This window comes from Cannabis sativa, chromosome 9 (assembly GCF_029168945.1).
Source record: "Cannabis sativa cultivar Pink pepper isolate KNU-18-1 chromosome 9, ASM2916894v1, whole genome shotgun sequence".
Lineage (NCBI taxonomy): Eukaryota > Viridiplantae > Streptophyta > Magnoliopsida > Rosales > Cannabaceae > Cannabis > Cannabis sativa.
Window position 1 is genome coordinate 60,945,947 of NC_083609.1, and position 130,046 is coordinate 61,075,992.

At 33.0% G+C, this 130,046-nt stretch overlaps 18 protein-coding genes, 2 non-coding genes and 1 pseudogene across 28 annotated transcripts; 9 read left to right on the forward strand and 12 right to left on the reverse strand.

Annotated features, from left to right (window-relative positions):
- The first annotated feature begins 773 nt into the window (after positions 1–773).
- Positions 774–1,640, forward strand: LOC133031568 (putative disease resistance RPP13-like protein 1). Its single transcript, XM_061105101.1, has one exon. The coding sequence runs from the start codon at positions 774–776 to the stop codon at positions 1,638–1,640; it is 867 nt and encodes a 288-aa protein (XP_060961084.1).
- A 2,047-nt stretch (positions 1,641–3,687) lies between these two features.
- LOC133031086 (putative disease resistance protein At3g14460) lies at positions 3,688–7,658 on the forward strand (annotated as a pseudogene).
- A 1,072-nt stretch (positions 7,659–8,730) lies between these two features.
- On the forward strand, positions 8,731–9,386 carry LOC133031569 (putative disease resistance RPP13-like protein 1). Its single transcript, XM_061105102.1, has 2 exons — positions 8,731–9,015; positions 9,126–9,386. The coding sequence occupies exons 1-2, from the start codon at positions 8,731–8,733 to the stop codon at positions 9,384–9,386; spliced, it is 546 nt and encodes a 181-aa protein (XP_060961085.1).
- A 5,599-nt stretch (positions 9,387–14,985) lies between these two features.
- On the forward strand, positions 14,986–24,180 carry LOC115723354 (putative disease resistance protein At3g14460). The gene is made up of 3 exons (XM_061104373.1): positions 14,986–17,044; positions 23,338–23,408; positions 23,739–24,180. Exons 1-3 carry the CDS (start codon positions 15,736–15,738, stop codon positions 23,805–23,807), a joined length of 1,449 nt encoding a protein of 482 aa, XP_060960356.1. The 5' UTR covers positions 14,986–15,735; the 3' UTR covers positions 23,808–24,180.
- Positions 21,273–21,379, forward strand: LOC133031645 (small nucleolar RNA R71). The gene has a single exon (XR_009684747.1). It is a non-coding gene; the product is annotated as a small nucleolar RNA R71 (small nucleolar RNA).
- A 769-nt stretch (positions 24,181–24,949) lies between the features above and the next one.
- On the forward strand, positions 24,950–32,853 carry LOC133031085 (putative disease resistance protein At3g14460). Its single transcript, XM_061104374.1, has 2 exons — positions 24,950–29,628; positions 32,570–32,853. Exon 1 carries the CDS (start codon positions 25,699–25,701, stop codon positions 29,308–29,310), a length of 3,612 nt encoding a protein of 1,203 aa, XP_060960357.1. The 5' UTR covers positions 24,950–25,698; the 3' UTR covers positions 29,311–29,628; positions 32,570–32,853.
- Positions 32,854–33,305: 452 nt separating this feature from the next.
- LOC133031089 (membrane steroid-binding protein 2-like) lies at positions 33,306–35,197 on the reverse strand. The gene is made up of 2 exons (XM_061104379.1): positions 34,733–35,197; positions 33,306–33,749 (listed from the first exon to the last, which is right to left on the reverse strand). The coding sequence occupies exons 1-2, from the start codon at positions 35,083–35,085 to the stop codon at positions 33,494–33,496; spliced, it is 609 nt and encodes a 202-aa protein (XP_060960362.1). The 5' UTR covers positions 35,086–35,197; the 3' UTR covers positions 33,306–33,493.
- Positions 35,198–36,060: 863 nt separating this feature from the next.
- LOC133031092 (cleavage stimulation factor subunit 77) lies at positions 36,061–43,866 on the reverse strand. The gene is made up of 23 exons (XM_061104389.1): positions 43,693–43,866; positions 43,507–43,587; positions 43,340–43,402; positions 41,814–41,923; positions 41,584–41,684; positions 41,196–41,257; positions 40,942–41,082; positions 40,671–40,799; positions 40,074–40,120; positions 39,729–39,792; positions 39,524–39,644; positions 39,335–39,393; positions 39,187–39,255; positions 38,617–38,757; positions 38,422–38,486; positions 38,017–38,113; positions 37,819–37,878; positions 37,558–37,710; positions 37,410–37,476; positions 37,230–37,331; positions 36,968–37,141; positions 36,442–36,663; positions 36,061–36,361 (listed from the first exon to the last, which is right to left on the reverse strand). Exons 1-23 carry the CDS (start codon positions 43,738–43,740, stop codon positions 36,201–36,203), a joined length of 2,337 nt encoding a protein of 778 aa, XP_060960372.1. The 5' UTR covers positions 43,741–43,866; the 3' UTR covers positions 36,061–36,200.
- Positions 43,867–45,479: 1,613 nt separating this feature from the next.
- On the forward strand, positions 45,480–48,930 carry LOC133031090 (uncharacterized). Of its 3 annotated transcripts, XM_061104381.1 has the most exons (5): positions 45,480–45,940; positions 46,998–47,194; positions 47,299–47,542; positions 47,987–48,581; positions 48,670–48,930. In XM_061104381.1, the coding sequence occupies exons 1-5, from the start codon at positions 45,524–45,526 to the stop codon at positions 48,690–48,692; spliced, it is 1,476 nt and encodes a 491-aa protein (XP_060960364.1). In that variant the 5' UTR covers positions 45,480–45,523; the 3' UTR covers positions 48,693–48,930. The 3 variants fall into 3 exon arrangements, with proteins under 3 accessions (XP_060960364.1, XP_060960363.1, XP_060960366.1); XM_061104380.1 differs by having other exon boundaries at positions 47,987–48,930; XM_061104383.1 differs by having other exon boundaries at positions 47,395–47,542; positions 47,987–48,930.
- A 1,774-nt stretch (positions 48,931–50,704) lies between these two features.
- Positions 50,705–54,196, forward strand: LOC133031093 (uncharacterized). Of its 3 annotated transcripts, none has more exons than XM_061104392.1 (5): positions 50,705–51,194; positions 52,096–52,295; positions 52,384–52,633; positions 53,154–53,349; positions 53,614–54,196. In XM_061104392.1, exons 1-5 carry the CDS (start codon positions 50,778–50,780, stop codon positions 53,910–53,912), a joined length of 1,362 nt encoding a protein of 453 aa, XP_060960375.1. In that variant the 5' UTR covers positions 50,705–50,777; the 3' UTR covers positions 53,913–54,196. The 3 variants fall into 3 exon arrangements, with proteins under 3 accessions (XP_060960375.1, XP_060960373.1, XP_060960374.1); XM_061104391.1 differs by having other exon boundaries at positions 50,731–51,194; positions 53,154–53,793; positions 53,885–54,196; XM_061104390.1 differs by having other exon boundaries at positions 50,730–51,194; positions 53,154–54,196.
- Positions 54,197–54,573: 377 nt separating this feature from the next.
- Positions 54,574–57,987, forward strand: LOC133031094 (ribosomal lysine N-methyltransferase 3-like). The gene is made up of 4 exons (XM_061104393.1): positions 54,574–55,151; positions 56,145–56,341; positions 56,426–56,672; positions 57,205–57,987. The coding sequence occupies exons 1-4, from the start codon at positions 54,750–54,752 to the stop codon at positions 57,868–57,870; spliced, it is 1,512 nt and encodes a 503-aa protein (XP_060960376.1). The 5' UTR covers positions 54,574–54,749; the 3' UTR covers positions 57,871–57,987.
- A 284-nt stretch (positions 57,988–58,271) lies between these two features.
- On the reverse strand, positions 58,272–60,524 carry LOC133031095 (chaperone protein dnaJ 72). Its single transcript, XM_061104394.1, has 3 exons — positions 59,856–60,524; positions 58,890–58,959; positions 58,272–58,630 (listed from the first exon to the last, which is right to left on the reverse strand). Exons 1-3 carry the CDS (start codon positions 60,257–60,259, stop codon positions 58,568–58,570), a joined length of 537 nt encoding a protein of 178 aa, XP_060960377.1. The 5' UTR covers positions 60,260–60,524; the 3' UTR covers positions 58,272–58,567.
- A 4,403-nt stretch (positions 60,525–64,927) lies between these two features.
- LOC115721829 (receptor-like protein EIX2) lies at positions 64,928–68,273 on the reverse strand. The gene is made up of 2 exons (XM_030650909.2): positions 65,283–68,273; positions 64,928–65,168 (listed from the first exon to the last, which is right to left on the reverse strand). The coding sequence occupies exon 1, from the start codon at positions 68,221–68,223 to the stop codon at positions 65,305–65,307; it is 2,919 nt and encodes a 972-aa protein (XP_030506769.2). The 5' UTR covers positions 68,224–68,273; the 3' UTR covers positions 64,928–65,168; positions 65,283–65,304.
- Positions 68,274–70,847: 2,574 nt separating this feature from the next.
- On the reverse strand, positions 70,848–74,388 carry LOC115703929 (receptor-like protein EIX2). Of its 2 annotated transcripts, XR_009684591.1 has the most exons (3): positions 73,975–74,387; positions 71,254–73,899; positions 70,848–71,166 (listed from the first exon to the last, which is right to left on the reverse strand). XR_009684591.1 is itself a non-coding variant. In XM_061104384.1 (2 exons), exons 1-2 carry the CDS (start codon positions 74,285–74,287, stop codon positions 71,309–71,311), a joined length of 2,904 nt encoding a protein of 967 aa, XP_060960367.1. In that variant the 5' UTR covers positions 74,288–74,388; the 3' UTR covers positions 70,848–71,308. The 2 variants fall into 2 exon arrangements, 1 of the variants encoding a protein (XP_060960367.1); XM_061104384.1 differs by having other exon boundaries at positions 70,848–73,899; positions 73,975–74,388.
- Positions 74,389–75,634: 1,246 nt separating this feature from the next.
- Positions 75,635–79,650, reverse strand: LOC133031091 (receptor-like protein EIX2). Of its 2 annotated transcripts, XM_061104386.1 has the most exons (3): positions 79,261–79,650; positions 76,443–77,073; positions 75,635–76,340 (listed from the first exon to the last, which is right to left on the reverse strand). In XM_061104386.1, the coding sequence occupies exons 1-2, from the start codon at positions 79,613–79,615 to the stop codon at positions 76,457–76,459; spliced, it is 972 nt and encodes a 323-aa protein (XP_060960369.1). In that variant the 5' UTR covers positions 79,616–79,650; the 3' UTR covers positions 75,635–76,340; positions 76,443–76,456. The 2 variants fall into 2 exon arrangements, with proteins under 2 accessions (XP_060960369.1, XP_060960368.1); XM_061104385.1 differs by having other exon boundaries at positions 76,443–79,650.
- Positions 79,651–85,160: 5,510 nt separating this feature from the next.
- On the reverse strand, positions 85,161–85,267 carry LOC115711721 (small nucleolar RNA R71). The gene has a single exon (XR_004010601.2). It is a non-coding gene; the product is annotated as a small nucleolar RNA R71 (small nucleolar RNA).
- A 2,763-nt stretch (positions 85,268–88,030) lies between these two features.
- Positions 88,031–93,962, reverse strand: LOC115724034 (uncharacterized). The gene is made up of 8 exons (XM_030653490.2): positions 93,363–93,962; positions 92,066–92,215; positions 90,301–90,456; positions 90,053–90,139; positions 89,688–89,774; positions 89,405–89,593; positions 88,849–89,186; positions 88,031–88,749 (listed from the first exon to the last, which is right to left on the reverse strand). Exons 1-8 carry the CDS (start codon positions 93,958–93,960, stop codon positions 88,159–88,161), a joined length of 2,196 nt encoding a protein of 731 aa, XP_030509350.2. The 5' UTR covers positions 93,961–93,962; the 3' UTR covers positions 88,031–88,158.
- A 1,832-nt stretch (positions 93,963–95,794) lies between these two features.
- Positions 95,795–97,767, reverse strand: LOC115724035 (MDIS1-interacting receptor like kinase 2-like). Its single transcript, XM_061105103.1, has 2 exons — positions 96,384–97,767; positions 95,795–96,237 (listed from the first exon to the last, which is right to left on the reverse strand). The coding sequence occupies exons 1-2, from the start codon at positions 97,765–97,767 to the stop codon at positions 95,816–95,818; spliced, it is 1,806 nt and encodes a 601-aa protein (XP_060961086.1). The 3' UTR covers positions 95,795–95,815.
- A 3,306-nt stretch (positions 97,768–101,073) lies between these two features.
- On the reverse strand, positions 101,074–101,556 carry LOC133031571 (uncharacterized). Its single transcript, XM_061105104.1, has one exon. It carries the CDS (start codon positions 101,554–101,556, stop codon positions 101,074–101,076), a length of 483 nt encoding a protein of 160 aa, XP_060961087.1.
- Positions 101,557–103,227: 1,671 nt separating this feature from the next.
- Positions 103,228–105,885, reverse strand: LOC115723218 (biotin--protein ligase 2). Of its 2 annotated transcripts, XM_030652653.2 has the most exons (10): positions 105,730–105,885; positions 105,397–105,664; positions 105,266–105,327; positions 105,020–105,168; positions 104,593–104,713; positions 104,285–104,440; positions 104,115–104,160; positions 103,761–103,827; positions 103,606–103,682; positions 103,228–103,510 (listed from the first exon to the last, which is right to left on the reverse strand). In XM_030652653.2, the coding sequence occupies exons 1-10, from the start codon at positions 105,848–105,850 to the stop codon at positions 103,468–103,470; spliced, it is 1,110 nt and encodes a 369-aa protein (XP_030508513.2). In that variant the 5' UTR covers positions 105,851–105,885; the 3' UTR covers positions 103,228–103,467. The 2 variants fall into 2 exon arrangements, with proteins under 2 accessions (XP_030508513.2, XP_060960371.1); XM_061104388.1 differs by lacking the exon at positions 103,228–103,510 and having other exon boundaries at positions 103,601–103,682; positions 103,761–103,853.
- Positions 105,886–118,687: 12,802 nt separating this feature from the next.
- Positions 118,688–120,143, reverse strand: LOC115723197 (heavy metal-associated isoprenylated plant protein 45). Of its 2 annotated transcripts, none has more exons than XM_030652631.2 (3): positions 119,896–120,143; positions 119,682–119,757; positions 118,688–119,140 (listed from the first exon to the last, which is right to left on the reverse strand). In XM_030652631.2, exons 1-3 carry the CDS (start codon positions 119,950–119,952, stop codon positions 118,815–118,817), a joined length of 459 nt encoding a protein of 152 aa, XP_030508491.2. In that variant the 5' UTR covers positions 119,953–120,143; the 3' UTR covers positions 118,688–118,814. The 2 variants fall into 2 exon arrangements, with proteins under 2 accessions (XP_030508491.2, XP_030508492.2); XM_030652632.2 differs by having other exon boundaries at positions 119,900–120,142.
- Positions 120,144–130,046: the final 9,903 nt, after the last annotated feature.

Sequence of the window (130,046 nt, forward strand, 5' to 3'; positions counted from 1 at the left end):
GATCGCCCATGCTCGCTCCAAGAGCCTTCTTCTTGTGTTTTTAGGGTTCCATATGGTCTCCGCTCTTTAATTTGCGACCCTCTTTCCTTTAAATAGAGTTTTTCAGCCCAAAAACGAGAAAAGACGAAGTTATCCTTGACCTGTACGAAGTCGGCGCCGCGGCGGGCAATATCCTCGTCGCGGCGGCTGTAGAAAAGTGAAAAAACGGGCTTTCTGTAGTCCTTCGCCGCGGCCAAAAGTGGTCTCGCCGCGGCCACTGGACCCAATTTTTTCTGCTTTGACCTCTTTCAGTAAAATTAGCATAACTTTTTCATACAATCTCCAAACGAGCTGATTCAAGATGCGTTGGAAAGAAAAAAAAGAGATCTAAAACTTTTATGTTTTGACTTTATCCAAAATTTGATTAGAATATGGTCGAATTTAGGCTTGAAGTTTTAGCTTTTTTTCTCTTTCAAAATTTCCTCTATTTTATAGATCACTGTTTTCCGAAATTTGTCCAATTTATACATTCCAAGTGCAGAAACCTAAAATCAAAGAAAACAAACGTAATTCTATTCCAAAAATAATAATAAAGAAGAAAAACAACTATAAAATGTGACCCGAAACTTAGGCTAAAAATAGCCTAACAGCACAATGAAGACATTATTAAGTTTGAGAAGAAGACACGTCACCTTGGATGTGTCATGGAAATTTATATTGATAGCAAGATAGATACACGTTTGCGAACCTTTTTAAAATTGTTAGGTTCAAGTTCATTTGAAACCAATTTTTCTATGGAAGTAGTGCAGAATCTACTATCGAAGTTGAAATCTTTGAGAGTTCTATCTTTTCGTGGTATTTATAAGATTGAGTTCCCTGATTCAATTGGTGAATTGAAACATCTTTGCTATTTAGATTTTTCCAAGACTGAGATTGTGATTTTGCCCGAATTTGTAACTAAATTGTACAATTTGGAGACACTGAAGTTAGAAGATTGTAATCATCTTCAAACTTTGCCTAGAGATATGCATCATCTTATTAATTTGAGACATCTTATTATCAGTGGAAAAAAACTAGTTGAGATGCCAAGTCAAATAAGTAAATTGACAAATCTCCAAATTTTGACAACTTTTGTGGCGGGGAAGGATAGTGGCGCTAAAATAGAAGAATTGGCAAAACTTCATAGTCTGCATGGAGAGCTTTCCATTAAGAAGTTAGAAAATGTGGCAAATATTACAAAAGAATTAGATCAAGTTGGTGTACTGGGTAAGAATCATCTTGAGAAATTGAGGTTGGAATGGAGTGTTAATGATGCTGTTGTTGATCCAAAACATGGAGAGGGTGTGCTTGAAATGCTTTCACCTAACAGAACGTTGAAGGAGCTCGAGATTATTTACTATCCAGGCAAAATATTTCCAAAGTGGGTTGGGAATGATTCCTTTAGCAACATTGCTGAAGTAACTCTTAATGGGTGTAAGCATTGCTCCTATTTGCCACCCTTTGGGCAACTTCCTTTGCTAAAAGATCTTTCCATCTCAAGTTGCAATTCGATAGTGACGGTGGGTGCTGAGTTTTACGGGAATAGTTCTGAGAGAAAGCCATTTTTATCATTGGAAACATTAAGGTTCAGCAACATGTCATCATGGGAGAAATGGCATTGAATGCAAACTGAAGAGGCAACAACATATAGGAAGCTCAAAACACTTGAGATTATTAGCTGTCCTATGTTGGAGGGAGTTTTGCCTAGCTTCCTTCCTTCATTGATAAGTATTGAAATTGCAGGTGACAAATTTTTAAGTCTCCCAAGATTACCACGTGTCACAGAAATGACTGTTGCGAATTTGGAGTATTCAGAGTTGTTGTATGAGGCAATAAAGCCAAGGAATCCTTGTTCCACTCTCACTCCACTCTACCATTACCCTCCTCTTCAATACCTTTATTTACGATATTGTGGATCATCGTTTAGATCCCTCCATTTGGATTTATTTCCCAATCTCAAAACTCTTCAGATTAAATCCAGCGACTACTTTGAAGCTATCACAGTGTCAGATGGGAAATCTGTTGAGGAACTAACAATTTTATGTATTCAGAATTGTGGCAGTTTCGTATCTTTCCCAAATAGTGGACTTATTTCTCCCAAGCTGAGTGAGTTGCAGATTAGTAAATGTCCTAAATTGAATTGGTTGCCAAAGAAGATGACTTCCCTATCATCTTTAGGAGTACTTGGGAATCAGACATTGTCCGTTGATAGAGACTCTCCCTGAAAGTGGTCTGCCTGTTAGTTTGTCTAGTCTGGATATATCCTATGATGTATTTTTGAGGATGAAATGGAATTGGCAAACATTACCCCATCTTACCTCTCTTGTTATCTGGGGTAATGAAGATGTGGAATCATTCCCCAAGGAAAGGATACTGCCTACCACTCTTACCTATCTTGGTATCTATGATTTTGCCAAACTTAGAGGGCTGGACAAAAAAGGGCTTACACAACTCACCTCCTTGAAAAATCTTCTTATCTTAGGGTGCCCTGAATTGGAGACATTGTCAGAAGAAGGGTTTCCAACCTCCCTCACCTCTTTATTCATACACATGTGTCCTCTGGTGAAGAAAAAGTACGACCCAAAGGAGAGTGGGAATGAGGAGTACTGGAACAACAGTAGTCACATACCCAATGTCACATTTTTCTAATTTACTTGCATTTAGGACATATAATCTCAAGTTTGTTTGATTAAATTACACATGCCATTTGTAACTACGTTTTTTCTCTGCCATAATTAAGTGTGACTACGGTAATCTTTTAAATGATATTATTTAAATTTTCATTTCAATGTAATAAAAAATTTGTTTGAGTTCATTGATGCTTTGGATTGAATGTATATATGTATTTAGTCTTCAAATATTTCTTATTTTGCTCTGTTTTCTCTAATAATTTTGATTGATTTCATAAAGAAATAAGGCATATATCAGAAGATAGAAACAAACATATACTACTATACAATATTTATGAATTTCTTAAATGGATTATATATCTAATACTTTTACGTAAATCTAGTTTAAGGTCAAGTCTTGCTTTCCTCAAATCAATAAACTTGGAATTCTAAATTTCATGACAATTTCAATATAATATTCCAACCATTACATATAACATATATAAATTCTGATAGTGGCCTAATAATATATTATGGCAATAGTAATAGAGTATTGTTATTTCGAATTACGAGTATTGTTATTAGGCATTAGTAGTGTTCAACACGTTTTATAATTAGCGCTCTATGATTGGTTAGCGATATTTTAAAAAGTTATTCTCTTAACTTATATGAAACCAATAGTTAATTAGGTATAATAAAAAAAAAAAAAGAAGAATTAACATTTATTCAATTAAGATATACAGATATATTTATATAATGTGTATATGTTTGTCAAATATGCTGCAATGCATGTGATTTTAAGGTTTATAATAAAATTAATTTAATGTACAGGAATAAAGAATAAGATAAAATACAGGGTGTATATCATTATAATAGATTAATAATTAATATTAATTAATGGTTATATAATTTAATCGTTATACAAATATAAATTACTATATTACTTACTTTTATCTGGTTTTTAAATGGCAATAATTGAATCACATTGGATGAATATTATAACATTAAAGAAACGACTCCTTCTCTGAGTCTGAGAGGTCTTTGTTTTATAATTAAATTACATTAATTGGATGAATATTATTGTAACATTTGTTCAAGTTTTCACTCTCTAATCTCTATTCTTTTCTCTCTCTCTCAATCTTTACTCCTGTGTGTAACTGAGCTTGGTTTTCTCCCATGGCTGAACTTGTGATTGGTGCTCTTCTCTCTGCTTCTTTTGATTTTTTGCTTGAAAAGGTTGCTTCTCCTTATGTTGAACACTTCTTCTTCAAGGCCAAAAATGACAGTCCATCTGTTGTTTCTGAGAGGCTTTTCAAGTTGAAGTCAACCTTCAATTCCCTTGCTGCGGTTCGTTTTGAAGTGGAGAACAAGAGAATCAAAAACCCTGCTGTGGAGAACTGGCTGGACGATCTTCTTGATGCTGTCGATGATGCTGAGGACTTCTTTGGCGCTATTGAGTATGATGCTATGAAACCCAACAAAGCTGATGAGTCAAAGAAAGGGAGGCGAAAGGCGAGTAAGTTGTTCTCTTGTTTCTCTAAACCTTGTAATTCAACTGATCGTGTAAGGAATGCTAATATGGAAGAGATTCTTAAGAGGTTGGAGTACTTAGCCAATCAGATTGGAAACTTGAATCTTGAAAAGAATGTTGTCGAAGTGAAACCATACAAAAGTTCACGTGCGAAGACTTCTCTGCCAGATGAACCTGAAATTTATGGTAGAGACACTGACAAGGATGTCTTAATGAAGTTGTTGTTGTCAGATGAAGATAGCAGCGATGAGAAGATATGTGTCATTCCTATAGTGGGAATGGGTGGGATCGGGAAAACTACCCTCGCTCAAACTCTTTTCAACGATGAACAAGTCATGAAGAAGTTTGAATCTAGAGCTTGGGTGTATGTTTCAGATAAATTTGATTCCACGGCTATGACAAAAACTCTCCTTCAAGAATTAGCGCCGAGTGATGCTAGTAGTGACATGAATTTGAATTTACTTCAAGTTAATTTGTCAAATAAGTTAATGGGAAAGAAGTTTTTGATTGTCTTAGACGATGTTTGGGAGGATGATTATGCTCAGTGGACAGAAGTGATGAAGCCTTTCAACAGTGGGACAAGAGGAAGCAAAATAATAGTAACAACAAGAAATGAAAAAGTTGCAGATATCATTCGAACTATTGATGCACACCGACTTAGAGAATTATCAGAAGATGAGTGTTGGGCACTATTTGTGAAGCATGCTTCCAGTGGCAACTCTAGAAAGTTTACTGAGAATCCAAACTTAGAAAGGATCGGCAGAGAAATTTCCAAGAAATGTAATGGTTTACCTTTAGCTGCTAAAGTTCTAGGAGGCATCTTGAGATCAACGTTGGATGTATGGAGATGGGAACAAATAGCAAGGAATAATATTTGGGAGTTGACACATGAAAGGAGTGAGGGCCTTCCTGCTGCTTTAGAAGTGAGCTACTACTATCTTCCTCTACACTTGAAAGGGTGTTTCGCTTTTTGTTCAATATTCCCAAAAGGCTATCAATTTCAAAGAGAAGAGTTGGTCTTATTATGGATGGCTGAAAATCTTGTCATGCGCTCCAAGGGGAATAGAAGAATGGAAGAAGTTGCTGGTGAGTACTTTGATGATTTAGTATCTATGTCATTTTTTGTAAAATCCAAGGACTGGATAGGTAGATCTTGTTTTGTGATGCATGATCTTCTTGTGGATTTGGCTAAAATTGTTTCTGGAAAGTATAGTTCTTTATTAGAGCACAATGATGACATTGTTAAGTTTGAGAAGAAAACACGTCGCCTTGGATGTGACATGGAAATTAACAAAATATTAAGTTGTGATTTTGAACCTACTCATTTGCGAACCTTTTTAACATTGGGTTCAAGATATTCTAAAATCAGTATATATAAGGAAGTAGTGGAGAATCTGCTATCGAAATTGAAATCTTTGAGAGCTCTATCTTTTCGTGGTCTTCAAATGACTAAGTTCTCTGATTCAATTGGTGAATTGCAACATCTTCGCTATTTAGATCTTTCCAAGACTAAGATTGTGATGCTGCCCGAATTTGTAACTAAATTGTATAATTTGCAAACATTGAAATTAAATGATTGTGATCATCTTCAAACTCTGCCTAATGATATGCATCATCTCATTAATTTGAGACATCTTATTACAGTGGAGATAGTCTGGTTGAGATGCCAAGTCAAATAGGCAAATTGACGAATCTCCAAATTTTGACAACTTTTGTTGTGGGGAGGGATAGTGGCGCCAAAATAGAAGAGTTGGCAGAACTTCAAAGTCTACATGGAGAGCTTTGCATTACGAAGTTAGAAAATGTGGTTACAAAAGCACCAAATCAGGTGAAGGTACTGGAGAAGAACCAACTTGAGAAATTGATGTTGGAATGGATTTATATTGATTCTGATGTTGATCCAAAGCATGGAGAGGGTGTGCTCGAAATGCTTTCACCTAATAGAACTTTGACGGAGCTTCAGATTTTTAAGTACACGGGCAAAATATTTCCAAATTGGGTTGGTAATGATTCGTTTAGCAACATTGCTGAAGTAACTCTTAATGGGTGTAACCATTGCTCCTATTTGCCACCCTTTGGGCAACTTCCTTTGCTAAAATATCTTTCAATCTATGGATGCAGTTCGGTAGTGACGGTGGGTGCTGAGTTTTACGGGAATTGTTCTGGGAGAAAGCCATTTTCATCATTGGAAAAATTAAGTTTCAGCAGTATGTCATCATGGGAACAATGGCAATCAATGCAAACTGAAGAGGCAACAACATATGGGAAGCTCAAAACACTTGAGATTTATGATTGTCCTAAGCTCGTCGGAGATTTGCCTCGCTTGCTTCCTTCATTGATAAGTATTGAAATTAAAGGTTATCCATTATTAAGTCTCCCAAGATTACCATGTGTGACAAAAATGAAAATTTGGAAGTTGGAGAATTCGGAGTCATTGTATGATGCAATAAAGCCAAGGAATCCTTGTTCCACTCTCACTCCACTCTACCATTACCCTCCTCTTCAAGAGCTTTATTTGGAGTCTTGTGGATCATCGTTTAGATCCCTCCATATGGATTTATTTCCCAATCTCAAAACTCTGGATATTTACTCCAGTGACTACTTTGAAGCTATCACAGTGTCAGATGGGAAATCTCTGGAGGAACTAACATCTCTATCTATTTCGGATTGTGGTAGTTTCGTATCTTTCCCAAATGGTGGACTTATTGCTCCCAAGCTAAGTCAGTTGGAGATTACTAATTGTCCTAAATTGAAGTGGTTGCCAGAGAAGATGAGTTCCCTCTCAACTTTGAAGTCCTTGGCAATCGGTGGTTCTCTGTTGATAAAGAGTTTCCCTGAAGGTGGTCTGCCTGTTAGTTTGTCTAGTCTTGGTATATGGTATGATGAACTTTTGAGGATGAATTGGAATTGGCAAACATTACCCCATCTTACCCATCTTTATATTTATGGAGATGTAACAGAAGAAGATGTGGAATCATTCCCCAAGGAAGGGCTACTACCTACCACTACTACTTTTCTTCGTATATGTGGATTCTCAAAACTTAGAGGGCTGGACAAAAATGGGCTTACACAACTCACCTCCTTGCAAACACTTGAGATCTGGAAGTGCCCTGAGTTGGAGACATTGTCAGAAGAAGGGTTTCCGACCTCCCTCACCTCTTTGGAGATATATGATTGTCCTTTGGTTTCAGAAAAGTACTCTCAGAAGGAGAGTGGGAATGAGGAGTACTGGAACAACATTAGTCACATACCACATGTCACAATTTACTGATTGAGCTTCCATTTACCACATATAATCTGAGGTTTGTTTGATTAACTTATTCTTCTTCCATTTTATTTATGTATAATCTGTACAGTTGTTGTTTTTGTTTAGAGTCTGCCTTGCCTTGTTTCTTTTCAAGGAATCTCTGTTTTTATTAAAATAGAGATTAAATCTTTTTTATTTATATTTGTGAACAATTGTTAATAATTCATTTCTCAATTTATTAATAATTAGAAGAATCCCCTGCTTTATGGTCTATTCATTACAGTTTGCAATTTGTAAATATATATTTGCTGTTTTTCTTTTAAATGTTAGAGAATAATAATGAAAACATGTATGGTTGTTGAGTTGTGTAATTACACTTGTATCTTGTATTGTATTGTATTTAATTAAGTGAGGGCTATCACATAATAAACTTGGCAAGACCTCACCTTCATCTCTTCTCTTCTCTTCTCTTCCTATGTACTTAATGGTTTAATTGCATGACCAATTTTTTGAGTTTCAATACTCCACTTCTAGACAACTCAGCACTCAATGTTCCAAAACTCATTTATCTGATGTAAATGAATATTTTACTAGTTTCAAACTCTTGGAAAACATTTCCATTTGGTTTTCTAACTCCCATATACGGTTACTAACTTAATTGAATCTTTATCAAATGTGAATCATAGGTTATAAATTCATTTCAAATTTGTAACCTTTGTTACAAAAGTATGACAACTTGTCATACACTCACTTATTAGTATATTACACTTATTTAATCTATATATTATATTATATTTATAATAATATAACAATAATAAGAGCTAAAAGATTAACAACATTAAATTAATAATGTAAACACAAATATAAGACTAGAAACTTATGCAGGAAATGTAATTAAGTCAATGAATTATTTTTTGGTCCTACCAGTACAAATTTTCCATGTGCAAAAGAAAGACAACTCCATTTTTTTTAGTACAGTATGGTCTCCCTTTGAAAACTACATATGATAACTTCTCTTATTTACTTTTCTGAACATAAATTATTGTCATCTTTCATTCATTGGTATTAATTCAAATTTCACAACTTTCGTAGTTGGAAAGAGTTCATGTGATAAAATTTTATGATCATCTTCTCTCATATTTCTTTGTCAATTTGCTCCCTAAGCTTTTACTCAACTTTTTTTTTTTTTTGTTGGGGTAACCGATAAATGTTAAAATAACAGAAGTAACAAAAGTTACACAGTAGGTGGGGGGATTTCTTCCATCTGAGAAAGTTCTTGTTTCTCTAAACCTTCTAATTCAATTGATCGTGTAAGGAATGTCAATATGGAAGAGATTCTTAAGAGGTTGGAGTACTTAGCCAATCAAATTGGAAATTTAAATCTTGATGACAAGAATGTTTGTGAGGTGGAACCATTAAAAAGATCACGTGCCAAGACTTCTCTGCCTGATGAACCTGAACTTTATGGTAGAAATACTGACGAAGATGCTTTGATGAAGTTGTTGATGCCGGATGAAGATAGTAATGAGAAGATATGTGTCATTCCCATAGTGGGAATGGGTGGGATTGGAAAAACTACCCTTGCTCAAATTCTTTTCAACGATGAACGAGTGAAGAAGAAGTTTCAAATTAATTTGATTCCACGGCTGTGACAAAAAGCATTCTTCAACAAGTTGCTTGGGGTGAAGCTTCAGGTGACATGGATTTGACTTTGCTTCAGGTTAATTTGACAGAGAAGGTAACAGGAAAGAAGTTTTTGATTGTTTTAGACGATATTTGGGAAGAGTATTCTGAAGAGTGGAAAGAAGTCATGAAGCCTTTCCACAGTGGGGCCAGAGGAAGCAGAATAATAGTAACAACAAGAAATGAAAAAGTTGCAGATATCATTCAAACTGCTCACACACACCATCTCAAAGAATTATCAAAAGATGAGTGTTGGAAATTATTTGCAAAGGCAGCATCTTCTAGTGGCAATTGTTGAGTAAACTGCTAGCAAAATAAAAGAGGAACGATATTACCGAATGAAGAATTCTGGGTTGAGTCGCGGACTAAGTCGCTCTCTTTAAGACGTTCGCGGCACTGCCCAGGAGTGTGCAAGCAGTCGGAAATTGCCGGTCGTCCCCAGGATAAAACAGCCCAGTCGTTGCACTGTATCGGAACCCCACTGCACTGTAGAGCACCGTCGAATACACCCAAAAATTTCGATATCGCAGATGGAATTTTTAATTTTATGAAAACTGTATTTTTCTGATACGAAAGAGATATCTTCTTCCCATCAGTTCAATCGCATTATATAGGCGAATGGATTGAATAAACATAACGGGAAGAATAACGTTTTCTGAAGTGGGGTGAGTTGGTTTTTGAACGTGTCCCGTTAACTGATACGACTAAGTAATCAGTTTAATTAAACACGTTTCTTAATTAAATTAATAAATAAAAAATAATTATTTTATTAAATAATTTTTCTGTAAAAAATAATATTGTGTCACACCACACCAACCCGGCCCGGCCCGGATCGGACGGCGCGCGCACGCGTGTGTGGTGGGTCAAGTGTGTGTGTCCTCACCCATTCGCACAAAACTGGGTACCCCTTGGGGCCCAAACCCAAATGCCAAAGTTGCACTCTTTATACCCTTGTCAATGAGGGTTCATATCCCATGTGGGACTCTTTCCAACTCACACACACTAAGACACTTATATATTTTGTTGAAATATTCACAACATTTCCAACAATCCCCCACTTGAATTTTTAAAAAAATATTTCCATCTACTAGTATCATTCAACAATAAGATTGAGCATAAACAAAGGTATCTTTCGATTTGAACCTCTGCGTAGTGAATACGATTTAGATTTTACTAGAGTGACCATAGTCTTGAACTCTATCTCTAACATTGTACCACGCAACAACCTTTTCAAGGGTGTAATCAAAAGCTCGTGCGTTAATGGCCATGCACGTCTATCCCAGTATAGTGAACCCTCTAGAAATTTTGCCCAAAATTTCATAGGAAGCGGCCCCACTCCCACATTCACATAGGTGAGTCTATCAAGAGTACTCCCGTAGCTCGGTACTCCACTCCACTTGGAGTATAGATCTCATTAAGAGTTTCTATTAACTCAACCTTAAGTCGCTTCAGGAATTCATGCTTCTCTTTTCGTATAATTATAGCATGATCTCACTTTTATCACTTCATAACTTGTTATTACCCATTGAACCTATTTCTTGGGATCTCCAGTCTATAGGTCGGGTTGCCATTATGAGTGATTCATCAATCTAAGGGCAACAGTCCCATTCCTTTCGATGTTTTAAGGACTTTCTCTCTAGCTAAGCCTTTCGTCAAAGGATCAGCCAAGTTATCATCAGTGCGTACATGATCCACTCTAACAGCTCCTGTTGAGAGAAACTCTCTAACAGTGCTGTGCTTACGACGTATTTGTCGTCTCTTACCGTTGTAGTAACGGTTCTGTACTTTTGCAATAGCCGCGGTACTATCGCAATGGATCAACACAGCTGGAATAGGTTTTTCCCATAAAGGAATCTCAGCTAGCAGGCTTCTCAGCCAACCTGCTTCTTCACTAGCAGTAGCTAGTGCTATCATTTCAGACTCCATTGTAGATTGAGCCAGAATAGTCTGTTTCTTAGATTTCCATGAAACAGCTCCACCAGCTATGCTAAAAATATAGCCACTGGTTGCCTTGGAGTCATCTGATAAAGTGTTCCAGTCAGCATCACTGTACCCCTCAAGTACAGCTGGAAACTTTTGATAATGTAATCCAAGAGTCAATGTTCTTTTGAGGTATCTCATGACCCTCTCTATAGCATTCCAATGCTCTGCACTAGGTCTACTAGTAAACCTGCATAGTAATCCCACGACATAGGCAATGTCGGGTCTAGTACAATCAGTGGCATACCGAAGACTGCCAATGATGCTCGCATATTCAGATTGCCTTACACCATCACCAGTGTTCTTAAATAATTTTACACTGGGATCATATGGTGTACAAGCAGGTTTACAGTTAAAGTAATTATATTTCTTTAAGATCTTCTCAATGTAGTGAGATTGATCCAAAGAAATTCCCTTTTCAGTCCTAGTGATCTGTATACCAAGGATTACATTCGCTTCACCTAGATCTTTCATGTCAAAATTTTCACATAACAAAGATTTCACATTGTTCACGACATGAATATTTGATCCAAAAATTAGCAAGTCATCCACATATAAACAAATAATGGTACACACGTTATTTTCAGATTTATAGTAAATGCATTTGTCACTTTCATTTACTTTAAAGCCATGTGAGATGACAAGATTATCAAATTTTTCATGCCATTGCTTAGGTGCCTGTTTCAAACCATACAAAGATTTATCTAATTTACACACTTTATGTTCTTGACCAGGAACAACAAAACCTTCAGGTTGGTCCTTGTAAATCTCTTCTTCTAATTCACCATTCAAGAAAGCAGTTTTAACATCCATTTGGTGCACAACAAGATTGTGAATAGCAGCAAGAGCAAAAAGCACACGAATAGATGTAATTCTAGTAACAGGTGAAAATGTATCAAAGAAATCTACATTTTCTCTTTGTCTAAACCCTTTGGCAACAAGTCGTGCCTTGTACTTTTCAACAGTACCATCGGGTCTTAATTTCTTTTTAAGAATCCACTTACAACCTATCGTCTTAAAATTGTTGAGTAAACTGCTAGCAAAATAAAAGAGGAACGATATTACCGAATGAAGAATTCTAGAAGGTTTATTGAGAATCCAAAATTAGAAAGTATCAGAAGAGAAATCGCTTAGAAATGTAATGGCATGCCTTTAGCTGCTAAAGTTTTAGGAGGCCACTAAAATTTACTCAAGAATTTACCTTTTTCCTAATTACTCAATCTTTCCTAATTAATGGAAACTTAATTACTCAATGTTTAATAAAACAGATGGTAAATTGTTCAAGCTTACACAACAGTCATCACACTAGACCTGTAGTCTCCAAAAACAAGAGCACAAAGCAACTGAAATGGCTAAGAAAACAAAAAATGTTTACCAAACGCAATTCAAAGTCGAAATCAGTGACAGTGATACGGACGGAAGCATAATTTTGGTGTCAAGTGTCCACAACATTGATATCAACATCTCAGAGAATTTTGATGAAATTATTATCTTAAGCTAAGAAGCAGCATTTTCGGTGACTTTTCCGATAGTTTTAAGGTCGAAAATTTCAATCCAGTAGCCAATGGGATCTTTGATAAATGATATCCCCTCCATTTTTCCATCATCTGGTCTTTTCACAAATTCCAGTCCTAGATTTTCAAATCTCTCACATGCCTTGTATGTGTCATCAACTGTGATCCCAATGTGTCCTGAAAAAACAAATACACCAATAATTGAATGATATTCCATCATCTTATCCAACAAAAAACCAGGTGCAACTCAATTTCTTGTGATGTTCGGGAGACCAATACTGTTGCACACTTTTTAGCCAACTCAATTTCTTCTGGTTTTTTTCTTATTATTATTTTTGATGTTTGAGATGTTTTCTTTATATCCTTGTCGTGTAATTTTCTATACAGTGTCTTCACAGCAGTATGTAACCATGGTCTTTCTTGGCCATAATTAAGTGAGGGCTTATCAGATAATAAACTTGGGAGGAGGTCACTCGTGGACATGTGACCTTCATTCTTACTTGGGAGTTAGAAAGTGACTTTGGTTGTTATAAAAAACTCAATTGATTGTATAGATCAATTTTTGAACTTTTTAAGTGTTATTTTATTTGGTCTGATTAGTGGATAGACTCATTGTTAAGATTGGAACTAATATTAAACATGTAAGTCATTACTGTTGATTCTAAGATAGGCAGTGCATTGTTGCTAAAAGTGAATGGTAAAATGGATTAATGGCTCAACAAATAACTTGCTCATAAGTTTCTTTAAAATACATTCAATATTTGGCAAACATAGCCTAAAAGAAATATGTTAATGACAATTACACAACAAAATCAAATCATTTCCATTAAACTGGATTGATCAATTTACATTGATTTGCAGCAGCTCACAAAAGTTTCATCTGCAACCTAATTTGAGATGGTTCCTCCGTCGAGGTTGACTGTTTGACAAGCTTCCCAACCTTGGGATACTTGTGGAAGAACTTATCCTCCCAATCCTCCAAAACATGAAGCTCATCAGGACCCAAATTATCAAGACTGTCATTCATGTCTTGAGTCTTGAAAGAAAGGAGAGCCAAAGCTCTACTACCTTCTGGGACCATAGAACATCCTGTAAAACGCATTTTATCCCACACACTTGGAAGATCACACAACAAAATACTTACAACAATCAAAATTTTGCTTTGATCATGAGCTTATTTCTGAGGAAAAGTGAAAAAGGCATCAAGAGAGGTTAGGTAACATTTGACCAAACAATTGAAATTTTCACAAAACAAAGTACTTTAAAGGAACAAACTTTTGATCGGGGCAAGAGCCAAACTCTAATCATAAGGCATAGGCAAAAAGGCTGAAAGATTTGAAACTATCCATCCACAATGTAAAATTATGTTTTAATACTCATATTTATGGCAAAATGTTGTGATACAACAATGACACAATGGAGGACCAAAAAGAGAAATCAAGAAATAAACAATCATCTTAAAGAAATAGTAAAACATAATTGAATTAAAATAAATTCAGCAAAGAGAACTTAGATGAGAGGGAGATCGAATTGTAGAGAAATGATTCAGCCTTTCATGGCACTCCTTATCTTCATTAAGCTTGAGAATTAGATTACATAGGTGTTGATTATGGTTTCAAGTTTTGTCTTTCGGGAAAGTAGCTGTTAATCCGGAGAGTAGATATCGGAAGCTTGTGTGGATCCGAAAAGGTTGCGTGGAAGATTTTTAAGAATCTGGAAGGTGTTTCCAAATAAGCTTGTACCGTGTATGGACTGTTTCTCCTGCATAGCTTGTTATTAATCCGGAGGTTCACTCCCGAAAAGCTTACTGCCAGTCTTGATGGTCCATTATTAAGTCTCCCAGTATTACCATGTGTCACAGAAATGAGAATTCAGAAGTTGGAGCATTGAGAGTCATTGTATGAGGCAATAAAGCCAAGGAATCCTTGTTCCACAATTAGAAATTATCGGCAGAGAAATTGCTAATAAATGCAATGGTTTACCGTTAGCTGCTAAAGTTCTAGGAGGCCTCTTGAGATCAACACTGGATGTTGAGAGATGGAAACAAATAGCGAAGAATGATATTTGGGAGTTGACACATAAAAAGAGCAAGATAGTTCGAGCTGCTTTAGAATTGAGCTACTACTATCTTCCTCCACACTTGAAGGGGTGCTTTTCTTATTGTTCAATATTCCCAAAAGGCTATGAATTTCAAATAGCGGAGTTGGTCTTATTATGGATGGCTGAAAATCTTGTGCAACATTCTGGGAAGAATATGAGAATGGAAGAAGTTGGTTGTGAGTATTTTGATGATTTAGTATCTATGTCATTTCTTACAAAGATACTGACTACCAAGACAAGTAAATTCATTTTTGTCATGCATGATCTTATAGTTGATTTGGCTAGAACTATTTTTGGAAAATACAGTTGTTTGTTAAAGCAAAATGATGACATTGATAGGCTTGAGAAGAAGACACGTCACCTTGGATGTGACATGGAAATTTATATTGATAACAAAATATCTAATTATGATTTTGAAGTTACTCGTTTGCGAACCTTTTTAACATTTGATTCAAGATATTCTGAAATCAGTATTTCTAAGGAAGTAGTGCAGAATCTGCTATCGATGTTGAAATGTTTGAGAGTATTATCTTTTCGTGGCCTTCATATGACTGAGTTATCTGATTCAATCGGTGAACTAAAACATCTTCGCTATTTAGATATTTCTGGCACCAAGATTGTGATGTTGCCCAAATCTGTAACTAAATTGTACAATTTGCAAATGTTGAAATTAGAAGATTGTGATCAACTTGAAACTTTGCCTAAAGATATGCATCATCTCATTAATTTAAGACAACTCGCTGTTAGTGGAGGTAGCCTAGTTGAGATGCCAAGCCAAATATGTAAATTAAGAAATCTCCAAATGTTGACAACTTTTGTTGTGGGAAAGAATAGTGGTGCTAAAATAGAAGAGTTAGTAGAACTTCAAAGTCTACATGGGGAGCTTTCCATCATGAAGTTAGAAATGTGGTCATTATTACAAAAGCATCAGATCAAGTTAATGTATTGGATAAGAAGCAACTTGAGAAATTGTGTTTGGCATGGAGTTTTAATGATGTTGTTGTTGATCCAAAACATGGAGAGGGTGTGCTCAAAATCCTTTCACCAAACACAATGTTAAAGCAACTCAAAATTCTTAATTACCCAGGCTCAAAATTTCCGAATTGGGTTGGGAATGATTCGTTTAGCAACATTGTTGAAGTAAGGGTTGATGATTGTGAGCGTTGCTCCATTTTACCACCCTTTGGGCAACTTCCTTTGCTAAAAGATCTTTACATTTCAGGATTCAATTCAGTAGTGATGGTGGGAGCTGAGTTTTATGGGAATAGTTCTGTCAAGAAGCCATTTTCATCATTGGAAACATTGAGATTTGAGAACATGCCATCATGGGAGCAATGGCATTCAATGCAAACTGAAGAGGCAACGACATATGGGAAGCTCAAAACACTTGAAATTTTTAATTGTCCGAAGCTTGTTGGAGATTTGCCTCGCTTCTTTCCTTCATTAGCGGATATTAGAATTGAAGGACACAAGAAATGTGAATTATTAAGTCTTCCTAGATCATGTATCAGGAAAATGAGTAGTCATCACCTAGAGAATTTGATAATGGATGTTTCTTCCACTCTCCCTCCACTCTACCCTCCTCTTCAGAAGCTTCAATTGTTGTCTTGCGGATCATCGTTTAGATCCCTCCATATGGATTTATTCCCCAATCTCAAAACTCTTTCAATTGGTAACAACCACTATTTTGAAGCTCTTTCAATGTCTGATGGGAAATCTCTTGAGGAACTAACATATTTACTTATCGAGCATTGTGGTAGTTTTGTATCATTCCCAAATGGTGGACTTATTGCTCCCAAGCTGAGTGAGTTTGTCATTAGAAATTGCTCTAAATTGAAGTGGTTGCCTAAGAAGATGACTTCCCTCTCAGCTTTGAATGAATTTGAAGTCATAGGTTGTCTGTTGATGGAGCCTTTTCCTGAAGGTGAAGATGAAGGTAAAGGTGGTCTGCCTGTTAGTTTGTCAAGACTTCGAATATCCTATGATGTATTATTGAAGATGAAATGGAATTGGCAAACACTACCCCATCTTACCATTCTTCATATTCTTGGTAATAAAGAAGATATGGAACCATTTCCGGAGAAAGGGCTGCTGCCAACTACTATTACCTCTCTTAGTATTATGTCATTTGCGAAACTTAAAATCCTGGACAAAAATGGACTTAGACAACTCACCTCCTTGAAAACACTTGAGATCTTGGACTGCCCTGAGTTGGAGACATTGTCAGAAGAAGGGTTCCCAACCTCCCTCACCTCTTTGGAGATAGATGATTGTCCTCTGGTGAAGAAAAAATATGACCCGGAGGAGAGTGGGAATGAAGAGTACTGGACCAACATTAGTCACATACCCAATGTCCAGTTTGGTATGTATTTTTTAATCAACAACCACCGTGTAATTGTATAAAGCATCAGAAATCTCAATCCGTATATATATGTGTGTGTATGTTGCTATATTTTTAAACGCTACGCAAGTATACGCAATCAAGTAGTAAATCTCACACAGGTGAGGTCGATCTCACAGGGAATTGGATTAAGTACCACTAAATTATACTTATGATTCTATTCGGTAAATCGAAAGCAAGTATGATTTAAAAACAGTAAAATATGAAAGAAATTCAGAAAACTTAATAACACAATTTAAAGTTAAGCAAGATGAGACAATAGGGAGGAGAATCCTGTTGTTGTTTACCCAAATTGTTAATGATTAATTACTATCCTATTCTTGGAGTGAATGACAGATTATGAAATAACCTAGCTCCTTTCAGATCTTCTAGATTCTAAATCACATGTTATCTAATTAATTCCTTAATTAAACTAACATGAAATCAGCATTAAGTAATAATCTACTCGTCACATAAGTCATGTAAATACTTTCGTTTCACATAGAACATCGATTATCTTAATTTTAGCATTCTCAATTCTCACTTTTCAGATTTTGAATTGAGATCATAGAGCATGCACAAGGTGATCAATCTTAAACATGAAATTAAACACAAATCAAGATAATTTCACACACAAGAATTGAGGAATGGTAATTAAACATTAACTAGGCAAAACATTAAACAACAATCATCATCCTCCCTAAATGGGAAATTTAGTTCAGAAACAAATCCATAACCATTCCTATAGCAATATTCAACATAAATAAATTAAAGAGGAATAAATAAAAGAACTGTTTGAGGATGAATTCTGGATCTTCACTTGAATCTCTATGCTCTTCCTGCCGCTCTCAGCTGTGTTTTAGGGTTCCAAATCGCTCTCCCTGACTTCCAATCGCAGTTTTCTATTTATACTTGAAATTTAGGGTTCGATGGACGAAAATACCCCTGGTCCGTACGGGATCTCGCCGCGGCCAAGCTTCCTCTCGCCGCGGCGAGAATTTGCCAATTTTAGGTGCTTTCTGTTTCTCGTAACTCGCCGCGGCGAGCCTCTTCATCGCCGCGGCCAGATATGGAAAAACTCAAAAATTAAGTTTTTCTTCGGCTCAGCACGTCTTTCAATGAATTTCTGCACCCGAGACCTCTTTTACTCCAAAGAACCTGAAAACATAGAAAACAAGCGTAATTCCGTCCCAACACAGCTAAAGATGCACATAAATTGGATCCAAAACATAGGCTAAAAATAGCCTAACAAACTCCCCCAAACTGACTCTTTACTCGTCCCCGAGTAAACTAAGACTAAACTAAGAAAACTGACAATGATAGCTGAACTTTCCAACAATTTAATTGTTACCACCACCTGCACAACTTCAATCCATCAATAACCAGAATTTCAACTTGCCAACTCTAAGAACTAAGTTGAATGTGCAGTTTACAAGTAAGTAATTCATACAAACATAAAGCATCGCAATTTCCACCGATATCACAACTGTTCTAACTTTCCAACATCCCACTAACACATGATCAATAAGTTTGAATGACATACCTCTCTCCACTAATGTTGACAAATTTCTATCTGGAATCAATAGGTCTTTTTCGGTTAAAATCACATGGCTTAGGTACATGGGTAGGTGAGAAGTCATTTAGGCTATACTATACCATAAGCACAATTAACCAAGCAAGCCTAGACATTTATTTTGCTTTCTTTCCATATATCCCAAAAACAAAAATAAGAGATTGCAATTTTTCTTGTGTGTGTACCTCATAATTTTCTTAACTTTTTTCCAAGAAGACACATTTTTTTTTTTATAGGCACAACACACAATATTATTCTTTTTTTTCCTTTTTTTTTTTTCAATCTCTCATTCCTACACTTTATATTTTTTCACTTACAGCACTTATTCCCCCCAAACTTGCTTCAAGGCTCATGGCATAATAAGATATGTTCAGGGTGAAAAAAAAAAAAGTTCAAGATAACGCTCAGTTAAGTGGTGAAAAATTTTTTCAAACAGGCTAAGGCTCAACTTTGGGTATACTATGGTAAAAAATTCATAGGCAGGCTTGAAAGGCTCAATCGTTCCAAAGAAAACTTGCCTAAATCACTTTCCAAACAAAAATCATCAAGGATTTCGCTTCAAGAGAGTATGTCAAACAAATTCTATTCCATGTTCAATCAATCATTCCACAAACCAAATAGAACAGAGGTGATATGTGAGAATAGCAAATGTTTTAAATCTACATGAATCACTTCCTAGCACACATCCAATTTAATTCAAACAGTTGCAAGTCAAGCACACAGTTATGTTTTAATCCATTGCACAAGTGAATAACAACAATTAAATCCATCTTTCAATTTAACTATCACGCAAGACTAAAAAAAACTAAAACAAACTAAACTAAAACAAATAAATGCGGAAAAAAAAAATAAATTAAAACTAAAATGCACATTGTCCCCAATGTGTGAAAATAAACCAGGGTGAGAGAAACTTACCTGAGCGCCACATCAGTATGGCGGTGGAGGTGGTGGCGGGTAGAATCCACCTCTCGCATCCATGAGGGCCTTTGTGCCAAACGAAGAAAACTGACCTCCAATGTTGCAAATTTTAAAGCTTTCCTTAGATTGAGAGTCACCTTCATATTTCCCACACAACAGTCTTTTCATACGTCGTCGAACAGTTCGAAATCGTTCTTTAGACTTCCCTTTCGTCTTGTTGGTAGTGACTTCTCGACCATCCTTTACAACTTCCAGTCGACAACAAGTAAGAATTTCAAATAAGTAAAAGAAATACTTTGAAAGTCTCTTCTTCTTTTTGAACACGCAACTTTAACTCCCCCTTCTGTACATCAATTAATGCTCTTCCCGTTGCTAGGAATGGTCTTCCCAAGATGATAGGAATATTCTCATCTTCTTCCATGTCAAGTATTAAGAAATCAGCAGGGAAGATGAACTTACCAACCTTTACCAAGACATCTTCAATTATACCCCGAGGATGAGTCAAAGACCGATCTGCCATTTGTAAAGTAACTGTTGTGGGTTTTGCTTCCCCTAATTTTAATCTTTTGAACATTGATAGGGGCATTAAGTTGATACTGGCTCCCAGATCACATAAAGCTTTTGTTTGTATAGAACCCCCTATTGAGCATGGAATGTTGAAACTACCCGGATCTTTAAGCTTGGGCGGTAGTTTCTTTTGCAAAATGGCGCTACACTCCTCAGTTAATGCCACTGTTTCATAGTCCTCCATTTTTCTCTTCTTAGACAATATCTCCTTCATGAACTTCACATAACGGGGCATTTGTTCCAAGGCTTCAGCAAAAGGAATGTTGATGTGTAGTCTTTTGAAGACCTCTAGAAATTTTGTAAACTGCTTGTCTAGATTGGTCTTTCGGAGTCTCTGAGGATAAGGTATCTTCACATGATGATCAATACTGATTGGTGGAGACTGTTGTTGTGGTGCAGGACTATCAGTAGCCTTCTTTTCTATTGACGTTGGAGTTGGTGCTGATTGATCTATAACTTCTTCATTGAATGGTTGTACCACATCAGGCCCATCATAATTCTTTCCACTCCTCAAGGAAATTGCTTTACATTGCTCTTTTCCTTTTGCCTCACTAGTGCTAGGTGAATTTCCTTGAGCTTGGTTTGCCACTTGAGTAGCCAATTGTTCCATTTGAGTTTCTAGAGTTTTAATAGAGGCTCTAGTTTCCATCATGAATTGGAGCAATAAATCAGCTTGGATATTGGAGCCACTAGGTCTTTGTTGTTGGTTTTGTTGGGGCTGATTTCTCTGCTGGTAGAACCCCTGTTGGTTGTGCCCATAATTATTATTTTGGGAGTAGTTCCCAATGGCTTTTACTTGATCCATTGGCAAATTATCCACATCTGCCTGACACTCTGAAAAGTGATGGTTGCCTCCACATATCTCACAAATAACTTGGGCTTGTTTAGCTTGCCCTGCAATCAGCTTTGTCAAGGCCTCAACTTGAGTACATCAACTTTGTGATGGCATCAACCTCTAGCACACCAGCTACTTTCTTAGTTTGACTCCTTTCAGTTGGCCACTGCTGATTATTTAGAGCCATCTCCTCCAATAGATCGTACGCTTCATTAGCACTTTTTCTCATAAAAGCTCCACCAGCTGCTGCATCTATCAGAGTTCTAGTGTTACCAACCAACCCGTTGTAGAAATTGTGAACCAGCATCCACTTCTCTATGCCATGATGAGGGCATTTTCTGATTAGATCTTTAAACCTCTCCCAAGCCTCATGGAGAGATTCATTATCTTGCTGACAGAAGTTGTTTATTTCTCCTCGCAGCTTTGCAGACTTTGCTGGAGGGAAGAATTTAGACAGAAATTTTGTTGCTAAGTCTGTCCATGTTGCTATAGAATTTGGTGGCAAGGAGATCAACCAACTCTTGGCTCGCTCTCTCAGTGAGAATGGAAACAGTCTCAAACGGATGGCGTCATCACTAACCCCATTGACTTTGAAGGTCTGACATAACTCCATGAAGTTCGATAGATGCAGATTGGGGTCTTCAGAAGGGAGTCCACCAAACTGGACTGAAGACTGCACCATTTGTAGTATGGCAGGCTTAATCTCGAAATTATTTGCATCCACTGCCGGTGGCCTGATACATGACTGCACTCCCGTCAGAGTAGGGAGAATGTAATCTCTCAAGCTACGGCCATTAGCTTGATCTTCCACGGCACCTCCATTATTACCGTTATTACCCCCATTGTTTCCAGCATTATTGTTCACATTGGCAGCCATGATTTCTGATGTTTCAGCAGTTGCTGAAACTCTTTCTTGCCTCTTGTTCTTTCGATTCTTCCTGCAAGTTTTCTCGATTTCAGGATCAACTGGTAATATGACTGTTTGTCCTTGACGGCGCATGCACTTAGGATTCCTGAAATTTATCGAGAAATTATTGCAAGAAAAAGGTTAGAAAAATCAGCAAGAGAAAATATACCAAAGTAGAAGTTAGTATAATTTTATGTAATATTAATCTTTAACAATTCCCCGGCAACGGCGCCAAAAACTTGTTGCTATATTTTTAAACGCTACGCAAGTATACGCAATCAAGTAGTAAATCTCACACAGGTGAGGTCGATCCCACAGGGAATCGGATTAAGTACCACTAAATTATACTTATGATTCTATTCGGTAAATCGAAAGCAAGTATGATTTAAAAACAGTAAAATATGAAAGAAATTCAGAAAACTTAATAACACAATTTAAAGTTAAGCAAGATGAGACAATAGGGAGGAGAATCCTGTTGTTGTTTACCCAAATTGTTAATGATTAATTACTATCCTATTCTTGGAGTGAATGACAGATTATGAAATAACCTAGCTCCTTTCAGATCTTCTAGATTCTAAATCACATGTTATCTAATTAATTCCTTAATTAAACTAACATGAAATCAGCATTAAGTAATAATCTACTCGTCACATAAGTCATGTAAATACTTTCGTTTCACATAGAACATCGATTATCTTAATTTTAGCATTCTCAATTCTCACTTTTCAGATTTTGAATTGAGATCATAGAGCATGCACAAGGTGATCAATCTTAAACATGAAATTAAACACAAATCAAGATAATTTCACACACAAGAATTGAGGAATGGTAATTAAACATTAACTAGGCAAAACATTAAACAACAATCATCATCCTCCCTAAATGGGAAATTTAGTTCAGAAACAAATCCATAACCATTCCTATAGCAATATTCAACATAAATAAATTAAAGAGGAATAAATAAAAGAACTGTTTGAGGATGAATTCTGGATCTTCACTTGAATCTCTATGCTCTTCCTGCCGCTCTCAGCTGTGTTTTAGGGTTCCAAATCGCTCTCCCTGACTTCCAATCGCAGTTTTCTATTTATACTTGAAATTTAGGGTTCGATGGACGAAAATACCCCTGGTCCGTACGGGATCTCGCCGCGGCCAAGCTTCCTCTCGCCGCGGCGAGAATTTGCCAATTTTAGGTGCTTTCTGTTTCTCGTAACTAGCCGCGGCGAGCCTCTTCATCGCCGCGGCCAGATATGGAAAAACTCAAAAATTAAGTTTTTCTTCGGCTCAGCACGTCTTTCAATGAATTTCTGCACCCGAGACCTCTTTTACTCCAAAGAACCTGAAAACATAGAAAACAAGCGTAATTCCGTCCCAACACAGCTAAAGATGCACATAAATTGGATCCAAAACATAGGCTAAAAATAGCCTAACAGTGTATGTGAACAACTGTTAATTCGTTGCTCAATTTGTTTTTACAGGCCTAGACTTTACCGAAGACTCTTGTTTTTCGTCTGTTATTCAATCAATGAAAGAATTTATAAAGAATCAGGTGTGTTTACAAACAATTTACATTTTTTCTTTATGTAACATTCTCTTGAAAAATTACTTCTGGGATATCCCAAAAATGCATAAGTTCTTTTCCACAATAAAATATATACATTATGGTTTATAATTTTATCTATTATCCATACAACAATTGCATTTTTACTTCAAGGGAGTTTATTTTGTTTGGCTTTACTGTTTAATAATTTGTTTATTTCGATCAATAGCTTCACAATTCTTTCACCACTTAATCATATGCATATCTTTTGTATGTGTGAATATGTTTGGTAAAAGTTTCTAAACATGCTTTTTTACCTTCAATTTTCCTCTAATGCAGAGACTAGTATTGCAGATGATAGAGGAGATTTCACAACCTGAAACAAGTAATGTTCATGTTGGATTATAATTTGGTTGTTTTGGTATTTGTGTCCTTATGGGTATTTTGTGTACTTATATTATCTGGTTTTTCTTTATTATTTATGATGTTTGAGATGTTTTCTTTATATCGTTGTTGTGTAATTTGCTGTCATAGCAGTATGTAACCACGATTTTCCTCGACCATAATTAGGCGAGGGCTATGAATAAACTTGGGAGGAGGTCACTCGTGGACATGTGACCTTCATCTCTTCCTATGGTTTAATTGCAGGCACGAGATAGTTTTTTATGTTTTAATAACTCTCTACATGTAAAGTAAAGGAACTGTGTTGTACTGTATTTTATTATAAATAAAAATGCTAAGTTGTATAGAGGAATGTTTAATCTTTTTAAGTCATTGATTAAAACTGGTTTTCCTCATTATTTTGAAACTGTTTTCATAAAGAAATATACATATATCAGAACATGGTAACAAAGCTTCTGTAATTATGTACCATATGGATTTTTGAGTGCATTATGTGAACTGTAAATAACAGAGTGAGGAAGGGTGTAACAGAATGTATGTACCATATCAGAATGCATGTGTGTTGATCACCATTGTTGCGTAATTGAGACTTAAATCTCGAATTATATAGTGCTGACTCGAATTGTATAGTGACAAACCAAACCATGAAACAAAACTTCAAACACACACATACACATTTTTGAATTTTCATAACTAAAACTCAATTGCTAAGCCAATGTTGCAACACAGGTGTTATTGTCAGAACTCCTTACTCTCTCTTGGGAGGGTGTTGATGGGGTGATACCATCAGAGATGTTGATTCAGATTATGATGTGGCATTGATCGTTTCAAAGAATTTATATCCCAACAAGTTGATTGAAATACATCACTTGTGTTTACATTGCCACTGTTTCAATCTTTTTCTTTTACTGCTGCTCTCTACTCTTTATTAGTTTTTCTTTACAGATTTTGTTTTCTGATTTCATTTGCTAAGTATTTCCCAAACCAACCAATTAAGTAAAATACTATTCTTAAGAACATTATTATAATATAAGTCTTGCTCAAATCAATGCCAAGCATGGATTGCCTAAGTGTAATGTTTGTGTGTTGCTCAAATCAATAAGCTGTAACTTTATAATAATACATCATTACCACCAATGCTTGTCTTCCCATGGCAAGAGGTCATGGGTGGCTTCCTCTAGAAAGCAGTATTTAATAAATTCAAAGAGCCTTAAATGCAAATTCTCTACTTCAAGAAAGACATTCACCACAAGTTGTTCAGTTCAGTTCTGGTGACACACACACCCTATCGTACGTGAGGAAGATTACACGAATTGAGTCTTGAAAAACATTACAGGACAATCATTGTTTATAGTGATTTCATTAAAATAAAAATTAAAGCTTTATAACTCAAGTGTGGACATTTTTTTCTCTTCTAATCAAAGAACCACCTTGTATTATTATATATGGGCCAAAAACATGGAAAACAAAAACACAAATGATGATTGAGTGAGCTGTTTTGCATTGAGAGAAAAGTGAATAGATAACACAAATGGCCTACCAAACCATTATTTATAACCAAGAAAAAGCATTTGATGTGACCAAAAGTTGGTATGAAAAAAAAGCCAAACAATATAACTTTTATTTGCTTTATCTTTTCCTCACAAATTCACTATATATGTATTTAATATCACTGTTCAATTTTACAATTTATAATAAGAGTACATAAACGTTGGTAATTTTAAGGGGCTGGGAATAATATGTAAAGTCTTGGTCGTTAATTGTTGTACCCCACAGAGCATATGTGATAACATTTTCTGATATTTGCTTCTCTCATATTTCCTATCATTCCATTCCCATTTTCTATCTAACCTTTTTTTCTGAAACAAACTAGCTAGCTACTGAAGTGAAGTGAAATATGGCTGAACTTGTGATCGGTGCTTTTCTCTCTGCTTCCTTTGATCTTTTGCTGCAAAAGATTGCTTCTCCTTATGTAGAGAAGCTCCTCTTCAATGGAGAAAATAGAAGTTCTGTGAAAGAGAGGCTTTTCAAGCTGAAGTCAGCCTTCAATACTCTTGCTGCGGTTCGCTTTGAGGTGGAGAACAAGAGAATCAAAAACCCTGCTGTGGAGGACTGGCTGGACGATCTTCTGGATGCTGTCGATGATGCTGATGACTTCTTTGGTGATATTGAATATGATGCTATGAAACCCAGCAAAGTTGATGAGTCAAAGAAAGAAAAACGAAAGGCCATTAGTAAGTTTCTATCTTGTTTCTCTAAACCTTCTACTTCAACTGACCGTGTAAGGAATGAAGACATGGAACAGATTCTTAAGAGGTTGGAGTACTTAGCCAACCAAATTGGAAACTTAAATCTTGAGAAGAATGTTGTCGAGGTGCAACTATCAGGAAGTTCACGTGCGAAGACTTCTCTGCCAGATGAACCTGAAATATATGGTAGAGACACTGACAATGATGTCTTAATGAAGTTATTGTTGTCGGATGAACATAGAAGTGGTGAGAAGATATGCGTCATTCCCATAGTGGGCATGGGTGGGATTGGGAAAACTACCCTTGCTCAAACTCTTTTCAATGATGAACTAGTGAAGAAAAAGTTTGATTCTAGAGCTTGGGTGTATGTTTCAGATAAATTTGATTCCATGGCCGTGACAAAAACTCTCCTTCAAGAATTAGCGCCGCGTGATGCTAGCAATGACATGAATTTGAATTTACTTCAAGTTAATTTGTCAAATAAGTTAATGGGAAAGAAGTTTTTGATTGTCTTAGACGATGTTTGGGAAGATGATTATGCGCAGTGGACAGAAGTGATGAAGCCTTTCAACGGTGGGGCAAAAGGTAGCAAAATAATAGTAACAACAAGAAATGGAAAAGTTGCAGACATCATTCGAACTCGAACTATTCACACACACCATCTTAGAGAATTATCAGAAGATGAGTGTTGGAAATTATTTTCAAAGCACGCATCGTGTGGAAATCCTGCATTAGAACGTATCGGCAGAGAAATCGCTAGAAAATGTAATGGTTTGCCTTTAGCTGCCAAAGTTCTTGGAGGCCTCTTGAGATCAACGGATGATGCTGAGAAATGGAAACAAATAGCCAATAGTAATCTTTGGGAGCTCCAAGATAAAAGGAGCAAGAGTCTTCCTGCTGCATTAGAAGTAAGCTACTATTATCTTCCTTCACACTTGAAAGGGTGTTTTGCTTATTGTTCAATATTCCCAAAAGGCTATTTATTTAAAAGAGAAGAGTTGGTGTTAATGTGGATGGCCGAAAATCTTGTACAGTATTCCAAGAGTAATAGGAGAATCGAAGAAGTTGGTCGGGAGTATTTTGATGATTTAGTATCTTTTTCATTTTTGCAACCGAATAAGAGGGGAAAGTCTTATTTTGTCATGCATGATCTTTTTGTTGATTTGGCTAGAACTATTACTGGAAAATACAGTTGTTTATTGGAGCAAAATGACAGCATTGATAAGCTTGAGAAGAAGACACGTCACCTTGGATGTGACAGAGAACTTTATACTGATGATAAGATAGCTAGCTATGGTTTTGGAGCTACACATTTGCGAACCTTTTTATTATTTTTAGATTCAAGTTCATTTGAAATCAAGTTTTCTATGGAAGCAGTATTGCAGAATATGCTATCGATGTTGAAATGTTTGAGAGTTCTATCTTTTCGTGGTTTTCATATGACTGAGTTCCCTAATTCAATTGGCGAATTGAAACATCTTCGCTATTTAGATTTTTCCAAGACTAAGATTGTGATTTTGCCTGAATTTGTAACTAAATTGTACAATTTGCAGACATTGAAATTAGAAGATTGTAATCATCTTCAAACTTTGCCTAAAGATATGCATCATCTCATTAATTTGAGACATCTTATTATTAGTGGAAAAAGGCTAGTGGAGATGCCAAGTCAAATAAGTAAATTGACGAATCTCCAAATTTTGACAACTTTTGCTGTGGGGAAGGAGGATGGCGCTAAAATAGAAGAATTGGCAGAACTTAAAAGTCTACACGGAGAGCTTTCCATTAAGAAGTTAGAAAATGTGGTCAATATTACAAAAGCAGCAAATCAAGTCAATGTACTGGAGAAGAAGCAACTTGATAAATTGACTTTGGAATGGAGTGTTAATGATGTCAATGTTGATCCAAAACATGGAGAGGGTGTGCTTGAAATGCTTTCACCCAACAGAACGTTGAAGGAGCTTGAGATTAATTACTATCCAGGCAAAATATTTCCAAATTGGGTTGGGAATGATTCGTTTAGCAACATTGCTGAAGTAACTCTTAATGGGTGTAAGCACTGCTCCTATTTGCCACCCTTTGGAAAACTTCCTTTGCTAAAACATCTTTCCATCTCAGAATGCAATTCGGTAGTGACAGTGGGTGCTGAGTTTTACGGGAATTGTTCTGCGAGAAAGCCATTTTCATCATTGGAAACATTAAGGTTCAGCGATATGTCATCATGGGAACAATGGCAGACTGGGGAGGCAACAACATATGGGAAGCTCAAAACACTTGAGATTGTTTCCTGTCCTAAGCTCGTCGGAGATTTGCCTGGCTTGCTTCCTTCATTGATAAGTATTGAAATTGCAGGTATCAAGCAGTATCCATTATTAAGTCTCCCAATAATACCATGTGTCACAAAAATGATTATTAAGAATTTGGAGAATTTGGAGTCATTGTATGAGGCAATAAAGCCAAGGAATCCTTGTTCCACTCTCACTCCTCTTCAGTCTCTTAGATTGTGGGATTGTGGATCATCGATTAGATCCCTCGATATGGATTTATTTCCCAATCTCAAAACTCTTGAGATTTACTCCAGCGACTACATTGAAGCTATTACAGTGTCAGATGGAAAATCTCTTGAGGAACTAACATTTTTATCTATTCGTAATTGTGGTAGTTTTGTATCTTTCCCAAATGGTGAACTTATTGCTCCCAAGCTGAGTGTGTTGGAGATTTTTAATTGCCCTAAATTGAAGTGGTTACCAAAGAAGATGACTTCCCTCTCATCTTTAGAGTCCTTGACAATCAAATATTGTCCGTTGATAAAGAGTTTCCCTGATGGTGGTCTGCCTGTTAGTTTGTCTAGTCTTGATATGTCCTATGGTGAACTTTTGAGGATGAAATGGAATTGGCAAACATTACCCCATCTTACCACTGTTGTTATCTTTGGTAATAAAGAGGAAGATGTGGAATCATTCCCCAAGGAAGGGCTACTATCTACCACTATTACCTCTCTTGAAATCTGGTGTTTTAGAAGACTTAGAGGGCTGGACAAAAATGGGCTTACACAACTCACCTCCTTGCAAACACTTCAAGTCTTGTTTTGCCCTGAGTTGGAGACATTATCAGAAGAAGGATTTCCAACCTCCCTCACCTCTTTATACATACAAGAATGTCCATTGGTGGAGAAAAAGTACTCTCGTGGGAATGAGCACTGGAACAAGATTAGTCACATACCCTTTGTCAGAATTGTTGGTGAGCTTGCATTTAACATATAATCTCAGGTTTGTTTGATTAACTTATTGTTCTTCCATTTTATTTATTTATTTATTTATAGGAGCTGAGCTGCTCTTCTCTGCTCCTAATCCTAATTTGTAGACATGTTTTTGTTGTTTTTCTTCAGACTCTGCCTTCTTTCTTTTCAATGAATCTCTGATTTTGATAAAATAAAAATTAAATCTTTATTTATGTTTTGTTGTTCTAATCAAACAAACAAGTACCTCGTATACCTCGTATATTATTTGTTTTGACAGGCCTTAGCAGAAGAATCCCCTGTTTTATGGTGTATTCACTACAGTTTGCAATTTCTATTTGAGGTATAAAATAGTTTTTTTTTTTTTATTTTGTTTGGTTTTATTATTCGAACTTCACAATTCTTTTATTTGTCTCAATATATGTTTTTTTTTTTGCTGTTTTCCTTTTAAATATTACAATTTACACCATTGTGTGTATATATATATATACTAGTAAAAAGTTACGTGCGATGCACGTATACTAAATTTTATGCTAGTTTTTTTCTATGTTATTAAAAAGTGATACAATTAAAAATTAAAAAAAAATATATTATTAGTTATTAGGTTCAACATCATTACCCTTACCCTGTGTTCATTTTTAAGGAAAAAAAAATATTTATGAAATAATAATTTGTTGCAACGCGAGTACAGGCAAAATTCAGAAAATATAGCATTTATTAGTAGAGTATTGACAATTTCAACAATAAATTAACTGATTGTATACTTTTTTGTCTGCTAACATTAAGCTTTTGATATTTGAGTGGTGAACTCTTATTTGTCCGCTTTTCAAATTTTTCTAGCACTCTCATTTTATTCTTCCAACATTCTGTAGTTGGAGTGATGTCTTTAATTGTTGTATATAGTGTAGTCATTTATTCACCTGTTTTCAAATAAAACAATAGATATACAAAATAAAATTAAATATAACTAAGCTCATATTAAAATCAATCTCACCTTTCAATATAGTAAAAGGTTTTTAAATTGATTCATTCTCACTTAATAATAATTGTGACAGGCCTAACGAATAATAATAATATGTTACCTAATAACAAAATAGGAATCCACCAAACAACATTATGAAAATTTATTCCAGGTATAATTATATAAATCTATTACTCATTAAAGTCTATAAGAAACTCTCTAAAAAGCTCACAATACGAAATTTCACATCAAAAATCTAAAAATGATCAACTATGTAGCAGGAATAATAATACAATAACCAAAATTGCCTAGTCATATACAGTCTTAAAACTTAAAAGAGTGGCATTATTCATTCATTGAGTTATAATATTGTGTCATGTGTTTATGTCCAAATATTATGTGTCTCTGGCTAATCTAGTGAAGAAGATTGAAGTTTTGATTCTCAATAAATAGAATGAATATAAGTGTATACTTTGTAGTAGGTCATTATTGTGTCATTTTTAAGTTAATGTGTCAACTTGAAAATAATTCATTTAATAAACAGAATGGAGTCAATCTAAAAATATTTTTCTACCTTAATAAGTAGAGCTATAGAAAACAAACTCAGTAACTTTTTGAATGTTAAAAAATTATAAATGGTTATAAATTCAGAGTAAGTAAGTTGTGTGTGGCAGCTGGTTAAAGAAGCCAACATTGAGGTTTATGATTAGAAAGTAGAAGCACCGCTAGAACTTTCCTTTGTTTGAAGTAATAGTATAATAACTAATATTTTTTATTACATATTAATAATTAATTCAAGATGAACTTTTCAAAGTATTTTTAAAACATCGTGGGATATATAAATGCAATACTTTTGCATCTTTAGCAATATATATATAATATATAAATAGTAGTAAATTCTTATTTAATTTTTAATTGTATCATGGCATAAAATTTAATATATAGCTTTTTACTTACCATGCATGGTCGACACCTCAATTGAATAGAGTCCTATTCAATTAGTTTCTGTTTTTCGTGTCTTGATTTCAGATTATAAGAAATTATTATTTTTCTTTGGACCTTGACCACTTAATCTATGATCGTATAGTTTTAGAATAAAATTCTTATATGATCGTAGATGTATATTTATGGTATTGTTTATTAATAATTAAGATATCAAATTAAATATTTTAAACCATGAATTTCTCATAAACCATTTTATTTTTATTAATAAATCATTTTATTTTTAATATAAATATACATCTACGATCATAAACTATATTCGGTTCCCTACTCATCCTTTCAACCTCAATTATCTCTTTGTGATTTACAACCAATTTTGTCATTTTTTTCACCTACAAAATTAAATTTATTTAAAAATCCACCCCATATATATCTATTATCAAACTGTACATCTATACAAAGGCTTGATTAGTTTAAAATTCAAAAAAGTTTTATGTTTCTAAAAATTTAAAAGATGAGTCCACACGAAAATTTTTGATTGGTTGGTAGTTTTAAAAAATCTGTTTGGTTTGGTTTTGTTTTTACTTTTTAATTTTTAAAATTGTATTTTTAAAATTAATAAACCATTTTATTTTTATTAATAAATCATTTTATTTTTAATATAAATAAAAAGTCACTCATGAATTTTTCATAAATCAAGAATTATGTTATATAGGCACACTTTATATAGAATATAAATAATTATATAATATTCTTAGCTTTTATTTATTTATATATATATATCACAATTGGTATTTTTTTTTCCTCTCTTAATGCGATTCTTTGAGTGTGTTTACTGAGAATATTTAATGCTTAATAATCTCTTCTCATTCTTTTCATTTGTGTTTTTGTCACTTTTTCTGTTCATTGTGATCTTGAACCACAATGAATTATTCTAAATAATATAAAGAAAATGGACGATTATTTTATATATATATATTTAATTTTTAGAGTTATAGTTGTGATTATATATAAAGTTGAAATATGCTAAATATCAATTCAAATATTAATAGGATTTGTTTTATTATTATTTTATTATATATAAATAATATTTTATTATTTTATTAAATAAAAATAAAAAGTCGCCCATATATTTCTCATAAACCAAGAATTTTAGTTATATAGACACACTTTATATAGAATAGATATATATTTCTTTTTTTCAAAATTAGTGAAGTGAACCCAGGTTAGAGAAAAATTAGTAGTAGTAATAATAATAATAATCCCTAGTTATGATATAAATTAGAATAATTAAAGAGTATAATTGAAAGCATTTTACATCCAATATTGGCACATATATATATGTATGATTTTCACCTTCAATTTGTCTCTTGTAATGCAGGAAGGAAGGTCTTTTAGGAAGGCAGCAAAGAGATAGCTTTTTCCACAACATGATCCAACCAATGTTTGTGTCAGATTGTAATTCAGTTGTTTCAGTTTTTGGGGTTTAGGCTTGTTTTGTTTGGTTTTTGTTTTTAGTATTCTCTGGTTTTTCTCTTATTATTTATGATGTTTGAGATGTTTTCTTTATATTGCTGTTGTGTAATTACACTTTGGCATAATAGTGTTCTAGCTTGTAACCACGGTTTTCCTCGGCCATAAATGAGGGTTATGAATAAACTTGGGAGGAGGTCACTCGTGGACATGTGACCTTCATCTCTTCTCTTCCTATGATCTTCTACACTGAAAAGAAGAAAGATTTTAAACAAACTATAATAAGTAATGTACTTACTTTGTATTAAATTGCAGGATCAGGACAGGAGGAGATAGTTTTTTATGTTTTAATAACCCTCTATGTGTAAAGTAAACTCTGTTGTACTGGGATTTAGACACACTGATTTTTCTGAAGAAGTGATTTTAATTGTTATACAAAGCTCAATTGTTTGCGTGGATTAACTTTTAAACTTTTTTAGTGTTATTTTATTTGGTCTGATTAGTGGATAGACTCGTTGATTAAAACTGCCTTCAAAAATCAGAAGGTTTAGATTGGAAGTAATGTTAAACATGAAAGTCATTCATGTTGATTCTAAGATGGGCAGTGCATTGTTGCTAAAAATGAATGGTAAATGGATTAATGATTCAACAAATAACTTGCTCATAAGTTTCTTTAAAATACATTCATTTGGCAAACATAGCCTAAAGAAACATGTTAATTACAATTACACAACAAGATCAAATCATTCCCATTAAATTGGATTAATCAATCATCCTACATATATATTACATTGAATAATTTGCAGCAGCTCACAAAAGTTTCATCTGCAACCTAATTTTCCTTCTTTAATTCCTCTCCACTTTGAGATGGTTCCTCGGTTTGGATTGACTGTTTCACAAGCTTCCCAACCTTGGGATACTTGTCGATGAACTTATCCTCCCAATCCTCTAAAACTTGAAGCTCATCAGGACCCAAATCTTCAAAATTGTCGTTCATGTCTTGAGGCTTGAAAGAAAGCAAAGCCAAAGCTCTACTAGCTTCCTTCCCTGTAAACATTGCGTACGGCCCTCCGGGACCATAGAACATCCTGTAAAATGCATTTATCACACACTTGGAAGATCACGCAGCAAAATACTTACAACAATCAACATTTTGTTTTAATCATGAGCTTATTTCCTTAACAGAGAAAAAGTGAAAAAGGCTTGAAGATGGGTTAGGTAACATTTGATCAAACAATTGGAGATTTCACAAAATAATATCTAGTTTGATCTGGGCAACAGCCAAACTCTAATCAGAAGAGAAATCATAAGCTCCATAATATATATATGGGCAACCTTTAAACTCTAATCATATGAGAATCATAATAATATCTGGCCAACATTCATTTCTCAGGAACAAACAATCAAAAATTTGATCTAAAGAGCCAAATTCAAATCAGATAAGAAATCAAGAGCTTAAAATTTTTAACAGAGGAGAACCAAACTCTAATCATAAGAGAAATCAGAAGCTTAATATATCTGGGCAACCTTCAAATTTCACAGCAAAAAAACAATCAAAAATTTGATCTGAACAAAAGCCAAACTCTAATCATAACAGAAATCATAAGCTTAATAATATATCTGGGCAACCTTTAAACTTGAAGCTTATTTTTTTAACAGAGGAAAAGCAACAAAAAAGACATTTAAGAGGTTTTGGGACTAAGTTCAAAAGATTGTTTAGGTAACATTTCATCAGCACAAAACAAAGGAACAAACTTTTGATCTGGGCAAGAGCCAAACTTTAATCATAACAGAAATCATAACCTTAAAACATCTGGGAAACCTTCAAATTTCACAGCAAACACATTCTAATCAGACAAAAAAATCATGAGCTTAATTATTTAACAGAAGAATGCAAAGTTTAGAAAAAAAGTTAGGTAAACATTTTATGAAACACTTAAAGTGCACAAACCAAAATACTTGAAAAGATCAAACTTTTAATCTGAGCAAGACCCAAACTCAAATTCAATCCATACTTCAAATTCAATCCATACTTCAAATTTCTCAGTAAACAATAAAATCAAATACTTACCTAGAAGAAGAGACATCATAGATCTGACCCTTGATAGATATAAGAAGAGGCTTATTAGGGTCAGAACCATTATAAGCGCTAAGTTCTTGATGAGTAATCTCTCCCAATTGAACAGAAGCCTTAGTTGGGGTTTGATCCAAAACCCCATTGAGAAAACTGGAGTTGTTGTTAGGGTTAGGGTTTAGGGAAACGGCGGCGGCGACTGGAGGTTTGTTGAAATCTTCGGGAGAGACGAACATGGCGGAGACGGTTCTGAAAACGACGAGGACTAGAGCTGCGATGGTGAAGAAGGCGGTGGGTGAAAGACCTGTGTGGTGTGTTATCTCTTCCATTACGATTGAGTAAATCGCCATGGATTGGATTGGATTGAAGGTCTGACGATTTTGAGTTGTTGTTATGGAAATGGGTTTGGTGAGTCAAATGTGTTGACTTTTTTACCTAACTTAACTGACTTACCTAACAAGTTAATCCGCCTACCACCAAAGCTAAAATAAATAAGTGTACATAAATTAAAAAAAAAAAATGAGTAGATGATTTTATATATGTTTGTAGCTAATGTAAATAATTTTAAATTTTAATTATAAATTTTATTAACATTTTAATAACTTCAGCAAAATGTTTATAAGAAAGAATGTCAAATCTCTCCATGATAAAAGACAGAAATAAAAATATTTACGAAAATAAAATTAAAAATACTTGTATGTGTATATATATTTACTACAATTTTTACCTAACTTAACTAACTACTAACTAACCAATAACCATTGATGACACCAAAGGTAAAATAATTTAGGTAAAAAATGTACATGTTGATTCTGACTCTTAGTAATTTGTGTCTAAGTATGTTATTTAAATTTAGGATTATTGTTAGAGAATACACTAAGTATGTTATTTAAATTTAGGATTATTGTTAGAGAATACACTAAGTATGTTATTTAAATTTAGGATTATTGTTAGAGAATACACTAAGTATGTTATTTAAATTTTCAAGAGTGTTCATAATTTATGTATATCAAACGATCAATGTAGCTGAAAATGGATTAGATATACATATTTTTTTTAAACGGATGAACTACTTGTTTAACTAGATGATAATAAATAAATCTACAACATATGTGTGTATGCTTTTAGTTAATGTGAATAATTTTAAATTTTGAATATAATTTTTAGTTACTCTTCGAAGAACAAAAATAGAAGCAGTAGCTACCACATTTTAAGGGGAACAAAACTAAGCACATTCCTTGGTTGAATCTTCAAACTTACTCCCAATTCATTTTTACATAAAGAGAAAACATTTCAAACAAAATTCAAATTTTAACCATTTTCCATAATCAAAACCAAAAAAAAGGACTTATTATTGCACTGAGATATTGTTACATATAGTTACAAATATGGTAAAGAAAGTGCTTGGTTAATACAAATAGAGCTACATTTTCTAAATCAAATAAGAATGTTCAGCAATGGTAAATCAACTAGTGCTTCCAGATAAATCTCCAGAAATAGCACTTCCATACGATGCTGAACCCGTTTGTGAAGCTGTTCTCCGAGCTTTCTGGAACTGTCTAATCCTGAAAGCGTCTCTCGGTAATGGCTGGCTCTGAACTGTTCTAGTGTCATCGTCGTCTTGTCCTGTCAATAAAGATGTTTTGAACAAAACCGAAGTATGAAATTATTTGCTTAACTTAAAGGAAAAGGAAGGAAACACATACTGTTCTCGGGTTCTTTCCTTTTTCCCCTAGTTGGTTTGTATGAGGAAACACTCGGAGCAGGGTGGGATTTGGTTGAACCGGAGAGGTCACTTGTAGTAGGACCACCAACACCGGAGGATAACTGCTTAGTGGCTGTCCCTGGCCTCACATTCTCGGTTTGGCTTCTCGGTATGTCACTCTGTAAACAAATGGATAATACAACATCCACATTTGGAGTTGGACCTGAAAAATTATAAGCACAACTTAAGGAGTTTAAGTCCATGAAAAGTACACATTTTATGGATTTTTTATACAATTTGTTCAAGAATAAAAAGTTGAAAAATATGAAAAAAATAGTATAAAGTAACTGATTATCCTAAGGAGGTAACTGATTACTCATTTTTCTCATATTTTTGTGAACTTCGCTAAAAAAAACCTATAAAAATGAAAATTCTCCTAAGCTAACTAAGAATTTAAAGCGAAATGACTAGAAATACACTAACTACAATTATCAACCGAAAATGAAAAGGGAAAACTTAATTATTACCCTCGATAGCAGGCAAATTTGTTAAAAAGGCTAACAAAGCAGGCGGTGTTGATTTCAGTATTTCATCGAAGGGATCCGTTGCTTGAGCTTGACCACTCACAATTGTAACGACGGGATTTGACAAATTGTTAGGAGGAACTCCGGGTATTGTAGTATTCGGAGGAATTCCAGTCCCTATCGAAGAACTTGCTTTAGCTATAACATAATGCTTAAAAGTCAAAAACTACTTAAAAATTTAATAGCAATTATGACAATTACACACCGAGCTTTTGTCGTGGATCGTAGGTCATCATTTGAGTAACATCCGGATATACAACGTTCGATGTCACGTTTGCATTGCTAATTAGCCCTGCAGTACTTTTATCTGCAACATAAAGAATTGAGTCGAAAACAACACAAGTAGTGAGTTATGACCAAGCTGCATTTACATAAGGACAAGTACCTATGAACCCCGAGCCACCGAGAATAGTAGATTTATCTGATTTCTTGTTGATGTTGTTAACAAGCCACTGAAAAGTTTGCAAAGATAATTGAGTACTATAATTAATGATAATTGAGTATTATAATTTACCAAAACAGAAAATAAATACCTCTTGTCTAGCCAAATGATCCAAGTCCCTTGTTGAGCAGGGCCAAAGATCCATAAAACTGTATCTCGATACAACATCCTGTAACGAACCCTCAAATACCGATGAATTCTCTTCACTTATTCCCGATAGCGCTTCTTTCCTTCTTTGTTCAACCTATAAGAACGAGCGGTCAAATGTCAATCTTATTGATAAAGTTAAATGGTTTACAAGAAGAAATGATAAAAGAAAATCATGCTGAAACAACAGAATCATTGTTCCTACTTTTAACATGCTAGCCAAATCTCCATAAGTTTGTTCGAAACGGACAAACCTTTTCCAAACCTGAAAAGGGAAACACAAAGAGAAAATGTGAAATTGAATGTGATATTTCTTTGGCTTAACAAGATCATGTCAAGAAGTACAGAGAAAAGCATAACACAAAAGACATGGAAATTTCTTTGATAAAGGATTAACAGCTACCTCAACAGAATCCTCAGGGCGAAGTGAGCTTAGTGCACGCTCAAATAAAGCCCTGATATTTCTATCATCATTCAAACGAGTTAAGAAGTCTGCATACCTACCATATCGAAAAATACACAAATCATTCGACATGGTTAGATGCTATAAGAGGCTTCATGTTCACCAAACATAGCATGAATCCAAACAACAAAGTAATTCATTTACACACTTGCTGAACTACAAGTAAAATCGCTAAATATCAAGTTCGGTTAACACATGTTCCATTTTCCAACAAATATTGTATAAGTTTACAAATGACAAATAAAATCAAATAGTGACAATGTTTTGGGAATTTTTGTTTATAAAATTAACTGTTTTTGCTTATCAATAGAACACAATAAAATGGTTATTTAGTCAAAAACCTACTCAAGAATGTAGACTGGCTCCTGCATAAACCGTTTCAATCCAGCTTCAAAAACATTGTGTGCCATCTGCAAGGGATTTTTAAAAGAATATGACCAGAATATTTAAGATAGCCTCGAATAAACAGTTTGCATCGATTTTCTTTGGAAACTTTAAAAAAGAAAATTATAGATTTAATTTAAAAAGTTAGATAAGAACCTTTGGATCTTTGTCTAGGCAAAAGGCAGTCATTGCATATGCCACGTAGACATGGTATGTACAGTTTGGGGATTTCCGAGCATCTAGAAAATATTTACGGGCTGCTTCAACTCCCTCGGTCCTCCTAAGAAAGCGAATAAACTGCCATGTAAAAGTAGATATTCATCACTGATAATAAACAGTTTTCATTAGGTGAGCAAAGAGAAACACATATACAAACAATACAAGCTCAAAATAAATAAATAATCCACAATGAAAATGGACCATAATGGAAGAAAAAATCGTAGTTTTTGACCATGGAAACCTAAACCAAAGAATAGCTCATTGGAAATCCATAATCTTCAAATATTTGGGAGCTTTCCAAAAATGGGTTTTCGGTTTTCCTATCAATAATACAAGTAGTTTTCTGGAAGTAATAGTAGCCCTCCTTCCAAACTTATTTCACTTTCATACAATAGTTGGATCAAATACCGTTTCCATAACTAAAGCTTCTCTCTCTCTCTCTGAGAGCTTTCCACACTCTCGCTCGTTCTATCATTTTACGAAAAAAGTATGGGTAGTAAATCTTACTTGTATATGTGCAAGAGCAGTTGCATTAGCCTCATCCCCAAGAAAGATCTCGTATATTTTTTTTGCCGACTGCAAGAAAAAGAACCCTCAGAAAGAACAAAACACAGACTAGTGATACTTATAAATAAGATCACCAAAGTTTCATTACCGGAATTGCTCCACGGGATTCCTCCAGTTCTGCATACGCATACCTTAGCATTTCCGAATCTGATTGTAGAGAGAGAGAAATGAAGTGAGTGTCTTTTTCAACATCTATGGGAGTAGTGAAGTGGGAATTGATTTACTTTTATTATAGAATCATACTAAGCTGAAGATGAGATGCGAAATATCATATTACCCGGAAGAGCCTTCAAAGCTCTCTGAAAAACTTTAACAGCGGAATCAAGCGCACCACATTTTGCATGCCAGGTAGCATACTCATACCATATATCAGGACAGTGATATAGATACATAAGGCACTGGATACCAACAATACGAAAATGAGAAATCTGTGAAACTTTGAAGAAAGAACAAGAAGCACGTGCGTTACAATATCATCATACCTGTTCATATGTGAAAGTAATTCTTTTGTTGGATGATACATTGTCTATCCTTTGTGGATTTCCTCTGAATGAAAAATAAAAAGAAACTATATTTGGATTAGAATCTATGAAACCATAAGAACCATGCATCAATAACACCACATAATTTCAATTTCAAGAGAAGAAATAACGGTATTTTGAGTAAATCTGTTGATTGTATTGAAGATTATTGTTATTCAATCTTCCTTCCACAATGTTTTGTTCAATTTTTTTATTATTATTTTTAACAATTTTGAATCCTTCATCATTCAAGATAATCGAAAATTATTAATGAAGTTTTACCAAAAATATAGTATAGATTCTTACTTTTCAAATTCTAACAACTTTTTCCATGCCATCCATTGCATTTCTTCCTACAATAACACAATAAAAAAGAGAAGAAAACATCAAATTAAATTTATTAAACATTTAAGTAAAAAGCTTTTTACAAACCCAATACAAGCTAATATCCTAAACAACCAAACTATGAACTAAATTTTTCATACACTTACAACAACTTAGATTCAAAACCCAAGTGAATGATGCATGTTTGGACAATGAGAAAGAAGATAAATCTGGAAAAACCTCCCATAAGGTTCACTTATGTGAGGCACAACAAGAGGAATAATAAGCTTGGTTGTTGTACTTAGCTTGGTTGTCATAATAGTTTCAACGTTAGTTGATTGTTTGAAACTAATCAGTTTAGATTCTTGGGAGATTGGCTATCTTGAATTAGCTACTGTTATGATTCTTTTTATTGTGTTCGACTTAGTCTCTAATCGAGACCAGACTTCGAGAAATAAGAGGAAGATTTCTGGTGTACATGCAAGTGTTCGTGGCTGAGATTTCGAGAGTTCTAACAAAAATCACAAATGACCAGTGCTAAAAGAAATGACAATACAATAGAGAAAAGTGGAAAACTACCTTGTAAGAGCCAGTTGGTGGTACAGCAAGCATATTCCAATCAATTTCATCGATATATTTCTTTCGCTCTCGATAGACAGCCCTAGCACTGTTAAATTTCGGTTGATATTCAGATATCAATCCTTTTGCCTGCTCCACACATAAAAATCAAATTTGTCATCTAAAATATATAGAATTCAGACAACATGAATACATACTTAAGTACTAATTGTTTCTTCGGGCAATAGAAAAACACACGAATACATATATGCTATAGAAACCAACAAATTACCAGTTGTCGGCTAACAGAATTTTCAAAATTCTCATAGTCCCTCCAAATTTGTTCAATGTGATGCACAGGAGTAACAATGGCTTTTTGATATACTTTCCGTACAGCAATCATTCGTAATGACTCTTCCTGTGGATGTGATGCCTGCAATCGTCTCATTCGAACATCAAAATTGATTAATAGAAGCAAGATATGAATCATGTTCAATCTTGTGAGGTCCATAATTAAAGTCAGAAATCAGAGAGAGAAGAACGAACCGGCAATGACTTTAAGAAAGTGATGTATTCCATCCACACAGGTCCAGATGCTATGTCCACTCCTGAAAATCTTTGCCAATATTAAACCCTAAACATATTTTGACCAAACTAAGTCGGTGGAGCAAAAAAAAAATGGTAGCCCACAAAATGTAAATACCAATCACATCCGCAATTTTTAAGCTATTTCGCAACATAAGAACAAATAGTTAATATTTCTTCCTATTTCTTTGAATTTTATTCTATTGATTAAATACGAAGTTTCGTAACAAATGATTAATGCTCATATTTTCATGCACTCCACAAATCATATATATATATGTATATATCCCTGGCAAAACAGTATAAACATCAATAACATCAAAAAGGCTCGAGTGATAAGAAGACACACCAACATAGTTGAGCATGAAATCGTATGCCTTCTTAGTTTCTTCTTGACCTTCTAGCCCTTTCTTGTCATTGCTCTTTCTTATGAACTTAATGTAGCATCGCCTACAAATAAGGCACAAGTGAAAAATGAAAACAAAATGCAGCTCGGTTTATAAGCACAACATATATACTTTATCTCCATAACATGAAAGAAACCATAGTTTACTGACCAACGCTATTAAAAAAACATACCAAAGAGGAACTTGGAGACAATTCAATAAACAACGGCTAAAAATCTGTTTAGTAGCATCATCATTATTAACAGCCATGTGTGCCTCTACATACTGTTTCCAATACTTCGCCTGAAAATAATGGTATACATCGTCATCAACCGAATATAATTCCACATAATACTATCGGAAATGAAAACCCGCCACTGTGTTTTTAATAGGAATTTTCTCTATTGATTGACAATAGAAGTGAACAAGACCAATTTGGGTATTCAAGAGATCCCCCAAGAGCTACTTCTCAATACAAATTTATTCTCCACACCCACAAATGAACTCTCTCCCAAAGGTGTAGCATTAACCTAACCACACTCTAACTAACTCTCTCCCTGCTCTCTTAAGCTAACTTTTGGGAGTGAGTTCTATCCAAGTGGTTAAAACAAATGGTATCAAGGCCATACACTATCAACTGGGACTGACCACGAAAAGGGCGACCTATAGAAGGGGCACTCTGTGGAAATTGGAAAAGCCCACCTGAGGCATTGGGATGTTTGGTGTTGGCAGCTTGTATGCATAATGGATTTGCTATTGTCAATATTAAAGGGGGTGAGTTTGAAGTAATTGAAAGATATTCTAAGCATGAGTCACTTGCATATGGAGCTGATTGGCATAGAGAAGAACCTATTCATGGCGAAGAAAGCAAGAACTCGTTGGTCGCTACTTGCTCTTTTTATGACCGACTTCTTAGGATTTGGAGGCCTCAAAGTAATCTTTACATATGAAAAATGTCTCTTGGTACTTCTATCAAGGTTAGTTAAAAACACAATAAAATGATTCTATCTATGTATCTGTACTTTCATTTTGTGAATTGTTTTTCTTTTGATGCATTAACTTTGATCTTTTGTACTGATTATTGTGAAAGAATCAAATTCTGACTTTATTTGAATTCAGCAATGACACCAAATTTAGTCTTTTTGGCTTAGACTTGTTACCTCTGAAATAATTATCTTGCTATTCTAAGACTCCTATTTATAATTTTTTGTTCTTTTAGAAATTGGAAAAGCCCAGAGTGGGCCACCGCAGAGTAGGCCACTGTAGACGTCAAATCCAAGGAGTGGTAATTTTGACTAAGAACGGGATTTTTTCTAAGAAGGAAAAAAAATAAAAAGAGACCACTTGTCTTAGACTGATCATCCCCAATCATGTATTAATACTCTCACTCATGGCAGAGGAAAACCATAATAAACAAAACATAAGAGTATAGTCAAAACACGGAATTGGTTGGTGGTATATAACTATTTCAGCACCCTCCCCTCTTAAGCTAGCTAGCTTTTGGAGTGAGTTCTACCAAAGTGGTTGTAACATAACTCTACATTCGGCCATAGTGTAGTTAAGACCCCCAAAAGAAATAAACTTTAGTTCAACCCATGAAAAAACAATCTAAGGTATAACAACTCCATCAAAGCTCATACCAAAACACTTACAGTTAAATAAAATGTACAAAAATATGAAAAAGGAATTAGGCCAAAGAAAGCTAAAAAAGAAGCTTACAGCAGTAGGAAAGAGAGTAAGGAGCTGTTCATAAATTGGAATAGCCTCCAAAATAGGCAAACGCTACAAAAAAGAAACAAAAAGCATAACAAGTTAAAATTTTCAATTGAACCCAATAACCAAAAAAGACAAGTGAAACATAAAAAAGAAGAGAAATTTGAACAAACCATGGCCTCATTAGCTCTAAGCTCAGCAGATTCAACATTGTATTTATCATCCACAGCTTTATCAGTTGCCGAATTCTTCTCCTGAAAGTAAAAGAGAGTGTTCTTAGTATTGGTACATAGAAAAATAACAAAACCCCAAAATTGAGAAATGAAAGGGAAAAGTTCAGAAGAGGAAAAAGATGATACCTTTGATTCGGGTTCGAGTCGATCTTCAACAACGGGCATGGAAGCCATTTTCTCAGGTGAATCAGTGTCCCAAAATTGAGTTTTGAGAATTTGGGAAACAGTTTGTGTAGTGAAAGGAGTTAGCTTTTTTAAATTAGACAAGTTCTTATTAATTAGGTTTTTTATTGATAATGGACATTTTGATAGATAGCTTATATTATAAATATTTATAATTATCCAATTGAAAAAGAGAAAGAAAAAAAAAATTGGGAGAGTGTTATTACATTAATTTAAATTTAAGCTTTTTTTAACAATATTTAAAGTTAAACTTTTTTAATAATATTTAAATTTAAATTATACCTCTAAGAATAATTAATATATTATAACAAAAAATATATAATAAATTTATTTATATTGAATTAATAATTTTATTCTTTTAATCAGGGTCGGTCTTGAGTTGAAATGGGACTTTACTATAAAGATAAATAGTATTTTTAAAAATTATTAAAAAAAATATGTATATTTTTTAAAAAATATTTTTTTTTACTTAGGACCCTAAAATGAGTGGTCCTAGGCGCAGGCTTAACCCGCCTATGTCTAGAGCCGGCCCTGAAACATTGTGTTGAAGCTTATTCTCTTTATCATAAATGATATGATTGTCTTAAAATAACCTAGCTTGTTCTTACATTTGAATTTTTTAGTGTAAGACGATTCGGGGAGGGAGAGTGAAAAAGAGAGATCGATGAGAAAGAGAGAAAGAAAAAGCTAGAGAAAAAAATTTAGATAAAAAAATTATTTATTTATTTATTAATAATTTTATAAATTTAAATTATTTTTTTTTAATTTTAAAATAAATTTTGAAAAATACTTTTTTATAATTTTTAAATAATTATATTAGGTGGACCAACATAAATGTGCCACATGTACATAATGGTACACGTAGGCAGTCCATGTGAGCAGTTAACTGAGATAAGTGGATGGCACATTAAATTTGCTAACATTTTAGCAGTTTGTAAAATCATAGCTGAGAGGGTTTAGCCGCAAATTACTCCTATCAAAATAAAACTTAATAATAATCTGATCTAAATGTATTATGATAAAACTAGTTACATTTTTTAGATCTGTTTCTGTTAGGAATTGTTTTTTAGTTAGTTATAGTAAAAAAAAATATCAAAAATTAAGCTTACTACTTTTACAATTTTGAAAAATACATAGTCCATTTTATAATTTAACAAAGTAAAAAGTCCAATTAGTAACTTTTGTAAAACACAGAATCCAAAATAATATATAAGACCATCTCCAATGGATGGTGTATATTTTGGGTTAAATTTAGCCAAAACTATACCATGAAATTTTTTATATTTGTTCAATGCATAAAGTACAAATTAGTTATAAAAGTCAATATTACCATTAATACACATTCAAAATATACAAAATAATTAATTTTTATTTATATTATTTTAATATCTTATAAATATATCTTATTCAAAGTCAATGAATAGTATTAATATAAGTTGCAAAAAGGTAATTAAAAAATGTAATATCTATTGTAGGCAAAAATTTAGCTCATGCTATCTTTTGTGCTAAATTTGATACAATTTTTAGTTTTACTAAATTTGACACACATTTTACATCACCGTTGAAGTTTAAGTTTTAGCAAAATATTCTAAAAAATAGCAATACAACACACCAAAAAATAGTAATTCTTAAAATAATCTTTAAAAAACGACAAAAACTAACTATAGATTAAACGACATTAAACCCAAAGAAACGACACAAAACTTTGCTCTTCATATTTCATATTCATAACAATAAAAAAAAAAAACCTCTTTCTCAGAAGACTAGATCATCAATGGCCGCCACCACCACCACCACCACCACCACCAGACGAGTTCGTTCATTCAAGCGGTGGTTAAAGTCCAAAGGTATCAACTTTATCGATGCCCTCCAAATTTGCGACTGCCCTCTTCAAGGAATCTCAGTCAGAACACTCTGCGACCTCACCTTAGGTGACGTGGTCGCCACCATACCCAAGCAGGCTTGCCTCACCGTAGAGACTAGTGGTGCTAGAGACCTCATTGAAGCTTATTCTTTGAATGATGGTGATACTCTGGGTCTCGCTGTGGCCATCATGTACGAGAGGAGCCTCGGCCAGTCATCCCCTTGGGCTCCTTATTTTAGTGTCACGCCTTACCAAGAGGAGTCCTTGCCTTTGGTTTGGACTTCGGATGAAGTTGATGGGTTGCTCTGTGGTACTTCGATTCACAAGGTGTGGTTTTTAGTATAATTATATCTGTGTATTTGTGTATACATAATACATATATGTGTGCTTTTCTTTTACAGTTGTATTGTATATGTGTATATATTTGTGTATATGTATTTTCACAAGGTGTACAAATGTACATATATCTGTATGTATATGTACATGTATATATGTATATATGTATATTCACAATATGTTTGTGTTTTTTAGTACAGTTATATATATATATATGTTTGTATATATTTGTGTTTAATTTAGTACAATTGTATATGTATATTCACAAGGTGTACCAAAGTATATCTATGTTTATTTGTATGTGTATATATGTATAAACACAATGTGTGTGTTTCAGTACAATTATATATGTATATTTGTGTGTGCATACATATATTATGTGTTTTGGATGATTATCTGTGAACTGTGATGGGTTGATGTTGGCTTAGGTAATAATGTATAAAGCTCTGTTATGTTATTTTACTTAATACACATTGCAACATGCAATTGAATACACATTGTGTGTGTAAAAATTGTGTGCAATTTAAGTGTGCATAATCTATTTTTTTAAGGAATGTTAATTGCAATTTCCTAACCTCCTATTTCAAAGTCTTTCTCAACCTCTATTCTAAATCTACATGCATGGCGGTATTTGTTATAGCTGCACCTTTATCCCTGTAAATTTTTTAAACTTCTGAATAGTTTATAATCCCGAAAACAGATTTCAATGATTCGTGTTAAACTAGAATATCACTGTTTTCAGTACAGGATGATGTTGTAACTATAATTAGGTTGATGGTCATTTATATTAATATATACAATTATATCTACATGTGTATTATCTAATTTTTACACACATATCTTTTGGCTATTAGTGATGATTTTCTGTGAAGGGTTGATGTTGGGTTATGAAAACATACATTCTTTGTTGTGTGAGTGAATATACTAACCAAAGATCATATTTTTCAATGAGTTGATGATGGTGTTTTAGGAAAAAGGCAAAACTTTGAAATGTAGAGTATATGTCATCTTAAACAATGAGCTTTAACATGTAGATAGATGTAGGTAGGCAGTGAAGGATGATCAAGCTCTAATACGCGAGGACTGGGAAGAGAGAATTCAGCCTCTATTGAAAATGGAATCTTCAAAGCTCGATCCCAGCTTCTTTCGCGTTGAAGACTATTTCGCTGCTAAAACTATCATTCATTCTCGCTCTTTTTGGGCTGGTGACTTCCATGGTTATGGAATGATTCCTTTGGTTGACTTGTAAGTTTATTATTATTGTTCATGTCAAATTTGAATAATACCCTTTTGTTAATATATGTAAGCTGTATCAATCCTTAACTTCCACATGTTTTGTTATATTCAAGGTTTAATCATAAAACTGCAGCTGAGGATGTACACCTCGTAGGTGTTTCTTATTCATCTTTTGATTCTGATTCTGATTCTAATTCTGATTCTGATAGTGAAGTTGATAGTAACCAAGTGAAAGATTTTACCTATGCTTACAATAAGAATTCAGATAATTCAAAGATGGAGATTACTCCTGAATTAGATGATGAGTTTGGAGATATGAAGATGATTATGGTCAAACATGTCAAAGCTGGATCCGAGGTTAGTTTTCTCCTACGATTCATTTGGGATTTGTATAATGATGGTTGGTTTAATTCTGTAATGAACACTGGAATCGAATTTTTCTGTTTTGTTTGTTATATTTCGATGAAGGAAGGTATTGAGGTGAAATTTGTTGAACTAACAATGTAAATAAAATTGCTAAAAATAACCACGCTCAATTTACTATACAGTATAAATCTATGGTTACAAAAACAAATTATGTTACCATAAATGGTTATTTTGTTAATAAAATTTTTCAAAACTCGAGTATATGAGTCATTTTGCTTCTTATTTTATTGTTCTTTTAGTAATGGAGAAGTAATGATGTAATGGTGATTGCATTACAAGGTTTTCCAAAGCGAAATGAACAATGGTATCGAAATTTTGATTCCATTACAATTTCTGTTCATGCCAACCGAACACTCATTAGCCTTGTTTTGTCAGGTGTATAACACTTATGGTTATATAGGTAATGGAAGACTGCTTCACAAGTTTGGATTTACAGAGCCTAATAACCCACATGACATAGTGAACATTGACATGGAAATAGTACTCGAATGGAGCTCGTGGTTATTCTCTAGCCGACACACTAGAGCAAGGGTATCACTATGGAAAAAACTCGGTTTCTCAGGGTGTGAGTGTGACACTCTAGTAGGTTCTGATTATTTTGAGATCTCGTTTGATGGAGAGCCTCAAATAGAGCTACTAACTTTGTTATACATAATTTTGTTACCGAGGAATGCATATGACAAATTGGATTTTGTAGTTCGTGTGGATTCAATAGGGATGGAAGGACAGGGCTTGTTTTTGTTGAAAGTAATCACAAAACCGAGCAACAACACTTTTGTGAACAAAAGTGTTGGCGATGCTCTTTTGACAATTGCAAATATTAGAGAGAGTATTTATGGTTCGAATTCGTTAGAGGATGATATTGAAGCGTTAGAGAAGTGTTGTCGCGTAAGAGATAAGAAGTTGTACCATTCTTTGGCGCTTCGAATTAGCGAGAGAAGGATTCTTCAGAAGCTCAGAGGTTATGCTGGTAGGAGAACTTCACACTTGGAATGTATCTCAGATTTTTGCACTATTTCATGTATTTAATACAACTAGTTAATTCTTCAATTTCACAGGTATGGAGTCACCCATCGTCTGAGTCGTCTGGGTATAGCCCATGTTGAGTGACCACTGCTTAGGATTATAGTATTCAATGTTTTGTTAAACAAGAAACTTTTGTAATATTCTCTTGATTGAGATGAGTTGAGCATTACATGCTACTATGCTAGATTCTTGTACAAAAAGTTGTGTCCAACTAACCGTGTAAACTAAATCTTTGTTGGACGCTTTGTCTTGCCTCCGAAGAGTTTTCTATGACTGATAACGTGTTTCTTTTCTTTTTGATTTTTGTGTTTTATTGGAAAAACGCTCGCACTAGAACTTTAGATTTATATACTTGGTCATTATTATGCAAGTGACCTTAAGCGTTTGGGAAATCATCGAAGCACTAGCTTAGTTGTGCAATTTTTTTTTCTTCACGACACTATTGTTGGTGGCACGCTTTTTGATACATCATGAAAGAATGAAGCTATGATCAATACCATTTGCGACATAGATAGTTGATAGTTTCTTAGAACTTGTCATCCACAAAAATTAGTTAAAACAAATTGTAGTATATGTATAAATATTAAATTATCTAAAATATAAGTTTATTATGATATAGTATTAAAAAGTATTTACTTTTATATTTGGAAGATTTATTTCGTGTTTGGTATTATATAGTTTCACTTTGTAAGAACTCCAAATCATTGTGTTGGAGCTCATCCTATTTATCACAAATGATATGCTTATCTCAAAATGACTTAGTTTGTTCTTACATAATTGTATCATATAATTAGAATATTTATGTGAGAGAATCTCATTAAAAAAGTTGAAAAATTTACAATCGTTGTGTGGAATTAGAGAGATTTATGGTTTTTAAAATTTTATTGACAAAAATATAAATTACTTATATTTTAAAATTATCTTTATATTATAATATTGTGTCAAATTCAACACAAAATGTAGTATTATGGTAAATTTTAAATAGAAATTTTTATAAGTTTGTTATTTATTATTAATAATATTAATAATTCTTTTTAACAATCATTTATAATAAATTTTAATATATATTTTTTTAAATGGTACATTCTTTAATTATAATATTGTCATTAATTGTTTTTTAAATATTTAATTTATTAATTATCATTAATAACATTTGCTTATATATTTGCAAATTTTACTAAAATATTTACATCTTTTGCATTAGAAATGATAAAGGAAAATTAATGACTCGAGTAAATATCATTTTAAATTGGGTAAATACTATTTTGGACCCTCTGTTTTGCAAAAGTTACCAATTGGACCCTGTGTTTTGTTAAATGATAAAATGGACCCTGTATTTTCTAAAATGGTACAAATAGGACCCTGAATTGATTTTTTTTGTCAAAATAAAGTTTAATTATAATCCGATCTAAAAGTGTTGTGATAAAACTGTTTACATTTTTTGTATCTATTCGTATTAAGCATTGTCTTCATGTTGGTTGTATTAAAAAAAAAGTTGTCAAAAATTAAGCTCATGGTCTTATTTTCACTATTTTAGAAAATGCAGGGTCCATTTTGTCATTTAACAAAACACAGGGTCCAATCTGTAACTTTTACAAAACACAGGGTCTAAAATGGTATTTACCCTTTTAAATTTTGTGTTTTGCAAATGTTACTAATTAGATCTTTTGTTTCGTTAAATAACAAAATGAACCATATATTTTTCAAAATAGTTTAAATAAGACCATAAACTGATTTTTTTGTCAAAATATAACTTAATAATAATAATCCAATCTAAAAGTGTTATGAAATTAGTTACATTTTTTATATTTGTTCGTGCTAAGAATCGTTTTCAAGTTAGTTATTGTAAAAAAATTATTAAAAATTAAGCTCAGAGTCTTACTTTTACAATTTTAAAAAATACATAATTTATTTTATAATTTAACAAGGTACAGAGTTCAATCAGTATCTTTTGCAAAATACAAGTTCGAAAATAGTATGTAATCTATATATTAATTCTTCAAATAATCTTTAAAAAAACGACAAAAACTAACTAAATCAAGATTAAACGACATTAAACCCCAAGAAACGACACAAAACTTTGCTCTTCATATTCATAACCAAAACAAACCTCTCTCTCAGAAGACTAAAGCGATCATCAATGGCCGCCACTACCAGCACCACCACCACAACCAGACGAGTTCGATCATTCAAGCGGTGGTTAAAGTCCAAAGGTATCAACTTTAACGATGCCCTCCAAATTTGCGACTGCCCTCTTCAAGGAATCTCAGTCAGAACACTCTGCGACCTCACCGTAGGTGACGTGGTCGCCACCATACCCAAGCTAGCTTGCCTCACTGTACGGACTAGTGGTGCTAGAGACCTCATTGAAGCTTATTCTTTGAATGATGGTGATACTCTGGGTCTCGCTGTGGCCATCATGTACGAGAGAAGCCTCGGCCACTCATCCCCTTGGGCTCCTTATTTTAGTGTCACGCCTTACCAAGAGGAGTCTTTGCCTTTGGTTTGGACTCCAGAAGAAGTTGATAGGTTGCTCTGTGGTACTCAGATTCACAAGGTGTGTTTTTTAGTATAATTATATCTGTATATTTGTGTATATGTATTTTCACAAGGTGTACAAATGTACATGTATATGTGTATTATATGTACATGTATATATGTATATTCACAATATGTGTTTTTTAGTGCAATTATATCTGTATATTTACATATATTATTATGTGTTTTTGATGATTATCTGTGATGTGTTAGTGTTGGCTTAGGTAATAATATAAATCTATGTTATGTAATTTTACTTAATACCTTGCAACATGCAATTGAATACACTTTATGTGTAAAAATTGTATGCAATTTGAGTGTTAATTGCAACCTCCAATTTCAATGTCTTTCTCAACCTCAATTGTAAATCTATATGCATGGCTGGCGGTATTTATTATAGCTGTAAAACTATTTCACAGTATACAATCTCGAAAACAAATTTGAATGACTCGTATTAAACTAAAATATCATAAATTCTGTTTTTGGTACAGAAAACTATTTAAAAATTTATTAGAATGGTGTTGTAACTATAACGATGATAAGAAAGAAAATAAAAAAATTGGCAATGTTTTTGGGTGTGGAAATTGAAAAGAAGTTGAAATAAGAGGCTGATGTTACCACTTCTCAATTTTGTTTAGTGGGTTGATGATTGTTTATATCTATTTTTCTCACACACATATCTTTTGGCTATGAAAATATACATTCTTTGTTATGTGAATATATAAACCCAAGATCAAATTTTTCAATGAGTTGAGTGTTTTAGGAAAAGGCAAAACTTTGAAATGTAGATCATGTTATCTATGCATACTATGCATATGTGTATTCCATTTTGATCAAACCAGAGGCCATTTTGTATAATGGGATGGTGTCTTTTGTTTTAAGAAAGTACAAAGCTTTAACATGTAGATAGATGTAGGTAGGCAGTGAAGGAAGATCGAGCTCTTCTACGCGAGGACTGGGAAGAGAGAATTCAACCTCTATTGAAAATGGAATCTCTTAAGCTCGATCCCAACTTCTTTCGCGTTGAAGACTATTTCGCTGCTAAAACTATCATTCATTCTCGCTCTTTTTTGGTTGATGATGACTCCCAAGGTTATGGAATGGTCCCTTTAGTTGACCTGTAAGTTTATTGTTGTTCTTGTCAAATTTGAATACCCTTTTTGTTAATATCAATCCTTTAACTTCCACAATCTTCTGTTATATTCCAGGTTCAATCATAAAACTGCAGCTGAGGATGTACACCTCGTAGGTTTTTCTTACTCTGATTCTGATTCTGATTCGGATTCAAATCCTGATTCTGATAGTGAAGCTGAGAGTGAAGTTGATAGTAACCAAGTGAATGATTTTACCTATGCTTACAATAAGAATTCAGATAATTCAAAGATGGAGTTGGAGGATGATGATGAGTTTGGACCTATGAAGATGACTATGGTCAAAGATGTCAAAGCTGGATCTGAGGTTAGTTTTCTCCTATGATTTATCTGGGATTTGTTAATCTCAGTTTCGTTAAATCTAACTAAACTAACACGTGTTTACTAATTAATTGTCCACTTTCAATAAATAATTTCAAAGCTGAAAAATGAAAGAAGAAAAAAAACTAAATAAATAATAACATATGTCTATTGTTCTTTTTCTTGAAATTTTAACTTTGATTGTTATTTATTTTAAGATTCTTTAATAATTTTTAAAAATAAAAATAAATTGGACCGCTAATATATTGGTAAGTGACATTTTACTTAACTAAATCAACAGTTGATGAAATTTGTTGTAACAACAACTGTAATAAAAACGTAACATATAGTATTTATGCTGCAAATATCCCTTCGTATAAATAATGTAATGGTGATTGCATTATAAGGTTTTCATAATCGAAGAACAATGGAACCGAAATTTAGATTCCATTACAATTTCCATTCATGCCAGCTTCAAATTTGTTAGTATTTTGGTTGTTGTTTTGATAGTTTTCTTCTTTTGTCAGGTCTATAACACTTATGGCTATATAGGTAATGCTACACTGCTTCACAAGTTTGGATTTACAGAGCCTAATAACCCATATGACATAGTGAACATCGACATGGAAATAGTAGTCGAATGGAGCTCGTCTTTATGCTCTAGCCGACGCGCTAGAGCAAGAGCATCTCTGTGGAAAAATCTCGGGTTCTCTTTCCCTTGGTGTAAGTGTCAACCCCTAGAAGGTTCCAATTATTTCGAGATCTCGTTCGATGGAGAGCCTCAAATAGAGCTAAGAACTTTGTTATACATAATTCTGTTACCTATGCATACATATAACGCCTTGGAGTTTGTAGTGTCAGCTTGTGTGGATTCAGTTGGGGTGTTAAAGAAAAGAAAGGGCATGTTTTTGTTGAAAGGAATGACAGAACCGAGCAACGACACGTACGTGAACAAAAATGTTAGTGATGCTCTTTTGTCAATTGCAGATATTAGAGAGAGTCTTTATGGTTCAAATTCATTAGAGGATGACATTGAAGCGTTAGAGAAGTGTTGTCGCGTAAGAGATAAGAAGTTGTACCATTCTTTAGCGCTTCGAATTAGTGAGAGAAGGATTCTTCAGAAGCTCAGAAGCTATGCTGTTGCTGAGGCTGCTCACTTGAGAACTGGTTTTTGGAATTTTGATTTATTTCTCTTTAGTTTGTTGAGAATAGTTAAAAAAATGTGTACTGAATCATATAATACTGTTCATTCTCACAGGTATGGAGCGACCGTCGTTCGAGTATAGCGTGTTGCATGGTGACTGCTTATGGTTATAGTATCAATGTTGAGTTAAACTGGAAGCTTTTGCAATATTGTTGAAGGTTCTCTTAATTAACATCAACACACTAGAGCCCTTTTGTTTGAATTTTGTTGCTGATCTTTTTGACCTCATACAAGATCAAGATGAGTAGATTCTTGTACAAATAGCTACGTACAACCAACCATGTAAACGAAATCTCTGCTGGACGCATCGTCTTGCTTCGAGAGTGTTTTCTATGATTGATAATGTGTGTTTGTTTTTCTTGTTGATTTTTGTGTTTGATGAAGGAGCACTTGCAATCGCACTTTAAATTTATAGGCTTAGTCACTTTAAATCTCTCTCTCTTCAGTAAAGTACGAGTTCCATTCACTACGATAACACCCATTGATCCTTCTTTTCCTTCCTCATCAATGTCAATTCGAGACTCAAAAAACCGAATAAGCAATGTAATGTATAGTTGCTAGTGAATCAACCTCACCAATCTTCTTGACAGTCTCTGAACTTGATAAAATTCTGTCTAGAAGCTCTTAAGTAGTGTATATGGATTTGTTTAGATTCTTCTTTTTTTTTTAATTAATTAACTATTTATTTATAAAATTATTTCTATACTAATATTTTTGTAAGTTTAATGAAGAACGTAATTTAAAACCAAACTCATATCTAACGAGAGTATAATTCTTCAACCAAAGTATAATCATTAAAAAAACGACAAAAAACTAAATGGCTATTAAACGACATTAAATCCTTAAAACGACAAAAACTGTCATCATATATTATACATAGGAAAAACCTCTTTTGTCAGAAACAACTTAGCAATCATCAATGGCCGCCGCAGCCATCACCACCAGCAGACGAGTTCGAGCATTCAAGCGATGGATGAAGTCCAAAGGTGTCGACTTTAGCGATGCCCTCCAATTCCACGACTGCCCTCTTCAAGGAATCTCCATCAGAGCACTCTGCGACCTCACCGTAGGTGACGTGGTCGCCACCATTCCCAAGCTTGCCTGCCTCACCGTCCGGAATACTGGTGCAAGAGACCTCATTGAAGCTTCCTCTTTGGATGGTACTCTCGCTCTCTCTGTGGCCATCATGTACGAGAGGAGCCTTGGCCAGTTATCCCCTTGGGCTCCTTATTTTAGTGTCATGCCTTACCAAGAGTCTTTGCCTTTGGTTTGGACTTCAGAGGAAGTTGATAGGTTGCTCTGTGGTACTGAACTTCACAAGGTGTGTTTTTTTTAGTATAATTATGTATGTAAGTGTATGTATATATGTATATATAATGATTAATTAGCATTGCTATTAGTTACCTTAACCTTTAAGTGCATAACACTATAAATGTTGTTAGTATTTTTTATATTATTTATTAAACTAAATGTGTGCGATCCCATATTGAATTTTACAGTATGCCGGCTCTTGAGCAATGCTATTAGGCACTTTAAGCTTAGGTGGACAACACTATACCGATATGGAATGTTGTTAGTAATTTTCTGTTTTGTTTATTTAATCAAATGTGTGAGACTCGATATTGTATTTTACAGTATTCCTGCTCTTGTGGCTCCTTAGCATTTTTTGTCAAGTGTAATATATGTTTATTCTATGTTAAGACCATATTTTTGATGGGTTTGATGGTGTTTTAGTAAATACATGCAATTATATTTGTAGTATATGTATGAATAAATAGGTATTTTGTCTGCTGAAAGTTTGTCATTAATAAGATTGTGCCCTCCAAATTATTAGCAATGTTAAATATGAACATTAGTGAAATATGGGACTTCGTTAGACTTCTGTTAAGTAACTAGCAATTTTACCTCTAAAGTATGACCACTATTATAATTTACTAACGGTCAAGGTTCAGGCAAAATATTTAACATAAGTAGTAATTTAGGAGGGTGTGATCTTTCAGGTCAAAGTTCAAGGGCCAAAATACCAATTTATTCTTTAATCTTTTGACTGTTAGTGTTAAAGATGATCATCTGTAATGCATTGATGGAGTTTTAGGAAATACACAACTCTGAACTATAGAATATGTATCTATTCATGTGTGTGTTTGTTTTTACCAAACCAAAGACCATTTTGTGTAATGGGTTGATGATGTTTTAGAAAAAGGCAAAATCTTTGAAATGTAGATTATGTTATCTATGAATGTGCAATGGTTGGTGGTATATTTTTTTCTTTAAAAAGTACAGAGCTTTGACATGTTAGATAAGATGTAGGTAGACAGTGAAGGAAGATCAAGCTCTTATATGTGAAGACTGGGAAGAGAGTATTCAACCTCTATTAGAAATGGAATCTTTTCAGCTTGATCCTACCTTCTTTTGCGTCCAAGATTATTTCGCTGCTAAAACTCTTATTGCTTCTCGGTCTTTTATGATTGATGACTTCCATGGTTCAGGAATGGTTCCCTTGGCTGATCTGTAAGTTAATTGTTATGTCGAATTTGATTACCCTTTTGTTCATATCACTCCTTAAGTTTTACATCCTTCTATCGATTTTTTCAGCTTTAATCATAAAACAGGAGCTGAGGATGTTCACTTCACATCTGTTTCTTCTCACTCTGAATCTGATAGTGAAGCTGATATTGACCAAATGAATGGTGATAAATATGATGACAATGATTCAGATGATTCAGAGATAGAGATCAGTCCTTTGGGGATGAAGTCTTCGGGCGAGTCTTCTTCTGAATTGGGGGATGAACCTTCAGCTATGGAGATGATTATGGTCAAAGATGTTAAAGCTGGATCTGAGGTTAGTTTTTTCCTATGTTTCTGTGTAATGTTAGGAGTTGCAATCATGGAATATTTGGGATATGTTGGTTAGTTTTTCTGTTTTGTTAGTTATATTTCAATATAGGAAGGTATAAGAGTCATTTTGCTTCTTGTTTAATTGTGCTTTTATTAATTGCGTTACAAGGTTTTTGAAAGCAAAACAAACAATAGAATTGAAATTTCGATTCCATTACAATTCCCGTTCATGCCAACTTAACTTGTGTGTGTGTATTGTCTCACATTGCTTGTGTGTGAGCATTTGTGAAGTCTATATTACACTTAGCAGCTACCAAACCTTAACCCCATCAGAGAGTTTCAGTAATTGGGTAAATGCTGTGTTTGATGTGATTAAATCTATCAATAAAACACACACAATGTGTTCGATTTTCATCAACTCATTAGCCGATGAAATTTCATTCTTTTTGACTTAACATAAGCTTTACTTTGAAAATGAGTTGTTAGGTTGGTTTTGGTAGTTAAGTTATTTTTTAATCATTTTCTTCTTTTGTCAGGTTTACAACACTTATGGCTCATTAGGTAATGCTGCATTACTTCACAGGTATGGATTTACAGAGCCTAATAACCCATATGACATAGTGAACATCGACATGGAAATAGTACTCGAATGGAGCTCGTCTTTATTTTCTAGCCGATGCACTAGAGCAAGGGTATCACTATGGAAAAAACTCGGTTTCTCTGGGTGTGAAAGCCAAGAAGAGTCTGATTATTTTGAGATCTCGTTCGATGGAGAGCCTCAAATAGAGCTACGAATATTGTTACACATAATTCTGTTACCCGAGGATACATATTACGAGTTGGATTCTGCAGTGTCAACTTGTGTGAATTCAGTTGGGGAATTAAAGGAAGGAAAGGGCATGTTTTTGTTGAAAGGAATCACAAAACCGAGCAATGACATGTTCATGAACAAAAGTGTTGGCGACACTCTTTTATCGGTTGCAAATATTAGAGAGAGTCTTTATGGTTCAAATTCGTTAGAGGATGATATTGAAGCGTTGGAGAAGTGTTGTTGCGTAAGAGATAAGAAATTGTACCATTCTTTGGCGCTTCGAATTAGCGAGAGAAGGATTCTTCAGAAACTCAGAAGTTATGCTGCTGAGGCTGCTCATTTGAGAATTGGCAAAAGAACTTCTGCAAGGAAGAAACCTAAGAAGACTTGAAATGAAATATGAGATTTTTGTAATGATTTGATTGTTTTTTTGAAATATTTCTTGTTTTCAAGTTATGTTTTTTTCAATTTAAAAGAGGCCAAAACAAGGTTAAGAATTTTTGTTAAAGTAATCCATTTTGATTATCAATTTAAAGAAAAAAAAAAGACAATTAATTTTGGATACACTTAAAAAAGTTGTCCTTATCCAATTTAACTATTGTTATGCCAGTGAAGTTAAGTGTATGCTTTTCTTAATATAAAATATTACATGTCATTGTTGAATACTACACATTTTGAAACTCAGATGGATTTAGTTCAAGAGCCACTGAGCCACACATTTGGGATTAAGTCTTGTCTCAAAACTCACTCTTTTTCAAAGTTTCTAGCAATAGGACACAAAAAATAGTGCAGTTGAAGATAAATAAATGTTCACTTATTAGTCATTAGCACAAACTGACATAATCTCTATTTACATGAATCACTCACATGTCAAAGAAAATAGGAGAATGAATTACATACAAACTGTGTAGATTATTGCATGAACAAATCTTTTACAGTTAATACAAAAAACAGTATGGTATTTTACTCTCTATATTATTGATTTTTTATTATCTTCATGTGTATTCTTGTATGTTATTATCTCATTGAAAGGAGCCAAACAACAGATCAGAAGAAACCCTTGTCGGACAGCTTCGATGGAAGCCGTCTTATGTCTTATCCTTCTCTGCTTTGGCTTTCTCAATAGACTCCATGGTTTCTTCAAAAGATTTCTGAACACAGCAATAGATAAACAATATTATAAAACCGAAAAAACAGCTTAAGTTGCACAACATTGAACATGGGAACTGGATGAGGAGTTGGCTACTTGGCCTGTTAACATTAGTTTGTGTCTGCTCTCCTCATTTTGCTCTAATCATTTCTATTATGTAATTTTCGAATTATGCAAGTATGATTTTATGTTGAAAGACATAATAATGGCAATGGTTGGTTGAAACAGGAATTAAGGTTGTAGAGAGTAGAGTAACATACCCCGGAATTATGCATCTTCCACAATGCGTCCTTGCCCATATCGATTACAAACATCCCACCTAGTAAAGCACTGTATACAGAATCAAATCAATGTCTTAAAATCAGTCTTAACTTTCAACCAGTAAACTGCTGAAATTCGTTACTCCATTACGAAACATACTAGCATTCATAATACAGCAGAGCCTAAATAGGAATAACGGCTATTAAGCACAACGATTCCGAACAACTAAGCCAAATAAACAAGAGTATTGATACTTGCTTAAAATCACAAACATCTATGTTTCTGAATTCCAGAAATTGTATCACAGCTTGACAAGGAAAAGATATCAAATTCCATCAAGGCCTAAGAGAACGGTGTGCCCTGTTCATATCAAGAGTTGTGATTTGATTATAACATTATCTAAACATGAGGAAAGCAACTATCCCAAATTGGCAAATTTATTGGGAAAACAATCTTGCAAATGATAGATTAACACCCTCACCAAGACATTCAGATAGTTTCTTTCAATATGAGAAGAACAGAAGTTCCAAACTTGGGATTCTTGCTAGAGATTAAAATAATCAATCCACCAAATATATTTTACAAACCCAATCAGTTCACTATACCAACTTAAGTTACAGAATCCAGAGGGACTTTCAAGTCAATGTATAATCTAATTCAAACTATAATCTCAAACCCAATTCACTCCTAACTACAATCAAACAACAAATTCAATGATTTCCACCATACAATTGTTTCATTTGGCATTTACCAATATGTCAAATTCTAGTATCTCAATTCTCAAGTTCCAAAACTAATTCAATAGGGAATCTCATCATATAATTAAGATGATAGATAAGTGACTGGTTACTATTCTAACAATTTAGGTCAAAACAATTCCACAAACACTATAAAAAATTAAAAACCTCACCCGAATTCACAAATTACGAATAAAGAAATGAACTCTAAAGGATTAAGAATCTTACCCAGCAAAAACAACATTAAGAAGAAAAGCTCTCGTGGTTAAGTAACGAAGAACATTCTCAAATTTCGAAACGAACCCATTAGAGCCAGACCCAGAACCAGGTCGATATTCGCTACCATAATTGTGTTGACCATAGCCATAACCATACCCATAAGAATTACCAGTACCACCACCAGAATTATGATACCGATATCGGAAATTATAGTCGGCGCGCTTCCGATCGTCGCTGAGGATCTGATAAGCTTCAGAGACCTGTTTGAATCTGAGAGTAGCAGTGTCCTTGACAGACTTGGAAGATCCAGAATGCTTGTCGGGGTGAAATTTAAAGGCTAATCGTCGGAAAGCATCCTTGATTTCGTCCTTGGTGGCGTTCTTGGTCAGACCCAGTACCTCGTAGTGGTCCATTTGTGTGAAACTCTCATTACGAATTTTCCTGAGAAAATGGAAAAGGAGAAATTGGGTTTGTATGGGGAAGGAGAGAGGAATTGGAAAGTTAAAGGCTTTGGTGAATCCATGGCGGGGAGAAGTGTATTGGTGGCGGGAGGAAATGGCGTCTTCGTGGCGCTTCCATAGCCGGCAATGGATTCTTTCCTTCCTTCTAATTCTAATAATTTATTTTATTTATTATTTTTTTTTCTTACTAAATAATTTAGGTAATTTTTTTTTAGCATTGTTAGTAAGAGTATTGTAATTAGGCACTATCTTAAGGTGGTCTTGCAAATGGGGATGCACATGCCACACGAGGCGGATAATTGTCGAGGAGTGTTTGTTCTATTCTCATTTTTGTTTAGAATTTTAATCTTCATTCTTGCTTATTCTTTATTAGGGATGAGGCGGGAAATTTCCTAATGAAGATGGGGACGGGAATTCCCTTAGGAATGGGGTCTCACGAGAACTCACCCTTAATGAGGCGGAAATTCCTCAAAGTTGGCATTAGGAATTCTTTAAATATCATATTGTTGTTGGTCCAATTAAAGTGTCATAATGTGTGCCTGATGGTCATGATGGTGCTAAACACGCTTGTATTTACAAATAGTTGTGATAATATAATTAGTGTAATTTAATATTAGATTCTAATTTTAATGTAGTAAGTAATATAGGAAAATTGATAACTACAAATGAAATATCTAATAACAATATTTACTGGGATTGGAATCAAAATAATTCATGAAAGAATAAATGTGTTAAAATATAAAATAATTAAAAATAATATATCTTTATATATTAAAAGTGCCTATCTAACGGCAATTCTTGGTTTAACGATTCTTGGTTTAACGATTCTTTTTTTATTTAGCCTTACACGATTAACTTAACAAACTGTTAACGTTAAACGTTAACAAATAAATAAACCCAATAATTAAACCCAAAAAATTAAACAATCTTTTTTTTAAATAAATATATTTAATAAACAAAATTACCCATCAGATCCCATCTTCCTTTGAAACCCCTAAAATCTCTCCTAGAAAAACTCTAACAACCAGTCCATCTAAAAATATCTTCATGAAACGAATAGATAAGAAAATTGAATTCCCTCTCCCTAATATCAATTCATACGTGCCTATCTATCAGAGAACTAAAGCTTCCTCCTTCTAGCCATGGAAAACGTCCACCTCGCTCTCAGAGATCTAGGCATTTGCAAGATCGACGTCTCCAAAACCTTCTCCTTCATCAACGTGATCATCTCCTTCTTCCGTCCTTCGCTGCACAATTCCGAGAACTGACTCTAGGGAATGTAATAAGCGCCTCCAGTTCTTGCGCGACACGATTTCGTCATTCTTGATCAACATATACCCATACCAAATTAAATATTTGCTCTCTTCTTGTAAGTTTATCTCATATTCATTCATATGATTCAAATCGAGACATTGATTTATTAATTTATGTTTTGGATTTGAGAGGTTCTAATTTGATCCAAATGTTAGTTTTGATGAGTGTGTTTTGCAGATTGAGCAGTCAAACCTCAAGAATTCTATCAAATGGCTTCAAGTTTAGAGCTCTTCATATCATGTGAGTTATTCATTTGTTCATTCTTGTAAGTTTATCTAATTATACGTTCTCGTGAAAGAATTTCAAATTCAACACTAGGAAATATATGTATTAATATTCTGCTCAATTTTTTTTGTATTTATTTTTTTAGAAAATTTAATTTATTAACATCCCTATAAACCCCTAATACAAATTATAATTAATTATGTTGTTATTAATTAGTAAATAATATCGTTTATCAAAATTTTGGTGAAATTGAATTCTTATAACAATTTATACGAGGCTTGCAGTCCTTTTCTTACTTTAGTGAATTGTGGTTATTGTGTACCAATTACTTGTTAGAAGTGAGGAGTGGATAACATTTAAATACTTTTCTTATGTTCATTATTCCTCTTTCATATAGGACCTTACTCTTGGCTTAGGGAATCAACAACAGGTTTGTGAATTTGTCTTCATAAAATTACATTGTTTTTCATTTGATGACTCCCTTTTGTGCTTTTTTTGATAACCAGATCCTATATAGAATTTGACTTATATTTGGTGTTTTACATCAATGTAATTTGATGCAGTGCCATACAACATGTATTTAAAGTTCATATTTTTTTTTTCCTTTTTTGTTAAACATATAAAGATACTATTAAGAACAAAATTAAGAAGTTTACTGAATTTTCTATTATTTGAAGCTTAAAATTTTGTGCTTGTTTTGTATAGTAACAGGAACAGTTGAAGACATTAAAGTCAGAACGTAGAAAGGTTCAATTGGGCAATATTACTGTTGATATTTAAATATTGTTTTTTCTTTTCACTTTCCTTAGTGTAAAATTGAATGTTCATTGTAATCAAAATACTTTACAAGTGAAAAAATATATCGCCCCACAAGTTATCTTGTGTAAATTGTAAACTAATATATTTTACATCTTATATATGTATTTAGGAAGGTAATTGGTGGAATGAGAGGAATGACCCGGACTGTATGGGAAACCTCATTATTTGACCCGTGGTATACACTTGAAATTCTGGGTTAGAATATTACATATTTACTTTGGTTTTGGTGCAATCAGAGTTTATAGTTATGTTTGCCTATCTTCATTATGTATGTTTCTGTTGGGTGTCCATTTTAGGGGCCTATCTATTCCTGAATGTCATAGAATTTTACATGTTGTTAAGTGTGATGGAGAACCACTGTCAGAGGATCTTCTCTGGCTCCTTTTAACATGAAAGGTATGCCTTTCATTTTCTTTCTTTCTTTTTTTTTTTTTTTGCTTTGTAATTTGACAAGCATGTTCTGGACAAAGTGTAATGAGCAAATGAAATTGAAAAACTCACCTCTTATGTGGCTAACCTTAAAAAACTTAAATATGAGTACACTATATTGATTTATTAATTTATTGTTGAAGTTATTTTCAGTTTATTTTTATAGCCACTCATGCAGGCCAAATAGTTGAATTCTATTTGTCGGCGATAAAAATTATTAGGGTGAGAGATCATCCTATTAAAGAAGAGTATGCTTGATAGTTAGAGTCAAGTTTAGTGTCATGTATGCCAACAAAATTTGTGAATTGTCGTTAGAATGTATTTTCCATCTGAGTTTGCAAAGTATTATTTTGTTCACGGAGCTACCGCGCCAAGTCAGTATGAAGTTTTCAATATTTATGTTGTTATTATTATTTACATTATTATTCTTTTCTACTGATATTTTCTTGTAACCTTTAATAGTTTCATGTATGTATTATTGAATTATTATTTTTTTCCTTTCCTGCTTTCCTAATATTTGCAATTATGATACTTTTGAGTTTGATTCTCATTGCTATCGTTTATTTGATTTCTTGAAGGCAAGGGTGTTTGGATCTTGCTGAATTCATTACTAGAATGTGGTTATCAACAAACATGAGAAGTTGATTCAAGGATGGAGAAAAGAATTGAAAGACCAACTAGACAAACAGTACCTAACTGAATTGGGAGAGAGTATAGCTGATAGCCAACAAGTTGTTTAACTAAAATATGACTTTCGCAAGTTGTCATTGGCATAATTTTATTAGTCTTTTGTACAACATGTAGAGCATTTTGTTCAGCTTTGTTAGAAGTGAAAGTGTTGGTCTAGGATTGACGAAAGGAAGAATTGTATGATTATGTTTTGATAAGCAAATCAGTTTTTCTTTGTTGACAATCTTGTTTCATGTATCAGGATAACGAAATTTGAATTAAAATTAGACATACGAAACATTAGCTTTTGCTCTCTATTAATTGACTTTGTTGTGGAAACCTAAGGAATTAACAATTCATGAAAGAAATTCGAAGTTCGATTATGTGTGAATTGATGTGACAATTCATGAGAGCATACTTTTTCTTTATTTCCAGGGGAAAGAAAGGACCGAAGGAGAGCCTTCTTGTGTTGTGTTGAAAAACTTGGCCTAAAAACCATGCATCTATCTTTAAATTATAGTGCTAATTTTTATTGTTTCTTTAAATTATAATGCTAATTTTTGTTGTTTCTTTAAATTATTTTGTTATGACTTAAATATACCCATTTATATTTTACTAACCAAATATGATAGCTCACATATTACTTTAATAAAACAAATCATTCGCATGATCATAAATTACAATATAAATCAAACAATAAAGAACTAAACTCTAAATAAAATTAATATTTACGTGCCTCGGCACGTAACTTTTAACTAGTAATTATGTTATTTACTATAAACTAACCGAAATGAAAATCATAATTTATTTTATTTATATAACTAGAAAATACAATTAAATGTTTTAGTTTGATCAAATTATTATTGTTAGAAAATGTAATTATTTTGTTTATTTTTTGAAGAACATATTTGTATTTTTTTTATTTTTAATAAATAAAAATAAAAATAAAATAAAATAAGTTAGGGTTGAGAATGACATTTGTTATAAAATGGGAGAGAAAACTTTCTCTTCTTCCTAATTTATGTACATCCCACTAATTTTTCTCATTATAAAATTTATATAAATAAAATTGATTCAAATTGTCTTTTGAGTAAACATACCATTATATTTGTGGAAAAACTATTGACTTATTACATTTGTAACATATATATAAGATGTTGTATATGAAGAAAAATAATATATTAAAATATTTTGAGCAAATCACATGATCCATAGTATACAATACTCAAAATGAGTTTGTACAACATATACTATAACAAAAGCTAAAAGACCAAAACAAAACTACCAATAAACTACCCTTTAACCATTTTCTTACACTTCAAATATATCTAAGAAAAATCTCAACAATAATATGAAGAAAAGTCCACAAGTGCTACACTCTCCATAAATGAAAAAGGTGAGTCCCCTGCAAAAATAAAATTAAAAATGTATAGTCTTCACAAATAAGTTTCCTCTTAATTAAATATGAATATTATCAAATAACAAACTTTGAAAAAGAAAAAATTAGCATATTTTGTACCTTTTATCTATGATCACTTGCATTATCTTAGCTTTATCCAATCTTCTATATCATCCAATAACTTGAAAGATGCATATCTCAAAGACTTGTTGAAGATTAGAGTGAAACAAATTCCCCAAAATCCAACCAAAAATCCAAGTGCTACACTGATAAAAAATCCTTTGCTTATAAACTCATCTTCATTTTCTATGTGCTCATCACTAAGCTGAGTAGCATTATGTTCTTCTTCATCCGGACATTTTTTATGAAGAGGTGATCCACAAAGATCAAGATTTCCCATGTATGCAGCTTCGTCTCGAGTTTGGAGTTGAGGGCCTGTTGGAATTTTTCCAGACAAGTTGTTGTATGACAAGTCTAATGTATTGAGACGATCCACTTTCGAAAGAGATGAAGGAATTTTCCCAAAAAAGTGATTTCTTGACAAATCAAGAGCATCTAAAGACATCAACTGACCAATATTCACAGGAATTTGTCCACTTAAATTGTTTCTTGACAAGTTCAAAGATATCAAACCATTAAGCTCAATGATTTCTCTTGGAATTTCTCCAACCAACTTGTTGCTCGATAAATCGATAACCTTTACAAGTCCAAGAGTACTTTTGTACTTAGACAAAGTTCCTTTCCAAGTCAAGAAAATTTGTTCACCATAGTTTGTCATTGTGTTTTTGAAAGCATAAGTCTTTGTTCTAACATGGACAGTATTAAGACCTTCATTTTGTTTCATTGATGTAAAGTCACCAATACAATTTGGTATACTTCCAAAAATGTTATTTAGAGAAAGATCCAACACTTGAAGATGTTTCAAGTGACAAAGATTTGGTGGCATGTTTTTATCAAAATGATTGGATCTCAAGCTTAGAATAATAAGCTTTTTAAGACTTTTTCCAATCCACAAAGGTACGTGTCCCACAAATCTATTTTCTCCCATGTCAAGAGCTTCCAATTCTCTACAATTACTCATTGATGAAGGCAATCTTCCAGAAAAATTGTTGCTACTCAAATGTAATGATCGAATCGAAGATAAGCTACCGATTGAATTAGGGATTTCTCCAAATAACTTATTGTTTGATAGATCAAGATATTCTATGTCCTTGAGTTTTGACAAACAATTTGGAACATTTCCAATCAATTGATTATCCGAGATGTCTAGAACATTCAAGTAATGATAAGTGACATTACATAATGAATTCAAACTCGAAAATCTATTATTGGAAAGAAATAATGTTCTCACTTTGAATAAAAAACTTGGTATTGGACCATGAAAAAGATTTGAGCTCAAATCAACATCATCAAGTTTCATTTTTGATGAATAGGCTTCTTCTATTGTTCCACTAATTTGGTTGTTGGAAAGATTGGCAAAAGATAATTGAGTAGTGAGATTCCAAAACCAATTAGGAATAGATTGTGAAATTCCTGAGTTGGAAATGTCTATTTGCCAAAGACTATTTTGAGTTTTTAACCACTTTGGAAATTGAGACCCTAACTTACAACTACCAAGCCCAAGAATTTGTAAGTTGAAGGGAGGAATCCAATTAGAAGAGACATTCAATTGAAGGAGTTTATTTGATGATAAATCCAAGTGATAAAGCTTTGAGAGTTTTGTGAAATGAGCTTCATCAATTACACCATCAAATGAGTTCACAGATAGGTCCAAAATCTCCAAATTGATCATATTGCCAATACTTCTTGGTACAAGGCCATACAATTGATTTGATTGAAGCCACAACTCTCTCAAAGATAAAAGTTGTGTGTTTTTGACAATAAACTTGGTTATGTCACCTTTGAGAGTATTGAAGGTAAGATCAATTGATTCTAAGGAAGTCAAATTCCCAAAATCATTTGGAATTGAATTTTCTAATTGGTTAAAACTAAAGTCAAGATATGAGAGTGAAACCATGTTTCCAAAACCATAAGGAATGTCACCTTTTAAGAAGTTACTACTAAGGGAAAGGTATTCAAGAGAAGTCATGTTTGCAAAAGTGTTTGGAATAGTACTTTCAATTTGATTAGAAGAAAGATCAAGGTATGTTAAAGCCGGTGTCAAGTTCCCGAAATCTTGTGGAAGAAAACTTAACTTGTTACCGGTAAGATCAAGATGAAGAAGATTAGGCATGAAGCTATACAACCATTGGTGTGTAGAGAAAGAGAGATAATTTAAAGAAAGATCAAGAAAGGAAAGGGAGGTTGAAGAGTTCAAAATGGAAAGAAATGGAGGTGTTGGGGTTTGAAGACTACAACCACTTAGCTTCAAATATGTTAGGTGAGAAAGTTTGTTTATTGGTTGCATCCAATTTTTGGCTTCACTTAAGTTTGAACCACTTAAGTCAAGATGTCTTAAAGAAGAAAGAGTAGAAAGCCAATCCAAGTTTGTTATAACCATTTGATTAGAGCTAAGATCAAGAAATTGTAAACTAGAAATGTTTCCAAATTGAGAAGGAATTTTTCCACTCATGAAATTGGAAGAAAGATCAAGGTACAATAATTTGGTGAAATTGGCAATAAAACTTGGGAAAGGAATACTCAATTCAGTGTGACTAAGGCGAAAATATCTCAAATTTCGCAACTCAAGCAATGAAGAACTAAGGTATTTACCTGAAAGAGGCAAGGTGTAGTATTCATCACTTTCACCAAAAGTTGAAGGAGAAATGTCGAGTTTGATGACATGGCCGGATTTGTTGTGACAACTGATTCCGATCCAATCGCAACACTCTCTTTTCTCTTCTTCACTTCCCCAAGAAGAGAGAAGAGGATTAGTAGCATGTAGACTATGTTTAAACTTGAGAAGTGCTTCTCTTTCAACTTGTTTGCACTTGATCATCACACTTGATCCTCTAACCTCTCTTGAGTTTGATGAGAAAAGAAAAATCACCAAAAAGATAACAATTTGAGTAAGTAGTAGTCTATCCATATTTTTAGTGGCAAGAAATGAAGATGAGAGCATAAAGTTTCCAACACCAAATGTGATAATAAATAATAAATAAAATATGATAATAAGTGTATATGTCGACTATGTGAATGGACTATATGATATGAAGACTTTGAGAATGTGGTAATTGACTATCGTTTAGTGGAAACAATGACATGCATGACAATTGATTGGATGTCAATAATCAAAGAAGATTTGGAGAATGAAGTTGACAATAATCTTTTAGTGTTTGCAATTGAGTAAATTATTATTCAATGTGTCAATTTTCTAATCTAAACATTTATATATAAATTGATATTATTTATAGTTGTTTTTTTTTTTTTGAGTTGATAGAATAACTTCAGTTTATATATATATAATGTAATTTTTTTAATCCAATTTTTTTGTTAATACTTATTCACAGTAAATACTCATTAAAAATATACTCATAAGTAGTTTATATCAATCTCTCGAAAAGAAGACTATCCATATATAGTTTTTTTCTGTGGCAAAGAAGACTATCAATAGTTAGTTTAATTAAGACATTATAATCTTTTTTAATATCATACATATATTGTATTATAGACCTTCCATAATTCTCTAAATATTCTAAATAAATTACTATAATCTGAGTATAAATAAAAAAATATATAATAAAATATTTAAAATTTATTTTTATTAATTACAGTAAATTAATTATTATAATTTTTTCAAATACAACAACAAAAATATCTACATGTGGTCCTGTTTTCTTGTGGTCCATTGTACATGTTTTGCTATATTTTGTTGGGAGTCTAATAGTGATATGTAATTTAACTTTTTTCAATAATGTTAATATGGGTTCATACCTATATTAGGAAATGCCAAAAACCCTAATAAATAAAGTTTAGTCTAAAGTCCAAATAAAGAGAGGTTCCACTAATATATATGTGTGGTACACATATACTACTCAATACACTTATATATGCTATTATGCTCATATTTCAGCAGCATTGTGATGATGTTGATTTCACTTTCCGTTTTATTTGACTTCTGAAAAAGAAAAGAAATTAAATTCCAATTTGATATCTTATTTTCTAATCTTTGACAATCAACAAATTTGTATGTGGCTGTGGTGCAATAATTGTATGTACTGTGCTTCATTATATTCTTTTGGACTTATCAATTTTACTTGGCTAGAGTAGTTGATCCACTTAATTTGAAACTGAGTTGTTATAGTTTGGTTTTGGTACATTTTTTTACTATTATTGTGGAACATAACATTCTTTGAAAAATTTAGCAATTCAGAAAGAAAGAAATAATGGTGTTTGAGAACCTAACATGTTTGAATAACATGAACTTTGCTGAGTTCTAACCTTTATTAGAGCACTCAGATATTACCTTATCAAAATTGTATTTATCTTTATTTATGAGTAACGATATGGACACACATAAATTGATAAGCGAGATACATCTTAAATAAAAATAATTAATTAAAATAGCTTATCACATATGTGTATCATATTTGTGTGTCATTGTACTTTTATTTTATTACCTTATTTTTTTTTTTAGTATAACGTAATGGTATTTTATAATGAATTAATAATTTAATAGCTTCAAGGTCTTAGATTTGAATTAATAATCTCGCTCTTTTTTTCCCATCCCTCTCTCATCACTAAACTAGCCTTAGTTGCTATTTTATTACCTCATCAAACTATAATATTATGCCATACATTATTTTTTTTATATATATTATTGTTTAAATATTACATTTTAAATCTATAAATAAAAGGCTTCAAATTATAAAAAGTACAAAAGAGTAATTATTGAGATGATTTGAAGAATGAAAATTCATATCTTTTAAATTTTGTGATTTTAGCTCATTTGATGGTGCCAATTAATTTTTCTTTATAACAAATTTTCTTCATATTTTACATTTACATATATATTAGCTTTTAGCTCATGAGTGTGAGTACACTTACAAGGAAAGTTGCTCTCCTTTTATTGGTTTTTCATACAATTAAATCCGGAATTGTGGCTTCAAATCTCAAATCTAGTCCAAATAACCCGAACAAATGAATTTGGTGTCAATAATCTAGTTAATTTGATTCATTTATAACTTTCTGATTCAATCGTAATTTTTGAATTCTTACTAATAGTTACATGTTTGTTATTGTGCTAGGTAGAATATTGATATCCATTTAGTATTGTTTGTGAACTTTGCAAAGGTTAGAAAACTACCTTAAACCAAAAAGGAACAATACTTAAAAAAACACATAACAATTGTAAAATACACCATGGTTTTGAAGTTAGCATTTAATTATCTGGCTTGGTTTTGAATTTTCAAGAAAATTGTAATACTAATTCGGTTCAAAAAAAAAAAAAAAATCCAGATTAAGTGAGGAGGTGAAAAATCATGATTCTATTAAGGGCCATAAAAAATGGTAGATTTGAGAAATTTCCAAAGCTCGAAGGGTTGGCCGAGTTTTGAGCTGCAACAGTAGCCATATTCGCCGTCAATGGCGGAAAAGGCTTTGATACCATGTTATGGTTAGTGTTCCTTCGGTTCATGATGAAAAGAATCAAACAGTAATCAAAGATGAACAAAGAACAGAGAGGAAGAAAGAGAAAGCAAGAGAAAGAGAATCAAAGAGTCATTCTATTATTGTTGAAATATTACAGAGTACAAAAAGGTTTATATATTGAGTCACTTGAGAGGAGTGACCAACTGAAAAACAGTTGAAAAAACAACTCTGCAATAACAGAAATAACGACAACAACAGACTCAGACTATGACTCCCTAATACATATCATCTCAATACATACACAATCCATTGAGAATGATTTTGTGCAACATTCAATATATTATACAAACTAGATTTTACAGATTTTATTACACTTTAAATATTAAAAAAAAAAGTCTTAACCTTATAAATTATTTTAAGAGGAAATTTTTCAGAAGTGAAACATTCTCCAAATGAAGAACCAACCACATGTCTCCTGCAAGTAAGACACCTCTTAAATAAAGTAATATGAAAAAGAATATATTATAATTTGAAAAGAAAATTAATTATTAGTATGTTTCACCTCTTAGCTTCTCATAAATTGATGAAGTATTTTCTCCTTATAAATCTTGTATTAATTAGGTACACCAATCTTCTACATTACTCAAGAACTTGAAAGAAGTGTATCTCCAAGACTTATTGAAGATCAAAGTAAAACAAATTCCCCAAAATCCAACCACAAATCCCATTGCTAAGCTGATGAAAAATCCTTTGGTTATAATAAGCTCGTCTTCATTTTCTAGGCGGTCATCACCAAGATGAGGGGGAGGAGTTGCTTCTTTGTCTTCCTGACATTTCTTAAGAAGTGGGGATCCACAGAGTTCGGGATTCCCTTCGTATGAGGCTTCATCTCGGGTTTGCAGTTGAGTACCAGTTGGAATTTTTCCAGACAAGTTGTTGTTTGACAAGTCTAAAGTGTTGAGACGATCCACTTTAGATAGACTTGAAGGAATTTTACCAAAAATGTGGTTTCTTGACAAATCAAGAGCATCTAAAGATACCAACTTACCAATCTCTGATGGAATTTGTCCACTTAAATTGTTTCTTGAAATGTTCAATAACACCAAACCATTAAGTTGAGTGATTTGTCTTGGAATTTCTCCTATCAACTTGTTGCTAGATAGATCGATAATTTTTACAAGACGAAGAGTACTTTTGTATGAAGACAAAGTACCTTTCCAAGTTAAGAAAACTTGGTCATCATAATCAGTTATTCCCAATTCATAATAATCAACAGTTGTAAAATATGTATCCTCATCTTCATTCTTTTTCATTGAAGAAAAATTACCAATACAACTTGGTATTCTTCCAGAGATGTGATTAAGTGACAAGTCCAACACATGAAGCTTTACCAAATGACACAGATTTTGAGGTATGGTTTTATTGAAATGATTGGATCTCAAGCTGAGAATCATAAGGTTTTGAAGACTTTCTCCTATCCACATTGGTATTGACCCTGATAATTGATTTTTTCCCAAGTCAAGAAGAATCAATTCTTGACATTTTTTCATGGATGAAGGCAAATTCCCACTGAAATTATTGTTACTTAAATGTAATGATCTAATTGAAGATAAGCTCCCAATAGACTTAGGAATTTTTCCTGATAGCTTATTGTTTGACAAAATGAGAATCTTTATGTATTTGAGTTTCCACAAACAGTTTGGAAGCTCTCCAATCAGTTGATTATCAGAGATATCTAGAAAACTCAAGGAGTAATGATAATGATCATCACTAACATTACACATGGAATTGAGACTTGAAAATTTGTTTTTGGAAAGATGTAATCTTTCCACTTTGAATAAAAAATTTGGTATTGGACCAACAAAATGATTTGAACTCAAATCAACTTCAATAAGGTTTGATTTCAATGAATAATCTTTCACTATAGGTCCACCGATTTGGTTGTTCGAAAGATTCACCAAAGATAATTGAGTACTAAAATTCCAAAACCAATTTGGAATAGATTCTGAAATTCCTGAATTGGTAATGACTATGTGGGAGAGATTTTTTTGTGTTTGCAACCACTTTGGAAATTCAAACCCTAATTTACAATTCCCAAGTCCAAGAACTTGTAAATGAAAGGGAGGAATCCAATTAGAAGAGACATTCAACTCTAGATGTTTATTAAATGATAAATCAAGATGATATAGCTTTGAGAGATTTGAGAAATGAGCTTCACTAAGCACACCTTCTAGTGAGTTCATAGATAGATTCAAAATCTCCAAATGCCTCAAATTGCCAATACTTTTAGGTACAAGCCCATGCAATTGATTTGCATTAATTCTCAACTCTTTCAAAGATAAAAGTTGTGTATCTTTGACAACAAACATATCCATCATTTCACCTTTGAGATTATTAAAGCTAAGATCAAGGTATTCTAGGGCATTCATGTTTCCGAAATCATTCGGAATAGAATTTTCTAATCGATTAGCACTCAGATCAAGATATGTAAGAGAAGCCAAGTTTCCAAAACCGTAAGGAATGGTACCAGAGAAGTAGTTACCTCTAAGAGAAAGGTATTCAAGGGAAGTTATATTTTTAAAAGTGTTTGGAATAGTACCATGTATTTCATTATCAGAAAGATCAAGGTAGGTTAAAGTAGATGTAACAAGATTCCCAAAACTATTTTGTGGAAAACTTAACATGTTATTATGAAGATCAAGATGGAGAAGATTGGGCATGGAGTTAATCAACCAATGGTATGTAGAATAATTAGATAGAACATTCCAAGATAGATCAAGAATGGAAATAGAAGAGTTATTGTAGGAAGGAAATGAATTGGGTGTTAAGTCTTGAAGACTACAACTAGATAGATTCACATTTGTGAGTTGAGGAAGTTGGAATATTGGTTGCATCCAATTTTTGACTTCACCTAAGTCTAAATTACTTAAGTCAAGAAAATTTAAAGAAGTAAGGGTAGAAAGCCAATCAAGGTTTGATATAATCAAATCAGGACTATTATTGCTAAGATCAAGAAACTTCAATTTGGAAAGATTTCCAAGTTGAGAGGGAATTTTTCCACTAAGGAGATTGTTAGAAAGATCAAGGTATAATAATTTGCTGAGATTACCAATAAAACTTGGGAACTGAAGATTCTCCAAATCAATGCAGCTGAGGCGCAAATAGCTTAAATTTTTCAACTTAAGCAATGAAGAACTGATATATTTACCTGAAAAGAATTGTGTGATATATAAGTGTCACATTCATTTTTTTTATCATAAGTACTTAAAAAAAATATTTATACCTGAAAGATCCATGTGATATGTGTCACATTCCTTATTTTCATCATCATCACCAAAAGTTGAAGGTGAAATATCAAGACTGATAACATGACCAGATTTGTTGTCACAACGAATTCCGATCCATTCGCAACACTCTCTCTTCTCTTCTTCATTTCCCCAAGAAGAAAGAAGAGGAGTGCTACCATCAAGACCGTGTTTAAATTTGAGAAGTGCTTCTCTTTCAACATGTTTGCACTTGATTCCTCTAACCTTCTCTCCTAAATTTGAGTAAAGCAAAATCACGAAAAACATAACAATTTGAGTAAATTTAACCATATTTGTGTAAGAGATTGAGATGAGAGATATATGATCATAATTAAACCTTCCATGAACAAATATATATAGTAATACAAATGGTCTTTTTCTAAGTCTTTGTGAATATATGCTATTGAAGTTGACTATCGTTTAGTGGAATAAAATGAAATGATTGATTTCTTTGGCTGTTAGTGATGTTGTCTGTCATGATATGGATAGATTTTGTTTACTTTCCCAAAACCATATCTTTCAATGGGTTCACACCTCACTACATTATTTTACTTCATAAAACAATTTTGTACTAAAAATATTAAAATGGTCACTAAAACATTATTTATAAAACTATATATTATTGTTTTCAAAAAAAAGAAAAAAAAACTATATATTATGATTAAAATGTTTATGTAAATATATTGTTGTGGCTAAAATTAAATTTTTAATAATTTGTATTTACGTACTAGTTTTTACTCATAGTTAATTAAGTAGGTTTTTATTATGACTTAAAAGAGAATTAACACAAAATAGTAATTATTCTTAGGGGCGAGAGAGAGGTTAATTCTCCAGTACTGATTTTACGTAAGTACGTATAGTGGGCATCATGCATGCATGGTAAATTCACTTTCCGTTTTAATTGACTTATAATTATAATAGTTTGTTCTTATTATAACCAAAAAGACAAAAAAAAAAAAAAAACACTTATTCACATGTATATATCTCTCATCACTACCAATTAATATATTCAACAAATATATTCTGCCCATAATTTTTTAAAACTCTGAATTTCATTATATACTCCATTCAATTGATCAATACTGAAAATGGATAATAATTATTGTAGAATATATAATAGTAGCATACTACAAAAAATCTCTCTTTTTTTTTTTGAAAATTAATACAAAAAAATCCCATTTTTAGTTATAAGAAGTAAGAAAAAAAAATTATGAGTAAAAAATTATATATCACTGAAATATGTCCATATACTTAAAATTATTAATTGATCATGTGATTAAAAATATGTAATCATGCTTTAATTAGAAACGTATAATTTGTTAACTAAATAGCGTCAAAAAATAATAATGCTAAAAATCGTTAACTAAATCATGAATGTTTATAATGAAATGGAAACATTGTCGATGGAATAAGACCAAGCTATAATATACATGCATATATCCTAAAATGATGGAAGAACTGATCATGAATGTTTTTTTTTTTTTTTTTTTTTTTTTTTTATGAATAAGAATCATTGCTCACTTTTAAATTCACAATCACCAATTACAACCAAATAAATACAAACCATTACATTACAAATCAACTCAACTTCTATTAAATCTATTCTTTACAAATTTTAGAGAACGTACCAATAATATCTGATATCATTAGTTTGCACATAATTTTTAGGCATAACTAATATAAAATAATTCTAATAAGTTGTATCTCTGTACAGTGTTTAATGTTTGGGTTCAAAGACCTTTACATGTGTACAAATATTTGATTAAAAAGTAGGTAGTTGTTGTTGGGAAGAGGCCAGGTTAACATAGTTAGTGTGTGAAGAACATGAGTAAGAGAAATTATCACTCCTTCTTGTGAGAATGTTGGTAACTTCCATGGTAAGTTAGGCTCGCAAGGGAATGGACCACTTTACGTTCATCCTTTACGCGCCTAGCTAGCTAACTTCCCTCGCCGCCTCGGCAATGTTCATATGTTTCCAATAATTATACAATGAGCACCACATATATATAATTATTAAAAATAATATTGTACTTAAATAACTTCAAAATTAATTTGTTGGCTAGAGAATACTGTTAATTTATTTTTATAAATCTTAAAGCGCTTTAAACTAAAATGTGTTGACATGAAATTAAAATTAAAAGCTAGAAGAAATAAACTTATTATATATAGCATACTGACTGAGAATTAATATAACAAGAGCATATATAGTATATTACAAACAAAAGAACTAAAAACACACATTATTCTATAAAGCCATTACATGATCAAATATTGAAAATAGTCTTAATTAAGCTTACAAATTATTCTATGAAGGGAAGTTGATAAGTGCTACATCCCCTGTCCCCTGCAAAATTCATACTCTTCATAAATAAGTTACCTCTTAAATATGATTAATAATACAAGTATCAATTAAGCTTGAATTGAAAGACATATTAGTATGTTATACCTTTTAGCTTCTGATTAGTTGAAGTATTTTCTCCTTATCAGTCTTGTCGTTACGTACATCCAATCTTCTACATCATTCAAGAACTTGAGAGATGCGTATCTCAAAGACTTGTTGAAGATCAAAGTGAAACAAATCCCCCAAAATCCAACCACAAATCCAACTCCTAAGCTGATGAAAAACCCTTTGGTGATGAGCTCATCTTCATTTTCTTTGTGTTCGTCACCAAGATGAAGGGGAGGAGCTGGTTGACATTTTTTAAGAAGTGGGGATCCACAGAGTTTAGGATTCCCAATATATGAGGTTTCATCTCGAGCTTGGAGTTGAGGGCTTGTTGGAATTTTTCCAGACAAATTATTCCATGATAAGTCTAATGTGCTGAGACGGTCCACTTTCGAAAGACTTGAAGGAATTTTCCCAAAAAAATGGTTTCTTGACAAATCAAGAGCATCTAGAGATACCAATTGGCCAATCTCTGTAGGAATTTGTCCACTTAAATTGTTTCTTGATAAGTTCAAAGACACCAAACCATCAAGTTCAAAGATTTCTCTCGGGATATTACCTATTAGCTTGTTGCTAGATAGATCGATAAACTTTACTAGACCAAGAGTATTTTTGTACTGAGATAAAGTTCCTTTCCAAATCAAGAAAATTTGTTCATCATAAGAGAAACCTCCAAGAGAATTATAAATATAAGAACTTATCACACCAAAGTTGTTCCCATCTTCATTATTATTCATTGATGAAAAATTACCAATACAGTGCGGTATACTTCCAGAGATGTTATTTAGAGAAAAGTCCAACACCTGAAGGTTAAGCAAATGACAGAGATTTTGGGGGATGGTTTCATTAAAATGATTGGATCTCAAGCTGAGAATCTTAAGGTTTTGAAGATTTTCTCCTATCCACAAAGGTATTGGCCCCACTAGATTATTTCTTCCCACATCAAGAAGAAACAAGTCTCTACAATTTTTCATGGATGAAGGCAAATTTCCAATAAAATTGTTGTTATTCAGATGCAATGATGTAATCCAAAACAAGTTGCCAAGAGAACTAGGAATTTTTCCTGATAACTTATTGTTTGACAAAATGAGAAATCGTAAGTCTTGGAGTTTCGAAAAACATTTTGGAAGCTCTCCAACCAATTGATTATCAGAGATATCAAGAAAGTCCAAGTTAAAGTAATTATAATCATAACTAACATTATTACATATTGAATTTAGATTTGAAAATTTGTTTTTTGAAAGAAATAATGCTCGAGCTCTGAATAAAATATTTGGTATTGGACCATCGAAATGATTTGAGCTCAAATCAACGAACTGAAATGTCGTTGTTGATGGATAATAATCATTCAAGACTATAGCCCCACTGATTTGGTTGTTAGAAAGATTCACATTAGATAAAGGAGCAGTCAAATTCCAAAACCATTTGGGAATAGATTGTGAAATTCCTGAATTAGAAATATCTATATGTGAGAGATTGTTTTGAGTTTTTAGCCACTTTGGAAATTGAAACCCCATTTTACAATTCTGAAGCCCAAGAAATTGTAAATGAAAGGGAGGAATCCAGTCAGGAGAGACATTCAATTGCAGGTGTTTATTAAGTGACAAATCCAGATGATACAACCCCGAGAGCTTTGAGAAAAATGCTTCAGAAATCACACCTTCGAGTGAGTTTTTAGATAGATCCAAAACCTCCAAATGCCTTAAATTGCCAATACTTTCTTCTACTTGTCCATGCAATCGATTTGAGCCCAGTCTGAGCTCTTTCAAAGATGAGAGTGGTGTAACATTGACAAACATTGTGGTGATTTGATTGGAGCTTAAATCCAAATTCTCCAAAGAGTAATGTGCACATGACCTAAACGACAATTCACTAAGATTAGGGAGTGCTCCGCTAAGATTGTTATCACTGGCATGAAATGATCGTAGTGTACACATATTCCAAAATGATTTGGGAATTTCACCACTGAGATTATTATAGCTAAGATCAAGATGTTTTAAGACAGTCAAGTTCCCAAAATCATTAATTCCAAAATCTTGTGGAAATGAACTTAACGAGTTATGAGAAAGATCAAGGTGTTCTAAGAAAGTACTCAAGTTCCCAAAATCATTTAGAATAGAATTTTCTAAATTATTATAGCTAAGGTCAAGATATGTGAGTGACACCATGGTAGTTTTAAAACTATTAGGAATAATACCTTGTATTTGATTCCAAGAAAGATCAAGGTGTTGTAAAGCAGTTGTTGTAGAATTAATTCCAAAATCTTGTGGAAATGAACTTAACGAGTTACGAGAAAAATCAAGATGGACTAGGTTGGGCATGGAGCTAAACAACCATTGGAATATATGAATAGATATATCATTCTCAGAAAGATCAAGAATGGAAAGAGACTTTGAAGAGTTCACATGAGAATGAAATGAAGGTGATATTTCACCAAGATGGGAGGCTCTTAGCTTCAAATTGGTTAAGTGATGAAGTTTATTGCCTAATAATATTGGTTGGAACACGTTTTTGACTTCACTTAAGTCTGTATAACTTAAGTCAAGATGTCTTAAAGAAGAAAGGGTAGAAACCCAATCCAGATTTTTTATAATCAAATCATAATTATAGCTAAGATCAAGATACTGCAAGCTAGTAAGGTTTCCAAATTGAGGGGGAATTTCTCCACTCAAAGAATTGGAAGAAAGATCAAGGTATTGTAATTTGGGGGGATTACCAATAAAACTTGGGAACTGAACTTCCAAATTCATGAGACTAAGGCACAAATATCTCAAATTTTGTAACTCAAGTAATAAAGAACTTATAGCATATTTATTACCTGGATCATGTGACTTAGTCATACGATATTCTGTAATATCTTCAAAACTAAAAGTTGAAGGAGAAATATCAAGGCTGATGACATGACCAGATTTATTGTGGCAACGAATTCCGATCCAGTCGCAACACTCTCTTTTGTGTTCTTCACTCCCCCAAGAAGAAAGAAGGGTATCGGCATTCAGATCTTGCTTAAACTTGAGGAGTGCTTCTCTTTCAACGTCTTTACACCTTATCATCATCATCATCATATTATTGCTACTTGATGATGATGATGATGATTCTGTGCTAACAACTCTCGTGTAAAGCAAAATCACCAAAAAGATCACAATCATTTTATGAGAAAATGATCTATCCATATTATATTTCTGGCAAGAATAATAATTGAGATAATAATGTGACCATTATAAACCTTCAAACATATATATATATATAAACAATTTTGAATGTTTTGTACGTATACACTTAATTAATTGTCTGAACTTTCAAAAAAGTTAGTGTCGGCTACTAATAAGTGTAATATAATAATATAGCGACGAATTAGATATTTCTTATCACTACAAGAAATTACTTTTGCCGACACATTTTTGTGTTGGTAAAAGTTTGATATTGCGTTAGTAAAATAAAATTTACTTCTTATGTGTTGGTAAAAGGGTTGGCAAATCAACGTTGATATTAGAACTTTTACCAGTACAAAATTAAAAGTGTGTGCTGGCAAAAATGATTTTTCCCAGTGTGTAAATACGCTGGTAAAAATTAGATTTTAGCCACTGCAAGTATGCGCTAGTAAAACATTGACTTTTTTGCTAGCGCAGTTTGTGAAATGCGCTAATAACAGCGCAATAGCAAACTATACTGATAAAAGTGACACTTCTTGTACTGATCTCTAATATTAATATTATATTGGTGGCTAGAAATTACCACACTATATTGAGGAAGTTGACTAGTACTCTTGACTAGGTATGAGTTTATTAATGGCATGCATGAATTAATGTAGATTTATTATCTTCATTCACAAGACTTGGCAAGTCTTTGTCTTGTCTTTTTCTTATTCTTTGTCACATGTCTTATGTCTTAACTTTACATTACATTATTATGGCAATATATTATAGAAAATGAAGGTGCTATATATCAACATTATCTTGAAGACTACAGTCACTACAATAATTGTAACTTTATATTCTCAGCATAATTTTAATATTATATTTTAGTCACAAATAATTTGTTGTTGTGACTAAAAATCATACTTAGTTACAAAAAATTTATGTTATTACTAAAAATTTGTCACTAAAAATAATTACTTTTATAGTGGGGTATATATTAACTTAAAGTTTATTGTAAATAGAAATTAAAAAACTGTACTTTTGCAAATACTAATATACTTCTTTAAAAACTGTAAATAAAATGTGATTGTAATGACTTGTAGGAACAGAACAGAAACAAAAATAAATTGTGCAGAATTTAAAACTTGACATATATAAGAGAATCGTATGTGGTATCTGTGTTCTTTCAAATACTACTAGTCCACAGGGCTATATGTTGGGTTTTGTGCCCTAAATAAAACTCATTTCAATATAATCAGATTTACTTATTAATAAAGATCAGAAATAACATTTTATGTTGCATGGTTCACATGATTTATTTCATGATTATATATATAATATATGAATTCTATTTAAGTCCAGAACATATGAATTTGTTAATGATTATAGTGTTGTCAGCACAGTGGAATATAATCTTAATTATATATTCGAAAGTTTATTCCCTGATTTGTCATCAGTTCACTGGATTTAGACTGACATGATAATCGGCGATAGGTATTCTTACACCTTGGATAAGTGTTATGTCCTTTCCAGGGCATTGGCAAAGTTTACCAGTATCGGATGTATGGAGTATACATCGGAAGGGACCGATATTGAACTTTGATTAGATATATTAAAATTTACCATAATATCTATTCAATTCAATATCACCTGTTGATCCTAGATCAAATGATCTTAATCCTGATATGGTTAGGTTCGATCTCAAGAGCGTTCTATATGACTGAGAGTGCAATTCCAAGTTCTAAGTGTGGATTCAATAAGGAATTAATAAGTTAGGGAATTTACTTGGTAAATTCGGTTTGACTTATTGGAAGCTCGGTTATATAGGCCCATGGTCCCCATACTAGTTGAGACCATACTGCTTGTAAGACTCAATTAATTAATTTTGATTAATCAATTATAATTCTAAAGTTAGACTATGTCTAGTTTATGAATTTTCACTAAGCAAGGGCGAAATTGTAAAGAAAAAAGATTCTAGGTTTATTTATTAATTAAGAGACTTTATATATCTAAATTAATAAATATATTAAATAACAATATTATTTAATAATTAATTTTTAGTTATTAAATAATTAGAATTGGCATTTAAATGGTTAAATTAGAAAATTGGCATTTTTGAGAAAATGGGATTGAAAAATGACAAAATGATAAAATTGCAAAGTGAGGCCCATTATCCATATCATGGCCGGCCATTATGCAAAGTGTTTTACCATTTATATTTTTTTATTATTTTAATGCCATACAATTCAAACCTAACCCTAGGTGGTATTCTATAATTAGAAAGTGATGGTTTCAGGAAACAATGCACAAGCATCTCATTCATTTCAGAGAATACTTTCTAGCCACCACTTCCCTTCTCTTTTCCTCTTCAATTTCGAACCCTAGTGATAGAGTAGTGCCCACACACATCAAGTGGTATCTCAATCATAGTGTGGAAGATTGTGTAGAATCCAATCAACAAGAAGGAGAATCAAGAGATCCAAGTTCAGATCTTGATTATGTTCTGCTACAGAAAGGAATCAAGGGCTAGAGATCTGAACGGAAGGAGTCATTATATTCCGCTGCACCCAATGTAAGGTTTCCTAAACTTTATATGTGTTTATTTTATTGTTTAGAATTTATAGTAGGATGTTAATGAAACATACATGGTAGTAAATCTAGATCCTAGTAAAATATTTCCAACAGGCTATGCCCAAAAAATAAAATCAATTAGTAAAGTATCAAAGATTACAAAAGCAATTGACTTAAACAAATTTAAATTCACTCTAATAATTTGCTACAACTCTTTCTAATCCACCTTGCTAATTTAGTCTCTAAACTACTAGGATTTATGCCCTAAAAATAAGTAATTAATGGATTATATATTAGATATTATATACAGTTATAAGATAAATGATACATTAATTATAATAGTATAATTATTAGATATTTAAAAATTTATTATTCATATAGAGAAGGTATGGTCTTGTAAGGATGTACAAGAGAATTAAGATTATACAATATGAATATAATAAATCGCCGGTGTATTAAAATATCAAGAATCTTTTATATGGAATTGCTAAGTACAATTTATTATACATATTATACTTCTAGTGTGTGTGATTTTAATTCGGATCACATATGTAGATAGACATATAGTAAAAATATTGTGTATAATTCGATTATTCATGGCTGGGCTGATATGTAATAATATATTTCATTAATATGTCGTTTGTCATGAAAGAGTTATATCATATCATAATAATGATCATTAGTAGATTATCATGAATCTTAAGTATATGTAAACTCATCGTTAAAGTTTTTCTAATTCTTATAATTTCTATTTTAGGAGCTTAATATTAAACATGTTATACAATATTATATAAATTTGTAATAAATAGATTATATTAGTGGGTAGAAATTAAGAGGGTACGTGTAAAGTGTGATCACTATATTGAGGAAGTTGCATCAACTATGAATTTAGTGGCATGCATGAATTAAAATATATTTATTGTTTGTCTTCATTCACAAGACTTGGCAAGTCTACTGTTTTGTCCTTTCTTTATTTGTCACATGTTTTATGTCTTAACTTTACATTACATTATTGGGGCAATTGTAGAAAATGAAGGTGCTTGTTAGGTGGGTTGTATCTTCGAGGCATTGTAACATAAAAGCAAAGAAAAGAGAAACAGTGTTAGGCTATTTTTAGCCTATATTTTGGATCGATTTTATGTGTATTTTTCACTGTGTTAGGACAGAATTACGCTTGTTTTCTATGTTTTCAGGTTCTTTGGAATAAAAGAGGTATCGGGATGCAAAAGTGCAGTAAAAGACGAGCAGAGGCAAGAAAAACTTGATTTTTCTTGCTTGTGCATATCTGGCCGTGACGAGATACACTCTAGCCGCGGCCATAGTGAAATTACAGAACCAGGATTTTTGATGTCTATCTGGCCGCGGCGAGGTATACTCTAGCCACGACGAGATCCCGTACGGCCCAGGAGTATTTTTATCCAACGAACCCTAAAAATTAGTTATAAATAGAAAAACTGCGATTGGAAGTCAAGGGAAGCGATTTGGGAACCCTAAAACACAGCCATAAACCGGCAGGAAGAGCAGAGGAAATCAAAAGTGAAGATCCAGAATAATTCCACCAACAGTTTCTTTCTCTATTCCTCTTTAATTTCTTTATGTTGAATATTGTTATAGGAATGGTTATGGATTTATTTCTAAACTAAATTTCTCATTTAGGGAGGATGATGATTGTTGTTTAATGTTTTGCCTAGTTAATGTTTAATTGCCATTCCTCCATTCTTGTTTGTGAAATTATCTTAATTTGTTCTTAATTTCATGTTTAAGATTGATCACCTTGTGTATGCTTTATGATCTCAATTCGAAATCTGAAAAGTGAGAATTGAGAATGCTAAAATTTGGATAATCGATGTTCTATGTGAAACGAGAGTATTCACATGACTTATGTGACGAGTAGATTATTACCTAATGCTGATTTCATGTTAGTTTAATCAAGGAATTAATTAGATAATATGTGATTTAGAACCTAGAAGATCTGAAAAGAGCTAGGTTACTTTATAATCTGTCATTCACTTCAAGAATAGGATAGCAATTAGGCATTAATGCTTTGGGTAAACAAACAACAGGATTCTCCTCCCTATCATCTCATCTTGCTTAACTTTAAATTGTGTTATTAAGTTTTTTGAATTACTTTAATTCTTTTAAATCATAAATACTATTGATTTGCCAAATAGAATTATAAGTATAATTTAGTAGTAATTAATCCAATTCCCTATGGTTCGACCTCACTTGCGTGAGTATACTACTTGATTGCATGCACTTGCGTAGTAATTAATAATTTTCGCGACAAGTTTTTGGCACCGTTGCCGGGGAATTGTATAAAGATTAATATTACACAAAATTATACTAACTTCTACTTTAATATATTTTTCTCTTGCTGAATTTCTAACCTTTCTCTTGCAAAACTGTTCTTATCTATTTCAGGTATTTTGAGTGCATACGCCGCCAAGGGCAAGCACTTGTATTACCCGTTGACCCTGAAATCGAGAAAACTTGTAGGAGAAATCGAAAGAACAAGAGGCAAGAAAGGGTTTCAGCAACTGCTGAAACATCAGAAATCATGGCTGCTAATGTGAATGCTAATGCTGCAAATAATGGAGGTAATAACGGTAATAATGGTGGTGCTGTTGAAGATCAAGCTAATGGTCGTAGCTTGAGAGATTACATTCTCCTTACTCTTACTGGAGTGCAATCATGTATCAGGCCACCGGCAGTGGATGCTAATAACTTTGAAATCAAGCCTGCCATACTCCAGATGGTGCAGTCTTCAGTCTAGTTTGGTGGACTCCCTTCAGAAGATCCTAATCTGCATCTCTCGAACTTCATGGAATTGTGTGAGACTTTTAAAGTCAATGGAGTTAGTGATGATGCCATTCGCCTGAGACTGTTTCCATTCTCACTCAGAGAACGAGCCAAGAGCTGGTTGAATTCACTGCCACCCAACTCTATTGCCACTTGGAATGACTTAGCCACAAAATTTTTGTCAAAGTTCTTCCCTCCAGCAAAGTCAGCCAAGTTGCGAGGTGAAATCAACAACTTCTGTCAGCAAGATAATGAATCTCTCCATGAGGCTTGGGAGAGGTTTAAAGATCTAATCAGAAAATGCCCTCATCATGGTATAGAGAAGTGGATGCTGGTTCACAATTTTTACAACGGGCTGGTTGGTAACACTAGAACTCTTATAGATGCAGCAGCTGGTGGAGCATTTATGAGAAAGAGTGCAAATGAGGCTTATGATCTGTTGGAAGAGATGGCCTTAAACAATCAGCAGTGGCCAACTAAAAGGAGTCAAACTAAGAAAGTAGCTGGTGTGCTAGAGGTCGATGTCATTACAAAGTTGACAGCTCAGGTTGAGGCCTTGACAAAGCTAATTGCAGGGCAAGCTAAACAAGCCCAAGTTGTTTGTGAGATATGTGGAGGAAATCATCACTTTTCAGAGTGTCAAGTAGATGTGGATGATTTGCCAATGGATGAAGCAAAAGCCATTGGAAATTATTCACAGAACAACAACAACAACTATGGGTTCAAGCAAGGAGGTAACCGAAGAAATAGTGGGTTCTATCAGCAACGAAATCAGAACCAAACACAGAACCAACAGTACACTCAGCAACAAGCCTCTGGTGGAAATTCTAGTTTACAAACAGATTTATTGCTACAATTCATGACTGAAACTAGATCTTCCATTAAAGACTTGCAGACTCAAATGGGCCAACTAGCAACTCAGGTAGCAACCCGTCCTCAAGGAAATTTTCCTAGCACAACTGAAGTCAATCCCAAAGAAAACTGCAAGGCAATTACCCTGAGGAGCGGTAAGAAATATGAGGGGCCTGAGATGTTACAACCAGCTAATGAAGAGATGAAAGTTCAACCAGAGCCAACCCCAACAACAACAGAAGATAAGGTTACTGATATCCTTGCACCACCGCAACAGTCTCCACCAATCAGTATTGATCATCATGTAAAGATACCTTATCCTCAGAGACTTCGTAAGACCAATCTAGACAAGCAGTTCACCAAATTTTTAGAGGTCTTCAAAAGATTACACATGAACATTCCTTTTGCTGAAGCTTTAGAGCAGATGCCGAGTTATGTGAAGTTCATGAAGGAAATTCTGTCTAAGAAGAGAAAAATGGAAGACTATGAAACAGTGGCTCTAACTGAAGAGTGCAGCGCCATTCTACAGAAGAAACTCCCTCCCAAACTCAGAGGACTATGAACGTCAAATGGATGTTTTGTGTTGGTATGAATTGCTTACTTCTAAATTGTACATCGAAATTATTTCTTAGAGTTAGCGAGTTGAAATTCTGGTTATTGATGGCTCGAAGTTGTGCAGGTGGTGGTAGCAGTTCAATCGTTGGAAGTTTAGTTATCTATTGCTTTGTTTCTTTAGTTGAGTCTTAGTTTTACTCGGGGGCGAGTAAAGATTCAGTTTGGGGGAGTTTGTTAGGCTATTTTTAGCCTATATTTTGGATCAATTTTATGTGCGTTTTTCACTGTGTTAGGATGGAATTACGCTTGTTTTCTATGTTTTCAAGTTCTTTGGAATAAAAGAGGTCTCGGGATGCAAAAGTGCAGTAAAAGACGAGCGGAGCCAAGAAAAACTCGATTTTTTCTTGCTTGTGCATATCTGGCCGCGGCGAGATACACTTTAGCCGCGGCCATAGTGAAATTACAGAACTAGGATTTTTGATGTCTATTTGGCTGCGGCGAGGTATACTCTAGCCGCGGCGAGATCCCGTACAGCCCAGGGGTATTTTTGTCCAACGAACCCTAAAAATTAGTTATAAATAGAAAACAGCGATTGGAAGTCAAGGGAAGCGATTTGGGAACCCTAAAACACAACAGAAAGCGGCAGGAAGAGCAGAGGAAATCAAAAGTGAAGATCCAGTATAATTCCACCAACAGTTTCTTTCTCTATTCCTCTTTAATTTCTTTATGTTGAATATTTTTATAGGAATGGTTATGGATTTATTTCTAAACTAAATTTCCCATTTAGGGAGGATGATGATTGTTGTTTAATGTTTTGCCTAGTTAATGTTTGATTGCCATTCCTCCATTCTTGTTTGTGAAATTATCTTAATTTGTTCTTAATTTCATGTTTAAGATTGATCACCTTGTGCATGCTTTATGATCTCAATTCGAAATCTGAAAAGTGAGAATTGAGAATGCTAAAATTTGGATAATCGATGTTCTATGTGAAACGAGAGTATTCACATGACTTATGTGACGAGTAGATTATTACCTAATGCTGATTTCATGTTAGTTTAATTAAGGAATTAATTAGATAATATGTGATTTAGAACCTAGAAGATCTGAAAAGAGCTAGGTTATTTTATAATTTGTCATTCACTTCAAGAATAGGATAGCAATTAGGCATTAACGCTTTGGGTAAACAAACAACAGGATTCTCCTCCCTATCATCTCATCTTGCTTAACTTTAAATTGTGTTATTAAGTTTTCTGAATTACTTTAATTCTTTTAAATCATAAATACTATTGATTTGCCAAATAGAATTATAAGTATAATTTAGTAGTAATTAATCCAATTCCCTGTGGTTCGACCTCACTTGCGTGAGTATACTACTTGATTGCGTGCACTTGCGTAGTAATTAATAATTTTCGCGACAAACAGAGAAAAGAAAAGAAAATAGAAAAGGAAAGGAAAGGTAGAGAAAGATTATGAGACACAAGAATTGTCTTATTGATTTAATTTGTAGGTTATTTATTGCTTTACCCTACACCAACAAAACAATATTATCACTCTTTCTTAGTTCAATCTTAAATCTAAATGATTTTAGACTTTAAACGGCAATAACAAGAACAAAACGACCAGTATATGTATTGGTGTACAATTAAATATTAATATCAAACAAAGAAGAGTACCGCAGAGAAAATAAGGTTCATTTAACAATTCTTGAATTGACCAATTTATAAATACAATATTGAATCATAGAACATACTTTCCTGTTATTATGTATTGGCGTACAATTATTTAATAAATAATATAAAAAACTACTCGAAAACATTCCTAAAAGTGGCATGTATAAGATCAACATACAAGGGAAATTGGACAAAGGCGAAAATGGTTATGGGCAAACATGTCACAGCGTACACAGGGTAGACTGCATGCTTACTAAGATTGTCTTCAAGTACGAAGAAGTGAGCTGCGCAAAAAGAGCCAATTATGGAAGCTATTGACACAAACAACGATGTTAACCCTAGAAAAAGCTTCGTCGGTAAATCTTTTGCGAAATCATTTTCTTCATATCGAGATGTGAGGATGGAGAGGAACATGACTAAGGCAGTGATGGAAAAGCACAATGCAACTAGTGACAAAATAGCAAACATATCAAAAGCAAAGTAATTTTCGAGTTTTGGTTTGCCATTGCTTTCCTTGGTCCCACCAGGGATTGCAGTTGAGGTTGCGAATGCAACTGTTGCAATGAGCACTGCAATGACGGAGCAAGCCGTTGCAGTGCTCGTTAGCCACTGACCTCCGGATTTCACAAGCATTTTATGGTTTTTGGTGAAGACTTCTTGTGGGGTTTGGTTCTTCATGTTGGTGCGTAGATAGAAGTTGGATGGCATGAAGGTTTCAACATACTACGTTCATCAAATAATAATAAAATATAATTACATGTATATATATGTATATTAATGATTAAGTGGAGAAGATGACTATATTAATTATAATTATAATACCTTATACCAATTGAGCTCCCATTGCATTTGAAGTGCATCACCAGGAATTGGCCAAGGCCTAGGGTTTCTAATAGATGCCAAATGTAAGGCACAATTCCAATCCTTATCTACTTTTCGAAACAAAAGCTTACGGGTGTAGATCTCTTCTTCTTGTGCTAAGAACTTGAGCACATTCAATCGTCGATTCTCTACTGCTAACAAAAATATATTCTTCTTATCTTTGTTTGTATCATGAATCGCCACCGGAAAGTGTTGCAAGATTTTCTCAACTATTTCCATTATCCCATTCTTAGCAGCAACTAGTAATGCTGAATCATTCTCTTCACCTATTTTAAATTCTATATGATAATATATAGTGACAATCTCTTGGTTAGAATATAAATTTTTTGTGATTAAGAAAATTATAATTTTTTATTTAAGACTAAAATATACAAATAATAAGTCATTAACTTTTTTACTTTTAGTTACAAGTTTTTGTTGTGACTAAAAATAAGACATTTTGTAGTATATATATAGTAAAATAAGTTTTTTCTTTTCAATCTAAATATTTTGTTACCTTTTTCACCAATTTTGTGTAGTAGATCCTCATCCTCATGAATATGATGATTATTAGGGTTGTGATCTGGTGGGGTGTTGCCAGAGTCAAATTCATACATTGTTGTACATTCCAATACTTTCTCTAATACTTCAACCGCAAGTCTATGTTTCAACTTATATTCTCTCAATTTCTCTATCCTCCTATATCCTTCCATTTCATATATATTATATAATTATATATTAATATTATATGATAATTAACATTAATTAATTCATCATATATGTATTTATATATTACTTACCAAGTCCCACAACAACTAAGAATGTCTTGTATGCTAACTTGCCAAACTCAAAGCAGATGATGTTGTTGAGAGGACAAAACCTATCCACTAAATTAATATATATACATAGTTATAATTATATTAAAAAAAATTATTTAAGAATATAAATGACAAAACCTAAATTAAAATAAATTATTTAAAAAAAGATGAATGGCACGTTTAAACATGTTATAAACGTGTTAAACATGTCACCCTGAAAACCGAAGTGAAAAAACCTCAGAGCTAATTAAACACGAGTTTCTTTTTAGGGTATTTCACTTCGGCTTTTACTATTAATACTTTAAGTTTAAGACATAAAATAGTTAAGTTGATGATGATGAGATCACCTGCTGATTTATGGTGATATTGTAAGGTATCCTTCTCTAGATCACACTTTAAGCATTCTCCCTTCTTACAACTACCCAAATATGTCACTGCAAATAATAATAAATAAACAAAACAAAAAAAACATGAAATGAAATGAAATGTATAGTATATATAGTTATAAGAAAATTTAATATATAATTACAATGATTAACGAAACCTAATATATAATTAATTAATGTATATTAGAAGACTTAAGGATTGAACATACCAATGTGGATGGCTTTCTTAAACAGCTCAAAGAAATTGACACACACTTGATTGTTTTGAGGATAATTGACATTACTATCGTTGGTCTTTTCACTGGGTGATTCATCTGTTTTATCATCATATTCTTCTATCTTCCACTCATGATCAACATATATGCCTTCATAATTAATTTGAAAAATGAAAAACAAAACATTGAAGTAGTTTAGAAATATATAATTATTCTAATTAATAATTTGTACGCGTATATATATACACTAAAATATTACATTTACGGCTCGTTTGCCGTATAAAGATTGTGTTTTATTAAATAATAAGAAATGCTACGTTTGGATAAAATTTTGTATTACATTAATTATTACTACCATAAATTTCAATAAATTGTATTATTAAATTCACAATAAATGATCTGTATTACTAGTTTGTGTTATAATATTTAGAAAGGGTCCAGTCGAGAGTTGGAGACCAACCCTAGACATGGACCTTGGACCCAAAACCCCGACTTGGACTCGGCTCCATACCTGGGTCCCGGCCCAACACACGGATTCTGGACTGGGATCCTGACCTCGGACGGGACCTGGACCCAGTCTTGACCCTAAATCAAACCCAGACCAAAGACCAGTGCTGGAACCGAACCAAGACCCGACCTCAAACATGGGCCTTGGACTTGGACCCCGAACCCAAATGCAAATGTGGACGGGAACTCGAACACCAAACTTCGGCCTCGAACCTCGGTGACCCCAAACTCGAACCTAGATAGGCCCCGGACCAAGACACAGACTTTGAACCCAAAACCCAAACCCGACCCCACACCTCAGCAGCAGATACGAGGCCTCTGCCCCAAACAATAATTCTGGACCTAGACGCAAATGCAGTCGTGGACCCTAAACCTAGACCCGGCCTCAAACCATGGCCCTAAACCTTAACCCCAAACCCTCGAACCTCAAACTCGGCCTAAACTATGACATGGACCCTAATATTAGCCTAGAACTCTAACCTCAAACCTAGACCTTAAAGCCCAAACTCGAACCTTGGACCCTGAACCCGAGCTTACGCGAACATGGAACCTGAATCTAGACCTAGCCTTGAATCCCAACCTTAGACCCTGGACCTGGACCCTCGGACCTCAAAGCCAACTTAGACTTAGACACCCTGACCTTGACCCCAAACCCCGAGCCTGGACCTAGACCTCAAATCCCAGACCGAACCCTGGACCCCAGACCGAGGTTGATCCAAGGTCGTGGTTGGGCCAAGGTTTGTGACCTATAAGACCGATGATGGGATCTAGGTTCAAGGACGGGGTCGGATTAGTAACGAGTTTTTGTAATAAAGATAGTATAATTATATTCAACTTACTAATACAAGTCAATATTAAACATAATATTATATTAAATAACAATACGGTGTATTAAATTACTAGCCCTAGAGTGAAATGACAATATTTTATTCATTATGATTTTGGCCTTAAATATGTAAATATTATTGAATGTAGTATTTTATTGCATATGTTGTATCATATTAAATTATATTTAATGTTATATTTTTACATAATACTCAAATTTTAATAATACTCAAATTTTAATTTATATCGTAATAATATTATATATTTATATGTACCTACAAATCAATATCAAATATAATATTATATAAAAATATTATATTAAAAAAATTAATATATATATATATATAACATCTAATATACAATACAATACAATGTAATACGACATAGACATACCCAATGAACTTTGTCTATAAGGGGTAATACTTACAGTTGTAGATGAATTTTTCCCATCGTCCAAAGGTATGACTACTTTTGAAAGCAGATGACTTTGTGGCCAATGTTTGGATTGGGAGAATTCCGTGAGTGTCCCTACTATTTACAAGTCCCTCATATCGGCTTATTATGTCAAGGGCCAAATCTGTACAAAATTATATCTTTATATATTAAAAGTGCCTATCTAACGACATTTCTTGGTTTAACATTCTTGGTTTAACAGAATATACTTAAAAATAAAAGAATATTCTGTTAAATTTAACGATTAGGTTTGATCTCCCATTAAAAAATAAACCCAATAATTAAACCCAAAAAATTAAACAATCTTTTAAATAAACAATCTTTTAAATATTAATAATCTCTTTTTAAATTAAAAAAATTATCTTTAGCCACATATCTCTCTAACAAACCTATCTTAGGAGAATATTAATAATTTTTTTATTTATTTTTTAAAAAAGAAAAATATAGATAAAATATCTAGAAAAGATAATATAAAAGAACATTGATTGTGTTGGCTTAGAGATTTTTGGACTTGGGCTTAAAAAAATAATAAAAAAAAAAAGATAAAATGGGCTGTAATTAGTATTTACCTTATATATGTTTGTGCTTATTTTTAGTTTTATTTTTAATTTTACCACCAAGAGGAGAAGGTTGAAAAATATTAAAATATGAAAATATTATTGGTGCTTATTAGTAATTTGCAAAGAATGTGAAAGTCTATAAATATATAGTTGTGTAGCTATTATTAGATATGAAATGAGATAATAGAACTTTTTTCAATTAGAAGATTAATGTACATTTTACTATTAATAACATACATTATTATAACACAACTATATTTTACTTACTAAATATACTGACACATATTTTATTTTTATAAAACAAATCGTTCAAATAATTATACTATTTTAATTATTAATTCAAATAAAAAACTAAAATATTAAATAAAACTAACACTACGTGGCTTGGCACGTAACAATCACCTAGTATATATATATATATATCCCAACAATAGTACCATGCATATAAGTTTTCACATGAAAAAGTTTTTGTATAAATATATAGGGAGTTTTATGAATGTAGAGCAATCTCATAATTAATTGTAGTTATATATATGAAACCTTTTGTTAACTAACATTATTATTGCCAAAAAATATGATTTTATTTAATTTAAAATTTTCAAAAAATGATGGACTATCTGTTAATTTTTTTAGTAAGTTAGCAAGATTGTATTAATTTTGAAAAAGTTTACTATAATAAATTATTTCATCTATATATATTATATAGCTCACCAAAATACTCCCCTATAATGGCACAATGCAAAATTGTCTCCCCATCATGTGTCCTCCGACAATAAGCATATTTCAGCTGGTTAGTGACCTCATCAATACAATTGTCAGTGTTCTGGCAGCGACAACGGCGCTGACAATAGTAATCAATGCAAAGAAAAACCTTCTTCTGGCCGTAGAGAACGGACCAGAAGAGAGGTGTTTCCCCTTTGTTGTTTTGGACTTCTACGAGCGATTCATCTGCCTCTAGAATGCATTTGCACATTCTAACACTCCCCATAGACACCGCGAAATGGAGTGGAGTGCAACCTATCTCGTTTTGGATTCTTAAGACATCTTCAGTTTTTTTCTCTCTTATACGCTTTACAAGATCTTCAACGACACTTTCTTGATGTTCGGATATCGCCAAGTGTAACGCAGTGTCACCTGATTTGGTAATCTTTGCCTTGTGAGCTATTGGCTTATCATTGTATAGCTCCACAACTTTGTCCCATTTTCCTTTCATCACGTAGTTGAAGAGGTCTTTCTTTGTACTATACATTTCATCATTACAATCTAAGAGAGAAGACATTTTTTTTTCTTTATGTTTAGATATCTTCATCAATTTCTTGTCTTCTATTCTATTTATATATGACAATTTAATTTGTTGGTTTTTAACCAAAAAGAAAAGAAAAGAAAAAGAAATGTAATCATTTGTCCAACAAGCTAATAAATTAAATATGCCAATAAAAGTAAAAGTACCAATATTAATATTTTATAAAGTAGAAAGTATACATCTCTACCTATCACTTTATTATTTATTGCCAACTTATAAGTTTGGATGGAAATTATACTAATCATCTCTCCAAATTTAAATAATTAGTTTAGAGTTCAATAATAAAGTTTGATATATAATATAGTTACCCACAATCAATTATAACATATTAATTTAGTTGTTTATATTACATTAAGCTTGCTATGACATGTTTTGAGTGTCATTACAAGCCATTATATGTTAACCTTTTCATGTTAAATTTCTTTTATTTATTTATTTATAGCTTGATTACCAAAAAAATAAGTACTATGGATATTAATTTGCGGTATAATTGCTCAAAATTTTATATTTGTAATTAGTAGAAACTCGATAATTTATTTAACGGCAAAACATACTCTCAAAGTTGCTAAATTTATAATTCATATTTTTTTGAACAATTAACTTCTATTAAATGGTGATTATCTGATTAACTCAATACTTATGAAGTGGCCCAACTAAGTGGTGAAAGTATCATTGATTTTGTGATTCACATTGGAATCAAGCCTTAATAAAGAAAAAAAAAACAAAAATAGAAGAAAGGAATAAAATATAAATTGGGTCTATTTTCTTTTTCTTTTACTTTTGGAATAGATACGAGGGGTACATAGTAGTAAGGATAAATATTGAGATAATTATTGTAAAAAATAAAAAATTAATTAAGCATTTGAACTTTTTAAAAAGGATGATACTTTAAACCTATTAGATAAATCATTACTTGTGACCTCAAAAAAGAACATGTTTGTGTTTCATGCCTCTATAACGTCTTTATATAAAACAAGTAGTTTTTGAAATTAATTTGGTAATAAACAAAATTTAATTTATTATTTATTAGGACTTAATTTTTGTCCTTAATATAAAAAATATTATTGCATTTGTAGGAGCAAAGTGCCAAATAAGACGGCCATTCATAGAGAAATGGCTTAAAGGGAGTTGGAGGATCCGATCAATATCAAAACTAGTGAAGTGTCTTTGCAAAGCAACCATGTCCCAAGTTCGGCTAAGAGTAATTAAATCAGAAACTCTTAAATCTTGAACGGCAGATAAAACTCAAATATGCTGGAAATTAGGATCTTGAGCACAAGAGATTGAAGTACCATTACCAATTTTCCAAGCAAAAACATTTAGTGATCAGCAGATCACGACCCCAAATGCTACTACACCATGCATGTGTAGGATGGATTACCCAAACGATAGCTTGCATGAAGCCACTATCCCATCTTACAATTCCTAAGCCCAACAAATTGTAAGGGATGATTCCAATCAGAAGAGACATTCAATTGCAAGTGTTTATTATCAAGTGATAAATCCAGATGATACAACCTTGAGAGCTTTGAGAAAAATACTTTAGAAATCACACCTTCTAGCTAGTGAGTTCATAGATCAATGTATATGTTAAGGGAAGTCCAATTTTTAAAAGTATTCTTGGATTGATATCACCTTGTATTAATTTGATTATAAGAAAGATATCAATTAATGTATGTTAAAGTAGTTGTCAAATTTCCAAAATTATGTAGAAAGGAATTTAACAAGTTATCAGCAAGATTAAGATGGACAAGGTTTGGCATATTCCAAATTAAAAGGAAAATAAAATTCTCTTTTGTTTATTTTTAAATCATGAAAATTGAAAATGTAGATAATATTACAAATTGAAGAGTAGAATCGATCATTGGATTTCTTGAATTGAATGGATGTCATAATTTTGAACATTGAGTGAGATTTCTGTTGGGAACATTAGTTGTCCAAGTGAAACATCACTAAAACGTTTGGCTAACGATGTTTTAGGAGCAAGAAGTTGGTGAGAAACCAACTTCATTGTTGGTCGACAATTTGGTTTGGCATTTAGACATGCAAACCCTAGCATAGCAATAAGAACAATATCATCTTCGATAAGTCTATTTCTTGGTGGTGAGGGGCGATTGTCTATTATTTGACTCAATAAAGTGTGTTGAATAGATGATGATGAAGAAGATGACATTAATTTGGATAAAAGATCTCCCGAATGCTTACCCATTAATGTTTCTAGCACCACTACACCAAAGCTATAAACATCACATTTCTCCGTTATCACCATTGTGTAAGCGAATTCTACATGTCACAACCGTAAAACAACATAATAGAACAATTAAAATAACAGTGAAAACTTAACACAGTACACAGTATTTTTGAAGAAAAAAAAATCGGATTTTTAAGTACATTGTGTAAATTAATTTTCCATGTATGAAACAAGTTACCTGGAGCAATATAGCCATATGTACCAGCAATCATGGTTTGATTGGAAGAATCTGGATCAAGTAATCTAGCTGTTCCATAATCGGAGACAAAGGCCTCAAATTCTGAGTTTAACAAGATGTTGGTGGTAGTTATATCACGATGAACAATTGGAGGAGTGCAATCATAATGCATGTAAGACAATGCACAAGCTATGCCTTTGATGATGATATTGATTCTCTTACACCAATCTAATTCAACAACTTCTAAATCATTGCTTAGAACACAGAACAAGCTTCCTCTTTCCATGTACTCATAAATCAAAAACATGCTTTGTTTGCTCAAACAGAATCCATACAGTCTTATGATATTTCTGTGACGAATTTTAGTCAACGTTTCCACCTCATTCTCAAAACTCTTTCTGAATGATAACTTTTCTGCCTCTGAATTGTGAAGCTTCTTCAAGGCAACTATTTTGCCACTAGGTAGTTGTGCTCTGTATACACTACCATAACCACCTGTTCCAATGCAATATCTAATGTCGAAATCTTCCGTTGCTTTTATGATATCTTCAAATGCAATTTTCCCATCGTAATTCCATATTGACAAAATATCACCATTTTTTGAAGCTTCGTTGGCTTGTTGGACTTGTCTAGTTTTACATAGACGCTTTTTGGCCTTTTTAAATAAAATGATCAAGAAGAAGCCAATTGGGGATGCCAAGGCCACTACGATATCGATAACCATCACTAGTACTTGTCTAGTCTTAGATTTTGGGGTAGTTGGTTTGCTGTGTTCTGGACATTTTTTAAGAAGTGGAGATCCACAGAGTTCAGGATTTCCAATGTATGAGGCTTCATCTCGCTCTTGGAGTTGAGGTCTTGTTGGTATTTTTCCAGACAAGAGGTTTCTTGACAAATTAAGAACTGCTAGAGATAGCAACTGGCCAATAAAACCAGGAATTTCTCCTGATAACTTATTGTTTGACAAAATGAGAGCCCTTAAATCTTTGAGTTTCAAAAAACAATTTGGAAGCTCTCCAGTCAATTGATTATCAGAGATATCTAAAATTCTCAAGTAATACTCATCACTAACATTACATATATAACTTAGACTTGAAAAGTTATTCTTTGAAAGAAATAATGCTCCCACTTTGAATAAAGAATTTGGTACTGAACCATAAAAATGATTTGAGCTCAAATCAACAATTTCAAGTACTCTTGTTGCGGAATAATCATTTATGGCTATAGGTCCATTGATCTGGTTGTTGGAAATATTCACAAGAGATAAATGAGTAGAGAAATTCTTAAACCAAGTGGGAATAGACTGTGAAATCCCTGAATTGGAAATATCAATATGGGAGAGATTGTTTTGAGTTTTCAGCCACTTTGGAAATTGAAAACCCATCTTACAATTCTGAAGCCCAAGAGATTGTAAAAAAAAGGGAGGAATCCAGTCAGGAGAGACATTCAATTGCAAGTGTTTATTAAGTGATAAATCCAATTCATATAGCCTTGAGAGTTTTGAGAAGTGCTCTTCAGAAAACACACCTTCTAGTGAGTTCATAGATACATCCAAAACCTCCAAATGCCTCAAATTTCAAATACTTTTGAGGTATTTTTCCTTGCAAATCATTTGACTGCAGCCTCAACTCTTTCAAAGATGAGAATGGTGTAACATTGACAAACATTTTGGTCATTTGATTGGATCTTAAATCCAAATACTCTAAGGAGTAATGTGCACATGATCTAAACGACAATTCACTAAGATCAAGGAGTGCTCCGCTAAGATTGTTATAATTGGCATAAAATGACCGCAGCGTACATATATTCCAAATTGATTTGGGAATTTCACCATTGAGATTATTATAGCGAAGATCAAGGTGTTCTAAGACAGTCAAATTCCCAAAATCATTTGGAATTGAATTTTCTAATTGATTATGATTGAGGTCAAGATATGTGAGTGACACCATGGTAGCTCCAAAACCATTAGGAATAATACCTTTGATTTTATTACGAGAAAGATCAAGGTATTGTTAAGAAGTTGTTGTAGAATTAATTCTGAAATCTTGTGAAAATGAACCTAACGAGTTACCAGAAAAATCAAGATGGACAAGGTTGGGCATGGAGCTAAACAACCATTGGAATGTATGAATAGATAGAAAATAATTGTCAGAAAGATCAAGAATGGAAAGAGACTTTGAAGAGTTCACATGAGAATGAAATGAAGGTGATGTATTTCATGGAGACGGCAAGATTGTAGCGTCAATTTTGTTAGGTGAGGAAGTTTATTGCCTATTATTGGTTGGAACACGTTTTTGACTTTACTTAAGTCTGTATAACTTAAGTCAAGATGTCTTAAAGAAGAAAGGGTAGAAACCCAATCCAGATTTGTTATAATCAAACCATGATTATTATAGCTAAGATCAAGAAAGTGCAAGCTAGAAAGGTTTCCAAGTTGAGGTGGAATTCGTCCACTCAAATAATTGGAAGAAAGATGAAGAAAGTGCAAGCTAGAAAGGTTTCCAAGTTGAGGGGGAATTTCTCCAATCAAATCATTGGAAGAAAGATGAAGAAAGTGCAAACTAGAAAGGTTTCCAAGTTGAGGGGGAATTTCTCCAATAAAATCATTGGAAGAAAGATCAAGCTATAATAATTTGGTGAAATCACCAATAAAACTTGGGATTTGAACATTCAAATAAGTGTGACTGAGGGACAAATATCTCAAATTTCGCAGCTCAAGCAATGAAGAACTAAAGGACAATTCGGGTCTTGTAATTGTAAGGTATTGCAAAGCTCCTACAATGGATCTATACAATTGGACATCGGCAAGAGGTTCCCCCTGGTGAGCAGATAAGCGAAGACCACTTGTCATTAGTGTTGGAGAAGGCTTTGAGCCAGGCATTTGAGCCCTTATAAGTAAGTCTCGAGCATACTTAGTGTGAAATAAAGTAAATAAGGTATGTGCATACATGATGAAGTAAATAAGGTATGTGCAAAAAAAAAAAAGTAATGAAATAGTAAATTTGGAGTATTATTCAAATACAGAGTACAAATCCAAAAAGAAAACAATAAAGTTAAACAAATAAATAAAGAAGAAATTGACCATATAATAAAATTGTAAATTAAGTTTATTAAATGATGAAAAAAGAAAAAGGGTCCCTAATAGGGATTAATGGGATACATTGAAACCAAACTCTCCACATAATCAAAAGCTTGAATGTAATGAACATGATTACCACTCTCCTTAAGTAGTAATGTACGATCATGATCATCATCAAGATCATGATTGTACTGGTCAATTACATCTCTTGAAAAAATAAATCCATTTGCATTTTCATTTTCATTATTATTATTATTATTCAAAACTCCAACGAACTGAAGATAATGAAACTGAACATAAGAGAAGGAAGGGGAAGTGACACAAGATCTAACTAAGAGTTTTTGTTTCAAAACCTTACTCCAATCACCACCATTCTTCATCACCCAAAAATTAAAGCACAAATCAACAGTGTTACCATTCAGGTCATAATGTACTAACCCAAGTGATGATTCTTTCCATTTATAAAGATGGATTGAAGAATACTCCTCTTCCTCTACCTCTTCTTCCTCATCATTAATTGGCAAATTTATAATCTCATTATCGAATTTTTCGCACCCGAGATTGAATAATAAAATCTTACAACTGCTACTACTAATGATGCTTTTGGTTATAGTACTGCCTATTAAGTACAAGACTCCATTGATATGACACAACCAGAGTTGTTTAAGATTTTATTATATCCTCCTGGGATATTATCAATAGCACATCATCTATTTGTGTCCAACAATTATTTTTGAGGCTAAACACATGGATACTAAAGATATTGCTGCTTATAATTCCTTCTTCTTCTTCTTCAAGATCATCATCATCATCTATTAGTAAGATTATAACTATTTTATAATCCTTGTTGCGATTGTCCATTCCGAATGACATAATAATTTTCTTCTTTTTGTTATCTGTATATTATTTTTTGTTGTTATTTCAATGTTATTTTCATGTTACTTTTATGTAACTTTCTTATTGTTTTCGTGTTATTTTTATGAAAAACTGTAAAAAAAAAAATGTAAAAAAAAAAATCTTTAAACGTAAAAATGTAAAAATATAATTTTTTAACAAAAATTGGTGGCTTATGTATCACTAAATATGTCCATAGCTAAAATGTGTCAAGCTCCTCACCTTCATGCTGCTTAGACGATTCTCTCATGTCTAGAGTTGTTCGTTATTGGATTTGTATTTCTTTTATAGAGTGATTCTAAAAGTTTTGTGATTTCTATCTATTCTTTTTTTGAGTGTGTTTCGAGTGGGATTGTTGTTTTTTTTTTTTGAAACAAAGATTGTAACTTTATTAATGTAAATCAGCTAATAAAATAGTTTCCAAACCTGTAGGGACAGACCCCCTACAGAAAGACGGTCAGGACATGAACCAGAAGAACGAGCTAACCAATCCGCTTGGTTCCCAGACCGTTTAACAAACTGAACTGAAATATCAAACATCGAAAGAGATCGTATAAGACTAATACAATCTGAAACAATTAAACCAAGAGGACAAAGAATTTGTCTATTATTGTTAATAGCATTCACCAATACTAGACAATCTGTCTCCACACACACCCTAGTAGGGATCCAACCTTCAACCGAACCACCATCACCCCAAGTTTGTTTAAGCCAGCTTTAAGCTTCCTTCATTGACATTGCTTCAGCCACCACAGGGTCGACACCACCAAATCTCTTCTCGACAGCAGCACTAAGAAGCACCCCAGCCGAGTCACGAGCAATCCACCCAAAACCATGACTCTTTTCTCTTGAAAATATAGCTGCATCGCAATTAACCTTCAACTCACCCAAAGATAGTTTACTCCAAAGCTCAAAACCAGCCGAGGCATGGCTATTAGATGTCGAAACATCTCCATTTTTCAACTGAGCAACTTTCCAAAGTTCAAGGAACGTAACTGCAGCAGATACAACTCTTTCAATAGAAGCAAGCTTTTTATTCCAAAGCAAGTCATTTCTAGCTCCCCAAACACCCCACAAGATCATAGCCATTTTATCAATACCATCTCCTGGGTGAGCATTACAGAAGCTCTCAAACCGGTAACCAAAATCAGCATCTCCACTCAAGACAGTAAAACCCAATCCTCTCTCCAAACAAGCCATCGTAAAAGGACAAGTAACCATAAGATGAAATGTAGTCTCGACATCTCCACTACAAAGAGGGCAAATACTAGTCACATTCACTCGCTTAGTTCGAAGTGAAACAAGAGTAGGAAGACAATTAGAGAGGGCCCGCCAAAGAAAATTCTTAACTTTTGGAGGGAGTTTTAAATACCAAAACTTTTTCTAAAAACCAGAGTTATCTTGAGAATTCCATCACCCATTAAGCTCTTGCAACGCACGATAGGCACTCCTAACAGAATAGCTTCCATAATCTTCAAACGCCCAATACCATGAGTCCATATTCGGTGTTAAAGGCAGAGGTATGTTGCGAATGAGATCAATATCTCTCAGTTCAAACAAATCTTCCAATATTTCTTCATCCTAACTCATTTTTTCAACTTGTAACAAGTTAAAAACAGAACAATGACGAAGAGCTTCATGAGAAGAAGTCACATACGGATTGTCTTTTGAAGGAAGCCACGGTTGATTAAGAACTGGAATGGAAGTGCCCGATCCAATCCTCCATCGAGCTCCCATTTTTACAATTTCCTAAGCTTCAAAAACACTTCGCCAAGCGTAGTACAAAATGGTAATACACAGCACATGGTGAATATAATATGCGTTACAGATAAAAAAATAAGATTTCGTGGTTGGAAAAAATTCCTCGTTTAATAATCAATATATTAATTCTCTAAAGGTTGGTTCAGTATGGGCTGTGTTGCCAGTGATAGTGCTGGCAATTTCTTGGAAGCTTTAAATAAAGGCAATATCGATCAAGACCAACCGAAGGTTGCAGAGATTGTTGGTATCAAGCAGGCTCTTAGTTGAATTGATCTTCATAAGTGGGCTGATTTGATCTTGGAAATAGATAATTTAGTTTGTTTTCAAGCTATTTTTAGTTTTGTTTCTATGTCGTTTCATTTTGGTTTGATTGTTTCAGATTGTAAAAGTCTTTTAAATTTTTCTAGCTATGTTTTTTTATATTTTGTTAAGCAATCTGCTAACAAGACCGCTCATATTTTTGCGCATACTTGTTATTCTCCAAGTTATACTTTTCAGGAGAGTTTCTCTTGAATTAGTTGCCACTCTTTTGGCAAATTTTTCAATTTAAATGAATAACTAGTATTTTCATTAAAAAAATATATATATTATTTAACTCTCAGCAATAAAATAAAAATATTTATTATATTCACTATATATACATGTGTGATCATGCTCTTTACAGGGAAAGTGAGAAATACATAATTTGTTTGACAATATCTCAGATCAAAAGTAGTTATTGTTGTTGCGAAGACTGCTTATAATTAGTGTGTGATCACAAGAAGAACATCAGTATCTCTTGTCAAATTATCCATTGTTCGCGACCACATTGCCTACTTCCACGAATTCGCCTGCTCCTCGCAAATGCTGTTCTCTACTCTCGCATGGACATTTTCTAATTTCACTCATAATGAGTAACATCTATTCTATAATCAATCAACTAAAAATGGGGATTACTCTTACAACTATGGGAATGTATGAGATGAGACTACTCTTATCACATTGTTTCATGAATCATGATGAGAGCATAATCATCATTACTTCTTTAAAATCCTACAACTAGTGTACTAGGAAGGACCAAAATCAACTACAAAACTCAACGAAACAAAGTACTAAGTAGGCACAAAAACAAGGCTCAACATCACTCCACAAAATATTATTATTAGTAACATATATCAAAAGTCAATAAATAAATCAAATATATCTAACATGTGTATAAATAGAATAGATACCCATATTTAAAATGTCTGAAGGAGATCTCAATGGACTGTAAATAATATCATAGATGAGAGATAACATCCTCAGCAGACCACAAGAGACAGCCAAATTTTATCTATCTGAATATGAAACGGATCGATTATATATGTTCTCTCACTCGAGCTTTCTTCTAAGCAGGCCTTTGAAGAAGTCAAAACTATACATACATGCACAATAAAAGCAAAGCAGTGGTGAGAATTTTCCTAAAGAGTCCATATATTACATCATTGAGATTATATAGTATTTGTGTACCTATTCCCATCAGGATGAAGTTCACACATTTGATTGTCATCACCAACAGCTAACAAATATCCTGAAGAGGTCAAACCCTACAAAACAGAAACAAATATATAAAAACTCAATACTCAAAGTAATATTCTTTGATAAGGAGAATGTTAGAAGTGTACCTGAATTGTGACTACGTTTTCTACCACTACATCTTCATTCTTTTCCTGTACAATAACCCTCTGTCCGCTGCATAATCAATACGAAACCATTTGCTTCAAAAAGCACAAAATAAGCTATTTCAGAAAGGAAAAAGAAAGAAGCTGATGACACGTCTTTACAACAAACTACTCGGTTTCGCTTTAAAATCTTCAGTTTATGCAGACCACATGAGATAATATAGTGAAATGCAAAAACTTGAGCCAGAGTTCTATTTTCGAACTAAGATTTACTACCAGCATAAGCAGAATTTCTCATCTTTCCTATGCCTACACTTGTTATTCTCCAAGAAAAAGAAAGAAAGATCAAGATTTCACCTGTGCAGCCATGTTTTGTAGTATAACTTCTCAAGAGCCTCGAAACCTGCATGATATGATGAAACAATAGAGTTGTTGATGATGAAATCTACATGGTGATGGATTATCTTGACTTATAGAAAATGATATACAATTCACTCATTGATGAAATCAACATGACAATAGATTACCTTGATTTATAAATATATCATAGAACTTCTCAAATTTGCAAAAGAAGGCAGCAAGAATATCTTCTCTTCTAAACTTGTAATCCAAACTAGACACTTCTTTCAAAAATGTGTTCAAACATGTTGTCGGTTTCTCATTGTCAACGTTCAGACCTATACCTGCAAAAGCATGTGCAAATTAAAACTCTTAAAACAGATAAAACTATACACTTTATTTTTGTTTTCTTGTTGAGAATTGAGATGAATTGCATGTGATGACACAAAAAAATTAATAATAGGAATAGTTTTGCACTTAGGAAAAGTTCATTTACCGACACTGACATTAAACTTATTGGATTTATACGTTGAGGTGCAGAGAACTCCTCCAACTTTGAGGCCATTCAAGTAAAGATCATTTGGCCACTTTATTCTAATGTCAACACATGGTAAACCCTGAAATAAGTATACAAGCATATCATTTTGAAAGCTAGACAATCAATCATCCAATCATTTCATGGAGTGTGAAATAAATGATCATTCTTGGTAGTCCAATAACAGAATAACAAGAGATTCTCAATCAGATACTAAAGGGTAAAACTGTGGCTTGTCTTTAACACTACAAATTTCTAGTGTTTACATATTTAGTTGACTACAAATTCAAAGAATCACCAAAAAAGAGAAAGAACAGTTTTACAATTCAGATATCAAGTTCATCAAATGGAACTTTCAGTTTCATGATTCCAAGGGATTAAAACTTACATTTTTATCACAAAGATGGTTAATAGCTTCTGTAACAGCAAGAGAGACCACATATTGTACAAGAGGCACAACTCTTCCATTCTTCATCTCCAAAGTGAAAGAGAACAGAAGACCACCCTTAGGTGATTCCCACATATTCTTAGACCTCCCTGCAAGAAAAAAAAAAAGCATCTTTCTTTACTTCTTTACCTAATTTTTCATTCATTTCAATTAAAACAAAAATAAGATCAATGAACCATTTCAAACCTCTCCCTTTGTACTGAATATCAGCTACACAAACTGAACCAATCGGAATCTCATCGAAATTTCTGTCCACACCAAAACAGGAAATGAATTGAATTGAATAAACCCAAAATTAAAAGGCAGGACAAACTCACCGAGAAACGACGTCGTGTGTTGAAGCTAACCGCGGAGACCAAAGGAGAAACCTTCCGAATCTATTGGTGGAGAGAGAATTCATGAACAAGTCGATTTCGAACGAGTCCTTTTCCAAGGGTTTATCTAACTCCGATTGCAGAAGAACTGAAACGGTGCCGTTTTCAGGGAGCTTCAGAGTGTTGTTGTGCTTGAGCGATTGGGCAAAATCATTCTCCGCCGTTGATTTTCCTCGAAGAACCAGCGTAGATGGGAAATTGGACTCCATAACTGAGAAAGAAACAAAATTTAAGAAATTGAATATGAGAGAATTAGGGAATTAAGGTGAAGAGTACCTGTGGCGGCCATGGAAATGGAGAATGAGGAGGAGGAAGATGCAGTAGTTGAGAGTAGAGAGAGAAAATGGAGAGGGGTTCGAAGGAGGAGAGAGCAAGAGGTTCTAGTGAAGAAGAGCATGAGTTTGAAGATGATGAAGAAGAAGAGAACTCGTTCTCGGCGGACTCAACAACTATCAACTATCAACTTTTGACCAAAAACGACATCAAATTCTAAAAAACGACACATTTCAAAATAGTTTTTATTATTAAGGTAAATAATACTCCATTTTGAATTCATTAATAAAATAAAATGGAAGTAATTGATATTATAAGTTTCTGTCTAGATCCAATGATCTAGAATTCGAGTCTTATACGTAGGGTTGTTTATTGGATCACATTCAATGTTTTTAGACTCATTCAAGTCCAATCCAATTATACATTAGATGTTAGATTTCTCCAACCGATCCAATCCAATATTGTAGGCTCAACCGAACCGATCCAATAAATCATTAGATTGGATCGGTTCCATCCAATGGATGAATCCCTGTATTGAATCGGATCCATCCAATATTTTTTAAACCGAATATTAGATTCATCCAATACTTTTAATCCAAGAGTAATACTTGATTTTTCACCTAAACTGCTAATATATTAGTTCAAAATATTACAACCCAACATAAATCCAACCTAATTGTAACATAAATCCAACATAAATTCAACTTAAATTATAACATAAGTCTAATATAAATCCATCCTAATAATAATACATGTTACATAAACAAAAGTATACAAATTATGAATGTTATAGAATCCATCCTCAGTCCAAACTCCAAAGTCACAATGTCACTCAATTCTAAACAAATACTTTTTTAAGGTTTGTTAATACTACTCTCACTTTATTAATTTTTTTTTTTACTTAAAAGGAAAAAAAAATATATTAAAGATTACCACCAAGATGAACGATTTTTCAATTTTTTATAAATAATGCTTTTTTAAAAAGCAAAGAAAGTATATAGATTATTATTATTTTGACGAGTCAAAAACTAACACATAACATTTGAGTTTAACGAATAAGTTAGAAAGAGGAGCCAATCGATTAACAAAAATAGTAACTTTAGGACTATTACTCCCAATTTTCAAAATTAAAGACTAATCTGATCAACCATAAGTTTTTGAGAATTTTTACCTCCCCTTTTTTTTTTACAAACAAAAGTTCCGAGCTCTTCACTAAATTGGTGTTCTCTAAGAGCGAAAATTTCACGCCATTTTTTAGAGCAAAACACCAAAATAATACACCTATGGAGATTGCCCCACTAAGTATTTCCTTCCCTAAAAGAAAATACGAAATAGAATGCTCATCTCCTTTTCGATTGCCTACTATGATTTAAGCCTATCCTCATCGTTGTAAAACATTTGCCTTTTCCTATTTGTTATTTTTAATCTTCTGCTCAAGTCTCACCCCTAAAAATAATTGCCGACAAATTGTTGTAACGAATAGGAGAAAAATATTTTTACAATAGACAAAAATTTCAACTACTGTAGATACTAAACCTCCTTTTTCCAAACTGAAATCCATCATATTCCACTCAGCTATAGGAGCACAAACATAATCCATCATATATAGTTATTATGAATTTAAGGTGATAATAAAATTGGTAAAATTGGGGTGAAAGTGAGAAGAACATATGATTTAGAAGGTGGTCAAATCTAAAACAAAGAAATGAACAAAAATGTTGTGATTTTTGTATAGTGCTTATCTGAAATTTAAAATAAAACATTCACACTTTGTTGAATTGTTATTTTGTCTATGCTCCTATAAATAAGACATTATCTCTTTCATGTAAAGAGTTTCACAACCTGAAAATACATACTAGAGCTGTAAAAACTCCATTACTAAAAGTAAAAGCATATAAACCTGCATCATGAATTAAGGCTCATTAACACTTGAATCGAGTAAAAATTTGTGTGTTCCTTTATTTTGAATTCCATTTTTCTTTAGCTTAATCTTTCTTAATATTTTATTTTTCGAGAAACTCAATCAACACCAACTGTTAATTTCATTTTTGGCATATTTAATTGACAAAAATATTTTATTATTTAATGTATATTTCGGCTGGAGTGTTTAATATGGTTTCCCTATTTGTGTATATCTAAACTTGGAAGGAAAGTTGTCTAGCTTTTCTATTTATGGAAATTGAGGTAAATATGGTAAGTTTTGATTACACATTTATTCTTTGCTAACCAGCTGTTAACCTGATCTTGTGTTGAGTTTCCCATTTTCTTAGATCAGGTTTCTTGAAGAGAAAACCGGAGCTAAACTTTCCTTTTCTATAAAAGGAAAGTTGTAGTTACTGCCCACGATTCTGTAGGTACAGAAACGGAAATTCCTGGACTAATTGAAGAATTATTTTAGGGAAGTTTCTAGTGGGTTGAGGTCTTGTTCAGACCGAATGTAAGCTGTCTATGAGATGTATATTCATTATAAATACATCCTATAGCTGCTAGGTTTTGGTAACTCTTTTATTCACTTTCATATCTTAAGAAAAGAGTGTCTTTGTTATGTAGAGAAGAGTTGTTCTACTCTTACTCTGTTTATTTGTTGTTTGTATTGTCTTGAGTCTGTATTCAAGTCTACAACGAAGAAGAACATCAGTGCACCTTCGAGAGAAGGGTATTTACAAGCTTTCGGGAGATTGCTTTTGAAGTCTTGCATCGGGATGATACAAGCACACAACCTTCGGGAGATGGTTGTATAGGCTTTGGGGAGATAGCCTTTAAGCCTTGAATCGGGAGGATTCAAGCACTCTTCAAGGTGATCGAAGGGAGTTCGAGCTCTTGGAGTTTTATCAAGATTCGGTTAGTAGGTGGAATACATCAAGCTTGCGGCATACAATAAGAGGGAGTCTTTTTATGCATAAGTCAATTACTTTGTATTTTTGATACCGATCTAATGAATCTTATCTCTGGGCGTGGCCCCGTGGACTAGTAACAATCTGAAAGGATTGTTGAAACCACGTACAAAAATCTTGTGTGTTTTTGCTTTTAAGCACTGTTTGTTTTTCTGGGTTTCTCTGGAGTTACAGAGTTGTATTCTGTAACTACGAAAAAAACTGTTTTCAGTACCAGTTTCATTATTCCGCATTTAATTAATCACTTAATTAAATAATTAAACTGGGAATATTAAATTACGGAATTACATTTGGTATCAGAGCAAGTCACTAAATTCTTAGTGAGATCTTGAGGTTATTCCGTTTAACTTGTTTTGTGTGAGATGTCTTTGTTTGCAGAAGGAAGTTCTATCTCTAGACCTCCTCTATTGAATGAGTCGAATTATCCTTATTGGAAGGTCAGGATGAGAGCATTCATCAAATCACAAGATGAGAAGGCATGGAGAGCTATTCTTACAGGTTGGTCTCAACCTACTGAAAATGATGAAAAAGGTAATACTCAGGTAAAATTTGAACTCAGTTGGACCACTGAAGATGAAAAATTGTCTGGTTATAATAATAAGGCTTTACATGCTATTTTTAATGGTGTTGGTGAAGGCTTTATTAAATTAATCTCATCTTGTGAATCTGCAATGGAAGCATGGGAAATCCTTCAAATTCAATTTGAAGGTACTGCTGATGTAAAGAGATCACGATTTACCATGCTGCAAACTAGATCCGATGAATTGAGAATGTCAGATACTGAAACTTTAAATGATTTTTATGAAAGATTATCTGATATTTCTAATGAGTTTTTTGCCTTGGGAGAAAAATTAGATGAATCTGTCTTGGTTCGAAAAATTGTTCGAGTTCTTCCTGACAGGTTTGATACAAAATTTCTTGCAATGGAAGAGGCAACAGACTTTGGCAAAATGAAGGTTGAGGAACTCATGGGGTCTTTAAGAACTTTTGAGTTGAATCAACAAATCAAGAAAAAGAGTAAATAAAGTCTCTCGAATGAGAAAAGTAAAGGTATTGCCTTTAATGCTTCTGAAAATATTATTTCTGATGATGAAAATGATGATGAAATGGTTCTGTTGGCAAAGAATTTCCGAAAATTCATGAAATCTGCTGGAAATAAAAAGAACTTTTCAAAGAACCCAAAAGGTAACATTTCTGGTAATATTCCTTCTAAACCTTTTTCATCTAACAATAAAAAAGGTATTAAATGTAGAGAATGTGAAGGTTTTGGTCACATTCAATCCGAATGTGCTAATACCTTAAAGAAAAATAAAAAGGGATTAAATGTTACTTGGAGTGATGATTCTGAGAGTAGTGAGGATGAAAAAGAAAAGGTTGTCCTAACAAGTGTTTTGTCAAGAAATCTGCAGGAAAAAGGAAAGAGTATTTGCTTGAACAATATCCTGATCGATGACAACAAGGAAGAATATAGATCCGAATCTGATGAGTCAGAAATTGATGAGAATTCTATGGCTGAATCCTACAAGGTAATGTTTGGTAAGTGGTTGGAAACATGTTCTAAAAATCGCTCCCTGGTTAAAGATAATAAAGTTTTGTGTAACAACATTAATGAGTTGGAAGATAAACTTAAATGTTGTGAATCTGAATTGTCTTTAAAAGAGTCAAAAATTATTTCTTTAACCAAGGAAATTGATAACATTAAAAAGAATGTTAAAATGCTAAATCCAGGTTCCACCATCTTTGAAAAAATTCAAAAATCTGGCCAAACCAATCATGCGGGGCTGGGTTATGTTCCAAATCAACCTGATTATAATACCACTTTTGTTAAAACTAATAGTTTTGTTTCTGGAAAAACTGTTTCTACCTCGCAGGTTTCTGTCTCTACAGCAAAGCACTCTGCTGTTACAGAAAAGAAGCAGCACGGTAAGTTTGACAATTTCAAAGGAATTGGAAGATGTTTCATTCCTATTTGCCATTATTGTGGAGTAAAAGGTCACATTCGACCTAAATGCATAACCATGCATAACATGTTTAAATCTAATTATCTTGGAAATAAACATGTTTTACAAAAACAAAAATGGGTTGTCAAAAACAAATGCTTGGTAGGTTCTACTTGTTTCAAAACTGATGCTTCGGACATGTGGTATTTTAATAGTGGTTGTTCTAGACACATGACAGGTGAAAAAGAATTTCTTGTGAACATAAGACCAATGCACTATAGAGAAGTTACATTTGGTAACGGTCTTACTGGTAAAGTCATAGGAATGGGAACTCTCAAGTTCGAAGGGCTTCCTAAACTAAAGAATGTCATGTTGGTTGAAGGACTAAAAGCTAATCTACTTAGCATTAGTCAGATTTGTGATCAGGGTTATACTGTGAGCTTTGATAGCAATCATTGTTATGTATATAATATTCTTGATGAAATTGTCTTACAAGGGCTGAGATCTAGTGATAATTGTTATACTCTCACTACGTATGCTACTTGTCATTCTGTCATTAAAAATGTTACTGATCTATGGCATGAAAAACTTGGTCATATCCATTTTAAAAATCTGAAAAAAATTGTCTGTTTCAGGAATTGTTCGAGGATTACCTAAATTAGGTAAAGAGTCATTGAGTAAATGTGGACCATGCCAGTTAGGTAAGCAATTGAAAATTTCTCACAAGAGTGTTCCGGATGTAAATACTTCTAGAGTTCTCGAACTCTTGCACATGGACTTAATGGGTCCAATCCAGGTAGAAAGCTTGAATGGTAAGAGGTATATCTTTGTTTGTGTTGATGATTTTTCTCGATTTTCATAGGTGGATTTTTTGAGAGAAAAATCTGATACTTTTGAAGCTTTCCAATCTTTGTGTTTGAAATTACGAGTTGAAAAAGATTGTAACATTGGTAAAATTGTTAGGATTAGGAGTGATCATGGTAAGGAATTTCAAAATACCATATATGATGAATTTTGTAAAGCTAATAGTATTTTTCATGAATTTTCTGCTCCTAAAACTCCTCAACAAAATGGAGTGGTTGAAAGAAAGAATCGTACTCTAACAGAAATGGCTAGAGTAATGTTGAATAGCAAGAAGCTCACAAAGCGTCTTTGGCCCGAAGCTATTAACACTGCTTGCTATACCATCAACAGAGTATTCTTACGTCCAGGTACTCACAAAACACCATATGAAATCTGGAAAGGTAAGAAACCAAATGTAAGTCACTTTCATGTGTTTGGATGTGTTTGTTATATTTTACGAGATCGTGATTACATTGGTAAATTTGATGCTAAAAGTGATGAAGGTGTTTTCTTAGAATATTCCACAAATAGTAGGGCATATCGTGTGTATAACATGAGAACCCAAACTGTTATGGAATCTGCTGATGTTGTTGTTGATGATCTAAAAGATTTTTCTGAGTTTTCCACAGAAGAACAGATTGAAGATTTGCTTGAAAAGACTGCTGCTGAGGAAAAGGAACCTGACGAAGCTACAGAAATAGTTGTCGAGGCTACTGTGCAGGAATCTGTTGCTACAGAAATACAACAACAAAAGAATTCGAGTATCCTTTAAATTCAATCACTGATCTAATACAGAGGGAACCATCCTCCAGGGTTAAAAAGAATCATCCTTCAGATCTCATCCTTGGAAACTTGGATGAGAGCATGGTTACAAGAAGAAAATATGCTAATATAATTCAATTTTTATGTTTTATTTCTTCTTTAGAACCAAAATCTGTAAAAGAAGCGCTAATGGATGAAGATTGGTTTCTTGCTATGCAGGATGAGCTACATCAGTTTGTTCGAAACAAAGTTTGGAAAATGATTCCAAGACCACCGTTTGTGAACATCATTGGAACCAAGTGGATCTTCAAAAATAAGAGTGATGAGTTTGGCACTATCATTTGAAACAAGGCAAGGTTGGTTGCCCAAGGATACACTCAAGTTGAGGGTATTGATTTTGATGAAACATTTGCTCCAGTAGCTAGACTGGAATCGATCAGGTTACTTCTTTCCATAGCTTGCATTCTTGGTATTAAATTGTATCAAATGGATGTCAAATCCGCTTTTTTGAATGGGCTATTAAAAGAAGAAGTCTATGTGGAACAACCTAAAGGGTTTGAGGATCCTCATTTTCCTGATCATGTTTATAAGTTAGACAAGGCGTTGTATGGTCTAAAACAAGCACCACGTGCTTGGTATGAGCATCTAACTGAATTTTTGCTTTCTCATGATTACAAGAGAGGAAATGTTGATAAAACACTTTTCATCAAAAACATTAATTCTGATGTGATTGTTGCTCAAATATATGTTGATGATATTGTGTTTGGCTCTACTTCTAACTCTGAAGTGCAGGTTTTTGTTTCCCAAATGCAAAAGGAGTTCGAAATGAGTATGGTATGTGAACTCACTTATTTTCTCGGTCTTCAAGTGAAGCAATCAGATGAGGGAACATTTGTCACTCAAAGCAAGTATGCAAAGAACTTGGTGAAAAAGTTTGGTCTTGAGAAAGCCAAACATACCAACACTCCCATGAGCACAACTTTGAAATTAAGCAAAGATGAACAAGGAGTAAAGGTAGATCAAACTTTGTATCGAAGTATGATAGGTAGTTTGCTTTATCTTAATGCTAGTCGTCCTGACATTTGTTATAGTGTTGGTGTTTGTGCACGATATCAAGCAAATCCCATGGAATCCCATCTTTCTGCTGTGAAAAGAATCATTCGCTATGTAAATAGCACTATTGATTTTGGGATTTGGTTTTCTAAAGACACTAACTCTAACCTTGTTTGTTTTAGTGATGCTGATTGGGCAGGTAATGCAGATGATAGAAAAAGTACTAGTGGTGGATGTTTCTATCTTGGAAACAATCTGGTTTCATGGCATAGCAAGAAGCAAAACTCAATCTCTCTGTCCACAACTGAGGCTGAGTATATTGCTGCGGGTAGTTGTTGTACCCAATTGTTATGGATGAAACAAATGATGGCAGATTATGGGTTTGATTTGAAAATTTTAACCATCTTTTGTGATAACACTAGTGCTATAAACATTTCTAAGAATCTTGTTCAACACTCTCGCACAAAGCACATAGACATTCGTCATCACTTTATTAGAGAGCTTGTGGAAAATAAAATTCTTGTCTTAGAATATGTTGAAACTAGCAAACAAATTGCAGATATTTTTACTAAAGCTCTTGACTTGGTCCACTTTATTTCTCTAAGGAAATCCTTAGGGGTTTGTACTATTTAATGCTTTTGTTTTTCTTAATCCTTGATATTTGAGTTGTCTTAGAGTTCATAATATCTTGTCCTTGTCCTAGAAGAAAATTTCAACCTTATAAGAATTTCAGTCATTATTTTATTGCTAATGTTGTAATGTTATGATGTCATACAGGTTTGTCAGGAAAATTGTTCACTCCTCACAGGAATATTCAGGTTCATCAAACAGCGTTATGTAAGCTACCATTTTTGAATATTGTTGTTTAAAAAAGTGTGTGTTCAAGCTCCATTGGATGAATAGAGCTACCTATCTCAATGTGTGAAAGCCATCTCTGAGTAAGTTGACACTATGTAATTAGGAGTTATGTAGAAGATACGCTACCATTGAAAAGGGCTACCATTGAGGTAGTGTGACAGCGTCTCCTATGATTACAATTTATCAGAAAAAGTCTTTTTGACAAATTGGGCAATGTTCCCTGCTTACACTTTCACACACTTATGCTTGACACAGTTTGTGGTAAAAAAATTTCTATTCTCGAAAATGGTGTTATAAAGCTGTTACATAATTTTTGATTTGCTTTAATATTCTTGGTGACTGAGTCAATTTTTCCTGTGTAACCGGTATGACCTCATTCTATTACTTCATTAGCTTGATAAAATAATTTCTGATTATTCTTATGAGTTTGATTTTTTCATCAGGGACAAAGACAAGAGGACATTGTGAATTCTAGTTACAAAAATATCAAGGTTATTTTATTTTTCTGTCTTTTAATCAAAAAATAAAAAATAAAAAAAAAAGAAGAGAAATTTGTGATCGAGTTTGTCAATTGAGCTCTGTTAAAAATTCTTGTTATTTTTTGTTATGTTTCATTATATTCTTAGACATTATTTTTTTTGCTCTTAAGTGGTGATTAGTGCTTTTTGTGTCTCTTTGTGTTCTCTTGTTCATTATTTGCAAATTTTTTTGGGGGGCATTTTTTTGAAAAAATTAAAGAAAAAGGGGGGCATAATTTTTCGATTTTTTTTCGAATCTTTGTAAATATTTTTTTTTATTTTATATTTTATGGTAACATGTTTTAATTGTATTTTTTTATAGAATGTTTTCTTTATTTGTGGAGATTTGGTCTTAGTTTGGTGTTTTTAGAAAACTTGTACTTAAATAATTAATTATTTTTTGTTTCCATTTTGGTGGCAATTTCGGTTATGGTAGGGTAATTAATTGCTTAGATTGTGTGGGGATATTTGGTTTCCTTTTCCTTTTAAGGAAACATTGACCATTGTTTGGAAAAACCTTTTTGGTTTCCTCTTTTCTCTCCACACGCGATGCAAAGGTAAGGAAGTTACTTTCCTTTTTTAGTTATTTTTCTGATTTTGGGTAAGTAAAATCAAATGTTATATATGCTCAACTACCCACTCACCCACGATCACCACTCACTCTTCTCCTTCCATTTTTTTTCTCTCAAAGGTCTAATATTTTTTTCAAAGTGTAAGAGTGTTTGTGTTCTAGGGTTTCAAAGAAAAATGGCCAAAACTAAGAATGCCCAACCGTCCAAGAAGCCCTCTCGTGGCTCTGCATCTGCTTTTCCGATCAGCCCGCCTGCGCCGCCTGCACCAGCAACCGGAGCTTCTGGTTCGTCTTCTGCTCCGACGAAGTCTGCCAGAAAATCGAAGACCCAAGCTCGAAAATCTGTGGTAAATCTCTCCTCTCCACCTGTTGTTGCTTCTCCTATTGCTTCTTCAACACCTGGGTTTGGTGATCATGATGAATCCCATTCATCCGATCACACATTGTCGAAGTCCTCTTCTTCGAATGGTGCTCCTAATGTCGACAAAGCTTTGGTGACCTTGCCCACGGTGAGTTCTCGAACAAGGTCCAAGGTTTCCTCTCCTCAAAAACTCGAAGTGGTTCAACCTAAAAAGGTATCCAAAGGGAAAAAGGTGGTGACTACATGTTCAAAGGTCAAAAATCTCAAGGAGAATCCCCCTTCGGTCTCATCCTCGGATTTTGAACCAGAAGAAACTGAGGAGGATCATGATTCAGAGGGCTTGTCCGATTCAAGTGAAGAATTTGTGCCCAAAGATCAACCTACTGTTGATGATTCTGGACCCAAGAGTGAAGAACCAGAGACTGATCCTGTCACTACAGAGCCTGTTCCTGTCCCTGCTGCAGTTCCAAAGAAGGACAAAGGAAAAAGGCCCATTGTCTCTCCAAATCATGTTCTTCCTCAGAAAAGAAAGAGGCCCTCTGGTATTTCTCTTGATAACTTCAAGCCCCACTCTCATTATTTTTGTTATAATGATCATGCTAGAGATATGAAATTCTATGAGAATAGGAATTTTACCGTGGAGAAATTTTTTAATGTTATTGCTCATAAGCCTTTTGGAGTGTATAACATGTTGAAAGAAAGACAATGGGTAGATACCTTGATCGGTTTTGATGGCTATGTGGATAGAATTGTGAAGGAATTTTATGCTAACATCACTGATGAGTTTCTCGATGAGGACTCTTTTATGTTTGGCAAAGTTTTTGTCAGAGGACACTGGTATTCCTTTACTGTGAAGGATGTTGCTGAGGCTCTCAATCTGCCTATGAGAATTGAGCCAACTGATGTGGAGTTTGATCGTCAAAAGGTGTTCGGTTATCTCACTGGCGATAATGAAGTTGAACTTTCCGACACCATGCATATGTCTCAACTCACCTATCAACATGCTGCTCTCATGAGGTTTGCCCTATCCAATTGGTTTCCTTGCTCCAATCCGGTAAATGTTTCAAATGAACTTGCATTCTTTTTGTATAAAGTTTCAATTGGTGCTAAAATTGATTTGGCTGACATGATTTGGGAGCAAATTGTTTCTCTTCGAAAGGGTAAGAAACCTAGGCTCAATCTCATTTTTCCTCACTTAATCTATAAAATTTAATCTGATCAAGAGGAATTGATTCTTGAGAATGAATCAATTGAGATGCCTGCTGTTGGAACCACTTTCAAAATTCCCGAGAAGCCTCCTCAAGAAAAAGCTGCTCAAAGAAAGGCTCGGTCTGCTTCCCCTGGTCTTACAAATGATCCTGCTGCTGCATCTGCTTCAACTTCTGCTCTTACAGAAATGGCAGAATTCAACTTGCGTTTGGGAAGAATGGAGACTAGTCAGGCCTTGCTTCTTAGGAAGATGGACAGCATCATGAAATACTTCCGACCCAATGATGATGAATAAGTGGTTCAATCTTTTATCTCTTGCTTTTTATTAATGTATGTTTGAACTTATGACTTTGTCCATGTTTGTTTTTGTTATCGTTGGCTCCTTGATAGACAAAAAGGGGGAGTAGTATCATTTTTTGGATTCATTGTTTGGATTCTTTGTTACAACTCTGGACCCTTGGTTTTAGGGGGAGTTGCTTGTTATCGGTTTGCAAGCTTTTCCGTCCAAAAAAAGTTCTTTGTTTTATGTGTTAGAGTGCTTTCATGCAGGGGGAGTATTTTCTATACTCTTTTATCTTTAAAAAGCTATTTGCTTTGGTTTCTAACACTTGATGCAGGTTTTCTCATAATAAAATGTTTTGTCAATCAAAGTGCCAAAGGGGGAGATTGTTAATTCCATTTTTGGCATATTTGATTGACAAAAATATTTTATTATTTAATGTATATTTCGGCTGGAGTGTTTAATATGGTTTCCCTATTTGTGTATATCTAAACTTGGAAGGAAAGTTGTCTAGCTTTCCTATTTATGGAAATTGAGGTAAATATGGTAAGTTTTGATTACACATTTATTCTTTGCTAACCAGCTGTTAATCTGATCTTGTGTTGAGTTTCCCATTTTCTTAGATCAGGTTTCTTGAAGAGAAAACCGGAGCTAAACTTTCCTTTTCTATAAAAGGAAAGTTGTAGTTACTGCCCACGATTCTGTAGGTATAGAAACGGAAATTCCTGGACTGATTGAAGAATTATTTTAGGGAAGTTTCTAGTGGGTTGAGGTCTTGTTCAGACCGAATGTAAGCTGTCTATGAGATGTATATTCATTATAAATACATCCTATAGCTGCTAGGTTAAGTTAACTCTTTTATTCACTTTCATATCTTAAGAAAAGAGTGTCTTTGTTATGTAGAGAAGAGTTGTTCTACTCTTACTCTGTTTATTTGTTGTTTGTATTGTCTTGAGTCTGTATTCAAGTCTACAACGAAGAAGAACATCAGTGCACCTTCGGGAGAAGGGTATTTACAAGCTTTCGGGAGATTGCTTTTGAAGTCTTGCATCAGGATGATACAAGCACACAACCTTCGGGAGATGGTTGTATAGGCTTTCGGGAGATAGCCTTTAAGCCTTGAATCAGGAGGATTTAAGCACTCTTCAAGGTGATCGAAGGGAGTTCGAGCTCTTGGAGTTTTATCAAGATTCGGTTAGTAGGTGGAATACATCAAGCTTGCGACATACAATAAGAGGGAGTCTTTTTACGCATAAGTCAATTACTTTGTATTTTTGATACCAATCTAATGAATCTTATCTCTGGGTGTGGCCCCGTGGACTAGTAACAATCTGAAAGGATTGTTGAAACCATGTACAAAAATCTTGTGTGTTTTTACTTTTATGCACTGTTTGTTATTCTGGGTTTCTCTGGAGTTATAGAGTTGTATTCTGTAACTACGGAAAAACTGTTTTCAGTACCAGTTTCATTATTCCGCATTTAATTAATCACTTAATTAAATAATTAAACTGGGAATATTAAATTACGAAATTTTACTAACAATTATCGACTCCTAGTCCTCTACCCTTTTTTTTTTTGAGTCCTTTATCGGAAGTTGGTGTTTTCTAAGGCTATTTCAATCTAAAAAATCATACAACTCGATTCTAATTAACTACAAAACAAATATGGTATAATTACAAAATTAGTGCAATAAGCATGAATATTGTCATCACTAAAAAGATGAAAAGTATAATGTTGCTCAAGAAATAGCTACAAATGTAACTCGATTGAATTCCAATTACAAAATAACTATCATATAATCACATAATATTGCAATAAGCATGGACATTATCATCGCTAAAGAGATGAACAGTGTGATCATCGACAGTCTCGTAGACTTGGTCGGGAAAATAACCACGAACATAGCTCTCGTTGTAGCCATGTCGGTAGTAATTGTACGACGTTGCGTATGTGGAGTCATCCAAGTACTGAGAGGCAAAAGGATAATACTCACTGTCGTATGGGAATGGCCAAAACTCAGCTCTTCTTCCTGTTCTTCTAACCCTTTTTAACACCTTTCTTTGGTCAACATATCCACTTACTGTCACCTTTTGCTTATCCATGTCTATTTCCAAACTATCAACTCCTACATATTTTATATAAAAAAAAATAATAATAAAATTTGTTTTAAGTTACAACATTAATTATGACTAAAATTAAAAGTTTATGATTAAAAAATATATTATTATCACAAACAAAAAAATTCGTTACTGATTAATTATATTTAGTTATGAATATATATATAATATTACAAAATAACTATTATATAGTTATAAATTTTTTTTAATCTAACAATTTTAATAATTTAGGGAAAAATTTTAATGATCATACAAAGTTGAAATGAAATTTTTAACAATTTCACGTTTATTACTATTGAGAGGAGCTTTATTAGCCAATCAACTTGACTTAATTAATAATAAATATATTATATACATAAAATTAAAACAAAACAATATTAATATTATTATATTGATAATCTTGTACTGCACTTTACTTAATGATTAGAAAGAAAGAAAAAAAAGGGTTATATTACATACCATTACTTTTCAACAAGATAACAATTAAAGTTATATTATTTTATATTATTGATGATTATATAAGTAAGTATTATTAATATTAATATGTACCTTCAATCTTTGAAATTGCTCTTCGTATTCTCTTTTCACAACCTTCACAGTCCATATGAACCAACAACTCAACAATCTGATCACACAAAAACCAAATAAATAATTCAAATATATATTTATATAATATATATATATATATATATAGATGATGAAGAAGAAATGATAATGTAATTAATATATATACAAATATTAATTAAGAATATATAGTACTCACAGACATGGCATTAAATACTCTTCTCTTCTTTGACCCCAATCCAAACATATTCACCATGCATATATAATATATATAACAAATATAATAAGCTCTTTAATCAATTATATATAGTTACTATTATATATAAGACCTGAAATTCTTCTTTATATATTAATAATCCTTCTTCAATGTTTTTGTTTCTTCTCAGCTAATAATATACATATACACACATAAGTATAGCTTGGGGTATATCTATATATATATATACACGTAAGTATATATATATAGATTAATTATTTAGTTAAATTACCAAATTTTTGGTTTGAGTTATGTTATATATAAGTAAGACTCGCTTTCATTAATTTTGAGTACATATCGAATAATAATGACATTTTCCTATTTATTAATTTTCTTTAACATAATAATATTATTAATTAATTAATTTTTATATCATACATGAAAAAATGAGAGTATATATTATATTATTATAGAGGGAACATGAGAATATATTAATGTTACAAGTTGAAATATTGGGTTGTCATACGAGATCGAATTTATCCTCCTTTGGATTCTTTTTGGATAAAATCTAATTAATTATATTTACATATATATAGTAATATTGTAATAACATATACAAAAAATAGTTTTATGTTTTTTTTTTTAATTTATTTATTTTGATTGTTGTAGTTAAGAAATATAAACTATATATAATATATAGGTACAATATTACAGGGCAGAAAATGCATATATTCTTTATTCTTATATAATATATAAATTTAAATGAATAAATAGTATTCTCATGAGAAAATGACTTATTCCATAATGAACTAGACATATGCATGCTTTATTATTCAAGCCACTTATCTTCAATATATCTATATTTTCAGCACATTATATTATCTACTTTTTCCAAAACAATAATGTGGAATTGTTTGCTATAAAATTAGGAGGCGTTTGGTTGGGAGGAATAAAAATATAGGAATAGGAATGGGAATGGGAATGGGAATAAGAATAGGAATGGAATGGAATAAAATTTAAAATGCATAAAAAAAATTGATAAAAAAATAATTAAATTTTTTTTCTTGTTATATTGGAATGGTCATTCCTTCCTTTTTTAAAATGGAATAGTCATTCCACCAAAATGGTGGAAAGAGCATTCTATTAGAATGTCATTCTAATACTTTAAAATGCAACCAAACAAAGGAATGGAATGAAAATTATTTCCTTTCCATTCCATTCCATTTCATTACCTCCAACCAAACGCCACCTAAGGTAAATACTATTTTAAATTTGTTTTATAAAAGTGATTGATTTGATTATCTATTTTGTTAAAAAATAAATTACTCTGTGTTTTTAAAATAATATTAAATAGCCGTTCACCTTGAACTGATTTTTTTTTTTTACAACATAAAATAATGTAATAATAATCTGATATAGAGGTATGATGACAAAATTAGTTACGTTTTTTATATCATTTTGTGCTAAAAATTGTCAAAAATTGTACTATTTTAGAAAATATAAGATTTATTTTATAGCTTAACAAAACAAAACGTCTAATCAATAACTTTTACAAAATACAAGATCTAAATGGTATTGTCTAATAATAAAACTATAATGGATATAACCATATACAATAAAATTTAAGTTATAATTTTTCTAAATACATACTAAAAATAAAAACAAAATATGAATGTTCCTACCAATAAAGATAAAAATAGTGTCCTAAAATTTTCATATATAATATACACTATAAAAAAATTTATTTTTAATCACCATAAAATTTATAATTAAAAGTAAAAAATATGTGACTAATTATAAATTATCATTTCTATGTTGTGATTAATATGTCCGTAGCTAAATGTATTAATCACAAAAATTATAATTTATTATGACTAAATATGTTTTTAGTTACAATATTTTTTGTGACTAAAACTAAATTAGTGATAACTTGTATCTAAATACCATGTTTTAGTCACAAGGAAATTTTTATTAAACTAATAGGAATTGAATCATTATGGCAAGAAAAAGTTTAATTCAGAGGGAGAAAAAAAGGCAAAAATTGGAACAAAAATATCATTCGATTCGGGGATCCTCAAAAAAAGAAATAAGAAAAGTTTAGTCACACAAATTTATATTGTGACTAAAAATTAAGTTTTACTAAATATAGTTTTTTTTTTTTGTGGTGATAGTATTTTAATACCAAGTGTACTCACTCTTTTTTTCTTTTTATTATGAAGTACTTAATGAATAAAAGTAATTAAGAAATTCATGGTTGGTGTATAATGTATATTCTTTAGCACTTAAACCATGATATTATATAGTACAATGAATATTTTCTTCTTCTTCTTCTTTTCTTATATTCGTATTATAATTAATTGGTGGCAAAACGTGCAAAATAAGTTTGATGGGCTAGTTTTGTTGATTAAAGAATATTGCATATATTTTTTGTGAAAAGCATATAAATATATATGTATATATATAAGCCATGTATGGATGTGATGATTTTGTGATAACCCAATTGGAGTGGAACCATCTTTAGGGCATATGCTTCATATAGACTTTTTCACTTCAACCACAAACCAAAAACCAAAAACCAAAAACCATGTATTTATTAATTTATATAAAAATATATATTTTGGTATAATTAATTGTTAAATTATGTTAATTTTTGGTGGATTAGTTCATGTATTGTTGTTAAGTAAGTACATACACATTCTATATTTTCATATAGAGGAGACAATGGGTTTTGATTCTTTGTTCCCTTTTGCTTTTTGTCGTCTAAGTTTAGGCTTCATCCCACTTGTTTCATAGGATGATATTTTACTTTATTTAAATAGGTCAAAATTTTAAAAAATAAATTTTTTATTTGAGAAATAAAATAAAATTCAAATAATTTTTTAAACCTTTTTTAAAAAAAAAAACAAAAAAAAGGAGCCTTATAGGCTAATTTTTGAAAAATATACTTAAAAGAAAAAAATTATGAAAAATCTCTTGGACTGAGAGGGAATTTAGACAACGACCCTGAACGTGGCTATCTCTCATTATTATTAAACACATAAATTCTTTTCTCAAATTTATTTAGAAATCCGATTCAAAACTTAACGATACAAGAGGTGGTAAGCCCAAAAGCACGAGGGCTCATTTGAGTCTATCTCAACCCAGATGGTTAACCTACGAAAATAAGCTAGACAACCCACTAAGATTAAGTCCAACACCACAATTAACGGTCATAGACATGATTTGTGGATCACACCACTCCAAGATGGTCAACTACTCTCACTTTTCTTTTCTTAACCCATTGTTAACACATTTTAATTGTGGAGCAGAATGATAATGATAAACTTCAAGCGCAGCGAAATAATAAAGAAACGAAACGAAGAAAATTTACTCAGTTTGGTAAAACTACCAAACTATCACTAAGAGAGATATATTTCACTTATCACTTCAAAATTACATATGCTCTTAATCTCAATCTCTTCACCTAAATCTCAATACACTCTCTGCTTCTTTCTCACTCACATCACATAACAAACTCGCACACTTTTTTTTTCACAACTAACCATTTTCTCCACACATATACATACCTCTCTCACACACAAAATACATATCTATAATCTTACAAAACTTGGGCACTAAGACAACTTGGAGACCAAGACATTCTAAAGCTTCCTTAAGAAGACTCATCAAAACTTTTGGCTACTTAGACTTTTCTTTTCTCACAATTTATAATTACTCAAAAAGAAATTGCAACTTTACAAATATAGATAAATAAATAAAGAAACAAATAATTTGAGTCAAACTCCAACAATACCTTGGCACAAATTCTATAAACTCACAACTCAAACCATCAATAAGAATATATATGCACTGAATTCATACTCTCATTAAACTTCACTTGAACACTTATCTTCACATTCTTCAATCTTTCATTGATTCTTCTTTCTTCAAACAACTTCTAACTGAAATTGGAGTTTTCTCCACCTTGTCGTATTCCTTCACTTTAACTGAATGCATTTTGTAACTTGACTCTACCTAAAATAGTCTTCTCGACTAATTTATACAAATTTCGCTCTTTCTCACCTTTCACAACTACCAAGCCACTTTTCTTGATAGTTATTTCACCATCTTTTGCGGAATAGACACAACTTCGAGTATCCAAAGCTCCCAAAGAGATGAAGTTCCTCCTTAATGTTAGAACATGTCTCACATTAGTCACTGTTCTCACAACACCATCAAACAGCTTCACCTTAACAGTTCCTATTCCAACAACTTTAGAGCTAGAATCATTATCTATCAAAATAGTACAACCATCATATGCCTTATAAGTGTTAAAACACTCCTTATACGGGCACATGTGGAACGGACAACCAGAATCCAAAATCTAAAAGTCATAATAGTTTTCATCAGGTATGACAGAGAGAACATCAAAGTCATTTTCAAAGACTTCACCAACAATATTTGTGGAATTTGATAGGTCTTTGCATTCTTGATTCCTTATTGTTTCAAGATGCTTGGTCAACTCTTCACAGTTCCGCCTACACATGTTCCTTTTTGTGATAATAGTAGCACTCAACTTCCCTCTAAGAGTGTGAATGAGCGCAACTGTCTCTTTGTCATCATATCTTCCTCTTAATGTACTCCTACCACGACTTAATTCTAACCTTGTCACAAGAGCTTGATCAGTATGAGACATACCACTTGGTTGCTTGATACTACCTATCTTCAAAAGAGCAGTTGACACCTCATCCACAGTTAAAGTAGTCTTTCCAACCAAAAGTGTAGCTACTAGTGTCTCATATGATTTTGGTAAAAACGCCAACAAACTAATAGCTTGATCATCTTCATCAATTTTGACCTCTACACTTAACAATTGAGTTATGCACTTATTAAGTCTATATATATATGATCCCTAACATCTTCTCCTTCAACCATTTTTAATTCATATAGCTGCTTCTTCAAATATAATCTATTTGTTAGGAATTTTGACATATAAAGTTTTTCTAACTTTTTCCATAACTCAAACAGACATGCAGGAATGTCAATCTGGGCTATTTTCGCGGGCCGGGCCGGGCCGGGCCCCCGGCCCGACGGGCCGATTGTGGCCCGAATTATTCAGGCTCTTCTCGGGCTTCTGGCCCGGCCCGGCCCGGCCCGGTATATATTATTTCGGGCCGGGCCCGGCCCGGCCCGGTTTCAAATATATTAAAAAAAACCTAAATCCCTAAAAAAAAAATCCCAAATTCTAAACCTAAAGAATCGCAGAACCTCCACTCCAGTCTTCACTGCCGCTGCACTAACAAGAGAAAACTCAATTCCACTGCTCTCAGCTACAGCAGCACACACCTCGACGACGGCGTCTCTCACCTCCTCAAGTCGACGGTGCCCCCAACCAAGACATTCTATTTTTCGAATCAAGCTTCTCTTTACCCTCTTTGTTGGTTTTAAGAGGTATTTTGGTTTTCATTTCTTGAGAGTTTTTTTTTCCCTTTCTTATCTTTGAAGATCTTAGATGGGTTCAATTTTTTTACTTAAGCACATTTGTTTCGTTCAGTTTATCGATTAGTAGAATATAATTTTATTACAATTTCATTCGATAGTAGAACATAGAAATACTAGTTCGAATATTAACACGTAGCATATCAGTTAGTAATGGACTGTCATTCAAATAGTTTTCTGGTTTGTAATTAAGAATATATGTTGATTTTGGATTCTGTAATTTTGAATAATGACCAATATTAAATAAAATACTAAGTGAACGTAGTTTGTAGCATTGTAACTGGCCTATGCTTAAGCACATTTTGTATTGGCCTATGCTTTATTTATCGATTGTATTGTAACTGTAGTAAAATAGTTGGAGAAAATACATGTCTTACATAATTATTACAATATTGATTTTAAAACATAATCAAACAACATAATAGTTCTCCCATTACCCATGACTCAAAACAAGACAAAACCAAAGAAAAAAGAAATCCCTTTTAATAAGGCATGTCATATTGTAATAGTATAATAGTTATAACTAACCACTTCCTAATAATAATAATAATTTTTAGAAAGAAAAAAAAAAAAGAGGACAAATAATAATAATAATCAATGGTGGGTTTTGATGCATTATCTATTTTCTCATCAAATTTTCTCTTTCTAAAAATAATAATATATAAAAAAGGTGTCTATAATGAATTGTCTCAACCACCACCAAAATTAAATACTCAAATGAAACAAAACAAAATAATAAGTATTCTAAAAAAAAAAAAAACCGGGTCGGGCCTAACCCGGCCCAATTATCTCGGGCCGGGCTTGACCCGCTAGGCCAAAAGAAGGAGTCGGGTCGGGCCGGGCCGGGCCAAAGTGATGTCGGGTCGGGCCGGGTTTGTGCCGCTTTCGCCAGCAACTCCTTCCAATCTTCATCAGTCATACTCTCAAGCTTCTTTCCTTGCAGTACCTTTAAGAGCTCTTGTTGTACCCAAACATCTTTCACCATGCTCTGCCATAAACTAAAATTATTTTTCTCATCAAAAAGCTCGATCTCAAATTTTATGGAAGACACTATCTTTGACATATTCGTTGTAGATTTAAACTTTGGCTTTGATACCACTTTTTTGGAAAAACGATAAACTTCAAGCACCACGAAATAAAAAAAATTTACTCAATTTGGTAAAACTACCAAACCCACTAAGAGAGATATATTGCACTTATCACTTCAAAATTACATATGCTCTCTATCTTAATCTCTCCACCAAAATCTCAATACACCATTTGCTTATTCCTCACTCTCACCACACAATAAACTCACACACTTCTCTTTTCACAACTCATTATTTTCTCCACACATATACCTCTCTCACACATAAAATACATATTTATAAAGTTAAAAAACTTGGACACCAAGACAACTTGGGGACCAAGACATTCCAAAACTTCCTTAAGAAGACCCATCAAAACTTGGCCACCAAAATTTTTCTTTTTCCACAATTGATAATTACTCAAAAAATTGTAACTTTACAAATATAGATAAATAAATAATTTGAGTCATACTATTACCCTTGTTAGAGTTTGACTCAAATTATTTATTTCTTTCTTTATTTATCTATATTTGTAAAGTTGTAATTTCTTTTTGGGTAATTATTAATTATGGGAAAAGGAAAGTCTTGGTTGCCAAGTTTTGAAAAGTCTTCTTAAGGAAGCTTTCGAAAATGTCTTGGTCTCCAAGTTATCTTGGTGCCCAAGTTTTGTAACTTTATAAATATGTGTTTTGTGTGTGAGAGAGAGATGTGTGTGTGGAGAGAGAAAAATAGTGAGTTGTGAAAAGAGAAGTGTGTGAGTTTGTTATGTGGTAAGAGTGAGTGAGAAGCAAAGGGTGTATTGGGATTTGGGTAGAGAGATTGAGATAGAGAGTATATGTAATTTTGAAGTGATAAGTGAAATATATCTCTCTTTGTGGGTTTGGTAGTTTTACCAAACTGAGTAAATTACTTTGCTTCGTTTCTTTGTTATTTCGTTGCGCTTGAAGTTTATCGTTTTTCCCAACAAGTGGTATCAGAGCCAAGGTTCAGATCAACACAGAAAATGTCAAAGATGGTGTCTTCCACAAAATTTGAGATCGAGCTTTTTGATGGGAAGAATAATTTCAGTTTATGGCAGAGTACGGTGAAAGATGTGTCGGTACAACAAGGGCTCCTAAAGGCACTGTAGGGAAAGAAACCTGAGAGTATGACTGTTGAAGATTGGGAAGAGTTGCAGGCAAAAGCGGTAAGCACTATTCGTTTAAGTTTGGCTCCTGAATTAAAGTATAGTGTATTGAATGAAACATGTCCTTATGAGCTATAAAAAAAGTTAGAAAAACTTTATATGTCGAAATCTCTAACAAATAGATTATATTTGAAGAAGCAATTATATGAATTAAAAATGGTTGAAGGACAAGATGTTAGGGACCATATAAATAAATTTAATAAGTGCATAACTCAATTATTAAGTGTAGATGTCAAAATTGATGAAGAGGATCAAGCTATTATTTTGTTGGCATCATTACCAAAATCATATGAGACATTAGTGACTACACTTTTGGTTGGAAAGACTACTTTAACTGTAGATGAGGTGTCAATTGCTCTTTTGGAGACAGATAGTATCAAGCAACCAAGTAGTGTGTCTCATACTGATCAAGTTCTTGTGACAAGGTCAGAATCAAGTCGAGGTAGGAGTACATCAAGAGGAAGATATGATGACAGAAGAGACAATCACGCTCATTCACGTTTTTCGAGAGAAGTGGAGTGCTACTATTGTCACAAAAAGGGACATGTTAGGCAAAATTGTGAAGAGTTGACTAAGCATCTTGAAGCAATGAGGAATCAAGAATGCAAAGACACATCAGATTCCACAAATGTTGCTGGTGAAGGCTTTGAAAGTGACTCTGATGTTCTCTCTGTCATAGCTGATGAAAACTTTTATGACTCTTGGATTTTGGATTTTGGTTGTTCGTTCCACATGTGCCCGTATAAGGAGTGCTTTGACACTTATAAGGCATATGATGGATGTACTGTTTTGATGGGTAATGATTCTAGCTCCAAAGTTGTTGGAATATGAACTGTTAAGGTGAAGATGTTTGATGGTGTTGTGAGAACACTGACTGCTGTGAGACATGTTCCAACATTAAGGAGGAGCTTAATCTCTTTGGGAGCTTTGGATGCTCGAGGTTATGTCTATTTTGCAAAAGATGGTGAAATAACTATCAAGAAAGGAGGCTTGGTAGTGGTGAAGGGTAAGAAAGAGTGAAATTTGTATAAATTAGTCGGGAAGACTAATTTAGGTGGAGTTGTGAAGGTCGAGTCACATCACAAAAGACATTTAGTTAGTGCGAAAGAATGTGACAAGGTGGAGAAGACTCCAATTTCAGTTAAAAGTTGTTTGAAGAAAGAAGACATCAGTGAAAGATTGAAGAATGTAAAGACAAGTGCTCAAGTGAAGTTCAATGAGAGTATGAATTCGATGCATATATACTCTTATTGATGGTTTGAGTTGTGAGTTTAGAGAATTTGAGTCAAGGTGGAGATTGTTAGAGTTTGACTCAAATTATTTATTTATTTCTTTATTTATCTATATTTGTAAAGTTACAATTTTTTTTGGGTAATTATTAATTATGGGAAAAGGAAAGTCTTGGTTGCCAAGTTTTGAAAAGTCTTCTTAAGGAAGCTTTGGAAAATGTCTTGGTCTCCAAGTTGTCTTGGTGCCCAAGTTTTGTAACTTTATAAATATGTGTTTTGTGAGAGAGAGAGAGAGAGAGGTGTGTGTGGAGAGAGAAAAATAGTGAGTTGTGAAAAGAAAAGTGTGTGAGTTTGTTATGTGGTGTGAGTGAGTGAGAAGCAAATGGTGTATTGGGATTTGGGTAGAGAGATTGTGATAGAGAGCATATGTAATTTTGAAGTGATAAGTGAAATATATTTCTCTTTGTGGGTTTGGTAGTTTTACCAAACTGAGTAAATTACTTTGCTTCGTTTCTTAGTTATTTCGCTGCGCTTGAAGTTTATCGTTTTTCCCAACAACCCTCCACATGAGCTACGATGAAATCGTATCCCTTATATAACGAGAAATCAACCTCACGACAATTATAAATCAACTATAAAACAACCAAAAAGAAGCAAAAAAAAAATCTTATGTCAACTATAAATTTAACTATAAAATAACTAAAAAATAGTTTATTATTTTTACTAAATAGGTATTTTTGTAAATAAAAAAATTTAAAATGTAAAAATAAAAATTTTCCATGTTAAAGTATTTTTGTAATTTTTTTTTAAATTTTAGTTAATTATGTAATTTTTTCAAAAAAAAAAAAAAGGTGGGTCCAAAAAAAATCTTGAAGAGAAAAGTGAGTAGAAAACTTTTTTAAATTAATAACAATGTATAATTACTGAAATGTGGATTAATTCATAGATTAGAAAAATCTATAATTACTAATATAACCTATATTAATACTATAATAATGAAAGGTTATAAATATAATTGTAAAATAATTTAATTTTCTTTCATTCATCTACCAAATATTCATAATCCAAATATAATTTCTTTATACTTCTTAAAAAATATCTTTCCCTCATATCTCTTCCTAAATTCTAACATAATTCTTCTCTATCAAATATTGTAGTGTAAATATTTTCTCATAAAAACAATGTCAAAGTTTG

Bases quoted from the DNA above. Each gene is read 5' to 3' on its own strand.
- LOC133031568 (XM_061105101.1), top strand. From the start codon at position 774: ATGGAAGTAGTGCAGAATCTACTATCGAAGTTGAAATCTTTGAGAGTT.
- LOC133031093 (XM_061104390.1), top strand. From the start codon at position 50,778: ATGGCCGCCACTACCAGCACCACCACCACAACCAGACGAGTTCGATCA. The intron at 52,296-52,383 runs GTAAGTTTATTG...GTTATATTCCAG, and splicing joins ATGGTCCCTTTAGTTGACCT to GTTCAATCATAAAACTGCAG. The intron at 52,634-53,153 runs GTTAGTTTTCTC...TTCTTTTGTCAG, and splicing joins ATGTCAAAGCTGGATCTGAG to GTCTATAACACTTATGGCTA.
- LOC115723218 (XM_030652653.2), bottom strand. From the start codon at position 105,850: ATGCTCTTCTTCACTAGAACCTCTTGCTCTCTCCTCCTTCGAACCCCT. The intron at 105,328-105,396 runs GTGAGTTTGTCC...TGGTGTGGACAG, and splicing joins ACACACGACGTCGTTTCTCG to AAATTTCGATGAGATTCCGA. The intron at 104,161-104,284 runs GTAATCTATTGT...CATATCATGCAG, and splicing joins TGATATATTTATAAATCAAG to GTTTCGAGGCTCTTGAGAAG.
- LOC133031092 (XM_061104389.1), bottom strand. From the start codon at position 43,740: ATGGCTTCCATGCCCGTTGTTGAAGATCGACTCGAACCCGAATCAAAG. The intron at 39,256-39,334 runs GTAATGAAACTT...TTTTTCTTGCAG, and splicing joins AATCCCGTGGAGCAATTCCG to TCGGCAAAAAAAATATACGA. The intron at 37,477-37,557 runs GTATTTATTTTC...CAAACTTTTCAG, and splicing joins ATCATTTGGCTAGACAAGAG to TGGCTTGTTAACAACATCAA.
- LOC115723354 (XM_061104373.1), top strand. From the start codon at position 15,736: ATGTTAAAGCAACTCAAAATTCTTAATTACCCAGGCTCAAAATTTCCG. The intron at 17,045-23,337 runs GTATGTATTTTT...TTGTTTTTACAG, and splicing joins CATACCCAATGTCCAGTTTG to GCCTAGACTTTACCGAAGAC. The intron at 23,409-23,738 runs GTGTGTTTACAA...CCTCTAATGCAG, and splicing joins AAGAATTTATAAAGAATCAG to AGACTAGTATTGCAGATGAT.
- LOC115723197 (XM_030652631.2), bottom strand. From the start codon at position 119,952: ATGGTGAATATGTTTGGATTGGGGTCAAAGAAGAGAAGAGTATTTAAT. The intron at 119,758-119,895 runs GTGAGTACTATA...TTGTGTGATCAG, and splicing joins GAGTATTTAATGCCATGTCT to ATTGTTGAGTTGTTGGTTCA. The intron at 119,141-119,681 runs GTACATATTAAT...TAAAATATGTAG, and splicing joins AGCAATTTCAAAGATTGAAG to GAGTTGATAGTTTGGAAATA.
- LOC133031571 (XM_061105104.1), bottom strand. From the start codon at position 101,556: ATGGCTTGTTTGGAGAGAGGATTGGGTTTTACTGTCTTGAGTGGAGAT.
- LOC133031090 (XM_061104380.1), top strand. From the start codon at position 45,524: ATGGCCGCCACCACCACCACCACCACCACCACCAGACGAGTTCGTTCA. The intron at 47,195-47,298 runs GTAAGTTTATTA...GTTATATTCAAG, and splicing joins ATGATTCCTTTGGTTGACTT to GTTTAATCATAAAACTGCAG. The intron at 47,543-47,986 runs GTTAGTTTTCTC...TTGTTTTGTCAG, and splicing joins ATGTCAAAGCTGGATCCGAG to GTGTATAACACTTATGGTTA.
- LOC133031091 (XM_061104385.1), bottom strand. From the start codon at position 79,615: ATGGATAGATCATTTTCTCATAAAATGATTGTGATCTTTTTGGTGATT.
- LOC133031569 (XM_061105102.1), top strand. From the start codon at position 8,731: ATGGAAGAGATTCTTAAGAGGTTGGAGTACTTAGCCAATCAAATTGGA. The intron at 9,016-9,125 runs GTGAAGAAGAAG...ACTTTGCTTCAG, and splicing joins TTCTTTTCAACGATGAACGA to GTTAATTTGACAGAGAAGGT.
- LOC133031094 (XM_061104393.1), top strand. From the start codon at position 54,750: ATGGCCGCCGCAGCCATCACCACCAGCAGACGAGTTCGAGCATTCAAG. The intron at 55,152-56,144 runs GTGTGTTTTTTT...AGATGTAGGTAG, and splicing joins GTGGTACTGAACTTCACAAG to ACAGTGAAGGAAGATCAAGC. The intron at 56,342-56,425 runs GTAAGTTAATTG...CGATTTTTTCAG, and splicing joins ATGGTTCCCTTGGCTGATCT to CTTTAATCATAAAACAGGAG.
- LOC133031085 (XM_061104374.1), top strand. From the start codon at position 25,699: ATGGCTGAACTTGTGATCGGTGCTTTTCTCTCTGCTTCCTTTGATCTT.
- LOC115721829 (XM_030650909.2), bottom strand. From the start codon at position 68,223: ATGCTCTCATCTTCATTTCTTGCCACTAAAAATATGGATAGACTACTA.
- LOC133031095 (XM_061104394.1), bottom strand. From the start codon at position 60,259: ATGGACCACTACGAGGTACTGGGTCTGACCAAGAACGCCACCAAGGAC. The intron at 58,960-59,855 runs GTAAGATTCTTA...TTCTGTATACAG, and splicing joins CTTAATGTTGTTTTTGCTGG to TGCTTTACTAGGTGGGATGT. The intron at 58,631-58,889 runs GTATGTTACTCT...TGCTGTGTTCAG, and splicing joins GGAAGATGCATAATTCCGGG to AAATCTTTTGAAGAAACCAT.
- LOC115703929 (XM_061104384.1), bottom strand. From the start codon at position 74,287: ATGGTTAAATTTACTCAAATTGTTATGTTTTTCGTGATTTTGCTTTAC. The intron at 73,900-73,974 runs GTATAAATATTT...AATTCTTTTCAG, and splicing joins ATATCACATGGATCTTTCAG to GTAAATATATCAGTTCTTCA.
- LOC115724035 (XM_061105103.1), bottom strand. From the start codon at position 97,767: ATGGGTTTTCAATTTCCAAAGTGGCTGAAAACTCAAAACAATCTCTCC. The intron at 96,238-96,383 runs GTAACTTGTTTC...TGTGACATGTAG, and splicing joins ATATGGCTATATTGCTCCAG to AATTCGCTTACACAATGGTG.
- LOC115724034 (XM_030653490.2), bottom strand. From the start codon at position 93,960: ATGAAGATATCTAAACATAAAGAAAAAAAAATGTCTTCTCTCTTAGAT. The intron at 90,140-90,300 runs GTATGTTCAATC...TATTATTTGCAG, and splicing joins TAAGAAAGCCATCCACATTG to TGACATATTTGGGTAGTTGT. The intron at 89,594-89,687 runs GTAAGTAATATA...ATGAAATGGAAG, and splicing joins CTTAGTTGTTGTGGGACTTG to GATATAGGAGGATAGAGAAA.
- LOC133031089 (XM_061104379.1), bottom strand. From the start codon at position 35,085: ATGGCGATTTACTCAATCGTAATGGAAGAGATAACACACCACACAGGT. The intron at 33,750-34,732 runs GTAAGTATTTGA...TGCATTTTACAG, and splicing joins TATGATGTCTCTTCTTCTAG to GATGTTCTATGGTCCCGGAG.